The sequence below is a fragment of the Rhinolophus hipposideros genome, assembly GCF_964194185.1.
Source record: "Rhinolophus hipposideros genome assembly, chromosome: 9".
In the NCBI taxonomy this organism is placed as follows: Eukaryota; Metazoa; Chordata; class Mammalia; order Chiroptera; family Rhinolophidae; genus Rhinolophus; species Rhinolophus hipposideros.
Window position 1 is genome coordinate 66,044,840 of NC_138055.1, and position 144,179 is coordinate 66,189,018.

At 39.4% G+C, this 144,179-nt stretch overlaps 3 protein-coding genes across 21 annotated transcripts in view; 2 read left to right on the forward strand and 1 right to left on the reverse strand.

Annotated features, from left to right (window-relative positions):
* Positions 1–16,010: 16,010 nt before the first annotated feature.
* On the reverse strand, positions 16,011–64,057 carry BEST3 (bestrophin 3). 3 transcript variants are annotated; one of them, XM_081060227.1, is made up of 10 exons: positions 63,830–64,031; positions 61,992–62,160; positions 58,499–58,593; positions 57,783–58,016; positions 46,064–46,218; positions 44,813–44,890; positions 44,556–44,708; positions 41,289–41,369; positions 39,456–39,607; positions 16,011–19,672 (listed from the first exon to the last, which is right to left on the reverse strand). In XM_081060227.1, the coding sequence occupies exons 2-10, from the start codon at positions 62,141–62,143 to the stop codon at positions 18,730–18,732; spliced, it is 2,043 nt and encodes a 680-aa protein (XP_080916353.1). In that variant the 5' UTR covers positions 62,144–62,160; positions 63,830–64,031; the 3' UTR covers positions 16,011–18,729. The 3 variants fall into 3 exon arrangements, with proteins under 3 accessions (XP_080916353.1, XP_080916355.1, XP_080916354.1); XM_081060229.1 differs by lacking the exon at positions 58,499–58,593 and having other exon boundaries at positions 61,992–62,087; positions 63,830–63,967; XM_081060228.1 differs by lacking the exons at positions 58,499–58,593; positions 61,992–62,160 and having other exon boundaries at positions 63,830–64,057.
* A 28,872-nt stretch (positions 64,058–92,929) lies between these two features.
* RAB3IP (RAB3A interacting protein) lies at positions 92,930–125,575 on the forward strand. Of its 17 annotated transcripts, none has more exons than XM_081061447.1 (12): positions 92,930–93,134; positions 94,721–94,913; positions 101,847–102,122; positions 102,850–103,108; positions 111,505–111,600; positions 112,652–112,729; positions 113,378–113,581; positions 115,964–116,092; positions 117,324–117,436; positions 120,902–121,001; positions 121,089–121,158; positions 123,998–125,575. In XM_081061447.1, the coding sequence occupies exons 2-12, from the start codon at positions 94,828–94,830 to the stop codon at positions 124,078–124,080; spliced, it is 1,494 nt and encodes a 497-aa protein (XP_080917573.1). In that variant the 5' UTR covers positions 92,930–93,134; positions 94,721–94,827; the 3' UTR covers positions 124,081–125,575. The 17 variants fall into 17 exon arrangements, with proteins under 17 accessions (XP_080917573.1, XP_080917577.1, XP_080917576.1 ...); XM_081061451.1 differs by having other exon boundaries at positions 92,963–93,134; positions 101,933–102,122; XM_081061450.1 differs by having other exon boundaries at positions 92,963–93,134; positions 94,721–94,799.
* A 10,469-nt stretch (positions 125,576–136,044) lies between these two features.
* MYRFL (myelin regulatory factor like) overlaps positions 136,045–144,179 on the forward strand; it is a gene marked incomplete at its 5' end in the record, with an annotated part of 105,358 nt that continues 97,223 nt past the window's right edge. The window contains one exon of the mRNA XM_081061464.1: positions 136,045–136,090. Within this exon, the coding sequence (XP_080917590.1) occupies positions 136,045–136,090 (46 nt within the window). The remainder of the gene's footprint in view (positions 136,091–144,179) is intronic.

The window sequence follows — 144,179 nt, forward strand, 5'->3', positions numbered from 1 at the left end:
ACCCATGTGGACTCCCCAGAGGTCAAGGTGGTGCTGTGTTTTTCTCTTGTGCAAGAGTTTCTCCCATTTGGTTTTGGAACTAGAGTGGCATTCGTTCAATATTGCCCTATCTTAGGTGTCTTTCCAAGAGTAGGGCTCAGTTGAACACTTCGCTGAATCCTGCCCAGACCAAGTCATATTGATGGCGTGGGGTGGTGGTGTGGGAAGGTTCACAGACTTGGACTCTGAAGGTCTGTGTTTGAATTTCTCTGATTGCAGTGTGAGCTTGTGCCAGTTATTTAACTTTCCATGCTTGCCTTTTCCACATCTGGAGACAAGAGGGTTAGACCAGGTTGTCCCAAAGGTTCCTAGTACGTTTGGCAGTGGAGACCTTCCCACTGCATGACTGGTGTCACCAAATATCTTGTGTCACTCAGCTGCAAATGTATGTTAGGGGCGAATGAACTGGTGGGCTGTGCTTGAGAAAAACATTGTTTTGTTTTAGTTTACAATCTAGAACACTAAGTTTGCAAAGACCTTGACCCAGCCTTCCCAGACACTTAGAGGGGCCAGCATGACAAATGGAAAGACAGTGCATGGTCTTTGGAGTCAGAGAAGTTTGAATTTGCCTATGAGCTCTGCCATTGACTAGGGTAAGTGAAATAATTTCTCTGAGCCTCACTTACCTGCAAAATTGCAATGATAACACCCACCGCATGGGGTTTCCTTGAGGTCAGTAAGATGGTTGCTTCAAGTATCTTGCCCACAGAAGGTGCTTGAAAATAGTTGATATTATTGTCCTTTTGTTACTAGTGTTATTATTAGCTAGTGAGCTGGGCTGATCCCAGGGAGTCCTTATAGACGCTCAAGCGAGTTGAGCTCTGGGGCTATTTGTCTCAATTTCTGGGCCCTATCTGGCTTCCTGGTTTGGTGTTGAGAGGGGGTAAAGCTGACTGGACAACTCCATGTCCCTGTGGTTCACTACCTCAACTCCTCCCACCATGATGTAGTAAAACGTAACTTAATCCTGTGGTCTCCCATACAGATATTTGCTTCCTTACAAGAGAAAAGGCTTTTTAATGACCTTGAATGCTATTCTTTACTCACCTTGAATGGCAAGATGCTATGGTTTGAGCAGGACACTGTCTAGTGTCCTTCTTCCTGGGCACAAAGCAATTATCACACCGGGTTCCCCCAGCTGGGGAATGATCCAACATTTTATAGATCCTTTGGTCAAATACTTTGGATGGTGGGCCACAAATCCACAGAAAATGAGCCCTAAGTCAGGCAAACGAGTGTCAGTGGCTTGTTGTTCACAGGCTGTGCCTTGGGGCAGAGCTGGCTGCTTCTTTGTCAGAAGCAGAGCTCTGGAAAGAATGCCTTTCTCTAAAAATAGGACAGTTAGAGGCAGAGCAGCTTTTTACTGACCTTGCCACTTTGGGACAGGTCAGCTGATAAAGCTTTCTGCCCCGGGTTAGTCAGAGCTGTTTTCCTGACCAAAGGACCCGGGGATGGTGCCCTCACGCCCCATGTCAAGTGCTTTTCATTAAATACTACACGTGAGGCAGGAGTTGGCTTCATCAGCCTCGAAGCCTTGTCTGGCTTCTAGGAAGCATTAGAAACGGTTGGAAACCTGAACTGTAAGCACATTCCAAATCCAGTAACCTCCTTGTTTCACTTTACATGTACATATTTTTTCTTTTTTACTTCTGTCAAAAGTTGGATTTTTCCTCCCATTTGAAGTGGAGGGATAGTAAAACACAGTTGTTAAAGGGGTGTGTACTGGGGCCAAACTTCCTGGGTTTAAAGCCGTGTGTGTGTGTGTGTGTGTGTGTGTGTGTGTGTGTTAAATTAATAAACCATTCTTTTAGAGCAGTTTTATGTTCACAGAAAAATTGAGCAGAAAGTACAGAGAGTTCCCATGTATCCGCGGCTCCTTCCCCCTACAACTTTCCCCACTGTGGTATCTGTTACAATCGAACCTACATTGACACATCATTATCTCCCCAAATCCATGGTTTACCTTGAGGTTCACTCCTGGTGTTGTACATTCTATGAGTTTGAACAAATGTGTAATGACATGTATCTACTATTGTAGTGTTATACAGAGTAGTCTCACTGCCTGAAAAATGCCCTGCACTCTGCCTAATCATCTATCCCTCTCCCCTAACAGGCAACTACTGATCTTTTTACTGTCTCCATAGTTTTCTTTTTCCAGAATGTCATGAGATTTGAATCATATTGTATATATGTAGCCTTTCAGATTGGCTCCTTTCACTTAGTAATATAGTAAATTATAGCTCCTTTCACTTAGTAATTTAAGATTCTTCCATGTCTTTTCAGGGCTTAATACCATGTTTCCCTGAAAATAAGACTGGGTCTTATATTAATTTTGCTCCAAAAGACCTTTTAGGGTGTATTTTCAAGGGTGTTTTTTTCATGTACAACAATCTACAGTTATTCAAATACAGTCATGTCATCTTCTGGAACATCATCATAACGTACTAAATGCGTCCATCTGCCTGACAATCTTAACTGGGGCTTATTTTTGGGGTAGGTCTTATTTTCGGGAAAACACAGTTGCTAATTTCTTTCTTTTTTTAATATATATTTTTTTAATTTATTGGGGTGACAATTGTTAGCAAAATTCCATAGATTTCAGGTGTACAATTCTGTATTACATCATCTATAAATTCCATCGTGTGTTCACCACCCAGAGTCCGTTCTCCTTCCATCACCATATATTTGATCGCTAATTTCTTTGTCGCACTGAATAATATTCCATTGTCTGGATGTACCAAAGTTTATCCATTCACTTACTGACGGACATCTTGGTTGCTTCCAAGTTTTGGCAATTATGAATAAAGCTGCTATAAGTATCTGTGTGCAGTGTTTTGTGTGGACATAAGTTTTTAGCTCCTTTAGGCAAATACCAAGGAGAATGATTGTCGGATCATATGGGAAAAGAATGCTTAGTCTTGTAAAAAAAAAAAAAAATCTTCCAAAGTGACTGTATCATTCCCAGCAACAATGAATGGGAGGAGTTCCTGCTTCTCCATATCCTCGGCAGCATTTGGTGTTGTCAGTGTTCAGGATTTTTGAAGACTGTTTTTGCTTCCTCTTAGCTTTGGATGACCTGTGGCAAGTCACTAAAGCCCTCTGTCTTGGTTTCCTAGTTTGTAAAACCTAGAAAACAGTAGTCCCTCCATGGCTAGATTGTTGTGAGGATTTAATAACCTAACCCAAGTAAGGCATGAAGGAGAGGACCAGTATATGTAAACTCTCAATGCACATTAGCTGTGATGGTTGGAGGAGGTTGGGTTTTGGTTCTAAAAAACACTTGAAATTCTTGGGCACAAAATGATGTTTGGGTTGGAGTTGGATTCCATAAACTTATTTTTAACAATAAAAGTTGAACCCATGCCGTGCACCATGCTGAGGACCTTATTTACTGGCTCATTTGTTCTACAGAGTAGATACCAGCTTTATTCTCCATTTTCAGATGAGGAAATTACAGCCCAGGCTGAATTGACGTACCCAACGTCACCCAGCTCAGAGAAGTAGAGCTGGGACTTGAACTTGTGTTTATGTGATATCAAAGTCCAACACTTAGCCCCTTGTGAGCCCTTAGCCTCCTAATTTGTTCTCCCTACCAACCTGTACCTTGGGCTTGGACATTTAGATTTACAGGATTATAGTCTTTCCAAACCATTCTCTGATTCAGTAAGAAGCCAGGCCTGTGTGTTAGTATTAATTGCATTCCAAACTTGGCACATGACGATGATTATGCTGAAGCTCTGGTCAATTGTTTTGTTTTTCGGATTGCTCAGCCAGTTTTTGGTCTTTGCACGTGCTGCTCCACTTCTTTCACCTCTTCGTCTGGCCAGCTTCCCCTCAGCCTTCAGTTCTTGGCTTACACATCACTTCCTGCAATGAGACTCCTGGATTAGGTGCCTGCCTTTGCTCTCTTAGCACCCTGCCTTATCCCACTGTAGCTCTTATCCCCCTTTATTGTAATTTTATGCCTGGCTTCTCTACTAGGCTGAGCCCCGTGAGTGCAGAAATCCTATTGGTGCCCTCCTGGTTGTATGCCCAGCCCATCGGACAGCACCTGGCACCTACTGTGGGCTTAACAAATATGAGTGGAATGAATGAGTGAATGAATGAGTGGGCATGAGGGGCTGGTGCTGGGCTGGGACACTGAGTGTGTGGATTCTTCTCCCAGGCCCAGTACTGTGGGGTGGTCAGCACTGGCAGTCACCTCAGGAATTCACCGTGGTGTTTAACTTGGGATCATCCAACGTCTGGGTCCCTTCCTCCTCTTGCGTCAGCAAGGGATGCAGTACGGGGTGACATGGAGAGGGATGTCGTAACACTCGAGTAGCCTCCTGGGCTCTAAAGCCCTTCACCCCAACTCACGCTGCAAGCAGAGCATGAACTCCAAATGGGCTTAGTCCATTCTGTGGCCCCTTGGATTCTTTATGAGGGTCCCACAGTGACTTTCTCAGGGTCTCAACTGGGGATAAATCAGTAGATACATGGTGGTTTGGCCATACTGATTGTTAAAATGTCAACATGCTCCCATACCAGTTGGTAAAAAACCAAAAACCCTTGCCCAGAGCCTGCTGAGTATTCTCCTCATTGCTCCAGCTTTCCGGCCCCTCTCCTGGCACCCCTGATCTCCCCACAATCCAGAAAATAAGCTGGTAACATGTGGTGCAACAGGAGGCTCCCAGAACACGGTTTCAGTCCTATGGCTGGCACCGTATTGCTTCAGTTTGAGTCTTTACATAATGTGAGTATTACCTCTGATATAGACCTTCCTGTATTCTTGGGACATGGCCCAGGGAAGAGGGAAGAGAGGTGAGGAGCAGGAAAGGACTCAGGCAGTCTCCCTGTCTCCTTCCCACCCCAGCACAGAACTAAGAGGCTGCAGAAATTTGGACATTCCAGGCTAGCGACGACTTGTTTCCATGTGGCCTCCAGCTACCCACCGCACAGACGGCTGCTCTGCACCTTTCTGCACAAGCCATCTACATGGAGAAGGCTTCTAGAACAACAGCCACCATTTATTGAGCTCTTACTATGTGTTCAGTACTCAGCTAAATGTCCATTTACCTCTCCTAACAACTCTGAATATGAACGATTAGTATACTCACTTTGCAGATGAGAAAACAGGTCTGAGAGGTTAAGTGCTGCCCAGGTCACTGAGCTAGTAAGTGGGGAGTTGGGAGTCTAACTCCAGAGACCACAGCCCCACAGGAACTGCGTGGGTGGGGAGTGTTAAGGTAGAGGGATAGAAGCTTCTGGCAGAGGGAGGCACTCTTCCAGAAAATAGTGCAGAAAAGTGAGACAGATTATGGAGAGGGCTGCCACACAGCCAGTCCCTCTGGCGGCCAGAGGAAAACTTCCCAAGAATCCTAGGCGCCGTGGATGGCTGCCCTGGGGCTTTCCACGCTTTGAGCCTCTGCTAACCTCTGCTGGAAGTGAGTCAGCCTCCCAAATGTTCCCTCTGGGACACCTGCCCTGTGGGCAGTGCACTGGAACTGGCCCTGTGACCTGTCCTGAGGTGTCATGTCCACACCCAGTCTCCATAGCAGCGCTGGCTCTGTGGGAAGCAGCCCGGGCAGGCTGGGACAGTACAGAGAGTCTGGCGTGGAACTCTGGGTCACACTCTTCCAGGATGTCCCAACAAAGACCTGTTGCTCTAAAAAAAATGTGCAAATCACCTCTAAGAATAGAAAATCCTTAAAGGAAAAAAATCTTTAAGAGTATTCATTAATGAAGAATTTATATGATACCTGGATTACAGTTATGAAAAAAAGCAAAGATGAAAAGGAGAGGAAAAAAAGATACGTTAAAATGCTAACCGTGGTTTTGACAATGGGCAATTTTCCCAAAGGGTTTACTTTTATAATGAAAAACGTATATATTTAAATTCCGCCTTTCCTTTTGAAATGGCTTATATCTGTCTATCTCGAGGAGTTAGAAGGGGATAGAGGACCAGGAGAAGACCAGCCTCTCCCCTTTGTGATTTCAAGTCAGTCACCTGACTGCTCTGCTCCGTTTCCTCATTTGTAAAATGGGGAAAACAGTAGAACAGCGGCACGTGATAGGGTTAGGGATGAGCAGCCAATGGGATAACACGCGTGAAATTTTATTACCAGTCCGGCTCCTGATAAATGCTCCTGGTAAGTGCTCTGCTGATCTCTGGACCATCTAGCGGACGGTGTTCTCCTCGTGCGCGTCAGTGTCGTCATGGCCACCAGAGGGCACTCCTGGCCCAGGGAGGCCACGTTCCCGGGACACCAGGATTCCCAGCTCGCGCGCCTACCCCAGGTAGACGGCTGTGGGGAGAAAGCGCAGAGATGGCCTTCCTTGCTTGCTGACCTCTCAGCTCCCAGCCCCGTGCCGAGAAAGAAACCAGCTTCGGAGCTGGACGCGGCTGACTCTCTAGCAGTAGTAGACGGCGACCTTGCCCCTCCCGGGAGTGCAGATTCTACGCAGATCTTTCCGCTGGGGGTCCTGTGCGCAAGGAGCGCGGGCATTCTCCCCTCCGTGTGGGAGCGGGACTCTCCCGGGAATGGTGGAGACGGAGAAGGGGAAGGGAAGTGAACCGGACGTCTCTGCCGCCTGGGTGCCCTGTGGGGGCACAGGAGAGGCCCGTGTTCTCTGTGCCGCTGGTCGCTGGCTCTGGCAGGCCACGTGGGAAAAGGGTGAGGTCCTTGATTAGCTGAATGCCTAGGTGGGTTCGTGCCGTGACGTGGCTTCATTCTCTGGGAGCTGGTGACTCCATGGTCTCTCTCCAGCCCTGACCTCTCCAAGCCCCGGCTTTGTCTGCGTGTCCAGTTGTCTATTTGATGTATCTACTTGGATGGGGTTTAATACACCCAAAATAAAACTGTTCCTCCTGACTAGTAACAGCCACAGCCACCACTAGCTACTACAACTAAAAATAAAAAATAAGTCTCTACCCTCAAAATGTCATTTATTAAACAAATTCTCCAGTGTCAGACAGCAGACTAATCTCTGGGGTACAGCGGTGAAAGAACAGGCGTGATCCCCTCACACTGGGGCTACATAGTAGAAGTTGTGTGTCTGTAACAAGGAAGCTGATTTGGCTGCTCTCTTGTACACTGGTGGGAAAAAACCCACAAAAAGACATGGGGAGTATTGTGGTTGCTTCTGGGTACACATTTGAATAGGACCATTGTGAAATTATGACACTCCCAGTACAGGAAGACGAGGATGATAAGGAGTCTGAAGATCATGAGATGCAAAGGACAGTTTGGTTCTTGGTTTGGCAAGATTTGGTCTCAAGAAAAGACTGCACGCGTGCGCGTATGTGTGTTTGTGGGGGTGTGTGTGTATTTGTGTGTGTTGGCGGCTTATGTAGAAGCAGCATTTTTCAACTGTCTGAGGCTGGTCCTGAATGTGGAGAAGGATAGACTCATTGGGTACAGACCCAGAGGCAGAATGAGAAGTGGGGTCTGGTTGCCAGGAGGCAGCTTTTGGCTGAATGTGGAGCGTCTTGTTTCAACTTGCAGGGGGTCTCCTTGGGAGAGGTGAATGGTCTTTCCCTGGAGGGATTCCTGCTGGATGGATCTTGCAAGGATAGTGTAGAGGGAATTCTGTCACACAGTTGGACACTAACTTAGGTGACAGCCACATTTCTTTCCCCACACAAGGTTCTAGGAATGGGCATGTCGGTGACCCAGCCTGAATGGATTTACTGTCACCAGCCTGGCGCCAGACGGCTCTCAGCAGCCTCTGAGGTCTGTTCCTTAGTGTCTTGCTGGTGAAGAGACTCTCTATTCCATGATGTCACATTGATTCAGAAAGAGAAGACTGGCTGGATTTGGGGGCCCGAGACAGGGTGAATGCTCGAGCTCCCTGCTCTGCTCAGACTACTGTGCTAGACTTCCTGGTGCAGCCACGCCTTCTGTCCCAGCCTGACCAATGTCCCCAGGCACTGTGTACACTGGAGGGGCCTGTTCATCCCTCCGTGCTCTCCGATAGTACACTTGTCTTTATTACATTGCTGCCCATTTCTTGGATGCCTATTTATTGGATTCTCTCTTTGGTAAACAACCTATTTGGAAGCGATTTTAAATGTTAACAAAAGTTTTAAGAAATAAAGTGTATGTGACCAGGCTGCCCTCAGTCCCAATCTGGTAACACCTGTGGGTTACAGGCAGGTATTCAGTCAGGCCTTCTGTCCAGAATTTAGGAGGTGGCCACCCATGGCACTGGGATTACTGAACGGGCCTGAAGATATGTAGGACATCTCTCCCCGTGTTTGCCTTTCCCCTTTCCTCCCACTCCACCCCATGCTTCCTTCTTTTATTTTTTCCTTTATCACCTTTGACCAAGGGACATAGGACTCTTGGCGCCAACCCCCTCCATCCTTTGGAGCACCTTCCTCTACAGTTTCTCATGTCCAGGTCCCTCCCTGGTGCTGGAACTGGTGGAGGCTGGTGGTGCAGTCCCAGCCAGGGGTCCTGAGGCTCCTGGGTTGTCCCTCAGCCTGTCAGGCCCTGGTTCTAGGAGGGGCCTGTGTGGTGAGCGGAGCCCTCCTGGGAGCCAGTGTGGCTTTTTTGTCTTCCCCCTCTCACTCTCCCTCCCCCTCCTCCTGCCCTCCTCCTCCTCTCCTTCTCCTCCTTCTCCCTTTTCCTGTTTTGTTTTATGAGAGATTGGGCCACCAGAAATGACACGCTGATTTGGGGTGACTCTAATTGTTTACATAGACAGGGTCCCCCACACCCTCGGGGTGGCCGTGATTACCATACAGCCCCGCTTATGTCCCAAATCTCCTCCCCCAGAGAAAATTTCAAGTGCATCTGAGAACATTGATTAGAGTCTTGGTTTTAGATGGCTGAAATTGGAAGGTCTGATCTGGGGCTTTTCAAGCTCAACAGGCTGAAATGTTGTCACCTGGAGGCCGGCTGGGCTGGACTGGGCAGTTTGAGAAATCCCCGCCCTCAGCCTTTCCCCCCTCCCCTTTCAACTGGGTCTGTCCTTTTCTTCTGCAAGTGGAGTTTGCTCTATGCTGGTTTTTATCAAATTGGTCTAAAGCAGGCTATTTAAGAAATTGCATACTTAGATCTTTGACTTAGCAAAAGAGTCATTTTTATACACCTTCACAGAAGTAACATTAAACATTCTCAAACATCATTTTTGCTCTCAAATCAGACCCATCTCATTAACTTAATGATAAAGATAGTTAACAATTAGTCATAACTTTGCATCATACAGTGTTAATTACTTTCCAGTAACTATTCCACTTAATTTTTAAAACAACCCGATGAGGAAGGTACTGGCATTAATGCATTTTATTGCCGATAAAACTGAGGCTAAGGCCCCTCAGGTAACTTGCCCGAGGTCACCCAGCTAGTAAGTGTCTGTGCCCCGATAGAACCCAGGGCCCTGGGTCAGAACCACTGTACTATTCAGTAACATGGTGATACAATGATAGCAAGCATTAAATGCGTACTATATGACAGGCAACGTATTGTGAGTTTTGTGTGTATTAACTCATTTAATTCTCACAGTACTAGGCATTACTATTATCCCCGTTTTATCTGTGAGGAAACCAAGTCACAGAAAGGTTAAGTAACATTTCAGAAGCCATGGTGGAGTCAGTATTTGAACCCGCACAATCTGATTCCAAAAGCTCACACTTTTTCCGTTCAGAGACTTCTCTTCTTGACACGGGTTGACTAGGCCACGTCTGAAGTTTGGTTTTAGGAGTTGAATGTAAAGTAAAAGCAAGAGCTCGCTCTGCCTCCTGCGCCCCTGCTATTACTGTGGACTACAGGAGACTGTCGACTCGTCTTACATCGCCTTTGCCCCTGATCAACAGAAGTATACACTGTCTGCTGAAAAGTGCTTCCGAAAGGTGCATTCCTGGGTCCTCGCTGGCGTCGTGTCATGGGTGCAGGGCGGCACGATACCCACGGGAACTCCATCTGCTCTTTTGATTCCAGGAGGGATGGCATTGTGTGTATCAGCAGTTTCAAGTTCTAGATGTCACCACCTACTCTGGACAGCTCCGGATGTGAGGAGATGTGTTTCTATTCAGATTTTACTATGTGATTGATGGGATGACAACAGAATGGGGTTTGCAAAAGCCGTGCATGGAGGTGGCATTGACCCTACAGATGATGATGGGACGGCTGAGGGAGAGGGACATTTCTGATGTTGGGTTTCTACTCTTTGTGCTCAGACGCCTCAGGGCTCCTTCCACAGGCTCTCTGAGTGTCCCCTGAAGTATATTCTGAGGAAAGAGATTCTGGAATTGGTACTAGCTACACACAAAGCCAATGCCCTGCAGGGAGAGAACTCACGAACACATGTGTTCTTGCCTCTTGTATTTTGTGTGTCTCCTGACATCCAGTCTTTTATCAACTTCTGGTCCCTTATGGCTTTTAGAAATTTTATTTCCCAAGCAGTGCGCGGGTTTGATTTTCCCAGCGATCTCTTTCCCACACCAACAGAGTTCCCTAATTCTTAGCTGTTTCTTCTTCCTCCACTTATTGACTCACCCTTTCCTTAGGAGAGTGAAGCTGGCTTTTAAAAATTGCGTATCCTTCCATCTCCCCACTCTGTGCAGCTGCCCCTGCTATTCAGCGCTCTGTGCCACTTGCTCTGGAGCTGATCTCAGAGTGACGGATGGGTCCTGAGGTCGATGGCTGGAAATAACAAGCCCCAGACTGCCTCTGCCCGTGGCGAGAGATAGTCAGGCTGCCAGGTACTATGAGCAGCAGCTGTGGCCACACAAACCTGAGTTGAGAGGCTCGAGTTACTCCAGTGGGAATGACATAGAAATGACATGCTGTTCCTGGGGCGTCTGGGATCTGACATTCCTGCAAGGTCTGCTGCCAAGGGGGCCTGGTCAAGCGTGGTTGGTTAGTGCTGGGCGTTCCTGCGTCTTGAATGGTTTACACTGTCATTGAGCCAGGGACAATACTAAGACTACAGTTCACCCAGACAGGCATGTCAGAGAGAGAAAAGAATCCAGGTTTAACATGTCTGACTGGTAGCATGGGGCTGCTGGGAGGTTTTAGCAGTAAGTAGAAAGATGAGCTGAGGCCTTTAGCTTGTCGTCTTCTTATTCTTTTCCTCTTTGCACAGTTTGGGGATCTCATAGTGGTTGAAGTCTCCACGGAGCTGGTGATGCTTTGGTAAAAGAACTGAAAACTCCAGAGACCCAACAAGGCCAAGCAGGCCACCACGGCATGAAGCAGGCCTGGTGTAGGGGGTAGGGAGTGGTGGGGACTTTGGTAAACTGGAGAATCCGGGCTAGGCAAGAGCTGTCAGGAAATCAGATGAGGCTACCAGCCACCAGTTTCTCACTGTAGACCAATCGCATATCTAATTTTGTCTCAGGATGCTAAGTAAAGGGACTTATTAGTAAACGTAATTCTGCTAATGTAGAAAAAGGACAAAAATACAGATTCAGTAAAATTGCTTTATCTACTTCTACTGTCATACTCTCTCTTCATGGAAACTGGTACTCCTGGAATGGCCCGGCATAAATCTCTGGGTAATGAACATACCACGGTTACCTCACGCAGGGGTTCACCCCTACACTCGGCACAGAATGAGGAAATCGGTCGAGTGAAAATTACCATTGAAAATCTGTTAGGAAGGGATCACGTCGGGCATTAATCAAGTACCTTTCTCAGGAAGGCTACATGCCTGGATGCTGAAGATCAGTGAAGAGTTTTCAGCTGAGCTGCAGCTGACATGGCTTGTGTGTAGGAGCCAAGTTCGAAAAATTCGAGTGTTGTGCCTTTAAATACCAGTCACTCTCAGCACGTTGGAATGGAGTGGGATTTCCATCAATTCCATCTCCATCTCCCAATGCCATCTTCCATCTCCCACTCACTCAGAGACATATGTTCCCTGCGAGGAAGGGAGGAAGTGAGGAGGGGTGTTTTCTTTATGCATGGGTACACGTGCTTCTCTTTCCTTTGCCAAGTTCATGTAGTTACATTGATACAGGTCAATTTAATGTGATTCCAGCGTTCTGACGGTTGTGCCTATACACCTCACACGCGCACAGAGAAGTCTTAACCCTGGATCTGCAGACTGTTTCAGGCACCCAAACGAGCTTTGACTAATGACAGAGTACAATCCTATATTATACCCAAGAGTTTAAGTTCCGGGTGAAGGAAGGGAGCAGGAGGACAATAGGTGTAACTACTGGGAAGGTGTTTATACAGAAATAGGCTCTAGGGTTGGGCTGTCCTTCACGGAAATGATGCATTTGCCTCATGGTTTATGTGCAGACCTGATTTTGAATCCCAACTCTGCCAATTATCAGCGCCAATTATCAGCTCTGCCATATGAGTACACTATTTAACTTCCCTGAAACTCAGTTTCCTGTTTATCTGGAAAATAAGCATAGAGACACCTCACAGTTTGCTATGAGAGGTAAATGTGATAATGTATGTACAGCACTGGCCATAGCCCCTGACACATAATAGGTATTCAATAAACGTTAGCTTCCCATGGTTCCCACCAGTCTTCACGGTGCAGCTGGCCGAGTGGTTCTAGTGACTGACTGCTAATCTGTTGTGTTCTGCATACAGGAATTCCTATCCGGTCCTAGTTAAATTTTTAAATAAGTTTTAGGTGTACAAAACAGCATAGTGACTCGACATGTATATACCTCACCAAGTGATACTCCCAATAAGCCTATTATCCATCTGACACTGTACGTAGTTATTACAATATTGACTATATTCCCTGTGCTGTACTTTATATCCCTGTGACTATTTTTTTTTAAATTATAGTTGATGTTTAATATTATTTTGTATTCATTTTGGGTGTACAGCATGGTGGTTAGACATTTATCTAGTTCATTGTTTTTTGATTGCAGTGTGGAATGGTGGAATTGGCAATGAGCATAAGAGGCCTGGGTTCAAACCATAGATTGAAATTTTAACTGTTGTGAAACTTTCAGCAAGTTATTTAACTTCTTTATTTCCTCCTGTATAATGGGTAACAGTACTCTGTGAGGATCGATTTGAATGATATCTGCAAACACCGGCACACCAAGTACCGCACAGGTGTTCATTCTGCCCTTCCTTCCCCACTCCCCGTTTGTGTTTCTTTCTTCCATTTGGCTCCATTTTCTCAATAGCGACCATAACCATCTCTCCCTTCCTCCCCCACGTATACATCTCCAGAAATGTGATTGGAACAACATTTGAGAGGGAACGTAAATCACTTAGTGTAACCACTCATTTTATAGTTGAGCAAGATGAAGTCCAGAGTGTTCATGTAACGTGCCTGAGACCCCCCAGCTAAGGTCGTGGTCATATTGGATTGAGATTTCGGGTCTCCTGACTTTGGGTTTAGATGTAATTTGGTATTCATTCTTTCTTTCAAGCATTCATTCATCTAGTATGTTTTTTGAGACATATCACGCACTGTCCTAAGCACAGGGAATGCTGGTTGAACAAGACAGTGAACAGAGCTTCCGTCCCAGTGGAAGGAGTGTGGCTGCCTCCCGGGACTGGAGAGCATATGCCCTACTTCCGACACAGCCATGACAATGGCATTATCTCACCTGACCTCCCGCAGCTACACCTGGGCCTTCTTCCTTGGCAGAGTGGCAGGGGGCACACAGCCTCTGACTCAGGGTCAGGAGGAGCAAACTTGAAGAGAGCTGAATGTGCCATTGGGGAACTTGCCTGGATTCACAGTTTTGAGTGATAAAAGTAACCGAGATCCATTTTTACTGGGGAGAAAAAAAAACCATGACTGATCCTGTGTTTGAAAGTGTTTTCTAATCTTGAAAAGTGCTTTTCTCTTTGGAGTTTGTAGAGTCCAATGACCATGTGGATGAATAATAAATTTACCATTCGTATCAAGAAAGCTGCATTTCAGAAAGCTTCGTTTTTTGAGGAATAAAGAGAAGATGAGACTGGCTCTCTTCCGTAACCATCTGCCGGGGTCCCAAGCGTGCCAGTAAACACCAGACACCCGCCCCTCTTTGAGCACAGCCTGTGGCAGGAGAGTAAAGACAGAGTGTGGCGAAGTCCCCGAGTCCCAGGGCGGATCTCAGCCAGCAAGAACAAGGCACGCCGGCCTCCTGGGGTTAACGTCTCCTGCGCTACTCATCCCAGGCCCTACATGTAGTTTGATGGGGGCTCCAGCTCTCTGGATTCCACCCTGCCTTCCTTTGGGTGTTGAAGGATCCTGAACTACCCCTCCGACACCATCACTGCTTCTTCTTTCGCAAGAGCTCCTTATGGATCAGGCTTTACTCCTGCAGTTTAGGCTCACCTGATCAACCAATGGCCTATTTTTAGTGGGCTTTTGCATGGGGGAGAGGGGTAACAAGAATTTGCACACTTCAGACACTGGAACGGGGCAAAAATCACCAGTGGAAAGATCACAAGAGGGGATGCCTGTTAGAGAAAGAGTGAATCCAGTGGGGCGGAGCTAGAGTTTTATGAGGTTGGGGTGCAGTTTTCTGTCTTCCATTCATACCACCTACCTTTCCGTTCTCTCACGTGCTATTTTGTTTCCTACCAGTGCATCTGATTGGCAAGAAATATGTGGGACTTATAAACTGGTCGTTTAGGAGGAAGTATCGTGGGGAAACTAGCTTACTCTATAAAGAAAAATAAAACAGGATCCCTACCTAACATTGTAAAGATAATAGGAAAAAAGGTGGGAGACTATCATGACATGGGGGGTGGGGAAGGATTTCTTATCCAAAAGTTCAAAAGCATAAAGCAAAAAAACCTGATGAACTTGATTACATCAGAATTAAGGATTTCCATTCAATATACAACACCATGAATGCTTTTCTCACACACACACACACACACACACACACAGGAAAAGACTGTTGCGATGCCCAAACCCAACAAGGACCTATTATCATTCTAAACTATAGAAGGAACTCCTGAAAATCAACAGAAAAAATATAGAAGCTCCATTAGATAAAAGGGCAAAGAATTTGAAAAAGAGTAGTCCCGACAGAATTGAGAAGTATATGATGGGGCGCTTAATGTCATTAGTAAATCAGATAAATGTCACGCTACAGTAGTCAGTAATGTTTAATTGGCAGGTAAATGCCGTAATAAATAATTGTCACTTTACACTTGTTAGAATGGAAAACTTGGAAATCTGGGTGAGGCCAAGCATGGGGCAGAGTGGGGTCGTGGAGACACCACGTGTTACACGAGGTGTGCCAATCAGTGCTGTTCCTCTGGAGCGCCGTCTGGTCATATGTCCTCAGGTTGAACGTATTCAGACCCTGTGACCCAGCACTGCTCATGGGTGTACACCCCAAAGGGACTCTCCTATGGGGCCATAAAGGTCCGCATTTGAAGGTGCTTACTGTGGACGGGGTGGAGTAAATAGTGGGGGAATAGATAAATAAGACATCTTACAGTACGCAGGAGTTAGAAGCAATGGATTAGAGGTTCACAGGGCAACCTGAGAGGATCTTAAAAACATTGCACTGAGTAGAAAAATAGAAAAGAAACAAAAACCCCAGGTGAGACCTATTTACATTTACCTAAGTTAAAAATACTTGCCCACCAAACAGTGATCCACATGTTGTTAGAATGTATACAAAGGGCTTTCCATTAAACAAATTAAAATCATTGGGAGGGGGAACAAGATTGGGGATGAAAGGAAACAAACATACAATCAAACCAATCGGCTGAACTTCAGAGGGCATTCTGTCATTCCCCTAGAGCTGCAGAAGGCTGAGGAGTGCTGAGTGGCCAAACTCCTACCCAAGCAGCGTTAGCCGAATGCCTGACACTCAGTAGTTGCTTCATGTTTCACAAATGTCTGTGAAGAAAAGTCCAACTGGTGACATCATTTAGGACTTCACCAATTCCCTGTTATTCTGCAAGTGCTGGGGAATTCATAAGATGGGACAGTCCATGAGTTTGTGTGGCTCATCGGGAGGAGGTACACCAATCCGACCCACTGTTACTATTTTGTGCTAAAAAGAAATCCCTCTAAAAAAACAAAATGCCAAATTATTTCTCTAGAAGATATGGTTTATTTGGTCTTAAGTAAGACATGTATGAAGGCTGAAGCTGGGTCAGGTATCTCTCCATTGTCTCGCAGCTTCTTGGCATGAGTTCTTATGTAACATTTGGTATAATATTGTCACTATTTATGTAAGCTACACTCTCATGCTAGCAATAGCATTTCTTCACCTGATCCAGGCAATCGCTTGTTTGAATTTATAGTTGAATTCAACCACATGGGCTCGGTGAAATCATTATTCAGTTTTCAGTGCAAGGAGGAAATAGGAGGCCACCACAGATTTTGACAAAATATTGGATTAAATAATTAAATCTCTGGACAAAGGTGAATAAGGGATGGGTAGAAGCAGAGAGAAATGAGCACTCTCTTAGTCCTCCACAAAATGTCTGATCCTATTTGTGTATAATTGATCACCTTGAATTTAGGAATAGAAATTGATTATATTTCAAAAGCAACTATAAGTAGCAACTTATTTGAATTTGAGGAATAGATAAAGCCAAAGAGAAGAAAGTAGAGGAACTTAAGTTGAAACATCCACGAGAAGAGCTTTAATAGGCTGGGAGAAGGTTCAAGTTCCTGCCTTTTAGAAGTGTCTTGTGTGTAATGCTTTGGGAATATCGGTGCCTTCCCAGGTGCTATCACTCTGAACCAGCATAGGGAACCATCAGTGTATAACGTTTCTTCCAACATTATTTCCTTTTAGTCCTTGGAGAAAAGCCAGTTAAAGTAAAAGGTCATCACTGTCATGCAGCACGGGTGGCCTGGCTGAACGCTGCCAGGCCCTGTAAACATATGCTAATTATAACATTGCTTATCAGGAGGAGTGGGGGAAGGGAGAGAGGGTCCTCCCAACTTCCTCCTTTCAGAAAAATGAAGGAAACCCTGGCTGGGGCCCAAAGGTGGAGCAACGCCCTCCTGTCTGTTCACAAAAGATGCTTGTGGACTTCAGCAGGGCAGACCCAGAGAGGCCTCCAAGGCTGGCTCCCCTGGGGCATCCTCTGGAATTCTGGGCAAACTGCCATCAAGTGCAGGGCCTTGCAGACAGCACAACGAGGGAGCACACTGGTTAGGCATCTGGCTCCTGAGCCAGATAAACCCCGGGTGTGAATCTGAGCACTGCCACTTCCTCGCTGTGTGGTGTTATTAATAGTCAAGTCACATTACTTCTCCAAAGCCTCTGTTTTTTCATCTTGAAAATGGACATAATAGTAGTATATCAGCTCCTAAGATCCCTGTGAGGCCATCTGGCATCTTTACATGCTGCTACTGAGCACTCAATGCATGGTAGCTATGAGGGTTATTTTATTTCTTACGCCATATGTGGTCAAGTTTCATCATACGACAGAAATAATGAGAGCAGTGCTCACAAGACTTGGCCTTCCAGACAAAATTGGGAGCCCCAACAAACAGCCACCTCAAGAGCTCCTTGGAGGGAGTCCGTCAACATCCCATCCCCACCACGCCGTCCTGGACCCCCTTCACCTCCCAGCTCCAATATCCTACTTTGTCCCAAACAACCTGGCAGACACAGTAACTGGTCCCACGTTGTGACCTGATGTCGATTTTTGCTGTAAGCGTTTGAGTTAAACACATTCAAGCCTTGCTATTCTTGGGTTACATAGCATTTGATTATGCAAATTTCATGCCTTCTTGGCTTCAGTTTTCTCCTGTGTCCAAGACCTAAGAGTGAGTGCAGAAAGACATGGGCACGGCTGCCAAGGGCATGCTGGGATGGCGTCAGCTTCCACGCCCTTCCACTGTGAGGCCGGAAGTGAGTCAAGTTGGGTTTGTTGACAGCTTCAGTTCTTCTGCAGGACGCTTTGCCAATGCCTCATATTTTGAAAACGCTGGCAAGAAGTAAGCAACAGAGTTGGCAAGAGAAAATAGTATAACGTGAAAGGTGGGACAGCTTAGAGTCACAAGAGCAGGAGCACAACTGGAAGGAAGGGAAGAACAAAAGCATGGGAGAATAAAGGGGGAGAAGAGAAAAATGAAGTCCTGAAAGTGAAAAAAAGGCAAGTGGAGAGAGATGGAGCTTTCTGATACTGATGAAGCTTGAGTTTGGAAGTGAGAATAATAGTTTAGAAAGTGGGAGTGAAATGGTTCCAAAGCCTCAAACAAAGAATCATAATTAGGAAGCAGCTTTTGAGGCATTATATGAACCATTTTCCTGTCTTTATAATTGAAGAAAAGAAAGAAATAAAGAAAGAAAGAAAGAAAGAAAAGAAAGAAAAAGAAAGAAAGAAAGAAAGAAAGAAAGAAAGAAAGAAAGAAAAGAAAGAAAAAGAAAGAAAGAAAGAAAGAAAGAAAGAAAGAAAGAAAGAAAGAAAGAAAGAAAGAAAGAGAGACTCCTTTGTCTCCCTATTGGTAAAACTGGGGGATTGAATTGTGATCTATAAAGCCCTTTCCATAGATCTAACAATCTATGATTTATAAGTCATATATATATATATATACACACACACACATATATATATATATATTTAAGATTACTTATTTGGTTAAGGTACATTACTGTGGTCTGTGTAATGTCCATGAAAGTCACTTTGTGATGGATGATGTGAATGTGTTTGATCTTCTTAGTTCTCCAAAAGTCAGGATCATAATGCCCTTCAGAGTTTTAAATAGCTTATACAGTATGATTGTTTGAAAAATCGACCAGCCCCCCCAGGTATGTTCTGGAACTAATGCTGAACTTTGGGAAAGTAAGAATTTAGACTAGAACCAGGTCCTAGAACTGTCCGGCATTCCTTTGGGCGATTCCTCTGTTTGCTCATTGTTGAAGTCTATGATATCTGTTTCCTTGGTGTCCAGGTTTTCCATTAGATACAGCACATCGGGAGAGAGTTGAGAGCCAGCCACAAAGTTGATTCCACTGGTCTCTGAGGATGTTTCCGTGTCAAGTAAAAGAGCCGGCTCAGGGTTCACGGGCTCTGGGCTTAGACCCGCCAGGGACGTGTGGCTGGACTCCAGGAACCCTGGGAGGCTCCACCATTTCGGGAACATGTCATTCTCGTCAGGGTCTATCTCAGGGGCAAACCTGAAGATGTTTCTCTCAGTTTTGGCTGAAACTGTCTCGGGACTAGGGCCCCGAGGAGGTGTCCCCTTCTCTGAGGGGGACACGACCAAGCCCGCAGGGTCCTCCTGCCACCCAGGGCTGCTTGGCTGAACCCCAGTGAACTCAGAGCTCTGGATGGAGGCAGTGGAGTCATGGTGGTGGTCGTCGGAAGTGGGCCCTGGTGCTGTGATCAGTACCTCAGGGACCTGTGGCATTTTGGTGGGAGAGGCCCTCATACTGGATGATGGGCTTAGGCTCTGTAACGTGCTTGTCCGGCTGGTCTCCCGGATGGTAGACAGTTCTCCCAGGCTGGCGTGCAGCTTGGTGCTCCCCTCTGGGGAGTGGAATTGCTTCCGGGAGGCTGAGGCCCGGTGGGGGCCTCTGAAGGGCACATCCAGGAAGTCCTTGGCTGGGCTGAGGTCGCTGTGAGGGAAGAACATGGAGCTGTCACTGGCCTGCCTCCCATAGCTTCTGCTCCTGGGGCTGGAGGGGTGTTCATGAGCACTCAGGAACCTCTTGACTCTTCTAATCATGGAATGGCGATAGCCGTGCTTCTCAAAATCCAAGAGCCACTCCTCGCCAGGTAAATCGGAACCAGCCAGCCTGAAACACACAACAACAAAATGTAGGCTGAGCGCCTCCCGGGGCCTACCTTTGCAGGGGCAGAGTCTTACACTTAAGAATGAGTTTGGTATTTTTGCATTACAGATTTTGAAATGGGGTGGGGGGTGCGCGACTTTGACTTGAAATAATCTGGCAGAAGTTCTCAAACTTTTTGGTCACAAGATCCTTTAAACTCTTACAAATTATTGAGCACCCCAAAGAGATTTATTTATGTGGATTATAGCTATTGCTATTTGCTGTATTAGAAATGATAACCAAAGAATATAAACAACATAAGAATGTACAAGCACACATTCCATTAACTGCTAAGTGATGATACCACATAGCATGCAGCCTCTGGAAAATTCCACTGTGTACTCACGAAAGAATGAGAGGGAAAAAGGCCAGTAACATTTTAGTATTACAAAAATGGTTTTGCTATAGCTAACATTGCTGTATGATATGTAGGAAAGTTGTTAAGAAACTAAATCCTAAGAGTTCTTCTTATGAGGTGAAAAAATATTTTTCTTTATTCTTTTTTATTGTATTTGTATGAGAAGATAGATGTCAGCTAAACCTGTTGTGTAATCATTTCACAATATAAACTAAACCATCATGCTATATGTCTTAAACTTATACAGCGATACTTATCAATTATTTCTGAATAAACTGGAAAAAATAGTTTTGATCTTAAGAACTTGGGTCTTGGGGTCTTAGGTCTTGGGGATCTGCCGGGATCCCCACACTAAATTTTGAGAAACACTGATCTACAGACTTGGACATTAAAAAAAAATGCTATATGTTCTTTCTAATTGTAGATGAACAGCTCATGCTCTCCCCAGGACCAATAAAACCCCCAAACCAAAGGACCATAGCTAAATTCAAGACATTGCAGATAAGAGCTAACATTTACTGACCTCCTACGCATTACTTCATTTATCGCAGCAATAATATGAGTTGCTGGGACGACACTACTTAGTAACGTATAAATTCCAAGTGTATAAACTATAATATATTGCATTGTGTGCTCACCACCCAGTCTAGTCTCCTTTTGTCACCATAAATTTGACCCCCGTTTACCTTCTTTATCCTCCCCTGACCCCCTTCCCCTTTGCAACCACTCTTCTGTTGTCTGTTTGTGAGTTTGTTTTACTTGTTGCTTTCTGTTTTATATCCCACATATGAGTGAAGTCATATGGTTCTTATCCTTTTCTGTCTGACTGATTTTGCTTAGCATGATACTCTCAAGATCTATCCATGTTGTTGCAAATGGTAATATTTCAGGCTGAGTAGTATTTCATTGTATATACCGTGTTTCCCCGCAAGTAAGACCTAGCTGGACAATCAGCTCTAATGCGTCTTTTGGAGCAAAAATTAATATAAGACCCAGTTTAATTTTACTATAATATAAGACCGGGTCATATGTGTGTATATATAGAACATATATATATATACATATATATATGATCTATATATATGTTATATATATATGTAATATAAGACCGGGTCTTAACATTAATTTTTACTCCAAAAGACGCATTAGAGCTAATTGTCTAGCTAGCTCTTATTTTCGGGAAAACAGCGTATGAGGTCAGACAATTAAGTTCATGAACTCATCCTAGAAAAAGTGCTCCATACCTCATTGCTAAATATCGCTACAGTCACCTTAAAAGTACTCCCCTTGGGAAGCTATGCATCAACGCCAGCACCTAGTCCACCCTTCAAAGCAATTTTAGAACTCTTTCTGGAATGGCCATCAGAGCTGTCGTCGTTTTACCCTTGATGTCCTGAATGTCATTGAAATGTCTTCCTTTCAATGTTTCCTTTATCTTCAGGTACAGAAAGAAGTCATTGGGGGCCAGATCAGGTGAGTACGAAGGGTGTTCCAATACAGTTATTTGTTTACTGGCTAAAAACTCCCTCACAGACAGTGCCGTGTGAGCTGGGGCATTGTCGTGATGCAAGAGCCACGAATTGTTGACAAAAAATTCGGGTCATTTTCGTCTAACTTTTTCATGCAGCCTTGTCAGCAGTTCCAAATAGTAAGGTTGGTTAACTGTTTGTCCAGTTGGTACAAATTCATAATGAATAATCCCTCTGATATCAAAAAAGGTTAGCAACAGCGTTGCGACAAGTTTGCGAACTTAGTTGTCCGAACTTGGATATGTACCACATCTTTATCCAATCATCCGCTGAAGGACCCTAGGCTGTTTCCATGTCTTGGCTACTGTGTATAATGCTGCAGTGAACAAAGGAGTACACATATCCTTACAAATAAATGTTTTCAAATTTTTCGGGTAGATACCAAGAAAATAGATTGCTGGGTCACAGGGTAGCTCTAGTCTTAATTATTTTTGAGGAAGCTCCATTTTGTTTTCCAAAGCAGCTATACCAGTTTACATTCCCACCAACAGTGCACGAGGGTTCCTTTTTTTCACGTCCTCTCCAACAGTTGTTATTTCTTGGCTTATTGATAATAGCCATTCTAACAAGTGTGATATCTTATTCTGGTTTTGATTTTGCTATTGTTATTATTCACATTTTACAGATAAGGAAACTGAGGCCCAGAGAGATTCGTTAATGGTTTGTAGCTAATGAGAGCCCAACCCAGAAGTCTGCCTCCAAAGCCTTTGGTTTTAATTAATCACCGATACAAAGCCTGAAGAGGATGTGTGAACCTTGTGGGAAGAGTACATCTACCCGGGTGCTGTGGACTCACACAGTGGTTGCGCTCCCCTTATGATTGTGTTTGATGGGTTTGCTATTGCTAAGAATTCCCTGCTGCATTTTTAACATTCAGGACACAAAACAAATAATCCTACCATTTTTAATCTTCTCCTGCAAGGCTGAAATGAAGTGGATAGTTGAGATAACGACAACGGCTATTGGGTGGTGAAGGCCTACTCCTGCCTCTGCTGGTTCTGGGAGCAACAGTACTTGGGCCACCCCAGTCCAGCATTCGTACTAACACCCATGGTGACGAGATGCTTGAACTATGCCAGGTGCATTTTATGGGACATAAGGAAAAAGTAAGGGCATCATAATATTGGTGTAACCTGAAAGGGAAAAGTGAGCAAAGAAAACGTTGTTCCTCGTGGTTATGAATAAAAGATGGGTGATTGAGATGATTAACTGCCTAAATGTCCCGGGATGGCATCCGATTACAACCTCGTGCTGTTATTCTAAAGCCCCAGCGGTGCCCTTGGCTACCAGATAGCCTTCTGGCCCACCCTCCGTGGTGCTCGGCTCAGCTTCTGTTACATGCACTTGAGAAATGCAGACTCATGCTTCAGTGACCTTGGTGACCCTGCCTGTTGGATTTCATTAGGTCAGATCCCCAGTCACACTTCAGGAACCCATGCAGTGAGGGAGAACACCAGGGCCACAACCAGAGCAGCTGTTCACTAAGATTGCCTCCCTGGACGTGCTCTGGGAACCCGAGGGGGAGCTGGCTTTCTCTCTAACGAACACGCCTCTGTCCTCCACTCGGGATCTTGACTTTTTGTTTGGGATTTGTTTTCCTTAGCTCCTCCTGAACAACCTTGCGAGAATCACCAACTCTTCTTGGAAAAAAAGTGTTTGTATTATTATTACTTTGAAACTTTAGGAATCCTAAGGAAAATAGCTTTCTCACTGTGCACCGTTGTGGTGGATATGTACCCTCACCTGGGGCAAGAAGAGTAAGACCCTGGGTCACAAATTGGAGAAAACCAGACCAGTTTGCAAAGAGCAAACTGCAGAGAGGCCAGTGCTCTTACTAATGTTCTGATTCACCAGCTGACATCGAGCAGAGCTGCCAATGAGACCCCACTGTACCTTCCTGCCTCATGGGACTGTGGTGTGGACGCATGAGATTTATCCACTTACCCAATTAAATTTATCGAGCATGCACCATGAACAAAGCTGTTGCATTAAGGACTGTATAACATAATTTGAAAGGAGGGAAAAGGTGTGGATATAAATAGCTAAATTGGGATCCCAGTGAGTTTTTGAGTTGGACTTTTGATACTGAGTAGGAATCAGACAGGCAGAGAAGGGACAGAGTATTCCAGGTGAAAGAAGTGATGTGAGCAAATAAGGTAGCAGGAAAGTTTAGGGTGTTTGCAAGGAATAGGAAATACTCGAGTGTGTGCGAAACACACAGCATAGCTGGACAGGTAGTCTTGGACTGTGTTCTGAAGAGTCTTGTATGTCAGGTAGAGGCGTTTGGACTCTTATTCCAGAGGCCGTGAGCAGCTCTGGGTCATCTCTGAGAATGGACAGCCTAGTGAGAGTTGTGTCATTTGGTACTGGTGTCCAAGCTGGAAAAGCTACATGGGAAGCAACGCTGATGAGTCTTGTCAAACAAATGTTTTAGGTGAAAAACATGACTTGGGAATGTTGCACACCATTCGTCAGAAAATGGGTCTCTGGAAGAACACCTGGTGGTCTGAGGTCGGGAGGGGCAGTTTTAGGAATCTCATGCTGAAAAGATGACGGAAGGCCTCCAGTCTTTATGCTACCAGAGCAGTGTGAAAGCCCCGCATGATAAACCTAATGCACTTGCTTCTAAATGAAACCGTCGGTGGAGGCTTCACTGCCAACACACAATGCCCATTTCCCTTCTCTGAGTCATAGTTCTCAATATGAAAGCAGAAACTGTGGTGTAAGCACAAAATAGTTTAAAGCTTACAGCATATACAATAGAATAATGCTAAAGCTTACAGCATATAGAACTAAATCCTCACTTAATGTCATTGATAGATTCTGCGACTTGAAGCAGAATGACAGATAAGGAAGCCAATTTAACCATAGGCTAATTTATATAAACAAGAGGTAAGGTCCTACAACATCTTATCAATGTTATAATGAAATGATGTTGAACTGGAATGACATTATTCAAGGACCTGCTGTGCTTGTAAAGATTATTTATTTCCCAGCTGGGAGGCTTGGATGTACCTTTTGGGTTCTTTTAGACTTTCTACTCCTCATTTGATGTTTAAAGTGTATAGGGTTAGTACCATGCTGAGGCCCAAATATAATACCACTTAAAATGCCCCTCAATTATAGCAGAAACATGATATGCTAGAATATCAGCACCCTCATTATATTGCTATATATTAGAGAAGGTCAGCTGAAAAAGCTGGGTCTTATATTCTGGAATTCACTTGAACTGAGATACGCAGGTAATTAGAGATAGGAGGACATTCATGGAAAGTGCCATGCAGCCATTAGTGTCCAGAACATGGAATCTGAGAATTACCTCTGTGGTAAGAAAAATGATTTATTTGGGGGGGCTTGCAGATCCAGGATTGCTGCTGTCCAGATGCAATCTAACTAGTGTGATCTTAGGAGACCCCCCCTTAACCTCTCTGTGACTTAGCATCATACTCGGTAAACTGGTGACAAGTTAACCTTACTCTACTTGCCTTACCAGGTTATTTGGGAGTTCAAAAGGAGTAATATATATGTGGAAAAGCTCTGAAGAGTAGAAGCTATAAAAAGGACTCTTTCATTGCCTGGCAAACTTTCAGAGGTGGTTTCCGAATCCTCACCGACTTCCTGCACGTGGCTAGAGGAAATGAGAATGTCTGCTTCAAGGTCACTCCCTTTTCTCCTTCCGAGTCTCCTTTAAAAATGTTACTATACCTGTCCCCTAACAACTAACACATTAGAAGGGATGCCTATTACAGCCATTTACTGGTAAGACTAGGCACTGGGTGAATGGAGAGGAACTATAAGGATGGGAGGAAGCTGGATTATTCCGGGGAAGGCAGATGGCTCCGATCAGGTGGCGGGACTGCCCTGACTTTGCCTCTCGATGCGATGTTTTGTGCCATTTGCGGACATTGTCAAAACCGCAGTACACCTTTATTGCGCAATGTAAATCATCGATACAGAAATATGGAAAAAAGTGAGCATGAGAAAGGTTGTGCCATGTATTGGGGTATTCTTGAAAGGGAGGAGAAGGATGGATAGGGGAGAGAGAATAGGTGATGTTAGGCCAGTCAGGCTAGTTGGTTATAGTTGAATCTAGGAGGGAGAGCATGCACTATTTCTACAGGTCTGATTCTTGTCTGGATTGATGTCTGTGTTTTTATTTTAATCTCAGGTGTTAAGAGAACAGCCACCCCAAATTGCAAAATATGTATTGAGCGCCTATAAAACCATCAGCCCGTCTTCTCTGCCAATGACAAATCTCTGAGGGCACGAGCTGCAGTGATTTAATTAAGGGCTCTTGGAATGATGCTTGGAGTGGTGAGGGGGGCAGAAGAACACTTTTTGTCTCCTGATGTAGTAACAGAGAGGCAGGAGACAGAACACTGAAGGTGGCAGTGCACGGTCAGACTTCCCAGGGTGTATCTGATATAGAAAGACCAAAACAGCCCCAATGACTTCAAAGATCGAATGCATTTTTTTTTTTTCCAAAGCAAGCTTTTTGCAAAGCAACCCCCTTCTCTAGTGTGATCAGGTAAATACAGAGCTTCAAAAGATTGAAGGATAAAACTGCATGGTGCTTGCCTTTCTTTCTCCGTACCACTTTGAAAGTGGTGTTTTGACAATTTAAATTCAAATACTAAGAGGTCACTTCAACAGAATTGAAAAGAGGAATTGAGGGAAATGATATTTAATATGAGTTCTACTTCTCACGTCAGATTTATTGTTTGCAAATTGCTAGTGTCCTCACTCAGGCAACTGCCTTGGAAGGAGCCGATAATGTGAGGGAAAATCTATCAGGGCAGAGGCCCGATGGGTGGGGGAGCACTTTATTCACAGGCAAGGCAAAATGTACTCTTCAAACCCATTAAAGGCAAATACTGTTATTTTTAACCTCTGCACTGCAGAATCACTGTGAGAGCTGTCCTCGAAGATCTATATGGTAGGCAAGGCAGCCCTCACGCTGAGCTGGGAGGTGTGGGGCCAAGCCTTGTGAAGAAAAGCCAGTGGACCGAGGTTGCACCCACCGAGCCCTCCTCTCTGCTCCCTTGCTGGGGGACAGCTTCCAGCCAGTGGAGCCTCATGAATGGTGTGCTTAGCTCAGATCCTTGCACGCAGAGCTGGCGACCCCCCTGCTGCCTCTCTGTTGCCTCTCTGCTAGTTGGACCAAGCCTTATGGCAAATTTGGTTAAAGAATGGGCGTATCTACCGATAACCTCATGATACCACTCTGGTTATGCTCACTTGGCCTCCGCTGGCTGACGCAAAAAGAAATTGTGGCCCAAAGTAGGGGTTCACTAAAGTCCCTCACCTTTCAGTACTATTGTGATCTATAAGAGTTTTGTTAGAAAAGGAAATTAAGCCATCTATACCTCATCCCTCTTATACCATTTAGAAGGTAAGAGCACCAATGGGGACCCCATGTTGGCATAGGAAAAAATTCCTGAGTAAATTCTAAAATTATAAGTTTAATGCACATTCATCTCCTTGGGAGGTTCTGACTCTCCTTCCTTTCTAGTACATTAAGTGAAAATCAATGTTCCAAGAATACATTTTTGTTGAAGTTAGTGATTCAGAATTCAAGATATTTTTGGTTATTTATGACACAAGCATGCAATAGTATATTAACAGACTATGTATTTTCTTGTAAAGTGAAAATATTTAAGTATAATTGGCTAAGAAAGGATTACTGAACAAAATCTTTCCTTGCTAAAATACAAGTTTTGGTATATTTGAACTAATATCACTAAGAATACTTCTGTCCTACTATAAAACCCTAAATGCTCTGTGCATATTAAATATGTGTATGTATAATTGCAAAAGAGTAATTATATTATTGCTATATATTCTCAGAGCTTTTTGAATGAAGATAGATAAGTAAAAGTCATTTTTTCTGGGTAAGTGGTTGTAGTCTCAGAGTAACAAATAAATTTTAAATTCTTCAACTCTTAACTAGAAGGAACTCTTTCAAAAAATTTGAATACATCTCCTCTTTACTAAACGGGTCCTTAATTGATTTCATAGACCCATTCCTTAAGATTGTTATAAAGGTGAGGATGTTTTGACATCTTTGAATCATGGCAAAAAGCCCAATAAAATAGTGCGTTTTAAATGGGATTGCAGTCAGCAGTTCAGAGTTTTCAATTGGCCTTTTTCTTTTTTCATTCAAAGTGGTCCTTCTGAAGTGGATTTTTAATATGCCCTGTATTAAGATTGGGAGGTGGAAATTCAGCACTCGTTTAGTGTTAGAAATTATAAAATATTGGTGTTTTTTTTTAAATTTTTATTGGGGAATATTGGGGAACAGCGTGTTTTTCCAGGACCCATCAGCTCCAAGTCAAGTGGTCGTCTTAGATCTGGTTGTGGAGGGCGCAGCTCACTGGCCCAGGTGGGGATCGAACCATCCACCTGGGTATTATGAGCACTGCGCTCCATCCAACTGAGCCAACTGGCTACCCTAAAAAATTGGTTTAAAACAAACTTTTTGGTCTCAGATTGGACAGAGAAAGATGGGCCTTGTTAAAACTTCCTTTGGATTAAGACATGATAATGACTGGATGTGGTGAGAACACTGCTTCTTGCTTCAGTAGCTGTACAGGCAGCATGTCCCCCACGCCCCTTACTACGTGCTTCCTGAACTCCGTCCCGCAGGCTCAGGCGCTGAGGCCTGACTCCTCACCACCAGCCCCAGCCCCTACCATCCTCAATGGTAGGACCTTGCCTGTTGAACCCCCTTGTTCCCGTGTCTCTCCTGTCCTCTGGTGGGCTCCTTTCGCTCAGTCTGTCTTTTGCTTCATCTTATAAAGGATTTCAGGTGGCTTGTAAAAATACATGCAATGCAATAATATATAAAATTAAGTTAATGTAGGAGAGCTAGAATGAGGAACAATAACAAAATGGGGCCAGCAGACACGGTACCTAGAAATACATGCCCCCACATCCCACAGATTTACTGAAGGTGGGCTGCAAAATTTGGATTTCAGCTTTCAGCAGCCATTGATGAGAAAAGGAGACTCATCAATGATAAAATTCAGTCTGTAAGGTAAAGAGTGTAAGAGTTGCTCAGAAAAGGCAAAACTTTCTTTTTTCCCACTGATATCTGAGACAGAATTTTCCCTGTGGGTCCTCTGATGAAAAGGGAAGTTAACTCACACAGTGGACAGTCCTGCAGTAAATACCATAAGGAGTCTTCATGGATCTGTCCAAATAAGGTCCAATTGGACTTATCTGTCCAATAAGTGAAATTCAGCAGAGAGTTAAAGTGATTCTAAGGAATGGTGGCAGGGTGGAGAAGGGCAGCTTTCCTTGTCCCTTTAAACATGCTTAAGGCGCTCCCATCCGAAAACATTATCAAACAAATAAAAAACATGCCATTGCCCTCAACTCTGTGTCTCTTACTGGATATTGTCTAGTCTTTCTCCTCCCCGCCTATCCAGATTTCTCAAAAAAGTAGTTCTTGGATTGTTCATGAATAAAGGAATTGTTCGGTTAAAATGTTGCTTTATTCTTATTTTTCAGTCAATGGGATTGTGGTTATTTTTGCTTCACGATGATACAATGTCAGGGAGGGGGTGGGGGTGGGGGGATGGATGAAACAAGTTGGCCATGGCTTAACAGTATAAGTAGGTGATGGGTCCATGGAGGTTTATTATGGTTTGTTCTCTACATTGATATTTGTTTGAACGTCCCCATAATAAGATTATTTTTTCAAAAACGTTCCACTGGCAGTCTTGATATCCTTAATTCCCAATCACACCTCAACTCCCTGCAATTTGGTTTCGGCCCAACACTCTCACTGAAGTCTCTAATGACCTTCAAATGCAAATTCCTGTGACGTTTTACAGGGTTTATGTTGAAACTTTGCACCCTTGGCCTCTGGGACAGGGAACTCTCGGGGTTCTTCTCCTGCATCTGTATTGACCATTCCTACTTTGACTCTTTCAAGGACTCTCTTTCCTCTGACCACCCTTTAGTGGCATTATTCTACCTTTTGTGCTCACTTGCCACTGCTCCTGGGTGCTCCCACCCATTCGTACGGTTCTAAGGACACCTATGTACCAATAACAGTCAAATGTACCTCCCTGCTGTCCATCTCCTTGTGAATTGTCCACAGGTGCCTCAATTCGAAACATGCAAAAGGGAGCTCATCATCTTTTTCTTTGAGCAATTCCTACCCTTCTACTCTCTGCAATCCTTTGTTCATTACCAATCACCCATTCTTAGCTCCTTTCTTGGATCTGTCCCTATGCCATCTCCACTACATCCCCATAATGCCACCCTAGCACCCTAGCTCAGGCCCTTATCTTCTCCTGTCTAAATTAAACTAACAACACACACACACACACACACACACACACACACACACACCTACACTAACAGCCGGCTAACTGGTCTCTCTGGCTTTAGTCTTTTATTTTTTGATTTTTTTTTATTCGTTTCAGGAGTACAGAACACAGTGATCAGACTTACACACCTCACAAAGTGATAAGCCAAACAAGTCTGCCACCCATCCGACGCTGTATATAATTATTAGAACATCAATGACTGTATTCCCCATGCTGCACCACACATCCCGATGACTATTTTTTTAAGATTATGGTTGACATTCACTGCTATTCTATACTAGTCCCAAGTGCACCATGTAGTGGACTCTGGCTCCCCCTAATCCTAGCAACCCATCTTTTAGCCAGCAGCTAGGCTAACTGATCTGAAACACAAATGTGACTATGTCATTTCATAGCTTTGGAAAAAGGCTGAAGCCCTTTACCCAGACTATAAAACCCTCCATAATTAACCCCTACCTCCTTCTCTAGATTCATTTCTCTGCTCTTCTGCTTTGTGTATCAAATTGTTACTCTAATAGAAATAGAGAGTAGAAAAGTGGTTGCCAGGGTCTGGAGTGGGGGCTGGGGGAAATAGGGAGACATTGGACCAAGAATACAAACTTGCAGCTATAAGATGAATGGTGACTGTAGTTGATAACAATTGTCTAATTGAAATTTGCTAAGAGAGTAGAATTTGAATGTTCCCACCAAAAAAAAAAAAAAAGAAGATAAGTATGTGTTAATTAACTAGATGGGGGAATCCTTTCACAATGTATATGAATAGTAAACCACCACAATACTGTATGCTTTAAATATTTTGTAGTTTATATGTCAATAATACCTCAGTAAAGTTGAATTTTTTAAAAAAATTGCTACTCTAAAAACATTATTTATCATTCCTTTCTGTCTTTGCTCACATTGGCCTGGAAGGTACCCTCTGCTGAATTCTCCCACTCCTATCTGTGTGTTAGTTCCTAATTCATTCTTAAAGATGCATATTAGAGCCTCCAATTCCAAGAAGCCTTCTCTGATTCACCAGGTTGGATGAAATATATTTTCATTGTGCTTCCATAATACTCTGCGCATTTCTCATTTATACCTATGAACGTAAGAGGTTTTTTGGTTTGTTTTTGTTTTTTTGCCTATCTCTACCATCTGGCATAGAACCTACCACATAGTAGGATTTGAAAAACTTTTACCTGAACAAATGAGCGCATTCCATATGTGATGGCATAAGGGGGAACATGATATTTTAAATTTGTACTTGAGATAAAAAGGGAGGAAAAACTTACTTTATTTCAGTAATTTATATTTGGTACATGCATAGAAAATAGGGCAATATTTTGAACATGTTCCCGAATGTAGAGAACAAAGGAATTATCTCCAAGGAGTTTCCTTTTTATGTGGACATGAATAGTGTGCTGAATGTGGGAGGAAAATGAGGCAGAGTAATTTCTCAGGTTGCCCTTGAATAGTACTTTTACTCAGTTATTGAAGGGCATTGCCTTGATTTTAGAATTTCTGGGTCACAGGAATTGTGATAATGAACCCGAAATACTGATAGGAAAAGATAAGGGAAATTTGATTTTTGAATTAAATATCCTGGGAACATATACTTTAAATAGAATAAGTAAAGTGAAAACCTTTCTCACCTAGGAAAGGATTTTACATGTTCATCAAGCAGAAAACACTTTTCTGAAATATTTGCATCCTTGCTATGCTGACACCTGGCCTTCACCTTAATGCACAGAGCTCAGTGGGTCAGTCATCATCAGCAAAACCCCCTGTGTCACAATAATCCTTACTTTTATCTTCCCTTTCCCCTGAGCCTCAGTCAAATAGATTACTTGATATTAACCTTATATTTGGTGAGTGAACAATTCAATGCTTAGGGAATATCTTTTATGATTTTAGAGGACACCTATTGTTTTTGCCAGCCCAGCAAACCCTTCTCCTGGTAGTAGCACCCTGATTTTTCTTGAGACATCATCTACTCCATGTGGTTGGTTGGGGGCTGACCCTTGGTTCAAAGATGGACATGTGAACCAGATTGGCTAATCAAAATATTGAGTCTCCCTATTAATAGTGATTGGTTCAGGAATGGGCATGTTAGCCAAGTCCAGCCAATCTTAGCAAATCCAGTACATTACTTTTAAGAGTTGGAAAAGAGATGTGCTCTTTCCATAGGATTTGCTGAGAAGACAGGTTACACACCTTGAGCTGTTGGCTGCCATCTTGTCATTTTACTATCAGGAGGGAAGAACCTGCCCCAAACCAGAGCCACTGAATAGAAAAGCAGAACCGAGACGGTAATCGTCCTGGTAACATTCACTGAGCCTCTGGATCCAGCCACACCCAAAGCTAGGTTAGTCTCTGGATGTGACCCAAGGAATCCCTTTTTGCTTGAGTTAGTTTAAGTTTGTTTTCTATCACAGGCTACCAGAAACATCTTGTCTAACAAACACTACAGTTGTGGATAGCGAGGCTCCCTTCAATGGTATTTGTTTACCCAGAAAATCAAGATCAAGTGAGTTATTGCCTAATGGTTTTTTCTGTCAGTTAGTTCTAACGGAGTCCAGTTAAACGTCTCATGAAAACCTCCCCTAATAGAGTTTTGCCTTTGCCTGTGCTTGTCCCTATAACTCTAGTAAATAGGCCATCTTAATTAAAAGAGGTCATTCTGACAACTGATAACATTTTGCTGCATTCTTTTTCTAACTTTTTCAATTGTAGTTGATATACAATATTATATATTAGTTTCAGGTATACAACCTAGTGATTAGACTTTATATTTTATATACCTTACGAAGTCTAGTATCCATCTGGCACCATATGTATTTTTAAAATATTATTGCCTATATTCCCTATGCTATACTTTATATTCCTGTGACTATTTTAAAAAGATTTTTATTAAAAATATAGCTAACATACAATATCATATTAGTTTCAGGGGTACACCACAGTTATCTAACATTTATATACCTGAAGAAGTGATCACCCTAAGTCCAGCAACCATCTAACACCGTACCACGCTATCACAATATTACTTACTATATTCTCTACACTGTACATTCCATCCCCATGGTTTATTTGTTTTATACCTGGAAATATGGACCTCTATTCCTCTTCCCCTTTCCCCATTTTTAAAATTTATCAATTACAGTTGACATTCAATATTATTTTATATTAATTTCAGGTGTACAGCATATATAATTTAAGAAGTGATCCTCCTGACTAGCACCCACCTAGCACTATACATAGTTATTACCATATTATTGACTATATTCCCTATGCTTTGCTTTACATCCCCATGACTACTTCGTAACTACCAATTTGTACTTTTTAATACCTTCACCTTTTACACCTTTTCCCCCAACCCCCTCCCATCTATCACTCCAACAAATCCAGTACCCATCTGACACCATACATAGTTATTACAATATTATTGACTATATTCTTTGTGCTATACCCTACATCTCCATGACTACTTTGTAACAACGAATTTGTGCTTCTTAATCCCTTCCCTTTCTTTCACCCACACCCTCAAATTCCCTCCCATCTGGCAACCATCAAAATGTTTTCTGTATCTATGAGTTTGTTTCAGTTTTGTTTGTTTATTTTGTTCTTTAGATTCCACATACAAGTGAAATCACATTGCATCTGTCTTTCACTGTCTGACATACTCCACTAGCATAATACCTTACAGATTCATCCATGCTGTCACAGGCAAGAACCCATTCTGTTCCACACCAAGCAATATTCCTTTGTATATATGTACCACCTACTCTTTGTCCACTAATCCAACAATAGAACCCAGGTTGCCTCCACATCTTGGCCATTGTAAACAATGCTGCAATGAACATATGGGTACACACGTCCCCTCGAAGTAGCATTTTGGGTTTTTTCAGATAAATACCCTGAAGTGGAATTACTGGGCCCTTCATTGTCTCTTCTTATAGCCTTTGTTTCAAAGTCTATTTTGTCTGGTGTAAGTATTGCTACCCCAGCTTTTTTTGTTTAAAATTTTCATAAAATATCTTTCTCCATCCCTTTACTTCCTGTCTCTGTGTGTCTTTCAAACTGAAAGTGTCTTGGAGGCAGTATGTGTAAGGGTTTTGTTTTCTTATCCATTCATCCCTCCTATGTCTTTTTATTGAGCATTTCATCCACTTACATTGAAAATAATTGTTGATAGATATGTAGCTATTGCCATTTTATCAATTATAATTTTGATTTTTTTTTCCATCTTAAAGAAGTTCCTCTAACATTCCTTATAATACTGGTTTGGTGGTGAGGAACTCCTTTACCTTTTTCTTGTCTGGGAAGCTCTTTATCTGTCCATAGATTTTAAATGATAGCTTTGCTTGGGTAGAGTAATCTTTGTTGTAGGTCCTTACTTTCCACCAGGTTGAATATTTTGTGCCATTCCTTTCTGGTCTGCAAAGTTTCTGTTGAGAAATCAGCTGACAGTCTTATAGGAGCTCCCTTATAAGTTACTAATTTCCTTTCTCTTGCTGCTTTTAGGATTCTCTCTTTGTCTTTCACCTTTGTCATTTTAATTATAATGTGTCTAGGTGTGGGCCTGTGTGGGTTTATCTTGTTTGGGACTCCCTGTGCTTCCTGGACTTGTATGTCTATTTCCTTTGCCAGGTTAGGAAAGTTTTCAGTCATTATTTCTTCAAATGGGTTCTCAATCTCTTGCCTTTTTTTTTTTTCTCTTTCTGGTACCCCTATGATACAAATGTTGTTATGCTTGACGTTGTCCCAGAGATCTCTTAAAGTATCCTCGTTTTTTTGGATTCTTTTTTCTTTTTGCTGTTTTGATTTGGTATTTTCTGCTCCCTTGTATTCCAAATCGCTGATTTGATCCTCTGCTTCATCTAGTCTGCTGGTGATTCCTTCTAGTGCATTCTTCATTTTAGTTATTGTATTCTTCACTTCTGATTGGTTCTTTTTATGGTTTCTATGTCCTTTTTTATGCTTGCTATCTCTTTGTTGAAGTTCTCACTAAGTTCCTTATGCATTTTTATAACCATTGTTTTGAACTCTGTCTCTGGTAGGTTGCTTGCCTTCATTTCATTTAGTTCTTTTTCTGGATTTTTCTTCCGTTCTTTCATTTTTGACACATTTCTTTGTTTTCTAATTTTAGCTGGCTCTCTGTGTTTGTTTCTATGTATTAGGTAGATCTGCTATGTTTCCCAGTTTTGCTGGGTGGCCTTATGCAGTAGGTGTCCTGTGGGGCCCAGTGGCACAGTCTCCCTGGTCACCTGAGCTGGGTGCTCCAGGATTGCCCCTTGTGTGGGTTGCATGTGTGCTCCTATTATACCATGTTTCCCCAAAAATAAGACCTAGCCGGACAATCAGCTCCAGTGCGTCTTTTGGAGCAAAAATTAATGTAAGACCTAGTTTAATTTTACTAAAATATAAGACTGGGTCTTATACAATATAATATAAGACCGGATGTTATGTTAATTTTTGTTCCAAAAGACGCATTAGAGCTGATTATCCGGCTAGGTCTTATTTTCGGGGAAACATGGTAGTTGAGCCTTGATTGCTCTTACTATGCCCACGGGTAGGACTGAACGTTAGGCTGACTGGTTGTTGGGTTTGGCCACGTCCACAGCTTATGTGCTGTTGTGCAGGAGGCCTACCCTACTGAGTGGTATTCGCCCCAGGGTGCTCTCATTCCTGTTGAGACTGCCCTTTATGTGTGCAACTTGTGGGTGAATTGGCTGGTGTTCTATTGTACTCTGAAGCCAACCTCTAAGTATGTTGGTTCTGGGGCCTCTTGGGAGGGGCTTCGGTACAGGTCCAGGTCAGCCATTGCCTGTGACTTGCCAGGGGCTACCTGATAGGAGCTATAAAGCGACGCACAGTAGTTTGCTGCTTGTGCTGGACCTGGAGGCATGGGGGAGAGGCCATGCTGCAAACTGAGGATGGCTGCTACCAGTACCAGATCTGGAGTAGCTCTGCAAAAAGCGGGAACACCCCGAGGCCCATTGCCACCTGCCATCTTCCTTAATGTTCAGTCATTGATAACACCTTGTGTGATACATGAGTTGGGTGAGGCAGTGTCTCAGGGAGGCAGTAGAGTAGGAAGAACTGTGATCATCAGGTTAATGATTTGGTGCCAGTGCTGAGCCTGGAGCAATTCAGCACACGTCTCAGAGCACACCAAGGCCAGTCTCTGCCCACCTGGGACTTGTCTGATAGTTTTCCAAGAAAGAATGCAATCAAGTGGGGCTGGCTAATCACAGAGAAAGTACCTTCAGCAGTGAACGAGTTGGGTGGGGTGGGTTCCGAATGAGTCAGCAGATCAGAGCAACAGAGCTCACCAGGCCAATCAGATTCAGATTTTGCCTGTGGGGGTGGACTCAACACAGGAAAGATGGTACCTGCCTGCTGGCTGCACTAAGGTGGACCCCTCACTGGGAAAATGCTGACTGTCCCACAGTCCTTTGCTTAAACCACACACCTCAGTCTGCCCCCTTCCCTGTCCACCCTGCTGCCGTAGGTCTTTGAGGACCCCTGAGTCACCGTCCCTCCGCTGGAGCCCAAGGTGAGTGCCTGCGAGCGAGTGAGTCTGTGTGTGGGCTGTTTAAGAGGATGTCTGGGTTTCCTGCAGCCTTCTGACCCACCCAAACAGTTAGAATCCCCACTGTTTTTTGCAGGCAGATGTTGTGGGGGCTCCTCTTCTCAGTACCAGCACTTGCGCTGGGGAGCCTGATGTGGGGGATGGTGGTCCCTTGCTCCTCCAGGGGAAACCAACATGACCGAGATATCCCTCCTGATTCTCAACTGGCACACACAGGTGTGGGGGCTGTTCTGTGTCTCTGCTCCTCCTACCAGTCTCACCCTGGCTTCGTTAAATTTTCAGGTGTAGGCCTTCTATTCAGCTAGACTTCAGATGGTTCTCATGGTTCATTGTTCTATAATTTAGTTGTAATTTTAATGAATTCACAGAAGAACACAGGCAGTATTTATATGCTCCACCATCTTGGATCTCTCCTTCCTGTGACTATTTTTATAACTGGCAATTTGTACTGCTTAATCCCTTTCACCTTTTTTGCCCACCCCCTATCCTCCCTCCTATCAGTCAACCATCAGTTTGTTTTCTGTATCTATGAGTGTGTTTCGATTTTCTTTGTTTGTTTTGTTTTTTTAAATTCCACATATAAGTGAAATCACATGGTATTTGTCTTTCTCTGTCTGACATATTTCACTTAGCATAATACTCCCTAGGTCCATCCATGTTGTGGCAAATGACAAGATTCCATTCTTTTTTATAGCTAAGTAATATTCCATTGTATATATGTACCACATATTCTTTTTTTTTTTTTTTTTTTTTTTTAGTTTCAGGTGCACAAGACAAGGTAATACTTAGACGTTCATCATTTATATCCCTCACACCGTGACCCCCCCCCCATGTACCACATATTCTTTATCAATTCATCAATTGATGAACAGTTAGGTTGCTCCTATCCTAAATACTGTATCTCCTGGTTCTCTTTGAAGCATTTTATTTTCTGTCCCAAATTTCCAGGGTTAGTGTTTGATATGAAAAATAGCTTAGCTTTGTTTGATCTTTCTGTGAATAAGAGATCTGTACTAGTTGATAATAATGGTCTATAGTTATAGCTAGAGTATTTTTACTTTTACAGTCTCATTTAATCTTCTCAATAATCATTTATATTACATACTTTCTCTGAGGTCCTGTAAATCCCTGATTCTATATTTAGAAATAGGAGAAATACATATTTAACATTTGCTGAAGAATTGTGGACACTTATATAGGAATGTAAAATTACGATGATTAGGATGAATATGAATATCAAGATACAAATCTTGAGACCAAAACAAACAAAGAATCATTTTAACCATCATGCAAACGCAACTAAGTGGACATTAGAAATGGAGCACAAGTAGTACTTGCAGTCTAAATAGACTCATCACAATAATTCCCTGACCCGATCAATGATGCTGGTCTCTTTTCTAAGTTAAATCTTCAAATATTTTGCATTAATCTATGATGGCAGTAGAGAGGAAGGTGAAAGCATATTTAATTAACTAAAAACAAACTCACAGAAAAAAATCTGCTAATTTTCTAAATTGAGAAGGTTGCCAGACATCCACGAAACTGCCACTACAGACTGCCTTACAAAATGCCGAAAAGTACAAACAGGAGATTGCTATTCATGGAGACTGAGCAATCTGCTGGGGTGGGGATGAGCTCCCGGGCCTGGAAGAAGCCCTGGACAGGACGGTCCAGGATCAGCCGTCTTTCTAGAAGCAGAAGCAAGTCTAGCCTGGAGTAGGCAACCTTCTCTGAGGTGTTCTTGAGGAAAAAAGGCAAATCCTTTGGCTCCTAAATCATCTTATTTGCCACAACTTTTGAAATTCTACTTTGTCATTCATTTTCTTTGGGTCTTGCAGGTCTTTCAGCCTTAGAGGCTCCTTTGGAACATCACAAACCACTGTTTATGAGGATTAGGAGACGTTTGGCTAAATAAGAGCAAAGCCTAATAGGAATAGGATTGATGCTCGATATCCTGATAGTAGGGAAAGAGGAGGGCTGAACACTATTGGGAGAAGGGAGAGAAGGGTCACCAGTGGCAACTGCAGGATGTACTAATCTGCTTAGAGCTGGCCTCAGGAAATGAAGAGCCATAATTTTACCAAAAGTTACAAGAAAAATTCCACCAAAGTTTTCCCTTCTACAGTTTTTTAAAGTGTTCTTCCTACTTTTCTAAATTTGTCCACATGCGTCTCTTTAAAGTTGTTCGGAAACTGGCACCTATCTTCAGCAAATGTGCTTAAATGCCCCCACATTTACACATGTCTCCAAAATCAAATATATTATTAGATTTAATAAAATTACTCAAGAACTGTGCATGACTTACTTCAGGCTTCAGCCCATTATTTAAAGCTCCTAATACCTAGGGACAGATTGTTATGTTAAAACCACAGAACAGAGACTGATCTGTGTACTAAACATAGTTGGACCGAATTATAATCTTAGGGAAAACTTTTGATAAAAATCATCTCATTCCTTAAGATTTGCTTGTATCCAAGTAGTCTAACACAGTGTGTTACATAGTACATGCTCAATAAATATTTGTTAAAAAATACATTTAATTATGATACTCACAATTCAACAATAAACATCTACATAAATTAGTTAAACTACTCATCAGGTTGGAAGGAAAAAAAATGATAGTTTCACAACTATTGGAAAAGTTTGCTGTAGTATAAAAGCAAGGAAAAATGCAAATTACCCCAAAACACTCTCGTGTATACACATACACACACACACACACACATACACACATACTTAAAGCAGAAACTACACATACACACACACTATAATTAAAGATGAACCTCTCCTTATAACTTCCTTTGGCATACATCTGAAATTTGAGAAGGTTACCATTATATGATAATAATTGAGACTTGTAATGAAAGTAACTTCAAGATGAGAGCAAAAAAAGATCAGACCTACTCATTTTCCAAATATTGATGAATTTTTTAAAAAATGCACTTACCCCATTTGGACTGTCGACCCTAGAAATGAGGGTATGCAGTAGTCAGCAGCTGCCAGTGTATATGGTGGTCGAGCGGCAGAATCGTCCCAGTAAATGTCCTTCTTCATCTTAGGTAAGCTCATGTGCATCTCATCCACAGCTAAAAGAGAGACCTAAAATCATCGTTACAGTGTTAGAATAATTCAGACGTGAATTATATAAAGAGAGAGAATAAGTTCCAGATGGTAGATGGAATTTGGAGTGAGATAGATCACAGCCTGAATGAGTGAATATACGGATGTCTATAGTTCACATTTGCTGCAACCAGGGCTGCGGCAGAGAGTTGTACATGTTGTTTACAGCACAAGGGCACTTGGCAATGGGATAAGTGGGGCCGTATGGCGATCCAGAATAGGTTCATCAAGCCAAAAGCCTCAGGGTGTAGCTGCATCTTACCCAGAGGCAGGAGACGCACGTTTTCCTTCTTTGCTCAGAGTTACCATATTGTCTCGTGGCTGTCCTGACAGCAGCCACATCAGCCCAGATATAGGAATCTGAAGATTCTCAATATCCTATTCTGTTGATTTGATATCATTTCTTCTGTGTCCTGAGTTTTTGTTTGTTTGGATAAATATATCAACAAACCTATACTGTTTAAAATAAAAGTGGTCTCTCTTTTGACTATGACACACTGGTGCATGGATAAATTATTAATCCTCTGGGGATCCAATTGTTACAAAGAGTGAGTGGCCCAGGCATTACGCTTCCTCCCTAGCAGACTGATCACGTGATTGTTGGAGGAGATGATGGAGAGGCCGTGACCACCAGTTGGCTTATGAGCTGGACCTGGGCAGATGGAGGTTCCTCACCCTTCCCCCGTCCTTGGAATGTACATTTGCCCACTGTTCCCACAGTGGGAGCCACTTCAGGGATGCAGGCTTGAGAGAGCAATGTGTTGTTGAGAAATCTCTGGATGGCATACGTGACTGATGGCTTCTATATAAACTTTTAAGCATCTGGCAGGTGGGTGTGGAGATCTACTCATTCTGTGGTCACCCAAGACAAGCTTTGTATGTAAGTTTCCTTTGCTCGTTAGAAGTGCCACCTACCAATCTGGAGTGGCCTGTCTCTTTCTTCCTTCTCTCCTTGCCCTCCGTGTACGGGGCCCAGCTTGCAAACCAAGAGATCTACGGTGAAATATTCAAACCTGCTTAAGAGCTGAGTAAGGGCTTGAACTAAATAGACAAGCTAAAGGCCTTTTGTCAGTCTGTAGTTCTCAACGTAGAGAATGGTCTGAGGAGAGTCTTGCCTAAAAGGAAAATTCTTTCATCCTGGTTCTTCATGAAAAACCTTTCTGGAATAATGCTTCAGGGTAAGGGCTCTAAGGTCTATTTGATATCATTCAGGCAGAGTGTGGCCCATGGTCTCAGTGTCCAGCTGCAGGACGTCTGACTATAGGGACCTACGTGATATGAGTCGGGGAACTCACATCGGATTGTGTCTGGCTGCCATCGGATTGTGTCTTAACCTCTTTGGGGGCAGTCGAAAACAGATTAAAGAATAAATTAAAATATTGTTCTATACTGAGATGAAAGAGGCTGGATAACACTAATAAAGCAACTTACAAAGAAAACTGCCTTGACAATCTCCTTAAAAGGAGCTAAATTTCACTGGAACTGAGATCCAGGACCTGTGAGATCCCAAAAGGACCCAAGACAACAGACCGAAGGGTCAAATCTCCTTTATTTGTGGCTAAAATTCTGAAGTTCAGGGGCTTGCATTCAGAGTCTGTTTAGATTTGCACCATCACAAGTGATTATTCATGTTTATAAAAGAAAGAAAAGCTCCTCCAACCTGCAGATTTCTGTCAATGCACCAGTTAGTTTCAAAATCATCATCATCTTCTCCAAAAGGGTTGATCAGCTGCTCGGCTACCTGCAGTGGAGAACACAGAAAACGTCAGTCATGACGCTTGTGAAGACTAAGAATGGAGTTGAAGACGAGTCCTGTTTCACTCTCTGCCTTTTGTCACTTCCATAATATGAAGCCTAGAGGGGAGTGGGTTGTTCTACAGACATGGGTGCTTATCAGCAGACTGTGAATGACGTACCTGCATGCAATCTGTCTGTTCAGCTGGTGATAATGCACGCCCTATCCAGGAGAAGCCATGTACTGTTTAGGAGCCAAATAATTGATTTTCATGTACAAATCAAACCAGTGAATATTGAAGGAACAGAAGAGGTGCAAGGCATTGCACCGGGCACTGTGAGGGGTACGAAGCCTGTGCTCTGAAGGAATTTACAAAGGCCCAGGTAACGAGACAACATGTAAGCATGGGGAGTTAGACAGCAAAGCAATACTTAAATCACAAGTGAAGAAAAGAATACAAGAAGCTTTCACAATTACTGGTCATAACTGCTAAATGAATGAGTCAAAGAGCTAGTAAGTAATAAAGCCGGAATTTGTCTTGCTTAGTTTTACCCCAAAAGATTTAGTTACTTAGTAAGTTAATTTTTCCACTGGGAAAAGTTTAGGTAGCTTATCATATATCTTCTAATAAGTGGTCAATATTAGACGTTTTACCATGTTCCTGAATTGAATGACCTTTTCAATGATTTATATGCCAAATATGACTTACCTGTTATTCTCATTTTTAAATAATTCCCTTTGATTTTATTATCTGGATGTGTGTGTGTGTGTGTGTGTGTGTGTGAGAGAGAGAGAGAGAGAGAGAGAGAGAGAGAGAGAGAGAGAGAGAGAGAGAGAGAGAGAGAGAGAGATTTTTTTTATTGGGCCCAAAGGGGAAAACTTGCAAGTGTATAAAATAAAGGCACCATTGATTAGTTGATTCTTTTAGAATTGAAGTCTAACAACTTAGGATTGAAGTCTAATGACTTAGGCCAGTTGTTCTCAACCTTGGCTGAACCTCAAAATCACCTGGGGAGCTTTTTAAAAAATTTTTGCCTGAGTTGCTTCCCCAGAAATTCTGATTGAATGGGTATGAGGTTGAACCCAGGCATTAGTATTGGGTAAAGCTCTGAGAAGATTTCAATACATGTCCAGGTTTGAGAACCACCATCACCCCCCTTATTCTAAGGGACAGCCCTACGCAGGGCCTGAATCAGTGAGCCTCATAGCAGTAGGATAAACGGGATCAAATACATGGTGATGGAAGGAGAACTGACTCTGGGTGGTGAACACACAATGGGATTTATAGATGATGTATTACAGAATTGTACACCTGAAATCTATGTAACTTTACTAACTGCTGTCACCCCAATAAACTTTAATAATAATAATAATAAAGTCCTTTACTGAAAGTTCCAAAGGGCTATCTACCCTTTCTTGCCTGGAGTTTTCCTTAAATTACATGGGCCACTAGACAGGTCCTGAAAATACTTTTATTATATCCAGAATTTCACTTTTATGGGATCCGTCTTGCATATAGTCAAAGAGTCTACATTTAACTACTAAAACAATATCTCTGTCTCTGAATTAACTATCTCACAAAAACATTTTTTACGTTCTTGGAGACTCCATTTCCAGCAAATAACTACATAAATATGCTGTTTAAAAGGTCAAGATAGGTGTTTTACATTTTGAAAAAAGTTATAAATATTAGAATGGTCGAGACGAAACAGCTTTTTAGAAATTGAGATACAATCTGTGGTGGGAAAACACACTTCTCTTTGGGTTACCTATCTCATAATGAAGCTAAGATTGTCTTTTCATATTTTGCCATTAAAAATATTTTATAAAGGAAAAGAATGTTAATATTTTAGAGAGCATGTCAGAAGGCAGGAACTAGCTGTTCTTTAGAGGCTAGCCAAACTCCTCACAGGGACACAAAGCAAAGACGAAAAAGCTCAGCACAGCTCAGAGGAAAAGACAAGAAAAGACCAGAATGACTGAGCATTTGGACCAATTTGGGTGATTTTCTGTTTACAAAACGAGTCTACTTTTTTTCTCTTGTGGAAAATGAGAGCTACGAGTATTAGTCTCTCTTGCTCTTTTCTCTCTTAAATGGGTAAAAATAATTAAGAATCACCATCATCTGGTTAAAAATGTTTTTGCCATTTGTAAAGGATATGCCTTTACTCTTGGGAGTATAATTTGAAATGCCAACATAATTTATTTTCCCTGGGTAAGATTCAAATCAATGGAAGTAAAGGCATCTGCAGGAAAACTGCTGCCGCCACCTGAAAAACCTCAATGGTACACTGCAATATGTGGCTGTTTGGAAGGTCAACCATTTGGCAGTTCTATTTTATTAAAGTCATTTTCAAACTATAATTAGATTTCAATTAACCTACTGTAGCCATTGTTTCTGATTCTTTCCCCCATCACATACTGTATCATTCTCTTTCAGAAGTTTACAAAAGAGATGGAACAATCAGACTTCTGATATTTATTTAAACATACATCTAGGGGGGCTGAGGTGGGGGGCGATGATGGTGGTGGTGGGAACAAATAAATTCTACACTGATGATTGGACAAGTTGTCCTGACTTCTCACCTGTTTTTAATTTCCTGGCAAACCAAATGTTGTCATTAGTCCTGGTGTTTCTGGTTTTGATTTCGATGAATTCTTTTCTGAGTCTCAGTTCTGGTTTTGAAAATGGGATGCATTTAATGTTGTGGGACAGCTAGTGGGATTTCAGGGAATCACAGCTATTCAGAGAGTTGAGCAGAACCACGATAATAATACAACATCAATGCTAAAGTCTGATATACAAGACTTCTTATTTACTCTTTTATTCCACCTCATTGCTTATTGTTGTATAAAATATCAACGCAGGTACAGTTATTGCTTTACTTACAATATTGTAATCCTAATGGGAGCACACAAAGACTTAAAAAAATCAATAGCCATAAAAGAGCATTCTTGTAATCTTTTTGCATAAATGAGCTGCCTCAGCCCGCTGCAATACAGTACTCACCACGTCCCTGACTCTTTAATCCCTGATTGAAAAGTAATAACATCTCTGAGCTACTAAATGTTACATCTACCTTTGACTCACTCGGGAATGATTTGCTAGACTCAGTGCAAGATCAGCGTGCAGAGTGTGGCACATGCCAGAGATTACAGAGTGGGTCATATGACACTGAGCCTGTTGGCTACCTTGAGCCATCCTGCATAGAAGAAGAATTGGAGGAGAGTAAAGATTGGAATGTAAAGATCTAAGTCATGCCCCGCGTAGCCTTCGGTGGGATCCAAAAACTGGCGTCCAATGAGGCACGCAAAGAAGAAGGTGTAGACAGCCAGAGTGACAACCTGGAATGGAGAGGAAACCACAGTGAGAGCCCATCGCTGGTCACCTACAGCAAGCGCCAAAGTGGGCAAGTAGAAAGAAAAGTCACACGCGTGGTATTTGATACCTGGGTGTAAACCAATGGGATCCCGACCCAGTCATAACCGAATAAAAGGCTGCACCACGAGCGATACCGGTTCATCTCCTAAGCCAGAAACAGAGAAAATACAATTTACTAAAATGATGTGTGTGGTAATAACTATTTACTAGGATCTGGAATATGGACATGTCTTTTATGACTATGTAGAATGATGGGGCTGACTTTGTAAGGCCAGCACATTGGTTCTGAAAGCTACCCCAAACGGAGAATTCTGAGAATGACAAGTCATGAACATCATTCGACAATGTACAAAAAAGAAGTACATTTGAATATACATATGCTTAATGTTATGATAAATCAGGACTTTACAGAAATATCTCCTAATCTATTGAATTCAATATTTCAGCATGACATTAGTTCAAAGTGGCGATGGGAAGGCAGTGGTTAATATTTTAAATAAGTCATTTCTGGCCACTTTGGTAAATTATGTGGAGAGCAGATTTGTTTGTTTGTTTGTTTTGAAACATGCTTACTATAGATCTTAGAAAAAAAAATCCATCCTAAACATCCCTTTCCAAACAAGCATGCTTATATTGACAGAAAAATCTATATTTCTTTGGAGCAGGAAGGACTGGGATCCGTCGATTTTTGTTTCCCTCTATTGCATCTAAGTTATTATCTGAGACTGGGAAGGAGAGTCCACATTCATTGGAGAGCTATTTTTAAACTCACTCCTTTTAGCCTAATCCAGGCAGGAGGCTGTCATGGCACAAATCTATCCAGCTCTTACATTAATTTGTTCCTCAGATGAATCAGGGTTATATCGTTGAATGAAAACACAGTTTTGTTTCCTGGAGCATCTGAAAAGCTGGCTTAACCTTGGGCTATTCCAATTTTGGGGAACTGACCGGGGAGGTTTATTTCTACTCCAGGTCTTATTCTAGGATCCTGGAGCCAGGGAGGAAAAAAATATGCCACGTGGGCCAGATCTTTCAGAGCCCTTGGCAGACTTTGCTAATCAATCAAGGGATGCTTTCTTACAGAGCATATTGCAAGCCTTATTCTGTTTAAAACAGAGCTCCCAAGCAACCACTGCCAATCAATCTGAGTTGGAACCTGTGTGCTGTCCATGTCCGGTGTGGTGAGGATTCTGACACCAGCCCAGTCTTTCTGGTTCCGAATTGAGCACAGGGGATTTGCCCTGGTCAGACAGGCCGCATCCAGGTCCCTCTTTGTCTCTGATTAGCATCTTTTACTGACAATTTATAGCGTACTTACAGTCATCAATGATTGCAGATCAACACTGTCTCTAATTCTACCTTCCTTCCGGGCTTTGGCTGCCAGATTTCCAAACCAGATGAATGGAACCCAGTATTTCAGATGAGGAGATTTGAGGTGGTCGAATAATTTTCTTTCATCTGCTGTCATAAAACCTTTACACAAAATGAAAATAGCTGGATTATACAGACAGTTTAGCACTAATACATTGCCATAAATATTTCAGTGTCTGCTGTGTGAGCATGTAATGGGGGAATATTCAAGAAATATAAAGTTTCCTTTCTCAAGCAGTTTATACTTGTATTAGAAATAAGAAATGTGTATGCACAAGCACACACATACAAATACACACACACGCATGGTGCGTGAACACACAGTTATATATCAATATATGAGGCAGTGAATGTTGACACTCCGTCATAGAAATGGTCCGTAGGAAGTAAGGTGACATTAAATGTGAACTAGAACATCTGGGGAAGGTTTCTTCTTTAGGTTTTGATTTACTCATCTAAAATTGGGAAGAAAGATACTTAGAATGATTAGGATTAAAAGAATAAAACATGACCATGTATCTACAACACTTAGTATAGTGTGGAATACATGAATCCCATGACTTTTCGTCCTGCCACGCCCTTCAAAACTCCTACCCTATATCCCCGAAAATAAGACCTAGCAGGACAATCAGCTCAAATGAGTCTTTTGGAGCAAAAATTAATATAAAACTCGGTCTTATATTATATTTTATAAGACCCAGTCTTATCTTATAGTAATCTTATATTACATAAGACCCAGTCTTCTATTATAGTAAAATAAGACCCGGTATTATATTATATTATGTAAGACCTGGTCATACAGTAAAATAAGACCCTGTGTTATGTTATGTTATGATGTTATGTTATGTTATGTTATGTTATGTTATGTTATGTTATATTATATTATATTACCCAGTCTTTTATTATATTGTATAAGACACAGTTTTATAGTAAAATTAGACCGGATCTTATATTAATTTTTGCTCCAAAAGATGCATTAGAGCTGATGGTCCAGCTAGGTCTTATTTTTGGGGAAACGGTAATTAACCAGGTCCTCATCTGTGAAGACTTCCGTGATTCCCTCCTTCCCTTCCCTGGGATTTCTCTCCTTCAACGCTCCCACCACGGGGTTCTCTTTTGCCTTGTATTATAGTATGTTACACATAAATGATTCCCCTACTAAGCGCCTTTGGAAGAGCAAAGAAGATTGTTTTCATAGTCCTCATAACATTTTGCATATACTTTAAAAGTGTTTCTTTACTGTTGTGTGTCTGGGTGTGTGTATGTATGTATATATCTGTGTGTGTCTGACACAGTTTGCTCGAGTTTGCAGTGACCTCTCTACGCCTCAGTTTTCTCATGTGTAAAAGAGAGATGATAATATGTACTTCACAAGGATGTTGTAGAATTACCTGTGATGAGGAACACATATCAAGAGATTAACATAATGCTTAGCACGTACTTAGTACTCAATAAGTGCAGACGCATAATATAGTATGTGAAACCTTAACTATCCACCCTGCCCACCAGCACACCAAGGAAATAAGATATTTGAATAATAGGAGGAACAATGTAGCAGGTTTATTTAATAAACAAATATTTATTGGATGTCTAATATGTACCGGGGTTGGTTCATAAAAAGATTCACTTAAAAAGCTTACAGTTTACACTTGGCCTTTTATTTTTACGAAAAAATTTGATTGGTTAATTCAAATGGTACAAAAATCCAAAAGGACCAGAGGAATACTAATGGGAAAGTGAGTCACATTTTCCCAGCCACAGTTTCCCTCTCTGAAGGAAATCATTATTAGGTTGGTGCAAAAGTAATTGTGGTTTTTGCAATTGTTTTTAACCTTTAATACAATGAGTTTATTGGGTATCTTTCCAGAGAAATAGCATGAATTTCACACAGGACTGATTTTTAAAAACACAAATGGTCTTATACTACATACATATCTACCATCTACTTCTATTTTCAGTTATTCTTGGAAATCTTTTTTATTAATACATAGAGAGCAGCATTATTCTTTTTAATGGCTGCATTCTAGTTAATTGTACATAATATTTTATTTAACTAGTTCTCTTTGGAATAGACATTTAAGTTGTTTTAAAATTTTTGCTAGTAAAAATAATGCTGCAAGGACTATCCTTTTACTAACCCCTTTGACTTTTCACTTTAAGGGGACTCTTAAATGTTCATTATGACTTGGTATAAATGATTTTTTCTGAATTAAAGTTTATCTCTAAAACTGATTTTTATGAGATATTAATTTTAAGTTACTTTTGTCTCAGAAATGCAATCACTTGTTTATGAAGTTCTGATAACACATTCAGATAAAAATCAACTTTCACCCTAATGTAACACATTTAATATCCTTAAACACCTTAGTTTATGAATCTGGATATCCTGCTTCATTCAACTAATCCTCCCTCCTTGCCATGCAGCCTGAGTTTTATTTAAGAGGTGTTGCTATAACAGAAAAGAAATCCAAGGAGAAGTGAGACATGTACATTTTGAGAGTCACTGATTCCTAGAGCTTTGGAGTTCCCTAGATTTTTGATATGATCAAGGCCAGTGTGTTTGAGAATAAGGTCCATGGATCACGGGTATCAGAATTATGTGTGACATCTATTGTGCACAGAGAAGATTGAGACTCACCATCACCTACTAAATCACTTAGCCGGGCAGGACTTCTCCACCGGGTCTGCACCTTAGGGTCTCCTGTGGGTACTTTTAGAAAATACCAATGCCTTGACCTTATCCCCAGACACTGATTCAGTTGGTCCAGAGTGAGGTCCAGGCATCAGCATTCTTTTCAATCTTCCTGGATGATTTAATGGAATTGAGTTCAGGCAGTTGCATGTTTACCAAGCTCTGCAGGAAACTGTGACACACGGCAATATTTGAAAATCACTGTCCCACTGAAGGAAGATTCTGTTTATTCGTATTTGAAATAAACAGAGTAACAACTGCAAGCCAATATTTACCCTCAGGAGACTAGATTTAGAAAATAGTCAGGTTATTTATATTAGCTTAGAAGGGTTCGGCCCATCACTGGGGAATTGGACTCTCTCTGGAGGTCAAAAATAAAAATGAGCCTGATAATTCTCTTCTCATTTCTCACTGCATCTCAAAATGTCATATCATCCAGATAATTGGTTTGTTGTTGTTGTTGTTTTAAGAATTGCAGCACATGATTAACGCTTATTACAAGAAGTTAATAGATACACTTGACCTGTCTTGGCTCTATGCTTAAAGACTTGTTGGCAGCATATCAGCCTTTACCTGAAAACCTATTCTAAGACATTTCATATCAATTATGTAACAATTATGTTCTTGGGATTTATAGTGCAATTTTCACAAATGACCCCATTTAGATACTGGCTGCAATCTTTGTCATTTGACCAAAGAATAACTTTACTTCTAGTTATTTTTTATTCAAGAGTATGGCTCAAAATGTGCTAGCGAGTTCTCTCTTGGCTTCTCAGCCAAAAGCAAATACACAGAGTGAGGATTTATTTACTGCAAACACCAAAGCTAGAGTTAGAGCCCTCCTCCACCCCGTCCCCGGCCATTCCCCCCATTTTAGCATGCCCATGGACTGGAAGGGGACATATAGAAAAAGGAAAGCTGGTAATTTTTACTTTTCAGCTCAAATGTACTGAGTATTTTGATAGGTGCTGTGAAACATGAATGATGAACCAGATATTAATGTGTCCTCCAAAAATGTACAGGCAGAATAATTTTTGCTGTTCCTTGCAGTGTCACACATCTTATCCACAGTAATACTGCCTTTGGAAATTAAGGTTTTGGCCAATTGAAAAGAAATCTCTAGATTTTGGTCAAATCAACTCAAAGAGTGTTACGAAATGAAACGTTACCCTCATCAGCACTTCAGGCTGTTCTTACCAGAGACCGATGAACTTTTTTAGAATGTGGTCATTATCCTCGTCTCTCAGGCTCTATTAACCACAGGTATTGATTTGCTACTCTTTGGTTGGCTGGTCCTCACACTACCCTGTCTCCTTCACATGTCTGTCTTCATGCCACACTCCCGCAGGCCCTAGCCGTACCCCTGACATTGCTACTTTATTGCCATTGCTTCTGCCTAGAGTTTCTCTGGCTATATCTTTTCCTTCTGGCATTTAGGCTGGTTCAGCTCTGCTCAGCAATTTTCCTACCACTTATCCCAGAGACCCTCCTAAATATTTCAAATCATTATATATATATGATTTGATCATTATATATATATATATGATTAATATATATTTGTATTGCAACTTGAATTGTGGTTTGGTGGAGTAGGATCTGCTACTTTAAGGCAAAATTTTATTGCCCTCAAGTCAAAGGACCAATGAAGTCCATTTAAGCAACATTCCAGTCATCATATACTTTGTCTGCTGTACAGTTCATCTATTTTTCCTCGGTTGAAGCGGAAGCTGATGTCTTTTGCCCTTAAAGCAGAATGAGCAAATGAGGCTCTATTAGCAGAAGAACTAAAAGCTCTGCATCTCAAAGCTGGAAGGCAGAATGGGTTTGTTGCCAGTTCTTTCTGAAAAAGTTGTGCATTCAGCATCTGCCCTTCTCAAGAGAGATGACTTTTTCAGGAAGATAGCAACGTGCCTGGCTCATTTTCAACTCCATATTTTCCAAATGAATGGAACAAAGCCACCAGATTCAACTACAGCTGTCCTTTAAATTCGATGGTAGAGGTTTAGCAATCCCAACTGGGAAACTCAAGGGGAGGCAAAATGAGACTGAGAAAGAGATGGAATCACATTGTGTAGAGCTGTATGTCAGATGTTTCTTACTGTGAACCACAGGAAGATATGTATGGTTCACAAAACAATTATTGGCTCTTTTATATGATGTGCTTGCTGATATTTTCTGTTCTATCCCATCCCATCCCATCCCATCCCATCCCATCCCATCCCATCCCATCCCATCCCATCCCATCCCATCCCATCCCTTGAAAATGCTGGTTGCACGCCATTAAAATGATTTAAGAACCCAGTAATAAGTTACAACCCATAGTTTGAAAAGCTTGAAGTAGGAGATGGTTGAGTAAAATCAGTTTCTGGGGTAGCAATGCTAAACAGAGACAAAGAAACGGCTCTACCTGATGTGAGCAAAACATCTCTAGTCAGCCATATATGCCTCGTCCCTACGTTAGTATTACATTTGGTAGTTCACTGCCTTCTACACGTGACACACAAGAACTATCATACACAAAATTGGTGCTCTTAATGCCTCACTTGCCCAGGTGGCCAATAATTTCATTTGGCCTTGGTGAATAGATCTGAGGCAGTTAGCAGGGAAAGTTGGAGGAGTTAATAGATGTGCCCTAGTGCAGTGGTTCCTAAACTTTACTCCATATTAGAATGGTCTGGGGGCTTTAAAAACCACTGATGCATCCTATTCCTATCAAATCCTAGGGAAGAGAGCCTGGGGAAGAGGGCCAGACATCAGTATTTTTTAAATATCCCTATTGATTGCCACTTGCAACAGAGTTTGGTAACAACGACCCGAGTGCATAGAATCACACAGTAAGCTGGCCATTTTAGCGTTTTTGCCCGGGTCAAACATGCTGCAGTGCTTCTGGGCAGCTTGTTGAAAACTGTGGATTCCTAGGATGTAAGCTGCAGAGATTCCGATTCCATAGGTTGCCTGGGAACCTGCAATTGAAATAAGTACCCTTGATAATTCAATAAATGTGGTCTATGGTGATACTTTGAGCAACATTGAGTGGATAGCCTTGATTTGATTCCTAGAACAGAAGTGTGAGGAGCCATCAAACATTGACCAGCTGAGACTGCCCAGGCATGGCCTTAATTCAAGGAAGGCTGGTTCTACTGTGCACTGCCTCTTCTAAGTAATTTAAGTGCACAAAGGTGAGTCAAGTTTCACTCACAAGATGACATTCTGTCTGTTCTGGGCTCATCATGTGAGACTATAGGGTAACTGACTCAGCCTGTAAAAGTTCAGCCAACAGAGGAAACACTGGCACAGCTGGGAATATTGCTGTCCCCTTGACCATCTCTCCTGTAACACAGAGCAATGGAGGTTTCAGAGAGACCAAAGAGCTCCAGAACCATGGCATGCGTCAGGAAACACTTGAACAGGAGACCACAGGCACAGGGCAGAAAGTCAATATACAAAATCCGTTTGGTTTTACTTAGTGAGAGCAGATCACAGATTAAATGATCTAACTACGCCAGAAACTCAAATGGGGCTAGCCTTCCAGCCAGTGCATCTAAAGTTAGAATTTTCATCTTTATAGCCACTTGACAATTGGGAGATTGCTTAGTTGTATTAATGCTATTAACTATAAGCGTTGACAAAAATTCCTATGGGCTCTCACGAAGCTTTCTCTAGTTATAGAAAAAGCTCAAAGAACTTCAGGTAAAGATTCCAGAGCTTTAAGAAAACTAAAGGTGTCCTTTCCTCAAATTTTACTGTCTTCTAACCACTCTTATGGGCTACAAAGCACAGAAGGAAATTATTTTAGAGAAATACAAATGCAATATAGAGATAGAAAATTTAGCTGTAAACATAGTTATGTTTATCTCCGAAAATGATTCATGGAAGAAAAGATTTGCAATCATTTTTACTGAATCTTGAGGATAGGGACCATATCCGTTCTTGGCTTACAGCTGTGCTCCAGCACTCAGGACAATACCTGGCATATAGTATATACTCAATAATTCTTTGTGGAATGAGAAAATGCATGACAGATTTAGCAACAGCTTTAGTAATGTTTTTACGGGAGTGTATATAATTTCCCGTTATTTGCCTTTATACTCTGGTGAGTCATTTTGAAGAGAAATATTTTCTTCTCCTGATCACTGTGAAACACAAGATAAAATATTTTGATTCAGTGTCAGACCATAACGTAAGCACCTAATTAAGGCCATCACATGAATCAGCAAAGATCTGGAATTGTGCACCTGACCTGACTTGGATGAGTGACATGTTCCAGAACAGGTGATTAGAATTATTAGATTTTTCCGGGGTAGGTTTATAGTCAATAGGCAAAATGACAGAGTCTATATTGCCACTGCTCTGGTAAGTGACTGATAACAGACCAGTTCACGGAATTTTCAGCACAAATAGACATTATTTAGCATTCAATCGTTATATTTCTGTTTTCATGTGAACAGAAATAAAAAACTTATTTTTAAGAAGCATATGCATTTCCCCAGCAGTATACATTTTGGTCTTTTTAATTTTCCAGAATAATATAACAAGACTATCAAACGCAAAGAAAGTTCAGGGATTAGCAGGTGAGAGACGTCGTTCATCCGGCTCCAGTCCAGTGGTTGCCAGATGCTGCAGAAGGCAATGCTGGCCTTCATTCTCTGCCTTCCCACTCATTTTGTCTTGGCCAGCCCGAATCTTTGTGGCAGGGGCCCTCTCTGAAGCAAGAAGAAGAGGTTGGAGGAAAACCCCGAATACCTTAAAGCTCCTTGGTTCTCAGAGTGTGATCCAAAGTCTCCAGAAGCTTGTTAAAGACCCTCATTTCTGTATCTCACCCCTGACCTACTCAATCAGAATCTCTGGGGCTGTATTTTGGGATTTTTTTTTTTAGCAATATTGATTTTTAACAATATCTAATGCACACGGAAGTTGGAGAACATGTACTTTTCCAGATAGGTGATTATGTAGGGAAGTCACCTGACAAGCGTCCTGACTTTGCTCCCACCCTTGGGGCCCCCGTGTTTTACTTCCTGCCCTCTCTGCCCTCCGATGGGGCAGGTACCCTGGCTTTGGGCTCAGGGGATCGGCCAAACATTTTCTGCAGTCCCTGAACTTCCTGTTCTTCCCAGAAACGTTGGCACAGACAACGGAGAGTCAGAGAGTGGTGGAAGCATGAGCCCAGTTGGGAGAGCTTGGAAACTGACTCTGCGTGCAGCCTGAGTCAGCACTGTCTGCTGAGGAAAGGAGTAGGAAGTTGGTGAGTCAGTGCTGCCCATGGACAGACGGGTCCACCCACATGACTGCCGTGGGGCAGCCAGGGAGGACGCCACCTCTGAAGCGTCTCCCCCAGCTCCCAGGACCATGGCTTGGAACCGTTGCTCCACCACTTAACACACAAACCTTATCCTCCTGAGCTCACAAGCTGTTCCACTACCCTTTTTCCTGCTGTTTCTAGAAAACACTTAAGAAAGAAGGAGAGCAATAGGGACCTTTTTGTTGTGATAATCAGTGATCACCCCAGAGGGCGCTTGCAAAAGCTTTAGACCCCTACTGTCTCCCCTAGTTCTCTCCCTTCTTCAGCTGCTCTACACAAACCAACAAAACAATCATAGTCAGAATGATACTTGTTATATTCAATCAAGTCTAATTTCAATCCTCTAGACCAGGGGTGTCCAAACTGCAGCCCGCGGGCCAACAGCGACCCATGATCCATTTTTTATTAGCCCGCAGCAAATTCCAAAAATATATTTAGTTTACTTAAATAAATCAGGTGAGGCAATACCTACTTTACCTCGAGTAAGTGGCCCAGCTGTTTGTGTATTTTTACCGCATATGGCCCTTGGTGAAAAATGTTTGAAAAAAGTTTGGACACCCCTGCTCTAGACAGTGGTCTCTGACCAGACTGCTGCCTGGAAGCCTATCCATAATGCTGGAAACTCCAGCATGGCCAAAACCTTGAATTCACTCTCTTTCTTAGTCGTTGCTACTTTATTAATAGCAATGAATTATTTGGTGGTTGCCAAAGCCTTTTACCCCAGGGGTGAGAAAAAGAGTTTAAAAAATAAACAGCTCAGAAAAGACTCAGTACTTTTGAAACTTCAGTGTATAAAGAAGCAGCATAGAAGCATATTTACCCTGTTTCCCCCAAAATAAGACCTAGCCAGACCATCAGCTCTAATGCGTTTTTTGGAGCAAAAATTAATATAAGACCCAGTTTTATACTACATTATATTACATTATATAAGACCGGGTCTTATATTACAGTAAAATAAGACCGGGTCTTATATTAATTTTTGCTCTGAAAGGCGCATTAGAACTGCTGGTCTGGCTAGGTCTTATTTTTGGGGAAACAGGGTAAATGCAGGTTCCCTAGGCCTTACATCCCATGGCTCTGCTTCAGTAGATCTGAGGTGGGGCCTAGGATCATGCATCCTAAATAAACAACTCAAGTTATTCAAGATGTAAAGAGCCTGTGGGTCTTCAGATCACACCTTGAGACACCCTCGTTTAAGTGCACTTCAAAGAATGAATGACTGATTTCCAGGTTCCTTTAGAATGGTTGGGGGTTTTGGTGGTTGCGAGAAAAGTATTCCAATATTGTGCTAAATGCCTTGGAAAGAGAAAAAGGGTGGGCACAAGTATATGACAGGCATTTGTACAAATTTGACAAGGAGTGAGCTTTGGTATTATGAAAATCACACCTAAAAGAAATGAAATCATGTCATTCTCCTATTCACCTTACCCCTTCTTTTTGCCTTTCGGACCTGCGCACAACTCAGGTCTGATCCAGAGGTCCCAAAGGCGTCTCCATCACTAGCCAACCTGGCTTCCTCCTGATTTGCTTTTAATATGAAGGTGACGCGAAAAGGCTGAGATTTGCTTTGAGAATTGGGCCTGGCGTCTGGTTCCTGTCAGAATGCACTCTCTTCATTCCAAGAATGTGTCAGGACTAGAGAAATATCACTTTTATTCATCCTAGTAAACTTCAGCTTTTACTCATCAATTTTGAATGGGTCAAAACTTTCTCATTTATTTTTAGATCTTTTTTCAGAAGTGGTGATTCTTATTGCATTTGATCCTATAGACCTTAGGGTAAGAATATTAAGTTATCAAATAGCATTTTCCACTTGGTTATTCTAAAGCAGTATTCAACTTTCAAATTTGGAGGAGGCATGGCAATTGATTTTTTAAAGTTCCTACTGGTTTTACATCATAATACACATACCTGTGCATTTGCCAGGCCATTGGTAATGTCCACCTGAATCCTTAACAACTCACTGTAGCCGTTATTTTCTCCCATCTGTACCCCTAACAACATCCTCTAAACCCCTCCTTCTTTATTGCCACCTTGACTTTCCCAGCCTCCTGGTCATTTAGGTCAAGAACACCTGGTATGTCATATCAAATGAGTCTTCTAAAGTGACCAAAGGGCTATGTTATGTTGTTGTACTAGATGATTTCATTATTAATAGCAAGAACTCATATAACATTTACCGTGTGCCAGGTATCACTCTAAACACTTTGCAAATGTTAACTTATTTAATCCTCACAACAAACCGATGAGGTATATGAAATAGGTAGTATTATAAATTACTATAAACTCATTTTATGAACGAGGAAACTGAAGCATAGAAAGGTTAAGTAACTCACATAAGGTCATGTAGCTAGTAAGTCGGTGGCGTAAGGATGCGAACTCATACTGTTTTCTCAGTCAATATCTATATTGCCCATAAAAAGGCAAAACCAAAGCAAAGCAAAACAAAACAAAACAACTCTCCAAAGACAAACAAAAATATTATTCTTAATTAAAAAACCCAGCTATTTTCAGGGATATTTCAGAGAAGGAGAATAGATACAGCAACTTAATATGAGACCATACTCAATATAAAGTCAGAATCATTTAATGATTCTTATATCTTCTGTACGTTCATTAATACATTCCAACACGATTTGATCTATTAACCCAGCAAACAACCAACATTTAGTCAGCACATGCCAAGAATTATCTCATTTAATCCTCATCCCACTGAGGGCTGGTTTAACAGCTTCTTTGCTAAATATTAACACTCCGAAGAGAACCATCCTTCCAACATGATTTGTACTCAGCACAGCAGGTCCGGGAGCCTAGCAGAATAGCTGCATCTACTTTGAGGAGTAGGAGAGACAACAGACCCACACTCTAGCAGCCTTTTACTGCTCTCTCAGCGTCTGCCTAGATCAGGGGTGTCCAAACTGCGGCCCGTGGGCCAACTGCGGCCCATGATCCATTGTTAATTGGCTAGCAGCAAACTCCAAAAATATATTTAGTTTACTTAAATAAACCAGGTGAGGCAATACTACTTCACCTCGAGTGAGTGGCCCGGCTGTTTGTGTATTTTACCGCATATGGCCCTTGGTGAAAAACATTGAAAAAAGTTTGGACACCCCTGGCCTAGATGAAAACCCCCATTGCTGGTTCCCAGCAGAATCTACTTATATTTTGGGGGAGAGTATTAACTAAGGAATTCTGAGCCTGAGGTGTAGTTGTGTGCTGTGTGATCCAGGGCAGGTCATGGCCTCTCTGAATCTGTTTCCTCCCTTTCTCATGTTTTCTTGAGGTCCAAATGAAATATTTATGAAATATTTATTGAGGTCCAAATGGAATACTTTACCGTTTTATAAACGGTAAAGTGCTAGAGAAAGTAAGGTAATACTACAGATGGGTTTAGTAAATATGGTAATTATTGTAATATTTACCTAACGGCCATGTGACTGCAAATTTGAGGTTGACTGTCTATCTGCTTCCCCTCCTCTGCCCCCTAAGTTAACTTCTTGAGGGTAGGATCCATATCTTATTTGTTTTTGCCTGCTAAGACTGTTTCTGACACATAGTAGGTAATCCATAAATGTTTCTTGAATGAATGGATAAATAAAAGGAATTTTCCAAGGAATTCTGAAGGTTCCCATCTAATTGAAAAGAGCCCATGGAAGGAAAAGCCACGCACAATACCTGCTTCCACCACGTGGTCCATCGTCGGAAAGCGTTTGTACACAGCGGTGCTCACGGAGCGGAAGATGAGCAGGGACGTGAGATTGACGTAGCGCATCAGGGTCCTGCGGAGCAGGCGCCCATGCTCGTCCCTGCCGTGCACGCTGCTGGAGATGAGAAACATCAGCCTGTCTGGCCAAGGCAGGTTCACAAACTGGTTCCACCATCGGTTCACGACCAGAGTGACGTAAAACCCTGCAGAATAACAGGAAACTATAAAGCACCTTATTTATTTATTTATTTATTTTTTAACAGCAGACACGTTGTCGACACTGATGCTTTTAGCAGAATTTTAGCCTTTTTAGGGGTTGGGGTGTAAAAATATGTTGTTATCCATACCTTATGATTTTGCCCTCCAGAAAAAAAAATGTAGTTTGTGCCTGGCAATGCCGTAGCACCCCGTAAGTGGGTATTAGAACTCAAATATTGACAGCAAACATGGAGAGTTAGTGAAGAGAAAGCGTCATGGTCCAATAGCAGACTATTACCTCAAACTTGTTTGGCATTAATTTAGCAAAAGCAGCCTAGAAGGCGAACCGTATGGTTGATTCTGGTTATTGCAAGCGGTGGCTTCTCAGGCATGCCTCTCAGCTTGGAAACACGCCCATGCAGACTCATCGGTGTCATCCTAATGGAGACAGCTGTGTGGCTGCATTCTGCGTGAGACCTATACTTACCAAGCACAAAGGTTACTGGAATTTGTTCAGCATATCTGTCACAGTAAATTGATAATTTTTCAAAGTAACGTTTTTGGGCTCCTGTAAGTAACAATCTGGAGCAAAAATAAAATGCACAGCCCTTTATGATATTATACTTCTGCACCTGCTTTGCAAGTGACATTCAGTGCAAACAACTAAGCACAAATAATCTTAATTTTTTTTTTTTAAGGAGTAATCACTTTTTCTTTTCTATCTAAGCGGATGTATCTCAAAAGCTTTTTAATGGCTGAATAGTTCAAGTACTAACATTTTTAGTACATAAATATTGTTGGTCATGAGACAGTGAAATTTATTAACCATTTTGTTTTTAAATACTTTATATTTTTAAACTTTATATGATCAGTGCATTGGATTTGCAGCATGATACCTCATAAAAGAGTCTGTTTTTCAATGATTTGTCAGGTGTACTCAAAAAAAGTATCCTGATTAAATAGATTACAGTTATCATTAAATAATGGCCCTGAATTGGACATCTTGATCTTACTTTCTCTTGAATATCTACTCAGCACATTGTTGATTTCTTGTATTACAAGGGATATTATAACTTTATTTTAAAGCCTGCAATTACTTAAAATATAAAATAACACAGATTTAATAATTAGAAGTGAATCTCTTTATTATTATATTTGGTATAAATATCCAAATTTATATTATAGATCTGACCCAAATCCATTTCATGGTATTGTTAAACATAAATTCATTTAATGGACCTATTATTGATATTTCTGTTGTCGGGAGGGGATTCTGAGTCCAAAGAAATGTCTCAAGATAGGTTAATAATAATAATGATCAAAATCTGGAAAGAGAAGCAAAAGAGATGAATTTGCATCCATGAATGAGTGTAGCTGTTCCAAAGGAGAAAGGTCTCCCTTAAAAAGATCCATGTTAACATGTTTCAAAGGTCTATTTGGGTCAGTAGAACGTTGGGAAAGGAAGCAGAGGAATAATGAGGTAACAGTGAGCCACCAATCAGACTGCAGAGGAAGACCTGGGAGCTGGTGCTGACAAGGAAGTGGGGTACGGGGTGCAGGGTGGGATGGAGTTCCTGCCTCAGCTTTGAGGAGGTATCAGACATTCTGAAATCAGGAAAAGCTGACAAGAGAGGCGTCTACTGGTTGCATGGGCCTATCAAGGTCATGCTAATGACAAGTTATAGCCAGAATGGTTTCTGATACTCAAATAGAAATGGTCAAAGAAGATTTAATTGTGGATAGCACAGACCACAGGATCAGACAAAGCCAGATTTGAATCCCAGATCTGCCACTTACAGATTTGGACTTTGAGCATATTTTTAAATCTCTCTAAGCCTCAGTTCTTTCATTTGTAAATGGGGATAATAATACCTATGTATCAGGGATGTTATGAGGATTAAAGACTATATTACATAGAAAACAACATAACATATGGTGTACTTAATAATAAAATGATTGTTATTATTAATAATTGGCCAAAGGAAAAATATTTAGCTAATAGACACATAGAAATTTTACTAACTAGAAAGTACTACACATATTATTTTGTCAAATCCATACAAAAGTAGGAAGAGATATAATCAATTAATTCTGGTGCTGTCTTATGATTTTTGCTAAGTATAATTATTTGCTTATAGTAGGATTTAAAAACTTAGGGTCGTTAGTAGACATGGGAATGAAACTGTTCTATATTTTTCTGCATGTATATTTGACTTTCTTGACAAATTCAGCCTATAGTTCTTGGTATACCTTTGATCAAGAAATACGGATCTATTTGAACAAATTTTACAGTTGAACATAAAAAATGAAGAATGACTGGAACTAATGGTTATTATTATAAATGTAAGCACTCTTTAGTCTTTAGGAAAAAATATATGCATATAATTTTGTGGGGTATAAATAAGATATTTGAACAAAAGTTAAAGCCCCATGGAGCATTTCTGGCTACAGTGCAACTGTTCTAAGGGCTATTCTATTCTAAGCAGCAGTAGCAGCAATAAATTCACATTAGTAAAAATAAACTAATGAAACAATTATCCTGAAACATCACATGTCTTCCACCGTTTCATATTCTGAAGGATGACACATAGCCAAAATAATATATTTATAAGACATATCTTAATAATTATTAGAGATTTTAAAGAAAACTTTCCCTTTAAAGATATTATGCCAAAATACATATCAATATATACATTTGTTTGGAACAGTAGTTTTTTTTGGTTTTGTTTTATTTTATTTTATTGGGCAATATTGGGGAACAGTGTATTTCTCCAGGGCCCATCAGATCCAAATCTTTGTCCTTCAGTCTAGTTGTGGAGGGCGCAGCTCACGGCCCATGTGGGAATCGAACTGGCAACCGTGTTGTGCAGAGCTCACGCTCTAACCAACTGAGCCATGCGGCCGCCCCTGGAACAGTAGTTTTGATGTGTAGCAAAACAACTCTTCCTATTCTGCTTTTGATAATTATCAACCAGCCAAATTAATATCCCTCTTCTTCAACTGGGGTCCTGTTGCCGCAAGGAAGAATGTAGGTGAGAGCAATGATATACGAATTTGTTCATTTGTATGCAGAAGAAAAATAACACATGATGTACATAGAAAAGGTGGAAATACAGCCTCAAAAACCTTTTTAGCTTATCTTTAAGTTTTAACTTCCCCCAGAGAAGACATGTATGCAATCAATTTTAATTTAAAAACATTTATAAAGCTTCACTTTTATAATATTGATAAAATTTTATTAAGACTATAAGTTTTAGTCATAAAAATGTTTCTTGGACAAAACATTACTCAAATTTTCTGTCAATCTGACAGGCATAGGTTGTGATGTTATAAAGAATAGACATCTCCTTTTTTGAATATAACATGCCTCAAACTCAGAAGATATAAAAAAAATAAATTAATTTTCAGGCTTTTTCTTTAGTTGGGGTATAGGTGAGGTTGGCAGGCCCATCCTGGATAAGATCTTGTCAATCCAGGGAAAAGGAAAGAAAGTTCTTGTATCAGGGTTTATATGCCTGATAGACACCATTCACAAACATGTTAATTACATAGGTAGTTGCTGCAAGCTGTCAAATCACAAATTTAAACTGTGAATTAACATAACTGAGAGAGGCACAAATGATTATTCATCTGTGGGCTTTCCATTCAAAATGATCACACAGCGAGAATCTAAGCATAAATCTTCCACGTTATGCCTATAGCAACATTCTTGATACATGACTAACACCTCATTGTGATCAATGAATGTGGAGCTGGAAGGAGAACCACCTGAACATGATGGTTAGAGTCTAATTAACATCCTAAAAATGGTTAGGTGTGGAGTAAAATACCCTGTTCTGGGAGAAGGTACAGAGAGGATCATGCAAAGGAGAAGGTTACATAACGCAAAAGTCAGCGGCAATCACAGGGCTCAGATTTTTGAGACTGTATTCTCACGTGATCTTTGATGGCCACTGAAGGAAACATGCAAAGGAAAGTACCTGTACACCAAACTTATTGCTGTGTAAAAAACAGCAAAAACAATAAATTCCCTGTACAGTAGTTTGTAGATGCTGCCTCTCCACTTGAGGAGTAACCTATGAAATCCAAAAAAAGTCGCATTGGCTACTTTACTGGAGTAAGTGACAGTCATCGTGGATAGTTTTTTTTCTAGAAGAGCAAGGAGACAAAACACACGTAAGAAGCAATGTTTAAGACAGAGCATAAATTTGTATCTCAAAGGAAACCCCAGCCAGCAACTGCTCAGCCATCTCCCCCTTTTTTGCCTGTCTCAGTTTGTATGATGTGGAATTTGGGGACCACCACCACCTCGGTGCTAAACGGTTTAGTAGAAAAAAGGAGGAAAGGCACCTCTGGAAAGAGTAATGTTAGAAATTGTAAGCCTGCCTCAATTTCTAAGTATTATTATTTTTAGATTACATAGCCATTACTCCATAAATATTTGAATGACTAAATAAGAGATATATGTAAGATATGTTATAGTGTTGCCTATCATATATTTTCTTAATCCATAGGAAGATTTAAGGTATTGATATGCTATATTAATTGACATTTCCAAAAGCAGTGGCCAAACTTATTCTTTGGGCTTTATTTGCTCAAGTACATAAAGAGGTATTTATTTCACCCTTAAACTTCCTACGGGGAAGTTATGTCTCTCTTCTTAGACATCAGGAGATATTGTTGGAAAGAAGCAAGTTCCTGTGAGAATTTAATTGATGGGTTATTTTTGGTGGTTTAGTTGGATGTGGTATCTCCCTCATGGAGCTGAGTGCATAGTTAGCCCTCTATGCACTCCAAAAGGTGGACAAAATGTTGGGCCACCATGATACTAAGGAAGATGCATTTTCCCATTGAAAAGTATAGCATAAAATGCTTAGGGATGGTTCATTCTCTGTTTAGAACCCAACAACAATAACAACAACAACAACAACAACAAGAAATGAGGCCATTATTTAGGACTCTTTCCACTTGGATCTGTTCCATGGATGAGGGTAGGATGAAAACTGGGCCTCAAAGCCCAGTTTTCAGTGAGTTCTTTGGAATTCCATTGCTTTTCACCAAGACATTAATCATTCAGGTTTTTAGAAGATGGCCCAAAGAAACCTAATCTTTGTTTGAAAATCCTGCTCAACTAATCTCTGACAAACATGGAGCATACACAGATAAAAATGATATTTCTTTGAAACCTTTTGGCTTTTTCAAAAGAATCTATGAGGAGAATTTTACAGAGCTACTTAGAGGGAAATTATGGAGCTTTTTAGATAGAATTGTACTCGACACAAGAAAGAAGTCCTATAGCCAATTTCTTACCTAAAGTAGTCTATCTACAGGACACATTTAGCTATAAACAACAAAAATATACTGCCTTTATTCAGAGCTGGGAAAACAATCCAACTGTAATTTGCCTAGTTTCCCTAAGGAAATAAAACTCTGGAACAACAGTCACAGTATTTTTCTATAATCACAAACGTTAGCCTTCAACATTACTGATTTTAATACTAAAAAAAAAATAAAACAGGGCCTTTTGGCATAAGTAAGTGGCATTACGAAAGGATGGGACTCATGCCACAAAGCTGGTTTCATTTTTCTATCTTTACCTTGTGTATTTGTCTAATGTGAGGACAGCCAAAATTGGGAGAGGAACTTAATAAATTAAGCCTATTTCATAATTTGTTCTCATAGCAGTTTTAACGAACAGTCTTGAAATAACTTTCTGTCATGTAACAGTTCCGCCCTCTATTTAAATTCTGTCAGAAGAACTTAAGATCAGAGTAGAGGTCAGAATTAAAATGCAGAGGTATACTCTTTGAGCACTAACCTAGTTATTTGGTGTGGAGTCTCCGTCAGGGAAGAAAATCTTCAGGCTCCCCACGGAACAGGCGTTGTTGAACTCTTCGCTTTCACCCTTCACTCGTGCACAGATTTTCTTTCTGTGGTCTGGCCACTGAGAGGACCCAGACAAGTACAGAAGTTAAATGATTTTCCACTTGTGGAGGCCTGTTTATGCCAATTTGCCCACTGATGACAGTTATAGCCGGGAACAAACAGAAGCAGCAGCTGCTGAGGTGGCTTTTTTCTAATCTATAATTATAACTCCACCTGCCGCCCCAAGTACCCCTTTGAATGAGAAGTCGGAGGTGACGTGAAGGAGGTTGGGCCCGTTTAGGTCTGTTATTTTCATCTGGACTCTGCCCTGGGATCAAGGAAGAAAGAGCCATTTTCCCCCCTAAAGAGTTCTAAAGAGGCTCCACCATCCAAAAAAGGGAATTAGGGCAGTCTGTGTGTGCTCAAAACGCAGAATAAATTCTTGTGAAGCTGTAAACTGGGGCAGACATGACTATAAACAGGATTTACACTCATTGGAGAGGTATTGAGAGTGCTCTTCCATTAAAAGGAACAAGCATGTGTGTTTGAGAGAGACGGACAGTTTTTAAAAGAGCATAGGGTTAGTACATGGGATGGCTTAGTAGTGGAAAATGATTACACACTGATTCATTACCTTTGTGATCTTTCCATGGTCAGCTAGGAAAATGTTTTAGTTATTCAAAATGTTTTCTCTTAGATCACGCTTCCACCTTTTCTTCTTAAAAGAGAGTTCACGAGCACATTCTTTAAATAATGGAATGATTGCAGGACCAATTCCTGGGAGTCTTCCAACCTTCTAAAGTTACATGTCCACCAAACTACAAAATCACTACAAAAAAAAGAAACACATGTATTTTTGTGGAGAAAGACATAGAGAAAAAATGCTTATTCTAGAATTGGAAATATGCACATTTAGATGTTTTACTACAATATTTTTAAGTTTCAAATACATTAGACTGGGTTTCTTTATCAAACTATGAGTACCTTAGAGCAAAGATGGAGTTATAGGTGTCTGATTTCTTGCGCATCCCTGCTTGTAGTTCCAGCATGGAACCCTGTGCATAGTGGATATTCAATATGTATTTGTTTATCACCTTGTCTTCACTATGATACTTCCATTAGTACATTTGGGGGAATTTGTGACTATTTTAGAAGCATATATGCAATGCCATACATTTTATTGCCGTGAAAAATGGTAGGATAGATCTGATGTTGCATTTGCAAAGGTTTGCAAGACTGATCAATGTTATAAAATTTGAGTAAATCTAAACCCAACTGCTTGTGAGGGATTATTAGTTTTTAAATTTTCATTCTTGCCTCTTCTGTTGGTTGTGTGGTAGCCCTGCAACGTGGCATGATTCCCTGCAGTCTTGACTGCATAACCAGGGATCTGCCTCCTCTGTGGGGCACTGTTGGCTGGTCTCGCTTTGAAACAGAGGTAATTATGTCCCTCTCTCCCATCAGGCTGTTTTGACAAATGACTAATTAATGGTTGAGAAAATATTCTAAATTCAAATTAGTTAATAATGATTAGATTGAATGAATGAACTCCCATTGTTGACCTTTGAGTCTGGTGGCTATTTCTAATGGGTACGGAAAGATGTCATTTAGAAATTAACTCATTAGAGGTGACAAGCCTCTATAGCCTCTTTCAGAATATTTAACAAAGACCAAATTGCAAAGTTAACTGTTCCTATAACTTTTTGAAGAAAACTTTAAAGTTTATGGTTTAAAATAGGCATATTTTTTCTAGATTCTAAAAGTAACATGTCTATTAAAAAATAAAAAGAAAGCAACATATAAAGAACAGAGTGGTACTCTGTCATGCCATCCTAGAGGAATGATAATCATTTGGCATAAAGTTAATCTTTCTAAACTTTTGTAGAAATACTTTAACTCCTATGATTAATAGCAAACAATATGAGAGATAATTAGGCAATTTCAGGGGTCTGAAATAACTATACTAGTCATGTTTTCTTTTGATAGCAAGCATCAAATTTTGTCATCTTGACCACTCTGGTTTTCAACAGTCCTGATAAACACATTTTTTTAAATTTTAATTTATTAGTTTCAGGTGTACAAGACAAGGTAATACTTAGACGTTCATCATTTATATCCCTCACACTGTGAACCCCTCTCCCCCCATCCACTATTCCTCCAACCTCACACCGAGCCATCACATTATATATATAAAATTATAGTTGGCATTCATTATTTAGCTTCTGGTGTACAATGCCATGATCAGGCATCCACAGTATCCCTGAGGTGGTCTCCCAAATAGGACGCATGTCCATCGGATACCCAACAAAATCTTTACAACATTATTGAATACGTTCCCCAAATTAATTTTCAAAAAACCCTAAGGCCATCTTGTGGTTACCAGCTGCTTCCTAATCCCTTCACCTTTCCTCTTATCACCACACCCCCCCCCCCCCGCCCATCTAACAACTCTTGGTTTTTTCTTTTTGTCCCCAAAACTGTTTCTGATTAGTTCATTCACTTATTCTTTTCTTTAGATTCCACATATAAGTGAGATCATATGGTATTTGTCTATCTCTGTCTGACTTATTTCACTTAACATAATGTTCTCTAGATCCATCCATGTTGTTGCAAATGGTAAGATTTCTTTCTTCTTTCACACATTTGTTTTTTATTCCAGTAAACCTCCAGTGACAGGACAATTCATAAAAAAAGAAAAACTGATCATTTCTAAGTGACAGGAATACTGATATTTAATCCTTAGATGCAAAGATGAATCACCCTTTGTTCCTAAAGGGAACAGAAAACAAGTTTAAGTAGCCACTAACTACCACTTCCTAAAGGAGAACCAGTTATTTTAAAAGCCCATCTTTATTTTAAATTAATCTATTTATTTCACTGACGTGAGAAATCTTTTGCCAAATTTATTTTGAGTACTTGATTTCGCATAGTTATGTGAATACAAAACTTTGCATTCAAACATTAACCAAAGACCAGAAATTGTTGTATTTTGGAGGATTTGATTCTGACTTTTGGACGTTGGTAAATGGGGACTTTTGGACATTATTAAATGGGGAACAAGGAATCAGTAAACATTTTTGAACAGGAAAAGGGCTTGAAAAAAATCCGTGTTGCAGGAAGGTGAGTCTGTGAGAAGGGAGACTGATGGATTTGAGTGGGCAGGGCCTGTCAGAATGGAATCAGTTTGAAGGTTATTACGGTTGTTCTGATATGAACTAGGGTGGTGGGTGAGTGGAATGCAGAGGAAGGATGGAGAGAGAGAGCCCAAAGGAAAACCACCACTGGAGGTGAGGAAGAGGGAGAGAAGGAGGAGGAAAAAGTCTGAGATGACTCTTATTTGCTCTTTGAGCCTATTTGCTCTTGAAGAATAAGAACTACAGAATATGATTTCAAATTTGTTTAAGTGACACAGTTCTTTGTAGGGTGCCATGTAATTTTGATGTGTTTTATTTGATCCTGCAAGTAGGAATATTTTATCAGTGAACATAGATGCAATTTGGAGCTCACGTGTCATAAAAAAAATCATGTTGCTGAACTAAGTATGATGAGCTGATCCTAAGTATGATGAGCTGTTTTTCTGTTAATATTTGTTTCTGACACTTATTCATTTTGATGTGTGCTGGATCTCTCTAGAAAAAAAGATAGCAGTCAGTGCCAAAGTTTCAAGAAAAATTCATAGAGTAAATGTTCAATTGAGAGCATTCATTCATTCACTTTTTCCCCCCCACAGCAAAACTCCTTGGTACAGTTGGTTTGAGAACCACTCACAGTGATATTTTTCCCCCACAGGTAAATTTTTATTGGCTCAGTGAAACTGTAAGTTTCTTTAGAACTCATGTCCTGCTCTTTCTTGGAAACTATTTACTGGTTGCCATGATGGATCAATAGCTGCAACATCAGGAGCTGACTGGGATAAGTCATGCCGTCATCCAGATGTGTGGCAGTTTCTGATATATGTTGGAGATAGAACTCTGCCAAAAATCAAACAAAATGGGTGGGAAACCTTCTCAATTAATTTATTTTCTCTTTGATTTCAGGGGAGACATACTGAACTCCAAAGACTAGAAAGACTATTGAGTTTTATTACAGCTGAAGCTGTAAACTCATAAGAGACTGGATATTTGAGAAGTCATCATTACTTTCCTTACATAGAGTAATTGCCAACTCAACAAAACAGAAATGCATTAGTTCAAATTCTGAAGGTTATCTTTTTCTAATGGAAGGTACAGAAACTTTGTTCTATTTTAGGGATGAAAGCTTAGTGTTTAGAGAATTATCCCTATGGTGCTTAAAGTGTATCCAGTACTTTATAATCAATAATTTTTCTTAAATGGATGGTATCGCTTAGCTCAGGTACATTCCAGATTGCTAAAAAAAAGTTGCAACATAGAACCAATTAAAAATCAGTTTTATTTCACACGAAAAGGCATGAAAATCTAAATATATTGTTTATTCCAAACAGCTGTGAAATTCTGTTACTTCATCACCATCATGGTAGAAGGTGACCATTTTGGAAATTCCATGACTGTATGGGTAGAAGGAAGATATAGGTAAACAGGAAAAATTCTATGCATAGATACTTGGACAAGTCTAAAGCCTTTTCTTACGTGGCGAAATGCATGTGGAAATGAAAAACAATTGTTGATTCTAATTTTCTAATATGGTGTGTTGAGCATTCTGAAGATATCTTTTTAGTTTCTTAACATTTCTTTTAGCTCCTTAATAGTGGTTACTACCGGGGAGAGTGGTGGGTTTGGAGTAAGAGAGTGAAGGGAAACTTCAGTTTTTGTTCTATATAATTTTGTATTTTTAAAATAGTATCCATATTTTCCTATTGAACCACGTGCAATAAAAAATCTTATTAGATGCCACTTCCAAATTTGGACCTCTAGCCCAGATCTTTCACCCATCTCCAGACTTATATTTGATATTTTCATTCAGCATCTTTCACACCCAACATGCCCAAAACTGAACTTCTGATTTTTTCACTAAAACATGCTCGACCTGCAACCTTCATCTCAGTTGATGCACATTCCTTCCTTCCAAAAGGTCAAAAACCTTGGAGTCATTCTCAGCTTCTCTCTTTCTCTTATACCACTGTCCAATCTTTCCAAATTCTATTGGCTCCACTTTCAAAATATGCTCAGAATCTGTCACCTCACTCTCATCTCACATCCCTGTCTCTACTCCTCCCACCTCATCCAGAGCCATCATCATGACCATTCTCCCAGCTTCCTGGGGCAGCTTCCCAGCAGCATTCTCTTCTTCCTCACTTCCTCCCTTTCAGTCAGTGCTGACAAAAAGGCAGAGTGATCTTATTAAAGGTAAGTCAGGTGAGTCAGGTCACTCTGCTGCTCAGAACCCCTCAGTGGCTCCCAGTTTCTCTCAGAGTAAAAACCCAAATCCTTAAATGGCCTGCAAGATCTTCCATGACTTGTTCCCATTTCATCTCTGGTCTCATTTCCTATTATTCTCATTACGCTATTGACCTCTTTTCAGCCACACTCATTTCCTTTCTTTCCTCGAATGTACCACGCATGGTTCATCCTGTCTGAAAGCTTTAAGAATGGCTCATCTTCCTGCCTGGAATGCTGTTCTTCCAGGTCTCTAAGGGGCTGTCTCCCTCACCTTTTTAAAGTCTTTGCGCAAATATCTTCCCAATGAGCTGATCGCCCTACTTAAAATTGCTCCTGGCCCTGCATGTATGTGGAGGGCTCCCTGCCCACAGCACTCCCTACCCTCCTTATCCTGCTCTACTTCTGCTTTTTATCCACACAGCTTATTTCCTTTGAATATACTGCATAGTTCACACATGTATTGTGTTTATTGTCTGTTTACCCCAACTAGAAGTTGCCTGAGGGCCTGGAGCGACCTGTTTTGTTCACTGACAAAACAAAGTACCTTCAATACTGCCTAGTTCAATAAATACGTATTGAATGACTACATTTCAAAAGAGACTAGAGAGGTTTCCACTTTTTCTCTTGCTTGTACATTTCATGAGGACAGGTTCCATGACTATTTTGTTAATTGCTTTATATCCAATGCCCAGAAAAGCTTCTGGCGTCTAGTAGGCACCCGGTAAACATTTGTGGAATGAATAAGGGAACACATATTTTTATTTAGAGGTTTAGCCCATCTTTTTCACATAAATGGTTTTCATAGAATAAAAAAAAAGACTCAATAATTTTCTTGCGATAGGTTTTACAGTGTGTCAGGAAGCTAAAGACAGGTATCCCAGGGAGCCCTGAGTACTGACTTTGCTTTCTGTCTGTACTTTGGATGCCACCTCTGCGTTCTGTGTGGTCACCTCTTTTCTGAGTTTCTGTTTCCTTAGCTAAGTGACTCAGGGCTGAGAATAGGGGTGTGAATGGCCTCCTCCAGGCAATTCATCTGTAACACCACCTCTCACCTTTTGCTTTGTTTTCTTTACTGACTGCAAGGAGATTCAGAGTGGGAGACTAGTGCATATTAAATAGCAACAAAATATTTCAAAATGGAGAGAGGCAGATATAAATTGATTTATTCTACTTCCTGTTGACTACTCCACAGCATCATTTTGTTCCAGGCATGGCACTGAGCACTCACTTGGCCAGTGACAAAAGCATTAGGTACCCTTTAAGATAACAGTATAGTGAAAGGATGAATACAGGAAACGTTCTTTGATGATGGCCTAGGTGGTGGAGATATCATTCTTGTGGCTCAGAAGGTGCCTTGGAGTTCTTGACCTTGAATGCCCTTCTGGGATAGGGGATATAATTCTTGGTGAAGATTAAGTTATGAAACGTCCTTTAGTAGAATTTTAATGATGCAATCCCAATAGCAGAGTAATGGTATCTGAGAGATGTGGGTGTTCAGATCCACTGCGATGGTAGTATCTCACCCATCGCCAGTATTACTATGGTGCATTAATACAGGATGGGAACGTTTGGGTGCACCAAGCAATGGGACGTTTTGAAAATGCACAGCTTTTGAGGCAGATTCCTGTGATAGCAAACCAGAGAGCTTCAATGGAGAAATATTAAAAGGGGCAGCAGTTGCTTTTGGCAAATGGGCATCCACACACAGTCTTTCTGAGAAGGGTTTGCATCTCCAAATGATTCTTTCAAACATAAGGCTGAAAGCGGGTCTTTGTCCACTTAAGAGGAAAGAAGATTCTAATCTGATTCAGAGGATGAGCAGCTTGAGCTCTTCCAGGAACTGGTCATGCCACATACCAGGCTGACTGGCACAACCACATGTGATGATAGGCAATTACCTGTATTTCTGACACACATGGTTTTCTTCTGGTATGGAGCTCTTGTGTCTCCACAGAAAACCCAGCTCACGGTGAGCTATATGGAGTCAGGAGGTTCCAAGACCAGTTGTCACTTCCTTTGAACACGCTCAGACCTGGACATAGGATTTGCCATGCTGGGTCAGCTTTATGATTCATTCCACTCTGTTTTCTACTTGGAGAGCAGCAGTGAACTCTTTGAAGCCAACTTTAAGGTTAATAATTTCCAAGTTTCTATTAATTGACAATTATGGTTCTGCTTCCCTGCATTTCTCTAAGTAATCCATCAAATTCTTGAAAACAGTAGTGTTGTTTTCTTGAAATGACAACAGGCTCACTGTAAAAATTCAAACAATTCAGAATATGTAAAAACGAAAGAACAAAGATGTCCCAGATTCTACCAATGAACAATAACTGTTAACATCTGGTGACTGTTTTCCCATAGACATTGCATGCCTAGATACACATGCATATTATTTTCCATAAATGAAATCATATTATACATGCTGGGTGCTAATCTGCTCTTTTACTGCACAATATGCTGTGAAATGAAAGGCAGGGTGCATGTCACATGTTTTATGTATGTGCTTGATACTCCCTTATTGAAGTCCATTTAAATTGCTTCCAATTTTTCACTTTCAAGCAATGTTGTGATGAATATCCTTGTGCACATTTCTTTTTATGTTTCTGCAAGTGTCTCTTTGCAGTAATGGACTATTATTTTTGGATCATAGACACCTTTGAGAATCTGACGAGAGCTATGGATCACCTCCCTTGCAAAATACACAGTCATATACCTTGTTTGACTTTGACTTTTCTTTTTTTTTTTTTTTTTTGGTGGTTCATAAATATGCCCCTTGAAGTTCATCCCTGGACTTGCTAAGGATCCATAAACCCCAAATTAAGGATACCTACTTTAGGCTTAATTCCAAGATGTGAGTTTTTAAATAGCTTTTAAATTTATTTGTATTAATTTTTTGTTTGTTGTGTGAAGTACTCATACACCCCTCTGTCTCTTTTAATTGGGTCAACCCTCTGGTCTGTGTCCAACTCTGGAGGATTGGTGGCATAATAATCCGATTACATAAATTTCCACTGACTGCCAATAGGGGCTGAAGGGATTTTGAGCACAAAACAGTGAATTCCACCTTACTTTGTAGGCTTCAAGAAAGTTTCTTAAACAAAAAATTTCATAGGTTAAAAAAATGTATCTGAGCATTTCATTCCATCATTCAATAAATAGATATTGAGTCATGGCTATATGCCAGGCATGGTGCTAGGAGCCAGGGGTACAAACTGGATAACACTCCATCCCTTCCTATAAAGAATCAATTATCTGGAAAGAGAGACAGACAAACAAATCACTGTTAGGCAGGGAAAGATTACATTCTGCTATACGCAAAAATGAAGTAGTACGGTACTCAGGGAACGTCAGGGCACCAGTGTCACTGAAGGATCTCCATCAGGAGGAAAGAGCCATCCGCTGGGGGGTGGGGGGTGTATTAGAAAACCTGCTCCCTTCCCGTGGCTCAGCCTCTATCCCCATCCATCGAATTTCCTTCCCTTCTCTCTACACAATATTTATTTCACTGCTCAGGGAGATTCAATATGAACTTAAAATTCAACGATCTCTAGGATGGCTAAAGTGAATCTAGGTAGCCAAATGGTTTCCTAGATATGCTTAGGTCACATGCAGCAACGTATGAGTGGCTAGGCTGATTGATGATGACATTCACTTCTGCAGATTGCAAATATAGATGTAACTCTTAAATCACTCCTGTAGATGAGAAGCAGGAGAAACCAAAGGTCAAGTTCACATATATAGATAAGCAGATTGCTTGCTGTCCACTGCAGTGTGCAATTATTGTAAATACAAAGCAACAGGCTATCTAAGAAGCTCATTTTTGTATTTTTTGACGCACTCTATCCCTCTTGACTCAGACTTAATAGTTCAGTGCCCTTAGGAATAAGTCATTTCATTTATCTCCATCACAGCCCAGGGATCTTCAGTAGCTTCATTTCCTTTTGAAATAGGTGAATCTTACCTATCTGCGGTGGCTTTCATGCATTTTAGTCCTCTGTCTGTATCCATTTCTCTCATTTCCCCACTATGACTATATTATTTCCTCTTTTCTCGCTGACCACCATTTCCTCCTCTAGGCACCTCATGGTTGGATAGCCATTCACTGGTAAATTCTTCTAGATCTCCACATTTGCAACAATCTTCAGTCCCCATTTACCTCCCTGAGTCAAGCCTGGGGGTTCCTAGGACGTGGTAGGAGACCATGGCTCAGCTAAGGTCTTCCCTTATATTGGGGAAAGAAGGAGGCAGAAGACAAGTGTACCTATTTCCCCAGTGTAATAGTTCTTAAGGCCAGCACTCATTACAAATATTTTAGTTATACTGACTTCCCCTAGCGTTTTGATGTGGTTTTATGGTGGTTTTCAGGATAAACATTGATTTAAAGAAAATGTGTGTGCGTGTGCACTTTTCATTCAAAACTAAAGTATATATTGTTGCATAAAATGTTTTTAATACATTCATTATTTACACCTGAGTCACAGATGTCTGAAACCAAGCATTCAAGCCTATTGTGAATAGAGACGTTTATTAAAATGTACAAAGGAGGGTGACTGCAACATCTGTCAGCATCCCTGTCACCCCTCTAGGTTACCGACAGTCGTTTTGCTAAGACTTTATGATACACAGAAAACCATTTAAAAATCTCTACAATATTTCTTACCATTCAATGTTGACAAAAAAGCTTTATGTTAGTGTCTAATGTTACTTATTTTGTTTTTGATGCAAAATGTAACTTATTTCTCTTAACTTTTTATACTTCACTGATATGAAAACACATTGTATTATGCTTTTCAAGTCTGGTTCACACATATAGCCAGGGATCCTTTTTAAGATTTGAACAGTGTCTTATGTTTTTATGATTAGTATAACTTCTCTGTTTTTTCATCATAAAAGGGGATCACCGTAGGGTTATCACAGGGTCACAGGGTTGTTAAGAGTTTAAATAAATTTATATAATGACAGCAACGACTAACATTACTTGAATAATTTTCCACATTCCAGGCACTACTTTAAGTGCTTTAGATGTGTTACCTCAGTTACTCCTCCCTACAACTAATATGTGGTACCTAGTAGGTTGGTGCACAAGTAATTGTGGTTTAAAAGGTTAAAAACAATTGCAAAAAAAATTACTTTTGCACCGACCTAACACTATTATTATCATACCCCTGCCTTTTTTTTTTTTTTTAACAAATGAGGAAACTGAGGGCACTGAGCATTTGATTAATGTGCCTAAGTTACAAGGTGGCAAATGACAAAGCTGGGATTCAAGCTCAGGCAGATGGATTCCAGAGCCTGCACTCTTACCCACTGCGCTAAACTGCCTTTCAGGTAAAACAGGAGCTAAAAGAACCAGGCTGTGAATAGGTGGGAATTTATAAAATGTTATAAAAGTTGCAAAGTATAATCTAGAGCCTCTGAAATGAATGTTTTCATGTGTGGATGCTCAGTGTAGTCTGGATACGGCATCTCTAGTACGTAATGGCGGCTAGTTTACTACATTCTCCAGGTCCCTTGCTTCTTCCTTATCCTGAATGCTTTTAAACATCTGATTTGAGGTAAAAATATGTTAATGGAAAGAACATGGCCTTCAGAATCGGAAAGTGTTCGATTCCTTACCAGCTATGTGATTTTGAGCGAGTTACATGTCTCTCTGAACCCGTTTGTTTTCTTATCTGTAAAGATGGCAATAATATTTGCTTTAGCTTCCGTAGCAGGCGGCATGCGGTGATTAAGCATTCACACACTGAAGAAGACAATGAGGAGACTAAGATGATAAACAAAGACTAAGACACACACTGCCCAAGACCGAGAGCATTGCCTTAGCTGCCTCCCTGGCTCAGAGTTTTGCCCGTTCTTGATGAGGATGGAAATTAACATCAGAACCTCACTGAATTATCACTGTTTTGTTGCTTATATACTTAAGTTTTAAATGCTCTTTATAGGAAATTGTATATTGTTCTCCGTAATTCACGGAATGATTCTTAGTGGATCTTTTTGCTATTTTAATCAGGTCTCAATATATTAAGGTATGCCATACATATTTCCGTTTTGTAATTTTAGTCAAAATTCTGGTGTACCAGTGATATAAGCAAACAATTTGTGGAATGTAAAATACAATTAGTTAGCAGGTATACAGCAAATGGCTAATCCTCTCTAGAAACCAGAGAAATGCAAAATAGAAAACATATATCCTGTTTCACATATGGAAATATTCTGTGCTGGTGAGGGTGACATCACATTCATTGTTGATGGGTACATAAACCAGATGAAAACCTGTTGGAAGGCGTTTTGTAATATGTAACAACAATCTTAAAACATGTGCGTATATTTTAAGATAATTTCTAGCTTCAAGAAATAACATGAAGTACAGAAAATGCTTTTACTATAAAGTGTTCATTCTGGCATTGTTTATAATAATAAGACATTGGAAACAACTTAAATGCCCTACGACTTGGTAATAGTTAAATAAACAAGATATCTCCACATAATAGATTACTTGTGCAGTTATTTAAAATTATGCTTATAAATAATTTATGGCAACGTGGGAAATACATGTAATATAAATTTAGTGAAAAGCAAGATATTTTATATATAGTAAGATCACAACTAAGTGGGAAAAAAAAAGTTGTCAAACTACAAATATTTATATACCAGAATGCTAATAATGGTTACTTGTGAGGTGATGATTATGGGTGATTTGTTTTCCTGCTTTTAACTTTTGTATATTTTTCATTGTCAAAGAATTTTTTTACATTTCCAAAGAATTCAGTTTCCTTAATGAGCAAACTTTCTTATGCATTCTATAGCATGTAACTTCTCAGGAATATTCCCTTTTTGCATGACGTAAGGTGACATTTGTACAAACTGGCTCCTTTATCAAGGAAGCAGACCAAGGAAGAAAAACAAACTTGAAATCAGTCAGTTGTTTTTTTAAAAAGTTTTCACCCTTTGTTTGGTGGTGATAAGTAGGGTCCTGGTTAACCCAGGACAACCCTGGTTTACATCTGTTGACCTGGCATAATTATTAATAGTGCCCTCTTTTTTCCTCAGGATTGCTCTGGTTTGGACAATAGTTATGCAGTCACCCTCGCAATATCAGATATAGGGAGAGGGGAGGAAGCAGGGGTACCATCTGGATGCTGACTTGAGTGGAGGGGGGTGTGTGTGTGGGTGGGGAAGGGCAGGAGAAGGAGCCAGTAGCACTGCAAGGGACAGGAAGTAGCCCAGTTGCCAATAATGTAATACTGGCCCACGGGCTGTATTACTTAGTCTAATTAGTCGTCTATCTATTACTAGATAGTGATTCTGACAGTATTGGCTCAACTGAAGGTGGAACAGAAACTCTATCCAGCTGATTTAAGATATGAAAGACGCACCGGGCACAGGATTCTTTTCCGTCAGCCCACTCCTGGCACTTCCACCACTAGAGTTATCATGAAATGTTATCAAAATAATTTAACTGCTTATCTGGAGGGAACAGCACAAAAGGACAGCGGAAGCTTTTATAGTACTGTTAAGGAGTTGGAAGGACCCACATGCCGACTGTGCTTTTCCCTCCGACCGACCCTGAGCAAAGGACTCAACTTCGCTGAGGTTCAGTGTCTTCAGGAGTTCAGAAAAGGAAAATGAAACTGGGCTGCCTATCTCTTGCAGTAGTAGTGTGAACAAATGGCTACTGTGTGTGAGAATACTCTGTGAGTACATCTGCAATAGTTAATACAAAAGCATTCTGCAAATATCAGAGAGTATTAGTATTTTAGAGCTATTCAAATCAGGTAACACATTAGTAGTGAGCATGTCTTGGGGGAAAAGGACACAAATTTTGATGGGTGACAACACGGAAGAGAGCGAGATCCGAAGCAGGCTGGGGAGCTTTGTATGAAACAACGACGATTACAACAGACAGAAAATAGTTTAGTGGGCTCTATTGCAAGAGCTGGAGATTCAGTTGACCAGACACACTGCCCAAAGTCAGTAGTTTGGGGGGGTTGAGTGTGGGGACGCTCCTCAGCGTGACGCACACGGGACCAGAGAGGGCTAGAAAGAGCGTGATACGGGAAGAACATGACAGAAATTTGTTGCTTTGACAAGTTCTTTTCAGAACTAGCCTTGCTAGGAAACTAAGGGCTGAAATGAATTTTTGAAATGTTTGGTTACTGCCCCTCCCAATCCACTTCTCCCAGTTCTAGAACATAAACTCCGTGTGAGTGGAGGTTTTTGTCCCTTGGCTTCGCTGCTGAACCAAAACCCTTAGAACATATACTGGCACATAGTACCAGGGTCATGAAAATTGCATAAATGAACGTCATTTGTCTGTGTCAACAGTTTTCCCCACTCATGCCTGTAATTTACAGTTGGCTAAGTTTTGTTATTGCAGTTCTGGAGCCACTGAAGGAGAAGCTTTCAGACAAGGTGTAAGATGAGGGCCTTGAAGTAGGTCACAGAATGGCTCTCACGTGTGGGAACTGTTACTTCTACCACCAACCTGAATTCTTCGTTGGTGACTCGTCAGTTTCTGTCGTAATATCCGACTTACACTCTTCTTTTCAAACACCAGGATTATTCTACCAAGAACAGAATGCTTTTTAAAGTTGTGTTTAATTGGTTATATCTGGAAGTCATATGGAAACAAGAGTCTGATCTTTCAGTTCCCATTGAAGTTTGTTGTCATCCTTTGGAATGTCTAGTGCAATATGATAATGATTTAAATAATGCAGTTTGGTGAATAGTTTGGATCGTTAACTTTACTGATAGCCTTAAGCTTTTTGCATAAGAAGTGATTTGGATTTTATTTTGTGTACCCTCCCTTCTCTGCTATTACTTAAACTCCCACCAGATGTGTAATATGTAAATTGCAGATTGAGATGAATGGACCTAATCAGTTCAATTCTAGAAAGGTTTGTTGGGTACCTACTATGAGCAGGTGTCATGTTAGGAGCTGGGAATATACAGATAAATAAGACCAATATCACCTTTTGGTCTCTGGTGAGATACATGACCCCAGAATATATGTATATACTATACGTTACTTTATGTATAAAATTATATACACACATGTTCATATAAATAGCCCACTTTTGAGGGCAGATACTTTTGAGGGCAGTTAATGAAATACCCAATTTAAAGTGTCTTAAACAGTGAGAACATTTATTACCCACAAATCAAGAATTTGGGGGATGGGAATCTCCAGGGTTGCTTAAGACACTATCTTGATAATATCGTGGTTCTGGCCTGCTTCTGTGTCCTTTTTTCAGCTTGTTCCGCATACTCCCAAGATGACAAGGGGAATACCTGAAGGATGAATACAAATATAACTGGGGTCTGCCAGCAAGGAAGAAGTGTGTGTCGGGGGGTGGTGGGGTGCGGGTGGTGCCTGTGTGTGATCGTATGAGAAGGAAGAGTGATTAACTGTCACACTCAGATTAAAACATTTAGGAATATTATTGACTCACTTTGCCTGAGAAATGCAATGGTTTATGAATACACTAAAGCCTGCAAAAAGAGTTAAAGCAGGGCAGATATGCTAGGCTTGTTCACATATGGCACAATTTTATGGTATTAAGTTATCATTCCGTTTAACATACAAAAGTAACACATGCTCATTAAAAAATGTAAGCAGCAAAGGCAGACCGTTTTCTATGCATTTACAAACAAAGGCTTAGGTGTATGCACCTGTATATACATTTATCAAAAATGCATGTATAGCCTCGAAATCTAGTTTGCTTGTGATCTTAGCCTGGGTCCTCTAGACAGGAGAACCAGAGGCGAGGCTTAAAGTGCGTCCACTTTATTTGGGAAGTGCTAGCTGAAGAAGGTGATGGTGAGGACACAATGAAAGCAAGATAAAAAAGATGCAGAGCAAAGTGATGTGAAATGTCGTTGTACTGGCCACCATTTCACTACAGGCCTGGCAAAGACAGAGCAGGTGCTTGGCAGGTGTGTCCACTTGGCATGCAGGACTCCTCTGGAAAGGCTGCAAGAAGAAACCACACTCAGAGTAGTCCATGGCAGGAAGGAAGGGGAGGGAATTTTTCTGCTCAGATACCTCCTGCCTCTCATTTCCCATTGGCCGTGTTTCATCCCATAGGAAGGTATCGCCCCGTATTTCCCGCCCTCGGCAGCCCGTTCCTTTGCTCCACAGTGCATTTCATCCAAATCTAGAGTGATGATTCAGGGCCAATAGGGCAACTTGGTGGGGAAGTAGGGCTATGTAGGCCCAGAATTCCGCCTTGAATTCCAGCCATCCCCTTGAATTTCTAGGAGCTCAGCAACGGCAGCGCTTTGATCTGAGAAGGGGCAATATGCTTACTGTGCAAAATAGAAAATTTTCAGATATGGCATAGAATACACATTGTTCTGATATTTGTTCTGTAAAAAAACCCATAAAACTCATAGCCAGTTTTCTCTGTCGGTATTTTAATATCAAACTCATTCTTTTAAACAGATGCCTAAGATTCCAGAGAATGCATGTGCCGTCATTTATTTTGCCATTTCCTTACTGATGGACGTGCAGGTTGTCCCCAGTTTTCCACCTTACAGGAATTATCCTTAAGCAGCTTGTACTAGTCTTTCGGGAGGACACGTGTGGAGTGCTAACAGTAATCTGAAAAGAAAGATCTTATTTAAAATCAGTCACCACACTCATCTGGAGCTTTACTGCTCTGATGCTTGTGACTGCATTAATTAAGCCCCATTGCATTTTGTCTAGGCTCTGGCAGTTCTCAGTTTGTGCCCCCGACTGGGATCTGCTGGCTTTTCAAATGGAGGTCTGCAACATTGATAAGGCATGCTACTCTCCCAGGAGGCTCCCAGCACTGACAGGGATCACTTCCCGTTTTTTGCATATGCTCAAAGCCTTTTGACTTGAATAATCTTGTCAGTGAATTAGTGTCTTGGATAAAAGAAATGAAATTCTATGCATTCTGACTCTACCCAGCCTGAGTTTCCCCGAGTTCTATCATGGAGGCAGATGTAATTAGTCAGGCGATGGTCTAGGCATGAGAACTTGAGGCTACTGTGCATTCATGGACAGGGGACTGAAGTGCTCATTGATAAGAAACACACCACCATCTGAAAATTTCTCATATCTTCATCAAAAATCACCTCAGGTTCCAGGCATGTTTTAGAGGGAAACTCTTTTACTTTGTATTTTTATCTTGTTAATGCTTTGACATCTTGACGGTTTTGAAAGTAATGCCTCCTTACGGGAAGGAACAGGGACTCGCTCTGCTTTTTTTCTTTTCTAGGCAGCTGTCCCTCTCGGTCTCCATAAACTGCTATGGCCTCTGAAGATCACGCTGGTACCCTCTTCCACATACCCTCTGGCATTTCTGAAATCTGCAACTTCCTGACTTTCATAAACCCATCACTTTTTAAGTCAACGAACCCCTTCAGACAGTACATTTTATTGTTACAGAATACAAAATATTCTTTATTCAGTGCCCTTTTGATTTCGTTCTCAAAGAAGCTTAATAACATAGATCTGCTGTAAAAAAAAAAATCAAATTCTGCATCAAACTATGTAAAATATTGATCAGACCAAACAGAATAGACAAAATTATTAATGTAACTTAGCCCCTAAAGGTGCTTGGCTAGCAATGTTGAGTGTACAAAAGAATGCTTCTAGAATTCAAAAAAAGAATCGAATCTGACCACTGAATTTAGAATCAGAACAATGTTTTTATGTTGCATAATACTATTTCATATTTTTAATGCAAACATTTTATACCACTTTATTATCATATTAATCCTGGAGACTTAGTCAATAAGTCCAGGTGAACAAATTATAACATCTATGTTTTAGTTATGATAGTCTAATAATGGAATGTATTTTGTGATTTTTTTTAGGGGTAAAAGAATTTAATAAATTATAGGCTATACCATCTAGATTCAGTGATTCTGAAATCAGGAAAGACCTAGAACTTCCCTAGTTTTGGTATCTGCATTTGTGGACTTTGTGTCTTTAAAATGCTGCTCCTTTCTTTAATAACCAAAATTGTATAAAAGCACTTATCACACTGCTGATCAGCACGAGTTCATATTATCCCAGCTCAAACGACATTTCTGTGTGCTTGTATAGTCTTATCAAGGATAAATGTACAATTTCTATGTGGTATAGTTTTTGAAATGTTGAAAATAGTTCAGTGAGCCCCAGAACTACCTTTGAGTATCTTCAAGGATCAGGAGACTCCCACGTTGAGGGCCATTTCCTTAGGCAGGGTTTGCCATGGACTCTTAGATGAGACTTGAACCCTGCCTAATAGTAGTGAGTGTTTGACACCTATGTCTTCTCAAAGTGGCCTAAAAAAAGGCAAATTCATAATTGTTCAGTTTCTGAGTCACTCGCAGAAAACAGGAGAGAGTGAAAAGAGAGAAGCTGGGTACTTATTTCATGGCTCGTTCCTTCCTTGAGTCACCACAGGCTGATTGCATCCCCTGTCTGAAGGTGACAGCTTCTGTCAGGCAGCCCTCTTTGTATAGGTCCCTGTTTCCGGGTTCAAATAACTGCTCCCTTCCTTAAATAAATTGCTTAATCAGGCCTTTAAAGATGTACATTTGGTTTGTTTCCAATATTCTTCTTTTGAGAATAGTGCTGCAATGGATAACTTTGTATCCTTCCCCCCCATCCCCCCTTGATTAGGGATCAAAGCATTGTTGGAGTTGGGCTACTAAAGGGAATAAATTGGAAAGATGGGAAGTGAGATGTCAGAAAGGAAAATGATGAAAGTAAGATCATGACGCTATGGATAATGACAAGATCTAGAGCATGACTCTGGCGTGAGTGACTGAGGTATGGTTGAGAACGTCATTTGAGTGGAGGACTTCCAAAACTGAGAGACTATGGGGCTGGAAAGATCACCTACAACATTCATTGAAATCACCAAGAATTAAGACTGAAGAGAGAGATTATCAGACTGGACTCAATATCACTGAAAAACATTGCAGCATTATTTACAATAGCCAAAATATGGCAGCAGCCTAAGTGTCCATAGATAGACAGATGGATAAAGAAGAAGTGGTACATATATACAAAGGAATATTACTCAGCCATAAAAAAGAATGAACTCTTACTAGTTGTGACTAGTAAGATGGACCTAGAGGGTGTTATGCTGAGTGTAGGAAGTCAGACAGAGAAAGACATCAGACAGAGAAAGACAAATGCCGTGTAATTTCACTTGTATGTGGAACCTAAAAAACAAAATAAATGAGCAAACAAAACAGAAACCAACTCATAGATACAGAGAACAAATTGATGGTCGCCAGATAGGAGGGGGTTTGGGGAGATGAGTGAAAAGAGTGAAGGTACTGAGAAGGACAGATTGGCAGTTACAAAATGGTCACAGGAATGTAAATTACAACATACAGTCAATATTATTGTAATAACTATGTATGATGTCAGATGGGTACTAGACTTATCAGAGTGATCACTTCGTGAGGTGTATTAATGTCTAATCACTATGTGGTACACGTGAAACTAATATAATATTGTATGTTAACTTTAATTGAAAAATAAAAAAATAATTAGTAATTAATAAAAAACATGACAGGCAAAAAAAAAAAAGAAAGAAAAAATAAAGAGAGCATGACCCAAGTGTCACTAGATGACAGCAAAAATGAATATAATGGGGTGAACTAATCTGATAACATGAGATTTAAAGCTGGAGTTTTTAGGGAAGGGAGTGAGAAAAATTTGAAAGTGACAGTCAGAGTGAAGAGGTAGCCTACCCCAATGTTAGGCCCAGAGAGATACATGAAGACTGTGGGAGAAAAAACAGCCACTAAGTAAGGTGGTTGCAGGGGAAGCAATATCCCTGGAGGAAAGCCAGCTTCTGGAACAAGGAAATGAATGAAATGTTCAGCGAAGAGGTTGAGAATATAGGGAATTTGGCTGATGATGGATGAACTCCAGAGGGCTCAATGGAAGAATTCCATTTAATACAATGTTCACAAGCAGTCCTTTTGCTGTAGTTTTGCAATGTATCTTTTTTTTTTTTTTTTTTTTTTGTCTAAAGTTCATCTTTTAGTAGTTTTCTTAAGAATGGCTAATAGGAATAATGTTACCTGGGGCTTTGCATATTAAAAACTCTTTGTCTGTCGTCTTTATACTTTCAAGCAGAAAAAGCCTTTGTGTCCACTTTCTACATTTGAGTATCTTGTATATGTTACTCCATTGTCTTCTTGTAATGAATGTTGCTGTGCAGAATCTAAGGACAGCCTGATATTTTCCCCTTTATAAGTGACTTGATTGTTTGCAACCTCCCCAAAGGATTAGTTCCTTCTCTTTGTAGTTTGTAGCTACACCAAGTAAAATGTCCTTGGCATATAATATATTCTTTAAATAAAGAGAAGTAAGTTTTCTTCTAATTGAACAAAGTTTTCTTCAATTATATTTTTAAACATTTGTTTTGTTCCATTATTTTGGGTCTTTTCCTTGGGGGCACCAATTGTAAATTAAAAAAAAAAATTTCCTTCACCTGTTTTCTGTATCTATTATTTTGTTTCTAATTTTTTTGATTCGATATTTCATTTTATTTTGCTTGTTTTTCTCATTTCTTTTCTCTATATTATTATCTTAAGTTTCTTTTCTTTTTATTTTTCTCTTCATTTTTGTGGTGGTTTTATTTTTTCTACTGCTTCTCTTTTGAATTCTTCAATCTCTCATTTCACCACCTCCTGCTATCTCATTATATCTTCCTTGAATTACTGCATTTCTGCTTTCTTTCCTTCCTTCCATTTCTTCCTTCCTTCTTTCTTTCCTTCATTCCTTCTTTCCTTCCTTCCTTCCTTCCTTCCTTCCTTCCTTCCTTCCTTCCTTCCTTCCTTCCTTCCTTCCTTCTTTCTTTCTTTCATTTATTCTAGAGGTGATTGTCTCATTTCACCCCCCTAGTTGAGGGAAAGATATTTTTCAAAAATGTGTCTGCCATAGCAACATTTTACTGGTAAAGTGTTCTTCATATATTCAGTTTTGCTCCTGTTTTTCCAAAATTTCTGTGACAGTGTCTCTATGTTGGTGCTGTGCTACTTCCTTTCTTACATCTCATTATTGAATGAAGTGTATTTTCCTGGGCCAGCTATTTGCAAGAGTTTCCAGCACAAGTGGGTGTAAGGGTGGGAAGGAGCTGGTTTTTCACTAAATACAGGCTCTTTTCCCTGCTGCCATCTGAACAGATTGCTTCCTGCAAAAATGGCTTACCTGTGGCATTCTTTGTGCAGTCCCACTTGCACTATCTTTCTAAATCAAACTGGTATAGGGTCTTTTGTTGACAGCATGGCTTACCCCGGTTTCCACACCTCCTTTTGCAAACGAAACATACCGTTTCCGTAACCAGAATGTGTTCCTTACCTTCAGGAATTACACTTTTGCTAGCTGTGTCTAGCTGGCCTTCTTCTGCTGACATCTGTCTCTGTGTTTCTTCTCTTTACTTTCTCCCACACCATTTCTGTCCATTCTCAGCTGCTTTTGGCCACCTTTATACATGTTTCAGGATCTCAAGTATTCTTGTATCCTAGTTTGCAAAAGAAATAAGAAAGATTTGTGGATTTGGGTGGGGGGGGAGATGTAGCTCTTAAATGATTTTCAAAGATAGAAAGAGAAAATACTAATATAGCTAGTCATGTTCACATCCTCTCTATTTTTTTTAGAATAGTGATGTCCACATTTTGTGGATAATCACAAACTCATATGTGTGTGGCCTGAATTCTCTCCTACCGATATTCAAAACTACGGATTTTTTAGGATAATGTAAAAATAATCCTTCGAAATTATTTAGGCAACTATTAATAAAAATGCACATGTAGCCTACCAAAACTAGGGATGACTCATGTCTCTTGGTAAGGCCTGACGCAAAGCCTCATAATAACAATACGCTGAAACTTTCAATTCCCTAAGTAACAGACTAAAAGTTTGTATTGTGCATTTGTTCCTTATACTACACTATGCTACGCAGTATTTAGATATTTCCCATGTTGCTTCCAGCTCTTTGCCTCAAGGTCAGATTCTACAATTATCTGAATCATCGGGGCCTTGAGCTGGCATTGCTGGCATCGAATTGGGGACAGATGCCCATTCCTTGCAGCCAAAAGTGTCTGCCTGTCTGGCAAGATTTATTTCACATGGGGATGATGTCATAGTATTTCTGGTCCTGAAAGATATTTACCTAAAGCAAAAATTCATTGATTAATTTTGATTATGTCAATGACAACACAGTTATGTATGCGACTAAATTCTTGAGATGTCTGAACTGTATTCAAGCAGTTTACAGCTGAATTTCTACTCCAAATTTTGGTTACTGACAGTTGCTATCAACCTAGACTTCAGCACTTTCATGAAGGAGAGAGCCATGTAGACAGAAATTTAGGACAAATTTGCAAATCATATGCCACTTCTCAAACTCTAATTAAATTGTCTTTTTTGATAGTATAGTTTTCTTCCAGGTTTGTGAAATTGAATTCCTCTTGCTACCAGGTTACACAGATAGGAGAGACTCTTGGTAGTGCAAACACATCTTGAGGTTTGCACACCAAAAGCAACTGCAGAAACTTAAAAGTCTGTTTCATATTCATCAAAATATGTCTTCTGGAATTTAGACTTTATTTCTACCAAAATAGTATAGCAACTCCTCAAAATCTATGATTCTGTTAAGCTCAGAGAAGTTGCCATGAGCTCAATTCATATGTCTGGTTTGAGCCTGAGATCTAAACTTCCTGGAACAAAAGCCCTTCCTTTCCCCTGGGGTTTCAAGCTCAGTACATTCAGATGTTTCATCAGACCAGCAAGAAAGCACAATCTCTTGGGCCCCTGCATGAGTAAGTTGGGCCTCTGAGAACCTTCTCATGCCTAAAGTTCTTGACCTCAAAGCACTTCTTTAACATGTTCCCATAACCTAGCCTTCTGACTGCATTAAAATAAATCCAAACTGCACACAGTGCTTTGTCTTTGTCCAGTCTAGTGGTGGGGAAGGGCACCTGCATGAAAAATGTTGACAACAATAATAGCTCCCACTCTTGCACCAGAAAAAGAATCTTTCTTACACAGCTCCAATCACAAACTGGCCTGATGCAAGCAGCATCAGACTTCTGTCTTGAATTAGAATTGAAGCATCTCCCAACCCCCTTTCATTGCAGTACTCCACCTATGGTAAACATCCATGTTTATACCAAACTTCTCAAATTCCTTGCTGACAGAGATAGCCACTGAAAAGTTCGTGTGTTCTAGCTAATCAAGAGTCAGTTAGGTCATCTAATGGCTACTGCTGCTTTACAGCATTCTATTCTATATATTTGGCACATGGGTGTACATCTTACACATTTGAAACAAAATAAATACTTTTACATTGTTGTTTGTGTGTCTCTGTGATTTTTCAAGCTTTCTTCTTCTTCTTTTTTAATATCTGCAAGTTCAATATGTAAAGGAAGTAAAAGAGAAGCCAGCTGTACTAAAAGGAGGCTGAAAATAAAGGAACATTCCCCCGTCTATAAGACATAAAATTCCCAGGACTGTTTGAAGCCCATTTTAATGTATAGGCAACTTTTGTCCATGGCTGTATGAAAAGAAGATATATTTTTCTTCTCCCTCTCTCATATATATTTATATATATTTATAAATATACAAAAATGTATATAATATATATACTGTGCTTTCCTGAAAATAAGATTAGGCCGGACCATCAGCTGTAATGTATCTTTTGGAGCAAAAATTAATATAAGACTCGGTCTTATTTTAATATAAGACCTGGTCTGATATAACATAATGTAATGTAATATAATATAATATAATGTAATGTAATGTAATGTAATGTAATGTAATGTAATATAATACCGGGTCTTATATTAATTTTTGCTCCAAAAGACGCATTAGAGCTGATGTTCCGGCTAGGTCTTATTTTTGGAGAAACACGGTACTTAACGTTATGTCATATGTCTATTCCTGTATTGACTGTCTCCTCCACTAGAATGGAAGTGCCATAAAGGTAGTGACGTTGTCTTATTCTCTGTCATATTCCCCGCATCTAAATCAGCATGTGTCCTGTAAGGAACATTCAATAAATAAGGGAATGAATGCATAAAGGAATAATTGCAAAGATATAAGGATTATTAGACATTATAGGGCATGTGGGTCCCAGTATTTTTATCACGAGGATGAATAGGCCTCATCAAGGATAGTTTATCCTGATTTGGGTTACCAGTTGAGCTTGAATGACCACTGTCTCTGTGCACACTTAGCATTCATATTTTCAAAGAGAGGGGAACTCACTGGGTTGATTTCAGTCAACAGGATGGAGGATCCCTGACGTGGAGAGCTTCATGTCCCTTCAGAAGGTTGACCTTCCTCATACCCAAACTAACCAACCACATAGGTTGCTTTGGGCTCAGGTATCTATCCAGGTCCAGGTATCAGTGATCAACACAACATGATTGATGTCACTTAATGTATAGTGACGTGAGTCACAGCAATATTGTGCAGAAAGATCACCTAGCCTCACAAGGTTGTGGTGAATATTGCTGGCATGCCTATGCTTGCTTTTACTTTCTTTCTTCTTTTTAAATTAAAGTTTATTGGGTGACAATTGTTAGTAAAGTTACATAGATTTCAGGTGTACAATTCTGTGATACGTCATCTATAAATCCCATTGTGTGTTCACCACCCAGTCAGTTCTCGTGCCTATGCTTTCAAAATGAATATTGGTCCTTTCAAAATGGTTGCTTTGTAGGGAGTTATTTCTATCATATGTATTTCAAATGTATTTGAAAATATTTTTTAGACGTCCTGTTTTGAAATGTCAGACTGGTACAATGGCAATACATAGACTAGTATTCCAAAGACCTGCATCTGAGACCAGCACATAGTAGCTCTGTGACTTTGGATAAAGCACTTCATCTTTCTGGGTCTCAGGTTCCTCATTTGTGAAAATAGGTGGTGAAGTGAGATGACTTAGAGGTTTCCTCCAGCTCTAATATTTTATGAGTCTGTAATTACATTTAGAGCTTTCATAGCATAACTGTGATCATTCCCAGTTATACCAAATATCCTCTCTTTGAATGCAGAGTTGATTTTTTTGGAACAGATAAAATTTATCAGAGTCAAGTCTATTAATACTATGTATGACAAAGGTAGACTACACTGTTTTTAAAGCTTGGAATTATCATCGATGCTTTCTTTGCCTTTATTTCTGTATATTGGGTTGCAAGTGGCCAAAAACCCAACACAGACTGGCTTAAGCAAAGAGAAAATTACTGGCTCATATAACTAAAAAGTTCAGGTGCTTCAGCTTCAGTCTCAACTTGATCCAAGACGTCAAATAATGTGATCAGGACTCACACTGGGTCTTTTACCTCTCAGATCTGCCTACTCCCTGTCAGTCCCATTCTCAGCCATGTTCTCCATTGCCAGCTACTGTAATTGCCTGCCTGAGTCATTTGCTTATTATGAACTAATCCCAGAGACCAGAGACCAACATTCTTGAATTGGGTATGCCTGGGTCACATGCTCACCTGGAAGTGGTGGGAGGGGGGAGGAATTCAGTTCCATTTGAATCATGTGAACTGAACATAGTGAAAGTGTATTTCCCCAAATAAAGTCATTGTGCTGATCCCCAAAAGGATAACGGATGCTGAATATGAAAGAGAGGGAGGGAGGGATGATCTAATTACTTGTTGCGTCAGACAAATTCATCCTCTGAAATGTTTCTCCTTGCCTGTTTTCATTGCAATATAAGCACTCACTATCTCATAGTAGCTTCCTATCTAATTTCTTTACCTCTAGTCATTCCTCACTCAAGTACGTTGTCGGCATTGCCACCGCATTCCTCTTCCTAAAGCATTGTTTTGATCATTTCACTCTCCAGCTCAAAATCTTTCAGGAACTCTCTTCTGACCACCACATGGCATTTATGAACTGCAATCTGGCTCCCATGGGCGTTTATGAGCTACAACCTGGCTCCCATGTATCTTTCTAAGCTTATCTACCTGCAGTTGTTCCATGTGCCAACTAATCTGCATTGCTCACAATCCCTGAACACACTGTATGTTTTCCTTACAATGTCTTTGCTCTATTTGTGTGTTCTGCCCCATCACTGTTTCTCTGACCCTAAGTCTGATCTCTGATGATGAGCCAGACTGCTAGTTTTCTCCAGTATTTGTCTTCCCATTCTTCTTTAGTATTAGAACCACTGATTTTTAGCTGGGCATATTGCCACTCAAAATAGACTACATGTTTGAACATCACTTACAGTCAAGTTCTGACCCATAGGTGTAAGTGTGGTGATGTACACAACTTCTGTACATGTTCTTAAGTAAAGGCGCGTGCTCTTTTCTTCCCCTATCTCCTTTCTATTGTCTAGAAATAAGGATGTGATAGCTGGAGCTTGAGCAGCCATCATGGACCATAAGGCAGAAGCTGCATGTTCAAGATGGTGAAGATACATGACAGAAGGCGGCTGTGTCCACATTGATCAGAGAGCCACCACATCAACCCTGGACTTCCTACATTTACAGGAGAGGAATAAATTTTATTTTGCTTAAGTTACTGTTATTTTGAGTTTTTAACTGGTACGGAAACCAATCTTTCCATGAAATGATATTATTTTCCATTCAAAAATCTAAGCAAAATGGGGGAATTATTTTAAGGATACAAGGATTTCTCACAGAACATATGGGAAGTGATGAAGGAAGTCTCAGAAATAGACTGGAACCTGGGACTGAAACACTGTGGGAAAGCCAGGAAGTCCTCTCATTAAGCCTCATCTCTCCTTTTCTTTCCTCTTCCTGCAGATTATTTATGTACCTGGCATAGAGAAGCAATAAATAAATATGTGTTTAATGGATGGCAAATTGTGTGTCTGTGAAATAAACTGGATCCAAAGCCCATTCTCAAAACATTTCCTTATACGTATGTAGCTTGTTAAAGTGACTCTTTTGAAGGAAACCATACTTTTTAAAGTCTAAGCTCTTTTCTCTCAGTTCTCAGATCTTTTCAGTCGTTCATTCCAACATTAGAAAAATGGCCTGAAATGCAGAGTTGTACATAAGTGGCCTAATGACAGATACTTTAGAGACAGCTCTGTTTTTGTACAGGAGTCGCGAAGGCAAATTTTATGGGAATGTGAGCAGTGAGCACTGACCCATGAGTAACTATTTTGCTAGACAAGGAAATGATAGGTTGCCCTTGGTACTTTTTTCCCAGTAACCACACCCCCCTTTTTTTTCCTCGTTATTATTTACTGAGTTCCTGCTTTTACCTAGTTTTTGCCCTTGAGGGTTCTTGTCAGCTGATTGATATGTTTGATAAGATGTTTCATATATTTTATTTAGCACTTTTAGTTGTTTTTGGTGGGAGAATCAACCAGTATCTAGTCTGCCATACTGCTGGACATGAAATCCAGTATGCTTTTTTTTTAAAAAAAAAGAGTTCAAACTTCATTTGTTTGTAATATATTACCCTGCATTCTGAAGACCAGAGTCCTAACTCTGGTGGTACAAGTTCTCCATCTGTAACAATGAAGAATAACTACCTTTCTACCTGTGTCAAATTATTTTTTTGTAAAGGACTCATGACATAATTTATGTGAAGTCTGGAAAGTACCATGTAAATATAATTACTGGAAAGTACCATGTAAATATACAACATTTTCTGAACTTTGAAAATAAAACAGGCAAACAAGCAATAAAAGTTATAACTAAGGGTAACAACCTTAGAATGATTTGTTCAATTTTAAATTTCTAGATATCTGCACTCATCTCCTTTGTTTTCTGGTTCCAGGTATGGATGGGAAAGTCTTAAGGTTTAAAAAAATATATAATATTATTTTATATGTTGTATTTGACATTAGTTGTAAACTGTCATTTATTTTTCAACGAAAGAGAAAGGAGGCAAATTGGAGCACACTAAAAAATCTAGTGTGATTTTTAGCACACTAAAAATCATGTTTTTAAAGTGGTGAAGTACCTACCTCTTTAACTTATGGTTGGGCAATCTAACTTAGGATCCTCACAACACATTATATATTTTGCAGGCTGAGATTTTGAGTATCTAACACTCTGTAATGCACTTCGGTTTCTGTGCTGCAAGAACACTTAAGTATTATTGTAGGTAACTACCCATATCACCCTCTGCATTCTCAAACTATGATGGCAGATTAAGTATGTGAGAGAAAACACCTCTAAGTACTCATAGATTCCAAATAGGCTCATGGATAGTGGGTGATTTGTAAATAAACCAACATTGGATTTAGACCTATGGCTATAGCTTACTATTTCCTACAGATGACCGGCGTCTGAGGTCCTATGTAGAATATATTATAGGACTGGTTCTGTAAACATTTCTATACCAAGAGAGTACATCTCCATGTATGTCATTCACTCATTCTGCATTTATTGAGCCAGCCCTACTACATGTCAGGCCTTGTGCCTGTTCTCAAGAAGCTCACAGTAATTGACATACGTGTATTTGTCTCCCTCACTATGTTTGAGTCTGTGGTAGAGATTATGTGTAATGGTTTCTATGTCCCTATGTCCAGCAGTAGGAACATAAATGGAGCACAATAAATGTCTGATGAATGAATGGCATTCATTCATGACATGACATGAACGACATGGTATAAGGAAGAGTAGTTAGGAGTCTATTAATGAGGAAGGTCATATTTAGCAGCAGTGAATATGAGGTAGGATAGATTTAAGAATTATTTGGGAATTAGAATGGATAGGACTTGATATATTGGAAATGTAGTATAAATGAGTAAATAATGACTTTCTAGGTTTCTGTTTGGATTATAGGGGGATGATAATAGTAATAATGTTATTAGTAATACAGCTAATACTCGTTAGGCACTCTGTGTCATGCGGTACATTAAGTGTTTTACATTTTTAAACCATTTAGTCTCTCAACGACTCAGTGAGGTAAGTACTCTTACCATCTTCATTTACTGTTGAGAAAATTGGGGCTATTAAAGATTAACTTGCCCAAGGTCACACATCTAGTAGGTGCCAAATTCAAACCCAGGAATTCTGATTCCTATAGCCATACACATAACCTACTCTCTTATTCAGTGCCTCGAATAGATGTACTCAATATACAGAATGATGATCCTATTCCATATGTGTATTACATAAATTGCACGTATCCCTTATAGTAAACAGAGACACACACGGTGATTGCCTCTTTTTGATCAGATTTTAGGGGCTTGGTTCTGTACTTTCACTTTTCCTACCTGGAGTTCCTAAAGAGGTGTGGAAGTTTGATAGAGTTGACACAAAAGATGAGAGAAGGCAGGTACAAAAACGACATTCTCGAATGCTCTAGTAGCAGCTGGGATGACGGGATCTGGGTTCTATCGGACTCCCCACCCCCCACCCACGACACACGCCCACACGCGCACGTTATAAGGGATGTATGGACACCAAGTTTCAGGTTGGTTCTAGCAGTTGTCAACTAACATCGAAGGTTCTTTTTCCGACTCCGGCCGAGCCCAGCACACTCGAAGTTAACCCAAGACCTCCCATGGAGCCCAGGGAAACAAGGCTGTGCGCCGACTCGGGCTCGTTCCCCGGGAAACCGCCCTCAGCAACACCTGGGGCCCAAACCCGGGTACCTGGGAAGAGCCCCTCTTGGCGCCAGGGGGCGCGGGAGCGCGCAGGCCCCTCGGGCCCCACGAGGCCCCGCCCCAGCCCCGCCCCAGCCCCGCCCCCAGCCCGCCTCCCCACGGCGGGGCCAGCCCGCTTCAGGCCCCGCTCACGGCGCAGGCGCAGTCCCACGCTCCCTCGGCGGCTCCCGGCGCAGTGCGCCCGCCGCGGCCAAGTGTAGCGGCGTCGGCCGGCGGTCGTCCGCCTCTCGCTGCTCGGGGGCGCGCTCTGTGGGGTTCGGTGAGCGCCCCGGAGCGCGGGCAGCGGCCGTCGTGGGTTCGTCAGGTGAGTGCGGCCGCGGGACGGAGAGGCCCGGGGCGCGGAGCACCGCCCCCCCCGGGCGCCCGCCTCGCGCGAGCCGGCCTGGGGGGCGGCCGTGGCAGGTGCAGCTGCGGGCGCGGCGGAGGGCGCGGTGCACGGAGACCCGACCCGGAGGCCCGGCCCGGCCAGCGCGCGCCCTCGCCTCGGCTCGCGGGCTCCGGGACCCCAGGAAGCGGCGGCGGAGGCGCGGGGCTCTGGGCATCTGGGCACCCCCGGGGACCGCGGGTGGACGTCGGGCGGCGGCGGCTCCTCCCCCGCTCCCCGGGCGCGGGCGCGTTACTCATTAACTGCGCGGCCCCGAGCACCCGGGGCCGGGAGCCCGGAGCTGGGTTACCTGTGGGCGGGGCGCGCGCGGCGCGGCCCGGGGGCGCGGAGGGGAGCCGGGAGAGTTCCGGAGTAAGTCCGGAGTCGGTGCGGCGCGGGAGCCGGGTCGCGGTGAAGCCTGGCGCGGACCCGGGGTCTCAGTAAAAGACGGGGGAGGCACCCTCTCGAGGCGCGGAGGTCACTCTCGGGAGGTTTCGGGGAAACCTGGTGGGCAAGGACGGGCGCCTCGCAGTCGTGCCGTAGGGGGCAGCCCCGTGCAGCCTGACTTTGGTTTCGGGCAGTTGAGACGAGCTGCACAGACAGACTTAATTGTGATTACACAGCCCTTCCAGTGATGACAACTCGCTCCGACCGACCGCCGGGGGAAAAGCGAGCTTACTGGATTCTGGAAGTGATGGTGTTTGGTGGGATGTACCGCCCGTGAAGAGTAGCCAGTGGTTAAGGGATTAAGACAACACTCTGTAATGGCGAAAGGGTAAACTGAGAGCGCTGACTTAATATCGATTCCTAAGAGGAGAACAATTTAGTTTCGAGGAAATACGACATATTCCGAGGCTACCTGTTTCACACTCTTGTGTGTCTCTCTCCAGCTCCTTCATTTTAGTGTAGGGAAAGATCCGTGTAATCTTGTGCCATGGAATGATTACATAATTGGAGCAGAGGCCGACCAGAGGATTAAAGCAAAACTGTTCCATTGTAAATCTATTGAAAGACCCAGTTTCTGTTCATTATCCTCATCCCCATTTTGTAGTTAAAAAAAAACAAAACAGTTAAAAAAAAACAAAGCAGTTAAAAAAACAAAACGTGAATGACAAATCAAGGAGAAGAGGTAGAATACAGTTGGAGACCAATCATAGCGAATATCTGATGCTGTTAAATATTCCACCAGTTTAATGGGGCCTTGTTCTGTTAACATTTGTTATTTATTTACCAGTACTGTGCATTTTGATAGGACTTTTCATGTTTGGGTGGACATTATATCCCAAACGTGGATTAAGTGATCTAACCCTGAAGCCCTTGTGGAATGTATAGAAAAAATTTAGCAGTTATATACAATTTTACTACAGTGGTGTATTTCTTGCTAGTAGAAGAAAAGACTTTTAATTTTTCTCTTTTTCCACTACCTTAGTGCATGCCTTTGTGAATCAGAGTGGATACATTTTTTTTTTAGGTTACTTAATCTATTTCTCCATCTAATTTTTATTTATTTTTTATTTTTTTTTAAGGAGGACGCAGATCATGTGCGGCTCAAACTGGCAACCTTGGGTTATTAGCACCAACTGAGTTAACCGGCCATCCCCCAAAGTGGATACATTTAATACAGCTCTTTTTTATGTGTTTGGCAGTCAACTCATCTGTGGTATTGAATACCTCTAACCTCTCATCCGGATGGATATTTGATGTTCAGCTGCTTGTGGGGTTTGTAATTAGCCGGGTTTCTAATTAGATACAGTTGTACTTTTTGAATTAGTGTAGTTATGTATATTCTTCCTTTAATATTTTTCCTCTGTTTTTCCCTAAACCCTCAACCACCCCAACACACATACAGACACTCCACAAATAACTTTTAAAATTGAAAGGTTCTTAGAAATCTAGCTCCCCGTCATTTTTTTAATATGGCAGAACAAAAACTTGTAGGTTACAGTAGTTTTACATACATTATTGTGGTTAGTATTAACCTTCTTTCCTCCTATCCTGAGCAGGACTCATTGAATCAATTAGCTGGCCAAATGAAAAATTATTAAATCTTAAAGCAATTCTTTTTTTTAGTTTTAGCTCCCTTTACTTACTGTGCATATGACCTTGAGTAAATCACTTCACCTCCCTGAGTTTATTTTCTCCATTTGTGAATTGAAACAGTATTAGATGGAACCATATGAATTTGCCAGTAGTCACCTGTTTTTCATCTGGTTCAACCTAATATTAACTTTTTAATGGATGAAATTTAGTGAGATACTCCACATGGGATGTGAGGAGGTGGGGGAAAGGGACACATATAACCTTGACAGTGGGCCAGGCCCAGTGCTCTTGCTTTAGGTCCCTGCCTACTTTAGTCCTGGGGACATTCCTGGGAAATAGGTGGGATCACATTTAAAGTTTAGGAAGTTGAAGTTCAGAGAGGTGAAATAACTTGCCTTTGGTTACTTAGTTGCCATTGGTGATACAGCTGATTAATCGCAGAGCCAGGATTAAAAACTGTGTGTGACTGCCCAGAATGGAACTCTTAATGTGCGTGCGTGCTTCTTCCATTCCTGGTCTACACACCTTCTGAAAGGTGTTCTTATCATTTGTGTTTCTGGCTTAAAAAATATTCAAGTTTTCTGATGATGATGATACACTGTCACCATTGGGTAGAGTTTACCATGTATCAGGTTCTGGTCTAAGCACTATAGGAGTTTCCTCTTACAGTGACCTAGGAGTTAGATAATCCCTAATTCCATCCCTTTTTATAGTTTAGAGAGGTAGCGTGCTCAAGATCACACAGCTAAATGAAGTTACAGGACTAGATTAGTCAGGCAGTTTGTTTTAATGTCCATGCTCCTAGCCATTGCACTCTCCTACTTCCACATGTGTAGGTTGTAATGCTGAAGAATTGTTTTTAATTTAGCTCTCATGAGATACTTAATATTAATATAATAAATAATTCTTCATGTGTCACCAGAGATTTTTTAAAAATCAGATATTCATTGAGTATCTGCTCTGCAAGTTACAGTGGGGATTAAAGGAAAATATTCATAAGGAGTCAGAAAGGTAGGCCATATAATTATTCTTGTATCTTTTATAAGTTCCTCAAAATTTAGAAGGCACTTTTCACATATATACATGCATGCATATATATGTTTTTCATTTTAATAAGTGCCAAATAAGACTACATGTCAGAATAGTTGTAGAGTAGGGAGAAAGAAAAGATGAGCAGTGCAGTAGAGATGGTTCAGTGTTGAGGTGGTGACGAAGCTTTGAAGGTATTCTGAGGGAGCATGCTTTATCAAACTAAACCTTTGTCCTGTATAGTTCTGGTTAAGATGGATTTCAATAAAGGGTAGTAAATTGGTTACTAAATTAATTACTTAAATGTACTTGATATCCCAGTGGTGAAATATCTGAGCTTTTGAAAACTCTCTGGCTATAGTAGTTTCTCCTTTTCTGTACTGATATCCTTAGCTTTGTCAGGTAGTACGTTTTTTTCTTTTATGCTTCCAAAGCACCAAGTACATGCCTCAATTTTGGTATGTATTTTGATATTTACATTGTATTTATAATGTTCATTGATAAAGAGGTCTCTTTCTCTAGAGTATGCAAGCTTTGAGGGGAGAGCTTAAGTCATCTTATTCCATTTTATCGTTTATCACTGGGCTTGGAACTCAGTGTTTGGTGATGGATAGTCAGTGGAAGAATGTCAGGATGTATAGAAATTGATCTAGGAGTAGAAATGGAAATGATGGGAACTAAAGGAAGGAAGAGAGGGATACTTGCAACAGGTAACATTAACTTGCTATTTCTCTTTTTTCCTTCTGCTTTTCCTTTCAATTCATAAGTAAATGAGATAGTTCATAAGCTTAAAATGTATATAGTCATGGTTTGAAAAAAGTGAAAATGTAATGTTTATCTTAGGATATCAGCAACACAAAATCAAACAGTTAGAGCCTTAAGCTAAGATTACTTAGATCAGAGGAAAAAGAATGAAAATTACTGAAATAGTTCAAATTTATGAGGGTTTTGTTGCTTGTAGTTAACAACAGGGTTGTAAATGTAAACATAATAAAAGTATATGAATCGTCTCATAGTATTTGTTTTTTACATTTGGTTTATTTAAATAAGAATTCAAAAAAGATCTACACATGGTGTTCAGTTATATCTCTTCAGTGTATTTTTAATTACCTCTACTTCTTTTTTCCCAGTTTATTTATGCCTCCATCTACCCCATTCATAACGTATGCCTTTGGCATGAGATCAGACCTTCATAATCGCTTGCCTAGCCTGTTGCAGTAGCCTTCTAACCAATTGCCTCTATTTTCTTCTTTCTAAGAAGTTAAAGTTCTTATATCACAGTACATAGGCACTTTCTAAAATGTGTATCTGATCATCTCTTCAGGATAAATTGCAAACAACATTTTCCATGTTAAATGAAGCTTTTAATGATCTGTCATATGTGTGCCTCTCCAGTCTGATTTTCTGTCTCTTTCCTTTGTTAGTTTCACTAGTGTCAAACTGTCATTCCCTAAATGTCATATTATATTTTTTGTGATTTGTCCAGTAGTTTCCCAAAGTCTAGATTTTGCTGTTTTTATCCCTAGGATGTCATTTAATATGTTCTTCTCTGTATTTCCTATAAACTGATGAAAACCTAGACACTTGATTGGATTGGGATCCCTTTTTTTTCTTAGGGGGCAAGAATGCTTCATGGATGGTGGGGATGTTCATTTCCTCTTTTATCACATAATCCTCATAATGTCAGATTTTCTCCCTTTTTGTGACAAGGTGTCATTCAGGTAGTGTCATACTGATCCGTTAATTATGAAGTTCCCCAGATAGATTTTCACCTTAGGGTTTTAATAGTTCTTGATAATTATTGCCTAGACCCTTTATTTCATTAGGATTGCAAAGTTATATTTAAGTGGAATCCTTTTCAAAGGAAGAACTTTTTCTCATAAACTGTTTAGTTCCATGATATACAGGAGAGTCAAGATAAATATATGATTCTTTCCTTTATTTTACCAGTTTTCAAAATAAGAAATTGGTTCCATAGCACCGATCAAAGGGGACCAGTGAGATTTAACTTTAGTGTCATCATGAACTCATGTATTTAAAAATATTTTTGTTTCAGTTCTTTACAGATACTATCCTTTTTGATGTTCAGCTTGTCCCATCTTTGGTTAGTGGGAGTTCTTTGATATCACTCCAGTAGTCTTGGATAGCTTTCTTGCTTCCTGTTTCCTTATATAACAAGATGTTCCAGGGTCCTTTTGTACTTACTGCCCTGGGCCTGGACTCAACCATTTTTCCAGGAGTCCTTGTTCTTCTTTTTTTGTGTGTGTGTAGGAAATGGTATTATTCTGAGCACTAGGGGTACGTACGTACTCATTGCTCCTGAGCTGGTTACTATTGCTATACCTTTTCAGTGGATAAAGTTAGAAATTATTTTCTTAATAGAAAATTTTTTCCTGATATTTCTGATTAAAATTTAGGACTTCAGAGTTTTAATTTCTTTGATTTTTTATTTATGTCTCTTCTCATATGCTAAAAATCTGTTCCAAATGACATTAACATAATAATTTGCTTAATCTTATATATAATAGTTTCAGAATAGCAATATTAGCGTTAATACTAATAAGATTACTGAAGATAGTTTATAGTTTTTTTCATTTCCTTTTGTCCTTAGAATATATTCCACTAGGGATGTATAGTTTTATTACTATGTTTTAAAATCATTTGCTGTAGCTTTTCCCCATGTGGTTAAGCTGCCATCTCAATACAGCAAGGTTTTATTTTTAGAGATTCTTTTTTAAAATTTAATTTTGTTTACTCATTTACATGGTTGCAAGCTCAAATTCAAACCTACAGGGCAAGGTCCATTCAGAGAAGTTTAGCTTTCATGCCTGTCCCCTTTTTCTGTTCTCTCCCTCTTCCTAGTGATCTTTCTTAGTTTTGGTTTATCCTTCCATTTCTAAAATAGAAGTACAAATACATATAAATACCTATATGTTATATATACATATAAGTAAATTTGTAATTTCTCCTTTCCTAGATAAAAGGTAGCTTAGTATACACAGTTTTTTAACTTGTCAGTGTATCTTCCAGATCACTTCATAGCAGTATGTAGATACTGCGCATTTTTTTTGGAGCTGCATACTGCTTCATTATGAGGATGTATTTTAGTTCATTCAATTAGTCTTGTATACAAGACCGCAATCAATCTTTTGCTAGTATTGCTAGCCATATGCATGTATCTTTATTATTTTGTCAGTTTATTTTTGGGATAAAGCCCTAAAAGTTGGCATGCTGGGTCATAGGTTTAATGAGTACGTCATACGGCTAGATATTAAATTTTCCTCCATAGGATTTGTACTATTTTTTTGCATTTCTAGAAATGCAAATGGTTTCACATTCTATGATTCAGTGATTCTCTAAGATGTAGAGAGATGGATTAGAAGTATATGAGATAGAATGCATCATAAAATAGTTACTGATAAAATGTCAAAGTTTGATAACCCTATTTGCTACCTTAAAGTGAATTGATTAATAAATTATATTCAAGAGGAAATGAAATATTCAGGGTTAGATGTTTGCTTGGTGTGTTTGTATGTGTGAATTATGAATAAGGAGTGAAAAATGTTCTCTTGGATAAAAAAATAATAAATTATAATTAGTATTTAACATTTTAAATTCCTTGTTAATGTGATTTTTCATTTGGCATAGTGAAATATTTGGGTTGAAAAATCAAGGACTAGTTTCATTTTGAGAACTGAAATTACTATTTGCTACAATAAAGAAAACTGATTGGATTTGAATTTGGCATTTGTAGACTTAGTAGTTACAGTTTTGATTGTCCATATATATTCTTGAAGGTCTGTGACATGTAATCTTTAATTTTGAGAGAATATGTAAATATTTAGTCAACTCACTTCTTTCCCAATTTTACAGCAGCCTTTGTTCTCTACTTATTTTTAACAATTTTTATTAAGGGTATGAGAGTAAAAATTTTCAGTTTAATGAATGAGTTTTTTTATATATATAATGAAGAGATTCAGTGCTACTTTGGTGCTTATATTTGGGAATTTGGGGAAGCTCTGGGAAGATATTACTCATGATTATCCAAGTACTATTGTAGGAAGGAAAAAATTGGAAAGAGGGGTTGGGTTCAGATATAGAAGACCTTGATTTTTGAGCTTATAAGTTTGTGCTTTATCCTATAGACCGGGATGTCCAAACTTTTTTCAACGTTTTTTACCAAGGGCCACATGCGGTAAAATACACAAACAGCCGGGCCACTCAGTCGAGGTGAAGTATGTATTGCCTCACCTGGTTTATTTAAGTAAACTAAATATATTTTTGCTGCGGGCCAATTAAAAATGGATCATGGGCCGCAGTTGGCCCGCAGGCCGCAGTTTGGACACCCCTGCTATAGACAGTGGGAAATCAGTAAAGGAGTTCTAAGATTTCTTTTAGATTCTTCAAGTGAAAACTTTAAATGGTATACTTTTTACTTTTAATGTACACTGTGTTGTAATTGAGTATTTCATGAAATATTTTTTTGTATAGGGAGAAACTGAAACAGACAGCTTATTGTTAATGGCTGACTATGGTAACAAATGTTTATTGACGCCATACTATTGCCAGATACATAGCACGCTGCTAAGTATTTTATGTGGATTGTCTCCCTTAATCTTCACAGCAATCTGGAGGAGGGAGGGAATATTTTTATCCCCATTCTCATCCTGTCAGAGGAAAAATTTAAGGCTTAGAGAAATGTAATACAGTTATCCTGGATTAGATTCTGGGTTTACAAAGGACGTTGTTGAGACAATCAAAGAAAATTGATTGGGGCCTGTTGATTGGATGGTAATACTGACCAACATTAACATCTCGATTTTGTTGATGGTTTTGTGGTTAGATAGGAGAATGTCCTTGTACTTAGGATATAAACACGAGATATTAAAGGATAGTGGGTATCATGTCTGAAAGCTATTAAATGATTCCAAAATGTGAACAGTTTCGTAATCTGGATGAAAGATACATAAGAGCTCTGCAATTCTTATGTAAATCTGAAATTATGTATTTGAAAATACAAAAGAAGAAAAAACTGATTCACCCAAAGTCACATAGCCAGTATGAGGCAGAACAGAACAGAGAATTGAACTCAGGTCTGTCTCATTCAAAATACCGGGGGTGCCAAAAAAGTGTGTATACATGACTTGTATTCATCTTTTGTTACCAGTATATATTATTACAATTTTAATACAGTTTTTCCTTTCTTAAAATGTGTATACATTTTTTGGCACTCTGTATATTTTACTGCTTCTTCTACTTATTCTAACTAATGTCACAAATGATAACAAAGTAAAAATATCAAGCAAATTTTTATTCATTCCTCATTGTTACTTATTAATTAACTCGCTTTAACAGTATTAGCTATCACTTTCAAATTTATTCCAAATCAAATTGTTTGTGTTTTGTAGTATTTATACTGTGAGGTCACTTAAATGTGAAATGATTGTAGTTTTTTTCTTTGCTAGCTCTTTTATTGTAAGCTTATACTTTATAACAGATGTTAAACACATTTTATAATTATACATCTTCATTTAATTTTAAATGGCTTATCACAATAATTACATACCTTTTGTTTTAACGTAGGTTATCTTATGATGAGGCTTTTGCTATGGCTAATGACCCCTTGGAAGGCTTCCATGAAGTAAACCTTGCTTCACCTACTTCTCCAGACCTCCTCGGAGTGTATGAATCGGGAGCTCACGAGCAGACTACCTCGCCAGGTGTCATCTACCGGCCGCACCCTTCAGCTTTGTGCTCGGCCCCTCTCCAGGCTAACGCCTTGGATGTCTCCGACCTTCCTACACAACCTGTATATTCATCCCCCAGACGTTTAAACTGTTCAGAAATATCTAGTATCAGGTAAGAGATCATCAAAATGCCTATTTGGGAGTATCGTATTAAACAAATGGACAGTTTGCTTGGTTACCTTATTTTAAGTTTTAATGTTTTAGAAAATTTGAATAATGTAAGCTTGTCCATGAAGAGCAATACATGTTACTGTTCAACAGCAGGGGTCAGCAAACGTTTTATGTAAAGAGGCAGATCGTAAGTATTTTAGGCTTTGCGGGCCATACAGTTTCTGTGCGACTATTCACCTTTACTGTTAAAAGTGCAAAAGCAGCCATAGACATACGTAAATGAATAAGCTCCAAAAAAGACCTCACATATGGACACTGAGTTTTGAATTTCATATAATTTTCTTGTGCCACAAAATATTATTTTGATTTTTCACAACCATTTGAAATGTAAAAATATCCTTGGCTTGTGGGCCTTTTAAAAACAGGTGGCAGACTGGATTTAGCCTGTGTTTAGTTTGCGGACCTCCGTTCTGGAGCAGTTCTACCCAATAGAACTTTCTGTGATAATGAAAATGTTGTATCTTGTGCTAATATAGTAGCCATTAGCCACATGTGGCTATTAAAGACAGAAACTACATTAGCTTTGACTGAGGACATGCTATTAATTAAATATAGTGGCTACCAAATTGGATAGACCTGTGTGTTTATGGCCTGAGTATTTTAGACCTGTGTGTTTATGCCAGTTGCATTTGAGCATACGCTAATGTTTTCTGAACTCTCCCTTACAGCATCAATGTCACAGACTCAGCACCTTGTTCTACCTCGGGAGTAACAGCTGGGTTAACTAAATTAACTTCAAGAAAGGACAACTGTAGTGCAGAGAGGGAGTTTTTGCAGGGTGCTACTGTAACAGAGGCTTGTGATGGCAATGATGATATTTTCGGATTGAGTACCGATAGCCTGTCCCGTTTACGAAGCCCATCTGTTTTGGAAGTGAGAGAAAAGGGCTATGAAAGATTAAAAGAAGAACTTGCAAAAGCTCAGAGGGTAAGCAAAAAACTATTTTATTCTTCCATATATTATATTTGAAATTATAATAATTTTTTTTATGGAGTGGGGTAACTCAAATGAAATCATTATACTTCTACACTTATCCTTCACGTGTGCACAGCCTTAGCTCCTGTTGGGCAACATTTAGGAATCTGTGAAGTTCTCGGAGTAGTAAAGAAGCTCATCTAAGAGTCATAACTGGAAAAAGGAGAATCTGCAAGTCTTTTTGTGTCCCCTACATTGCCTGCTCCGTATCTTGCATTATCTGTAATGCACATTTGGTGGATTATGTTCCTTGTGTGGGTTTTTCCCTTCTTATATGTGGTTGGTTTTATGGTCTTTTACTTGAGGTCATTCAATTCAAGTCATTTTGTTTTGAGGAAAGTTTTAGTAATACTACCTTTGTCATGCAGTTGGGTTTGAATATTTTTGTGTCTTACCTTGGAGAATTTTCCTTTCTTGGTCATTTGTTCTATTTCCCACTTGGTCATCTTTAAAATTTCTGCTATTTATCCCCATATTTGTGGCCATATCTTTTTTTTTTTCTGAGACTGTAATTTCAGAGGGGAATTTATAGCACTAAATATTCATAAATAGAAAAAAGGAAAAGTCTCCAAACCATAATCTAAGACCTCACTTAAAGAATGTAGAGGAAAATAGCAAAATAAAAACCAGAGAAAGCAGAAGGAAGGAAGTAATAAAAAGCAGAAATTAATGAAATTGATAACAGAAAAACTAGAGAAAATGAATGAAACAAAGTGCTGGTTCTTTAAAAATATCAATAAAATTGACAAACCTCTAGTAAGACTAACACAGAATAAAATGACAGAAGACATACATTATATTCAGTAGCAGGAGTGAAACAGGATATCAGAGCCTACAGACATCAAAAGTAAAATAAAAGAATAATATGAACAATTCTATATACATTTCACAACTTAGGTGAAATGGACCAATTCACATTTGGATACTTGAGAAGATAGGACAGACATAGATATAATTTTCAGCATATTATGGTATGACATTTCATGGACATGTAGTTCCACTCTTTCCCTGCTAGATTTGTCTTTCAAGAGCATAACATTGATTTTTGTATCCCCAGTGCCTGGCATAATGTGGCACAATGCCTGGCATATTTATTCTTATAAATGCTTTAATGAATGGCTAATGGTTCAACAGCCATGCAGATATGTTAAACATTTTTGGTTAATATATTTTATCAAAAAGAAAAATCAATAGCCTTTTTAGTCTTTTCCGAAAGACAAGCGGTGTGCCAAGATGTAATTGTATTTGGCTTCTGCCATCTGGCTCAGACTATGTTGTCTTAATACACAGTATTAAGTGAAATCAGTTTGTATAGAGGCAAACTATTGAGAATACATTGTAGTTACTTACTGATCAGAACAGATTGCTAATTTCTTAACTCAAATTGGGAATATCTTTTGAAATCTTTAATTTGCTGTATTTAGAGGTACTGTTGAGGTTATTCACGTGAACCTGTGAACACGTATGTATGGTGAATTTTATTATGAAGAGTACAAGATAGTGTTAATACTTACTTAGAGCTCAAGGCTTGAAATAGGACTTTTGAATATGAAAATATTTCCTGAATTATGGCAATTTGTAAATCAAAATTAAGTCAACAGCCATTCTCTTTATTCTGATTATTTCTTTAAGGGAGGACAGATAGTTACCATTTTTCTATCCTTTTACTTTTAACCTATTTTTGTCTTCCCATATAAAGTGGGCTTCTTGTAGGCAGCATGTAGTTAGGTTCTTTTTATCTTTTTAAAGGATATCCTTTTTATCTTTTCTGATAATCTGCCTTTTAATTGGTGTGTTTAGATCATTTACATTTAATATGATATTGATATGGTTTGGTTTAAATCTACCATCTGCTATTTGTTTTCTCTTTGTCTCATCTGTTCTTATTCCCCCCTTTTCCTATTTTTAAGCCTCCTTTTGGGTTAATTCCATATTCTGTGTGATTTCATCTTGTCTCCTTTGGCTTTTTAGCTATATGTTATGCTAATTTAGTGATTGTTTCAGGGTTTATAGTATACATCTTTCACTTATCACTGTCTACCTTCTAATAATATACTATCTCACATATAGTGGAAGTACCTTATAAAAGTGGACTTCTATCTTTCCTCTCCTAGTCTTTTGTGCTGTGATTGTCATACATTTTACTTCTTTATAATTTTAAACTCCACAATGTATTGTTAGTTTTTGCATTTAAGAGTTGATTATCTTTTTAAGTGATTTAAATAACAAAGAATCTTTATATTTATTCATGCAGTTACCATTTCCAGTGATCCCCATTCCTTCACGTAGATCCAGATTTCCAGCTGATACCATTTTTGTTCTACTTGAAGGACATCTTTTAACAATTTTGTTGTGTTTGCTGGAGCTAAATTATTTTCAGCTGTTGTATATCTGAAAAAGCATTTTTTTCTCCTTGGCTTTTGAACGGTATTTTCACTCAGTAAAGAATTTTAGATTGATAGTTTTTTTCTTTTAGTACTTTAAAGATGTTGCTCTAGTATTTTCTAGCTTGCATTGTTTCTGACAAGAAGTCAGCTATTAGCCTTACCTTTATTCATCTGCACGTGATGTGAGATTCTTCTTTATCACTGTCTGTAAGTGATTGATTATGGTGTACGTTGGTGTAGTTTTCTTCAGGTTTCTTGTGCTTGGGACTTGCTGAGCTTCTCAAATCCGTAGGTTGTTAAGTTTCATAGAATTCAGTTTAGAAGAGTTCTTCCTGTAAGTGTAAAATGAAAATGTGAAGCATAAAAGATGCAATGTGTCATAGTTTCATTGACAGCATTTTTCCTTTCCTGATGTATAAAATGTTTATCTTAAAAAATTACATCTTAAATTTGAGGAAATACACTTGATCAAGAGTCCTCATACTCGGTGTTTTAAATCTCTCAAATTTCTTTTTCTGGTACTGCCACTCTAAATGTGTTTCTCATCCCTAAAATATTGCAGTAATCAACTGTTTTCCTTGTCTCCAATCTTTTTCTTTTTTTCTAAGCTAGCCACGCTGTCCAAGTTATCACTTTGAATTGCAAATCTGATTGTGACTATTCTGCTTAAAATCTGTCAGTGACTTCCCATCGCCTTTGAGATAATTTCCCCTTGTTTTTAAAGTAAGTCCCAATTTCTTAGCCAGGGCTTTTCAGGACTGGCCATAAACCTAACTTTCTGGCATTATCTTGTGGCGTCCAGTCCTCCCCATCTTTAGTTACTATAATACAAACTGTTTTATTCCTTCCTTTACATTTGGTAAACTCCTACTTTTCCTAGTGTATGCATATGATTACTATAGCCCTTATCAAATTGCTTTGTGAATCTCTTTAAAGGTTTGCTACCCTCCGGAGGCTATAACTTTGTGAAAATCATGGACTGGGGCTCATTTTTTTTCTGTGTCTGTAGCACCTAGATGAATGCCTGATACTAATAGAAAATTGGTATCTAGTTAACATAAAATTAATGTTTGCTGAAGGAATGAATTTTGAAAACTATATTATAATAATGAAAAGTACAAATTAAATTCTAAAAAACATTCTCATGAAATACAAATTTGATTTCATATAGGTAGATTAAGTTGGACCTCGAAACATAAAGACAAAATAATCAGACATTTACAGGGTAAAGGGTTAGCCCAGAGGGATGGGATCAGATTGAGGAATGAAATAAGAAAGAATCAGACCAATTTAACTCTAGGTTTACTGTTTGGCTCAAGGGAAATAACTAAAAAGGGAAGTTGAGCACATTTAAAGGATCTTTAGTGTTAGGGTGAGGTTTATGCCACTTTGATAGACTGTAGGGAGCAATTGAAGAATTTTGCCTTCATGAATGACATTATATATTGCTCTAATGGACTGGAAGCTTCTCAACGGGTAATATCTTATTTGGTTTTGTATCCTGAGGGATTACCATAGTGTCGACCTAGTACTGTGTTTCCCCGAAAATAAGACCTAGCCAGACAATCAGCTCTAATGCATCTTTTGGAGCAAAAATTAATATAAGACCCAGTCTTATTTTACTATAAGACTGGGTATAATATAATATATAATATAATATAATATACTGGGTCTTATATAATATAAGACCAAGTCTTTAATATAGTACGATATGATATGATATAACATAATACTGAGTCTTATATTAATTTTTGCTCCAAAAGACGCATCAGAGCTGATTGTCCGGCAAGGTCTTATTTTCAGGGAAATAAGATAGGAAATGTTGAATGAATAGACTTAGTTTTCATATGTAATTATAAAATAGTGAAATTTTAGAGTTTGCAAGAACTTGGTATTAAATTTATGCATTTATAGATTTATAAATTAACTCAGGGAAAATTATTATCTTTATGATGTCTTTCTATCCAAGAACATGGTATGTCCTTTCTGTTTGTTTAGGTCTACTTTTACATTTTTGTATTTGGGAGTAAAGTTTTTGTTTTGCATTGTAGTCTTTAGCATTATGAAGTTGCCATTGTCTCTAATGATTTTGCCCCATGTTCTGCCGAGTCTGATACCAAGATTGAGATCCCTATTTTATTTTTGTTTGTTTTACATTTTTTAGTATACTTCTGCACATCCTTTTATTTTTAATCTGTCTGAATCACTTTGTTTTAGGTATGTCTCTTGTATAGAGCATAGAGATGGATTTTGCTTTTTTAGCCAATCTGAAAATCCTTTTCTTTTAATAGGTGAGTTACGCCCGTTTACATTTATTGATAAATGTGCTACATTGGGCTTGTTTCTGTCACATGGCTTTTAAATGTCTATTGTCTGCGTACACAAACCTTTTCACTACGTGCTGTTTTCTTTGTGCCCTGCTTCTTTTTTCCTTCGTGGTATTTTGGAAGGTTTGATTTCCATAGTTGTTACCTTTAATCAAAGATATTTATATCTCTTAGCCCTTTAGATACTATTGCCTTTGTTACCTACCTTAAGCAATACTAAAATTGTCTAGTTACTATTTCTTTCTCTTGTATCATTAAATTTTGGTTAAGGTATTATCTTAATGTTAATCTCTATGGTGTTAAATATGTTTAGGTTTATACTAATTGATGTGTGAGCCTCAAAGTGATTTGTATCCCTTTATTCCCAGTTAATATTTAAGATGTTTGTGAATTTAGTTTCATCTTTCTCCTATTTTCTTGTGTGTACTATTTTTATATTTCTAAAGTTTGCGACATTTACATAACTGTTTTGTCAGCTTTATCCCTATTTAAAAGAAATAAACTTTATTTTTTAGAGCAGTGTTAGGTTCACAGAAAAATTGAGAGGAAAGTCCAGAGTTTCCGTGTGTGTGTGTGTGTGTGTGTGTGTGTGTGTGTGTGTGTACACGTACCCAGCTTCCTCCATGATCCACATGCCCCAGGGGGGTACATTTGTTACAACTGATCAGCGTACATTTACACATCATTATCTCCCAAAGTTCAGAGTTTAAATTAGGGTTCACTCTGGGTGTTGTACATCTATGGGTTTTAGCAAATGTATAATGACATGTATCTATCATTACAGTATCATCCAGAAGGTTTCACTGCCCTAAAAATCCTCTGCGCTCTATCTATTTATCCCTCCCTACCCTCTAAACCCTGTCATCCATTGATCATTGTACTGTCTCCATAGTTTTGCTTTTTCCAGAATGTCATAAAGTTGGAACCATACAGTATGTAACCTTTTCATATTGGATTGTTTTATATAGTAAGAATGCATTTTCCTTCATGTCTTTTTATAACTTGGAAGCTTAGTTTCTTTCAGCGCTGAGTAATGTTTCTTTACCTGGATGTACCACAGTTTATTCATTCCCCAACTGAATTTTTTTATCCACTCACCTACATTTTTGGTTGATTCCAACTTTTGGCAATTAGGAATGTATAAACATTTGAGTGTAGGTTTTTGTGTAGACGTAAGTTTTCAACTCCTTTAGTTTAACAGCAAGGAGTGCAATTGCTGGATCGTATGGTAAGAGTATGTTTAGTTTTGTAAAAAACTGCTGTCTTCTAAAGTGGCTGCACCATTTTGCATTTTCACCAGCGATGAATGAGAGTTCTGGCTGCTCCTCATCCTTGTTAGCACTTAGGGTTGTTGGTGTTCTGGTTTTTGACATTAGGTATATGGTGGTGCTTGTTGTTTTCATTTATGTTTCCCTGATGACGTAATAGGGAACATCTTTTCATGTGTTTATCTGACCTCTGTGTATCTTCTTTGATGAGGTGTCTATTTTGGTCTTTTACCCATTTCGTAATCACGTTGTTCATTTTCTTACTGTTGAGTTTTAAGAATTCTCTTCTGTGTTTTGGATAAAGTCCTTTATCGGATATGTCTTTTGAAAATATTTTCTCCCAGTCTTTGGCCTGTCTTTTCCTCTTTTGATATCCCTCCCCATCTTTTAATTGTAACTCTGTAGTTAAATATATTTGCTTCTCATCCCCAGTCTGTAATATTAAATCTTTAGTTTTTTTCTTGATTATCTGAAACTCGTTCTTCACTTGATCACTCAGGCATGATCACGTGACAGATACTCTCTGAAGTTTTGCAGGTTTATGACTCTGTCTGTGGCCTTATACTCGAAGGACATGTGGGCTGGATATCAAATCTTCATCTCATGTTTTTTCTTACCTTGATCTGAAAAATGTTACTGCATTGTTTTCTAGCGTAAATGCTGTTGATGTTTAATACCAATCTGATTGTCGTTCCCTTATAGGTGACTTGGCTTTGTGTTTAACTTATTTATTATGACAACTTCACGTATTTTTTGTTTGTTTGTTTTCTATGTTTAAATTAATTGAATTTCCCTGGACTATTAGGAGGAGGTTCCTGTGAAGGCATAGGATAAACCAGGAGAGTTTTCTGAGTTTTATGTTCAAGGGATTCCCCTTCTATTGTTATTGGTGTATCGGTGTAGCCACTTCTGTGTCTCAGAGGTAAGCCTCATTCAAGCAGATTTTCTCCTCTAGCCCAGGGTCTCTGCAAGCTTATTATAGGCTTATTAACTTTACATCATACGATATTTATTTTTCTTATAGTGCTTTCTGCAGTCTGTTTCCTTTGGAACTTTACCACTTATCTTCCTCCTTTAATATCTGAACCTTCTCTCTCTCTCTTTCCATTATTCCTATCCTGCAATTTGGTTTCAGATTACAAGAGTTTTTCTGTTAATGTGAAGCTCTGTCCTGGAAAGGTTTCTTTGATGGGATGCTTTGAGTTTGCTGACAGTTTAGAGCTTCACAGTACTGGTTGCTGCCTCAGGACAGATTTTTGCACTTACCAGCAACTTGGCGCTGTGAAAAACTTGCTCTTTTCTCCAGTTTGTTTTCCCAGTTTTCACCAAGGGTAGAATCTTCTCCTTTTAGGACGTTTGTAATGATTTTTTTGGGTTTTGAGGTTTTGCAGGACACCTTTGTAGTCCCTTTCACTTCCTGCTGCTCCCTTCCACACAGTGGCTGATTCTGCAGTGTAGCCTCATTCTCTCATAGTCTCAGGTTTGAGGTGATTCTTTTTTATCTAGTTATATTGAAGATGTAGTCATTGGGTTCTATTGATATCCCACCTGGTATATTTGGCTTTCAGGAATTGTCCTTGGGGGATTCAAAAACTATGCTGCCACCACAATTATAACACAACTAACCTACTATTTTATTAGTGTAATTGTGACCAGTATATAAGGAGCTTGGATTTTTTTTTTTTAATCTCTAAGTTTGAAAGATTAATTTAGGGCAACATATAAAATTGCATGTTTGTAACATCTTATACAGAAATTTTTTAACCTATTTGTGACCTGTTGTGGAATCATGTATAAATGTAGGATGTGATTTTTTTTTTTTTCTTGTCGTTAACCTTCTTAATTTTAAATGCAGATATGCATCATTTGCCTCTGGTTGCAATGTTAAAATGGTATAGTCTCCTAATGGAAATTTTAGACTTACTACAGTAATGTACATAAAGTTATTAATAAGTAAACAGTTTTTAAAGTAAACATCGGGGAAAAAGCCACTAAACTTTTATTGAAATGAATAAGTATAATTGAAAAAATTGCTTGTTTACTAGCAATAAATGTGCTCAGAGAAAAGTTAAGGGGAAAAAAAGTCACTTAATTGTTTATTTTCACATGTCATATACAATCATATTTAATCTTTGGATGTTTTGTGAAAGAAACATGAACATTTAGTATGTGAGGTAGAATTATTTGTCATTTTAGATTTGCCTGGTTGTCTTCCACTTAGCAAGTACTAAATAGACATTTTCAGTGTGAACATTTTAGAAGGGAACAGTATTACATTTTGTGGTTTTATTTGTAAAGATTATATAGTCTGCTGAATGTAACTTCAAACTGTGGAAATCCAAAGCAACATGATCAATTTCTCATAGGAACTGAAGTTAAAAGATGAAGAATGTGAGAGGCTCTCTAAAGTACGAGATCAACTTGGACAGGAATTGGAGGAACTCACAGCTAGTCTATTTGAGGTTGGTCTATTTACGTCTTGGCCAAGAGCAGTGTCTTGATTTTTATAAATTGATAAAATTGTTTTTTGAGGGAATCTTGAGAAACATATGCTTAGCTTTATGCATATTTATAAATCCTCTAAGAAAAAATGAAACTTTGAAGAAATATAGAGTCTGCAACTTAAAATGCCGTGAAAAGGAAAGAGTTGCTATGGGCTACCAGTATCAGGTTGTTTAAAAATGCATATGTAGAAAGAAAGGTAACTTTAAATTTTGATTTTACCAAGTATTTAGAGGCTGCTTTTGTGTAACTTTATGTGACTCCACAACAAAAATGGCAAACCTTTGTTGTATGTCTGATATGGGATGTTTTGAGAAATGTTAAAACGTACATCTGCGTGTTCGAAGGTACTCCTATTTATCTCCAGCCTGCCACTGGGACCAAAATTTTTACCCAACTCAAGCAGTGTTTCTCAGTAGGGGTACCATTGACATTGTAGGACGTTTAGCATCATTGGTGTATATTAGTCAGGGTTCTCCGAGAAACAGTATTGATGTTACTGTTTTTACTTGTCCCTTATGTATGCCTTTGCTATGACTAATAATAGAATATATATATATATTTTATTATATTCTATTATATATATTCTATTATATATATATTCTATTATATATATACATGTATATATGTAATATATATATATAATATATATATATATTACATATGTATATGTTTACCAAATTATAAGAACCTAACTGTATAGAAGTTCAGTTTGACATGTGGGTCATATATTTTCCTTCATCACATTCACAGACCTTTACTCAACCATGGATTAGAGAATTGACTCAACTTGGCTGCCTCAGTGGTGATAGGTACTAAAAGAAGATGCCTATTCCTAATTCCGAATAGTTTGTCTGTCTGCTGATAACTGCTATTTCAGTAGTTGACATTGAATACTTACTTCCAGGCTACATTTCGGTTGTGTATCTTTGTGTCAATTACTTATGAAAAGATTTTTGAAAACAAATGCTAAATACTTTGTTTCCAAATTTGAGATGTTAACTTTTTCAGGAAGCTCATAAGATGGTGAGAGAAGCAAATGTCAAGCAGGCAACAGCAGAAAAACAGCTGAAAGAAGCACAAGGAAAAGTAAGTTTCTACTGCTTTTAATAGTATAAAATGTAAAGAAATTAGTGATTACTGTTTTAAAGATAACCTTGACACTTACTGGGTTTTGTTTTGATTGTAAAGATTTGGAAACAATAAGAAACCATAAAGGAGAAAATAGCTACTGTGTAGATGAAATTAATAGTGAACATTTGATATCCATTTATATTAGAACCAAGTGAGTCAAAGGCTTGTGAATCACATGTATTATCTAAAGGATTATATAATCACATTTTAAAGTTAGTATTTATTTTCTCAATTCACTAAAAAAAGTTACTAAATGTTATTAGAGTTTACTGTTTTAGGAATGAACTACAACTAATTATAAGCTATTGTATTTTGAAGATTTTGAAAATTCGCATAAATGTTAGATATTTTGATAATTTTTAAAATTTCACTCGATATTGTGAATAGCAACTGAATCCAAACCATATGAAAACATCAAAAAACTTGGTTTTACTTTTATTAGTATTGGTTTTCCTTTTATTCCTTTTATTATTCCACAGGAAATACAAAGTAAATTTATATTTCATTTTTGAAAGGAAAGTGTTTTCACCAAGTTGCTAACCTTAAGCTGCGTCTGTCATAAAATGTATTTAGTGTATGCAACTATGTTGATTTCTTTTCAAGATTGATGTACTTCAAGCTGAAGTAGCTGCATTGAAGACACTTGTATTGTCCAGTTCTCCAACATCACCTACACAAGAGCCTCTGCCAGGTGGAAAGATACCTTTTAAAAAGGGGCATACAAGAAATAAAAGTACAAGCAGTGCTATGAGTGGCAGTCATCAGGACCTCAATGTGATACAGCCAATTGTAAAAGACTGCAAAGAGGTAACTCGTCAAGGACTGTCCCCTCTGACTGTTGATACTTACTAATTCTCCTCACTGAGGTGTCAGTTATGATCTTTGCCAGCAAAATTTTTAGTGCAAAATATACAGTATTAAGATGGGGGAGGCTTTATCTAGAGCTGGCTGCTTTCAGGGATTCTTCAGTGCCATTCTCTACCTGGCTGACCTTGGAGTACCTGCTGGAAACTTGGTGAGTTTCTTAATCTTGATATTTCATTCAGGGAGCACATTGTCATGCTTTGCATAAAGGAGAGTGGGTGGCTTTACTGATCTGGCTATTCAAAATTTCTTGCTAGGGCACTCTAACAAAATATGAGTGTAAGAAATGTGTAAAAATAAGGTGATTTAAATAACAGTGTGTTACTTTTATTTGAATTCTGGGAGAAGTAGAGTTAAAGGAGTAAAGGTAAAGGGAGTCCTAGAGTTAATTCAGATAATTAAGCAACAAAAAATACAAAGTTGTTACCTGTTTTAATTGAATTACATTTTGTTTAATTATTATCAAAAGTTGTCAGTGAGAGAGAAGTTCAGTACTTTGTCAAATCTGAATGTAACAAAATCTAAAATTCACATTGGTTTCTGTTAAATATTTAAGAAACTTTTTAAGTTATAACCAATTTCTTTGAATTTAACATTTTTGATTGCTTGGTACAACTTGTATTTTTGCTATGATTTCTCAGTGTGTACCCTTTTTCCTATTGTTTACATTAACAAAACTTAAATGTTTTCTTGTGGAACAGTTTAAAGGTTTGTTTTTATTTACAAAGTCCCTTAAAATATGAATAGGCAGCATATAACTTCAAGATAATAACTTGATTTCAAGATACATCCTATATTCTAATGTTTTGTGAAAAACTTGTCGAGAAGTTTTTTTAGACAAAAGTGAAACACATAAATTCGACCTGTGTCTTAGTAAAAGATATAATAGTCCAAAAGAAAATGAAACATACTCATGTTTCTGTAGAAAATAGGCTGAGGGCAGTCAGACATGACATTTGCAACATTTCAAACATACATGCATACATGTACACCCACATGCATTATGCAAGGCTTTGAGGTCATGTCACTTAGATGTGAATTTGAACTTTTCCTGCTTTCTTGCTCCTAACCTTGGGTAACTTACTTTCTCTCTCTAATCCCTAGTTTCCTTATCTGTAAAATGGAGATCATAATGTCTGTGTTGCTTAGCTGTGAGGATTAACTGTTTGTGAACTGCTTACCATAGTTCCTGGCACAGAGTCACTTTCTAATAAATAGTTTAAATTATTGCCTTTAAACTAGAATCTTTCCTTAGGACACCATTTTATCTGCTTTGGGGTTTCTATCCGTTGAAGGATAAATTTGACAAAATTTGAAAATACTGGTTACTTATCTGCTAATATTTTTATCCTTTTGTCCTTAGCTTTGATTTCAAGGAATTTATGGATTGGGATGAGAAAATTTTACATTGAGGTTACCATGATACACCTTAAAGTCTGTAGGAAAGGTTGTGTTACTTTCATGTAGATGCCCTGTGCGTCCGGGGAAGGTTCAGCTGTGCTAGAGGCCATAGCTGTAGTCAGTGCATCATTTCTAGGGGACCAGGGCTTCTGGACAGGAGCAGCTTAGAGATGCAGGAGAATGAGGGACTTGACTCTGTTAGGGTGGCTGGGGGCAGGTGACAGGTAGTAATGAGCTGGAAGAATACTTAGGGAAAATTTGTTAAAAGGGAGGAAGGAAAGAGAGGGACACCTGGAAGAGTGAGTAGGAAGGCAAGTGCTAGCCAGAATTATTGTTGGTAATTCAGCTGGTAGTTGCTGGATGTTCATCTGCCCCAAATACCTGAATAAACATTACATTTTAAGATAGTCAATGTAAGAGGCTTATATGTGTGCTTCTTTTAGTCTTGCTGCTTATAAAATAAACACTTTGGAAATGCCTTCAGGTAATAGAACAATTCGTGTCATTTTTGACCCCAAATTTTTGGTTTCACAATTTAGTGAGTCTCAGTTTATTCAAACACTTTAATTAACTTGGGTCCAAGTTATTTTTTGGTTATTTTCAGAAAAGACTTGTCATCATTTTTTATTTTCAGAACAGTGTGCACATGTGTCTTAAGAGAAGCTCCACTTTATTTTGGGGGGGGGGGCGGGAAATGATAGCATCATTAGACACCAAGACTGAATGCATTGAAAAGCAGCAGTTAGTCATTTGGGAGTTTGAATACCAGGTATTATAACTAATCAAGAATGACTCAACTTATTGTTTTAAATGAAGAGTATTTCTTTTTTTCAGTAATGTTTAAATTTTCTTAGTTTTATAAAGTGATCTTATGTTTGTGTTTTTTAAAAAGTTATTTGTGTTTTCTTTTGGTTTGTTTGTCAGGCTGACTTATCTCTGTATAATGAATTCAGATCTTGGAAGGATGAGCCCACAATGGACAGAACGTGTCCTTTCTTAGACAAAATCTATCAGGAAGATATCTTCCCATGTTTAACATTCTCAAAAAGTGAGGTAATTTAAAAAAAATTTATAGGAATGCATTAGAGTTGTTACACCTTTTACTAAATCATATATTTGAATATCTTACATAAATAAGTTATTATAAAATGTTGCATTTTACAATTTCTCCATTCCACATTAGGATCATAGTAATTTCTTGGCATTCAGGTACTAAACATCTTTCTTTATTTGAGCAGATGCTCATTCATACCAAAATCTGTGTTACATTGGAGTGAAGGATTAAATACGTATTGGGGGTAGGACTTCCTTGATTCTCAGTTCAGGGTGAGGGAAGTTCCGCCCTCTGTGGTGTTTGTTGGGCTTATCTGTACATGATAAAAAAAATCGTATTTCGTTTCTTCATCTTCAAAATGGGGAAAAAAAGTTCCTTCCTTGCCTATGTCCATAGGATTGTTAAGAGGATAAAATGAAGTGCATTAAGTAGATACAAAAACTACTATACAAACGTAAGGTCATAATTTTAATTTTTTCTTACACATGGAAGATTTGTCTGCAAATATCTTGTCTATTAATGTATAAAGTATTTAATCTTAACTAAGAGTCTTATGTTAAAGCTTTAGAGGATTTAATGATAACGTTACTTGGAAGAAGTTAAGATGAGCAGTAAAACACTTTTGATGTGAAGATATGTTTATTCATTGTGGTTCTGTGCCTGGCTTTAGGTAGGCCATTCTGCATTAGCAATCTTGCCACACTGAAGTAGTTGGCCCATTTCATCTGTTACTTATCAGTTGCTACCGTCTCCATCTGGGCATTTAATATTTGACAATTTCATTAATTCTTTTGTAGACTCTCTTGTACTCAGAAATACAACTTCAGAAAGCTATAAAGCTATAAGTAGTATATACTGCTGTGTTATGAATGAACAATATTAAAAATATTGCATACAATTAGCAAAATAAAGCACTGGGATATTCATTTTGAAGTTACATTAACAGTGGATGCTAATTGCGGATAAGGTTTAACAGAGACTGGAATTAATGCCTTTAATCCACTTCCAGATAATGAGAAAAGTTATTTAGCTATAACTGAATTGCCTTTCATAACAATGTTTGAATTATAAAACATTTCAAACCAATATTATGTGGTTTCTTTCTTTTTCATTGGCTAATGCCAAGCTAGTACAACTTGGGCAAAGAATGATTTTTAAAATATGTTTACTATAGAATAATTGGATATTTTTCTGCCAGCATAGTGTCTAATACTTTTTATTTTTTGAAAGTTGGCTTCAGCTGTTCTGGAAGCTGTGGAAAACAATACTCTGAGCATTGAGCCAGTGGGATTACAGCCTATTCGATTTGTGAAGGCATCTGCAGTCGAATGTGGAGGACCAAAGTATGTCAAAACCATGTCTTGTGGAAGATACTGAGTTTTAAGTGTTTTCTAGTTTTAATTGTGTTTAAATTTCTTGTCAGTTGTCAGTTGTCTGTGTAGAACCTGTGCAGCTCAAGCACAAATCCCCAAACAGTGTGGAATATAGCATTTCAAATTAGAATCAAAGGAGAATGCTTTTAATTACAAAAATACACATACATGTTAGGGATCCCGGTAGACCAGATGTTAGAAACATTTTTTTTTTTTAACCACAGACTGTGGTCCATTAGTTGATGATGAAATCACTTTAGTGGGTCATAAGCAGAACTTTTGTTTGTTACACATATTTGTGTAGTTGTGTGTCCTTTGTTTCTGTGTAAAATGTTTCTTTCTGAGGGTTACCACCAAAAATAGTTTGGGAAGGCAGTGAATTAGACCAAGTCTTATCAAGCAAGTAAACAGGTACCAAAAAGACTTGGATACCAAAAGACTTGATTAGTACTCTCCTTTCATGCTCTCATAATAAAGGATTCTCCTTTTAGTAAATCAGATTTGTCTTCCATATGTGAGAGGTATTTGGGAATTATAGAGACAAGATTCCAATGTTTCGTATCAGGGCAGACTTTTTTTCATCCAGTCCCAGGAGGAAGAAAGACTAAAATCAAATCAACAGTACCTAAAACCTTTGGCCCAGCAGTTTAAAAAGTGACTTGGAAAGATTCTAAGGAAGTTGCTTAGTTGCTGGTTAAGAACTAGCTTAATATAGGGAACTGGAAAGCCCAAAAGAGCATAAGCGAGTCTTGTCTGGATCATTTTGAAGACAAAAGAGGAAAATGCTGGTTGAGATTCACTATAGGTCTATGTTAAAGCCTATTGTAGGAGTTGTACGATTCTTCTGTTTCCTGTTATGCTCATTACATTCTCAACAGGATCATACAGTGTTGGTATTGGGCTGTTTGTGGAGGGGACTTAGTCATGCCTTTGCTCATTGAGCCACATAGCCACCTAGAGCTGTGTCCTGTTTTACACTCCCCATGTGCACAGTGGCCTCTGAATTTGGGGGAGGGTATTTACATTCCTAAATTCTCCTTCACAAACACCCATGTATTTTTATCCTGATCATTAATGCTAGCCGTTTTCATGCTTTTAAGATCTGTGTTATACCTTATTTTAAATGTAGTATATAGTAGTTTTTATTGTAAAATTTTAAATTTGTGTTTGCATTATATATCACGCATATTATGCATGTGCAAATATCATATGATAACAAATGAGGATATCAGTTAAAGTGGGTTTGTATAGTATTCTAGTAAAATAATTATACAGATTAGAGTCAGGGAACAGTTTACATAGTTTGAGGACATTGTGTTTGTGGGAATGGGACGAGAAACCCAGTTTTTGTTAGTGTGGAAAATAATTTAAGGAAGATATTGTCCTCTTTTACGAAATGTGACGTATGGCCCTGGCTAAGGCTCTCGTGGACTAGGCTATGCAAATAAGCTATAAATGCGTGGCGCAGTGCTCTGGGAATTTTGAGGAAGACAAAAATCAATCCAGTGGTGGTGATCAGGGACTGCTCTTGGAGGGAGGATGTTTGATCTGTGGTTTTGAAGCGTGGGTGGAATTTGTGTAGATAAAGAATAATACATAGGACTGAAAGCTTAGAAACAAGGAAAGTGTGTGTGTGTGCAGAGGATGTTGAGTGCATGAAGAGGAAAAATGTGGAAAATCTTAAAGAAAATTTAGGAGATGGTTAGATTCTGGTGGGGGGGATGGTGGTAAAAGACAAAGGAGTTAGAGATGACTGACAGGAAGAATGATACGACTTTTGGAAACTAATAGGAGGGGCTGTGCTTTGGGGAAGAAGATGATAGGTCTAGATTTAAACATGTTGACATCCCGAGTGAAAATGTCAAACAAGGATTTGAAATCTTGGGACAAGAGCTGTTAAGAGATACTGAGGTAGTGTAGCACGTAACAAAACATCAGAATTGGAGGTCAGAAGACCTCGCTTGAATAAAAATTATTGACTGATCGTTTACAAATGGCTTTAAAAAAGAGATGTTAAACACTTTTTTTTTTTATTTAAAAAATTGGTACTTCAAACCACTTTAGCAGAGCCTTTCAAAATTAGACAAAGTAGTAGACAAAAAGGTATAGTCTGTTTCCAGAAGTGTAGGTATAAATTATCAGCTTGATAGTACTTTTTCTTCTTGTGTAAGTTACACTTTTGGAAGTTCCAAAGACTTCCAACATGGTGCCTTAAATTTCTTGTTCATCTATTCTTCCAAAGCTAGTAGTTTAGTGTTTTTTAAGGATACTGTTATAGGTAATTAAAGGAATTTATTAATGAAGGAACAGTGAGGCACAATTTCTTTGAAGATAAAAATTCTTTTGTGATTGGAATGGCCACCTCCAGAATTATCCTGTGTTGTATACACATTCTCCATGTGTTTTCTCAATACGGAGGCACACAGTCAGATGTATATTTTTTGTAAGTGTAGCTGAAATTTGATGTCCATTTAATACATTTTTCTTTACTATATCATTTATAATGTCATATAAAATGCTGTTGGCCACTTTATTTTATTTTACTTAGAGCTACACTAATTTTGCATTGATAGGGAATGGTAGTTGTATTCAACCTAGCTCCTAGCTTACTAGGGTGACAGCTGGACTGCTGCAAGTCCAACCTGTGAGACAAACCAGCTCCATCCTGTTGAGCAGTAGAGTGACAGGTGGTCCATCACTTACCAACAGTCATTGAATGTCTGCCATGTGCAGGAAGATGCTTGGTGCCAGGCATTTAAAGATGACTAAGATACAGTCCCTGCCTTCAAGAGGCTTACAGCCTAATTCCAACCACAAAGCCCTTATAGCAAATTTTAGATTTTATAGTATGTAAATAGAGAGACAGGATAGTATGTCTAAATGTAGTGTACCGTTTATATAATTGTTAATACTCAGTATTTTTGTGAAGTGACTTATTCTGTGAGGCGATTTATTTTGTATTTCTCACTCAGGGTTAGGTACCACATTAAATGCATGTAAACCAACCGAACACACCAGAAAGTACTCTATCTGGAAGCTGTTATCGTACAAGCTATCAGTAACACGTTTTGAGACTTGAATAGTTATCATTAGGTTTTTTCCAACTGAGAAAGAAGTTGAGGTCCTGATGGAAAGCTGAGAGCTGTCCTGTATCGGCTTACTCATTTGTAAATTTTCTCTAGGACAGGACATACAGTTGAAACATTTAATTTCTATTTCTAGAACCATGGTTAATGTTATGCTGTTAAGCTTATACTAGAATGTAAACCCCAAAAGGGGAGGGACTTTGTCTTTTTCATCATAGCCCAGCATCTAGAACAGTGCCAGTTACTTAGGTTCTCAAATATTTGTTCTTAATGAATGTATAGCTTGTACAGACGTTAGGGGCAAAATGCTTTTAATTTAAAAAAACTGAATTGTATCGTTATTTTACAGAAAATGTGCTCTCACTGGCCAGAGTAAGTCCTGTAAACACAGAATTAAATTAGGGGACTCAAGCAACTACTATTATATTTCTCCTTTTTGTAGATACAGGGTAAGTAACTTAACCACAAATTTTAATAAAGCTCGCTTTTATATGAGACATTTGATATTTTATGACATTTTTTCCCTTTTGGCCTAGATCACTTCTGTATGTAACTTTTTTACATACATTCGATATATTCAGCAGGGACTTGTGAAACAGCAGGATGGTGAGTGTTCCTAATTCGTTATAAAATATTTACATAAAAGTTCAGTAAAAAGTACAGGTCATGTAGCAATGTTCAAATAAACTTTATTATTGGTATATTTATATTGAGTCTTACTAGTTCTAATAAAATGTGTAGAGAATTTGAGAACAAATGTCTCTTTTAAAGCATATTATGTTTAATCCTTATGTTTGCCTCATTTTACTCTAATTTTCAATTTTAAGCAGTATGAGTTTTAACTCTTAAGAGGTATATGGTAAACCAGATAGGAAGTGTGAAGGGAGTACAAGCTCATTGTATTTACTCCTTGAGCGAGAAAAATGAGCGAGCTCTAGCTATGGTCAGATTTATTTTAACTGGTGGAAACCACAAGGAGCTAACAGTTTTTTTTCTGTATTTTCTGCTTTCACGTGTGAATTAATAAAGCAATCATGAGGGTAATTATGAATAGGATAAAGATTACTATATTCTAAATTAGCAGAAACATGCTATATCGAGGAGAGTCAATCTCATGCAAGTGTTTTAATATTTTTTAATATAGTTTTTCATGATAACTGATGTATTTATAGCCAGATACCTTTTTTAAAATAATTTTTTATTTTTCAATTACAGTTGATACACAGTATTATATTAGTTTCAGGTATACAGCATAGTGATTAGACATTTATAAAACTAACAAAGTGATCACCCCATAAGTCTAGTACCCATCTGACACTGTACATATTTATTACAGTATTATTGACTATATTCCCCATGCTGTACTTTACATCCCCATGACTATTTTGCAACTACCAACTTGTACTTCTTAATCCCTTGCCCTTTTTCACCCATCGGGCAGCCATCAAAATGTTCTCTGTATCTGTGAGTTTGTTTTTGTTTTGTTTATTTTGGTTTTTAGGTTCCACATATAAGTGAAATCATATGGTATTTATCTTTCTCTGCCTGACTTATTTCACTTAGCGTAATACCCTCTAGGTCCATCCATGTTGTCACAGATGGCAAGATTTCATTCTTTTTTATGGCTGAGTAATAGTCCATTGTAATATGTACCACATCTTCTTTATCCATTCATCTATTGATGGACACTTAAGTCGTTTCCAAATCTTGGCTGTTATAGCCGAATATCTTAAATACCAGGACTATGGCCCAACAGCTTCAAAGCAGTGCTTCTTGAGTACACATGATTGTTTGAAAACAGAAATAATCGATGGTAGGCTAGAGACAAGTCTATGCCAGTTTTCTATTTGAAGTTGTGGAAAATTTTCCTCTTTATATATATTTTTGGCATTGAAAATATTCTTATCCTTAAAAATGACTGTCTTTCAATCATGTAAACTGGTGAAGCTTAATTAATTCTGTTGAAAAATTAGTCATGCCCATGAAAACTTAGTTTAGCATTTCTCAAGCTCTGGTATGTTACAAACAGTTATATTTATGTAGAAGCCCATATAATTATATTTTATTATCTAAAAAAATAAAGGTCAAACCTGTCTCTAATGTTGAATTTCAGAAAGCTGTGTAGCACACAAGTAGTCTTTAAACTATACAATACTTTTTATAACTTTAATAAAATTGGCATCTTTTTGAATCTTGGTGGATAACATGATTTAGGCTGGAGAACAGATGATTTATGTTATGTTAAAGTGTCAAGCATATTTTTCCTCCTTGTTAAAATAGTAAGTTTTTGTAGGGAAGGCTGAAAGATAATTTATGAAAATAGGAAGATAGTGTCACGAATAATGGGGCAACGATGGTGATAAAAGTAGTTTCTTTTCTGGTTTCCATCACTCTTCCACTTGACAGTATTTGATACACGTCATATACTGTGTGGGTTTGTAGTAAATAAACATTATTAATGTAAACATCTATTTATTATCTGTGCCTGTGCCAAAAGAATTTAGGGCAGCTAAATCTAAAGCAAAGTTTCTCAACGTTGGTACTATTAACATTTTGAGCTGGGTAATTCTTTGTTGTGGGGGCCTGTCTTGTGCATTGTAAGATGCTTAACATCCTCCCTTTAAGGGTCAGCTTTAGTCCCTCCACTAGAATGGCTCTATTTTTGTTTGTTTTATATTTTCAGATTCAAAAAAAAATGGGCTTTACTCACTAGATGCCATTAATGAAAAATGTATCCAGATATTGCCAAAAGAACCCTTGGGAACAAAATCGCCCCTTGTTGACAACCACTGATCTAAATCAGTTTAATCTAATCATATGTCAAATGAAGACCTTTTATCGTATGAAATATAGAGCCATCTTTTTTTTACTTACAGGGCTTACAAAAGTAGAGATAATTGAAATTTACAGATCATCCTCTACATTTATTTTTATTTCTAATTTGAGCCATATACAAAACTTTCCCTATTATTAGGCACATAGAACGTTACTGAGTTCTCTGGACTGTTTCTTGTCCTTTTCACTCTCTGTTAGTATTAATGAATGGTGAAATGGCCAAGATACAGCAAACTAGAACAAGAAGACCCAGAAGTTAGATAATAACTCTTGCATAATTGAGCATTGAGTGTAATTACTTATGAAGGCAACAGCATTTACTCAGGACACTGAAATGCCTGCCTTCTGTTCGGCTAAAGTGATAGTCATTGATGTATCTAACAAGTAGTTGTGGCAAATTGGTGCATATTGCTGATTTATTGATAGAACTGGGATGCTCAGAAGAATATGAAAAAGTTTGTGTGAAATAGCGAGAGAATTTCTAGGCATTAGTTATGTCATTAGGAAAAGCCAGTTGGTGTTTCAGTTCATCTTAAATGTCCAGTGAAACAGATTAAAAATACTTAAGATGGTATTTTGTGATTTATGTGTCTCTCTTTTGTTTGTATAGTTGATCAGATGTTTTGGGAAGTTATGCAGTTGAGAAAAGAGATGTCATTGGCAAAGCTGGGATATTTCAAAGAGGAACTCTGATGCTCTGCCTGGGACCATGCATGAACCTCCCCGAATACCTGGGAAATGGCTGAATATTTTTATTGTTACTTGATATTTATTTCCAAGGAGTGGGCCCAAGACTTTTTCCCTCTTTTGCAAATTACACTAAAAAGTACTGTGATTTCTTTTAAACTGACCTATTCTGTGTTTGCTTATTCTTTAGTTGAACACACTATAAGGAATTACAGGTGTACTAGTGGTTGTAATTTATAGTTGCAGATAAAAAGCTAAATAAATAAATGTTAGATTGAATGTGTTTTTGCTTTCTCTTCTAGCTCTGAGATAGCATATGGGGTCAGTTGAATGTATTGAATTATTGTTTCCAAACTGCACAGCAACCTATGAGAGTCAAGGAAGAAGGCTGAGTGGACAAGGTCAGCTTTAGTCCCTCCACTAGAATGGCTCTATTTTTGTCTGTTTTATATTTTCGGATTCAAAACAAGATTTTACTTAAAGATTTCTGTTGAAAAGTTTGGAAGTTACTGTTTTAATCATCTGTTCTTTGTAATTTAAAGAATCCCTGTATTATGGTGATTAATTAAATATAATAAACAGAGGACAGTCACATTTTATCCCAGAGATGCATTCTTTAACATCTTGATGTAATGTATTCATACTTTAGATATGTTGAGCACTGTAATAGGCATTGAAAGGGTATAAAGATAAATAAGGAGTTTGACGTATGTGCAGGGAACTTTGAAGGAGTGTGGGTTGAAAGGATGGTACATACAAAGTATACAATGGTCATAGACCCACTTGATCTCTAAGTTCCAAATTGTAAAACTGACATCATGTAGAGAAACTATTTATTAAAGTTATTTATAAAAGGAAAGAGTTTCATGGTTGAAATATACTAAGTATAGAAAAGCAAATATAAAAAATGAGAAGTCACTTCAATCTCTCTACCTAGAGAAAGTTACTGTGAATATTATTGAAGAATAGCCTTTTAGCTTTCAAATATTTCCTACTACGTATACATATTTTCTTACTTTTTTAAAACGTTAAATATTTTTTCTATACATCTTAATCACTATAAGGTTTTGATTATGGGATGTTAACATACGAGTATATATGTACTACCTTCTCTTTATCCATTCTTCCATCGACAGACACCCAGGCTGCCTCCACATATTAGTTATTGTAAATAATGCTGCAATGAACATATGGATGCACATGTCCCCTTGAAGTAGCGGTGTGGGTTTCTTCAGATAATTACCGAGAAGTGGGACTGAGTCCTTTGTCTCTTGTTATAGCCTTTGTTTTAAAGTCTATTTTGTCTGGTATAAGTATTGCTACTCCAGCTGCTTTTTGTTTTTCCATTTTCATGAAATATCTTTTTTCATCCCTTTACTTTCTGTCTGTCTGTATGTCTTTCAATCTGAAATGAATTTCTTGTAGGCAACATATATAATGATCTTGTTTTCTTACCCAGTCATCTACCCTATGTCTTTTGATTAAAGCATTTAATTCGTTTACATTGAAAGTAATTATTGATATATGTGTAACTATTGCCATTTTATTATTCATATATATATATTTTTTAATCTTCAAGAAGTCCCTGTAACATTCTTTGTAATACTGGTTTGTTGATGATGAACTTCTTTAGCTTTCTCTTGTCTGGGAAGCTCTTTATCTCTCCTTCAATTTTTTAATTTTTCCCCCCCTTCTTCCACCTCCCCCTCCCACTCTGGTTCAAGCCGTTGTTTCTCAGTTTAGTTATGTAAGACACGGCTTCCTGGCCCGTGCTGGTATTATGAGCCTTGTGCTGTCCCCAGCTGAGGCAGTCGGTCACCAGTCGTCTGTCAGCAGCTCACGGCAGATCTCTCCAGCTGCCTGCCATTCATACTGACCACTGGCCTCTCATCACAGCACACAGTAGCCCATGGCAGCACACAGAAGCTCATGGCAACACCCAGGAGCCCATGCCGATCTCTGACTGCTCACGGCAGCCCAGCTCCAGGGAGAGCCGTTGTTCACAATCTTAGCTGTAGAGGGTGCAGCTCACTGGCCTATGTGAGAATCGAACCTGCGACCTCGGCACAGCATTCCAACCACCTGAGCCACCAGGCTGGCCCTCAATTTTAAATGATAGCCTTGCTGGGTAGAAGTCTTGGTTGTAGATTCTTTTCATTAAATTGAATATTTTGTACCAATCCTTTGTGGCCTGCAAAGTTTCTGTTGAGAAAGAAACTGACAATCTTATTGGAGCTCCCTTATAAGTTACTAATTGCCTTTCTCTTGCTGCTTTTAGGATTCTCTGTTTGTCTTCAACCTTTGCCATTTTAATTATAATGTATCTTGGTGTGGGCCTGTGTGGGTTCATCTTGTTTGAGACTCTCTGTGCTTCCTCGGTTTGTATGTCTGTTTCCTTTGCCAGGTTAGGAAAGTTTTCAGTCATTATTTCTTCAAATAGGTTCTCAATCTCTTGCTTTCTCTCTTCTGGTGCCTCTGTTTTGCGAATGTTGTTATGCTTGATGTCCCAGAGGTCCCTTAAACTATCCTCGTTTTTTAAATTCTTTTTTTCTTTTGCTGTTTTGATTGGGTATTTTCTGCTACACTGTCTTCCAAATCATTGATTTGATCCTCTGCTTTATCTAGTCTGCTGGTCATTCTAGTGCATTCTTCATTTCAGCTGTAGTAGTTTTCACTTCTGATTCTTTTTTATGGTTTCTATATCTTTTTTTATGCTTGCTATTTCTTTGTTGAAGTTCTAAGTTTTTGAGCATCCTTATAACCAATGTTTTGAACTCTCTTGTAGATTGCTTTTCTCCATTTTGTTAATTCTATTCCTGGAGTTTTCTCCTGTTCTTTCATTGGGGATGTATTCCTTTGTTTCTTCATTTTGGTTGTCTCTGTTTGTTTCTATGTATTAGGTAGTGTTGCTACCTCTCTTGCTGGGTGTTCTTATGTAGTACTGTGTTTCCCCGAAAATAAGACCTGGCTGGAAAATCAGCTCTAATGCATCTTTTGGAGCAAAAATTAATATAAGACCCGGTTTTATTTTACTGTAATATAAGACTGGGTCTAACATATAATTGATAATATAATGTAATATAATAATATCATACCAGGTCTTACGTTAATTTTTGCTCCAAAAGATGTGTTAGAGCTGATTGTCCAGCTAGGTCTTATTTTTGGGGCAACACAGTAGGAGCCCTGTGGGGTTCTGGCACGGTTCCTGGTCACCTGAGCCAGGTGCTCCAGGAGTGTCCTTTGTGTGGGTTGGTTGTGCCCTCCTGTTTATAGTTCAGCCTTGATTGCTGTTGACATGTCTTTGGGTGGAATTGGCCCTCAGGCTGACTGGCTGTGGAGTTTGGCCACTTCCACAGCTTATGGGCTGCTGTGCTGGGGGGCTTACCACACAGAGCAGGATGCCTGTGTGAGTCTCTGATCAGAGACACAGAGTCTCCGATGCCTGTTGAGACTGCCCTTTGGGTGTGTCACTTGTGGGGCTAATTGAACAGTGCTCTGCTGTGGTCTGAAGCCAAACTCCAAGTATGTTGGTTCTTGGACCGCTTAGGAATTCCACTGCAGGCCCCGGTCAGCCACTGCCTGTGACTGGTCAGGAGCGACCTAGTTGGAGCTACAAAGCAATCTACAGTTGCTTGCTGCTTGTGCTAAACCTGAAGGTGTATGGGAGAGGCCACGCTGCAAACTGAGGACGGCTGCCACCAGTACCAGACCTGGGGTAACTATGCATAAAGGCAGGACACATTGAGGCCTGCTGTTGCCCGCTGCCAATTACGGGCTCCAGTAAGGGTCAGCACAGATAAAGCCTCCTGCGATACCGAGTTGGGTGTGGTCGGGTCTCAGTGAGTTAGCAGGGTGGAGCATCTGAGCTCACCAGGCTAGTCAGATTCTGGCCGAAATCGTAGGGGGTGGGCTCAACACAGGAAAGATGGCGCCCATCTGCTGGCTGGCTGGGGCCCATCTACGGGAAAAATGCCGACTGTCCTCTATGCTGCTGCTTAAAACCACACACCTCAGTCTGCCTCCCATATTCCTCCGACGCTCCCCAAATCACCTTTCCTCTGCCGGAGCCTAAGGTGAGTGCCTAGAGTGAGTCTATATGGAGTTCTTTTTAAGAGGATGTCTGGGTTTCCTGCAGCCTTCTGTCCCACTTAGATGGTCAGACTCACCACTGTTTTGGGAGCACTAGATGTTGTAGGTGCTCCTTTCCTGGCACCAGTACTCCTGGATGGGAAGCCTGGTGTGATGCTGGGCTCCCTTGCTCCTCTGTAGGGAGCCTCCGTGGCCAAGATATCCCTCCCAGTTTTCATCTGCTACATGGATGTTTGGGGCCAGCCTGTTTTGCATCTCTGCCCCTCCTACCAATCTCAACGCGACTTCTTTATATCTTTAGTTATAAAACTTATGTTCACCTAGACTTCAGATGGTTCTCCAGGTTTATTGTTCTATAATTGAGTTGTAATTTTGATGTGTTCATGGGATGGGGCAAGCACAGCATTTATCTATTCTGCCATCTTGGATTGTTCATTTCTCCAAATTATATTTAGATTCAATGTATCTCCAAACTAAGTCCTAACATTTCTCTTGGAGTTGACAAACTGATTTCAAGTTTTTATGTGACAGAGTAAAGAATGAAGAATGACAGGGCATTTCTGAAGAAAAAGGAGAAAGAACTTACCCTACTAGAATGGCTTTTTATGAGGCTCAAGTATTTAAAAGAATGTGACATTTGTGTAGAAACAGACAAAATGGCCAGCGGAGCAGAATAGAGAGCCCCAACACTGACCCTGATACTGATACGTGTAAATTTCATGTTGACAGAGAAGTCATGATAGCTCAATGATCAAACTATTAATGAAGCTGACAAAAAAGAAAAAATCGGATCTCTTCTTCACACCACACACAAAAAACTTGTAAATGACCTGAAAACTTTAACCCTTTTGATGTAGAAAATAGAGTTGAAATTATAGGTGAAATGTATTGCAGAAATATAGGTGAATATCTTCCTGATCCTACTTTAGCAACTTAAGCTGGAAGCAAAAGAAAGCATAAAAGATAACTAATTAAAAAAATGCTATATTATAAATTGTAAATTTAGAACTTTTGTCCATTAAAAGACAGTAAAGCTAAACTACAAACTATGAGAAGATATTTGCAAAACTTAAAACCAGTAAAACATCAGTCTCAATAATATGTACAGAAATTCTACAAATCAACAAGAAAAAAATAGACAGCCTAACAGAAAAATGGGCAAAAGACTGAAACAGAATTGGAAATGTACATGGGCCAATAGACATACTGAGATTTTGATTTCTGTTAATCAGAGAAATGAAAATCAAGACTACGGTGACATGTTCAACTGGCAAAAATTAAGTCCAACAAAATCAAGTTTTGGAAAGCGTTTCAATCGATAGAATTACTTATATGAATGCCTTACAGATGGGAGTGCCAATTGCTATTATTACTGTGAAAAACGATTCATTTGAAAGTTGAAAATTTGTATACCCACGGCCCAGCAATTCCACTTTTAAGCATATAGTCAAGAGAAGTACTTGCACAAAGCGCCCCAGAGTGCATGTACAAGAATGTTCTAGGGGCGGCTGGTTCCTCCCTTGGTTAGAGTGGTGCTCTTAACCATAAGGTTGCTGGTTTGATCCCTCAATGGACCAGCGTGAGCTGTGCCCTCCACAACTAGATTGAAACAACTACTTGGAGCTGATGAATCCTTGAGAAACACACACACACACACACACACACACAAATCTGGAAAAAATCCAAATGCCCATCAATAGGAGGGTAAAGTGTTGAGTGCTTACATATGGACTGTGAATGGCCAGCACAATGAATGAACGTTGATTGGCTACATGCAACACAATAACAACACAGACCGAGTGAAAAGGCAACTCTCAGGAGACTACATATGACATAATACTTCTCATAAAGCACAAAAACTAACATGTATGCCTGAACAACTGGGCATACATACATATACGGGACAAACTATTTTAAAAGAACAAGATAGTGATAAAGTTCAGGATAGGATTACCTCTGGATGTGAGGGAGGAGAGGGGAGAGAACTGGAAGGAGCAAATATATGAGTAAGTCATTGTTAATGTTCCCTAGTCCCTGGGTTGGATGATGGGTTCATTTGTCATTAAAAGTAAATACATGAAAGAATAAGAGAATCATGCACAAACCATTGGTGTGTATTACGAACCAAGGATTATGATTTTTTCCAATTATATGCACCTGCATTCCAAAACAATAAGTAAAAGGGATGATGGGACCTGTTGAAAAGGATTTGGGAGAGAGGAGAGAAATCAGGTCTGAATCCTAGGCTTTTGGCCTTAGCTATTGCTGCAATTTATTGAGGTGGGGAAGTCTGGAATAGAGACAAATGTGTGTGGAATAGATGCAAGAATTCAATGTTTGAAACATTGAGATGCCCATTAAGCACCAAAGTGGAGAAGTTAACTAGGTATGGGATATACAAGTCTAAATTTAAAGATGAGGTCAGGCTCTGGGAGATAAAAATTTGGGAGAGGTTCACCATGGGATCAGATGGGAGCTTTTGGAGATACTTGGGAGTCAGAGAAGTACAGCACTGAGCCCTGAGTTACTGCGATGGAGAGACAAAAGGCCTGTGAAGAAGACTGATGACAGAGGAGCTAGTAGGAATGGCAGGGCAAAGGAGAGGGAAGAATGAGTGCTGATTTAAGTTCAGCAGAATATTTCTAGACAGAATTTAATGGCTCAGATTACCAATTCTAAAAAGGAGGAAAATATTTTTTGATAAATGTCTATAAGTTTGGCGATGGGGAGAGACTTGGGCCTAATGGAGACCTCTGAATTAGGAGTCGTTCAGGAGACCTACAGTATCCAGGCTTGGTTCCCCCCAATCTGAGAAGTTAGGTTGCCACTCTCTGGCCTCCTCAACAAAGACTGAAACAGGTGTTTTCTGTGGTCTCTCCCAGCTCTAAGACAATCCACAGCCTTATGCTGGAAGAACAAAGAAGAGTTGGTTTCTGAGCTCTGGGTCTCAGTCTTCAGTGAACTGGAAACCACCCACCAACCCACTTACCACTACCACCACCACATGAATCCTGTGTGTTTTTGTTTTGTGCATCCAAAGAGTCTAAAACAGGTCTGCTTTTATTCAGAAGCTTGTTTTTAAAAGTTTTTTTTTGGTTATTTTTGTGTTTTCCTAGGTAATTTTTTTCCCTATGAGACACAATATTTAAAACAGAGAATTCAAAGCAGTATGAATTTGTAGTTGTGTTTAACTTCTATGCTAGAAAATACTTCTTCATTTTTTTCATGGACTGCAGTACAGTTACCATCTCCACAGACAACTAAGTTTCCTGTTTTTTGATATGTAGACAAAGACCCAGCAGTATCTGTAATTTTTGTGTAGAACTTCTTGAAAGAGAGACTTCCTTCCCATACATTTGAGAGCCTCGTATATGCCAGGTGCTATGGTAGGTGTTGAAGATAAGCAGTGAGGAAGATGGGGAAGTCTTGTGACGGGAGGAGAGCAGGGAGAGCATTTAAAGCTGGTGTGAAACTCCTATGCAAGAAATGAACTTGGCATATTGGAAAACAGCAAGGAGACCTAGTGTAGGAAGAGAAAATTGGAGAAGTAGGCAGGCGTCAGACCATGTAGGTCTTTGTAAGCCAGGGCTGTGAATTTGGAGTATCCTGTGACAGCTCTGGTTACAACTCTAGCTGGCTCTTTCTTAGCTTTTCAATACTTGAATCTCCAGAGCTTTGCCCTGCCTCCACCCACTTCTCTTTACACATTCTTCAGATCATCCCATCTAGGCCCCTGGCTTTGAAAACTTTGTCAATTACTCATAACTCTATATCTCCAGCCCTGACATTATCCATTCCCTAACTACAGACTCATGTCCACCTCCCTACTCAGCCCCTCTGCTTGGATTTCTAATGGGCATCTCCAACCTAAGAGGATTGAACACTTGCCCAGTTGCTTAAGCAACAATCTAGGGCTTATGCTTGTTTTCGCCATTTCTGTTACCATGACCCCCAATCCAATCCATCAGGAAGTCCCATCAACTATCTCCAAAATATATCTTGGATCCGTTCACTTTCCTTCATGTCCACTCCTACCAGTCGGTCCAGGCCAGCATTATCGTTCATCTGGACTTCTGTAACCCCTTCCTGTACTTGCTTCCACTCCTGCCCTCTACAATTGCTCACACAGCAGCCAAAGTGATGTTTTTAAAACATAAATCAGGTAATGTTACTTCCCTGCTGAAAGTCCTCTAGGGGCTTCCCATTGCACTTAGAAAAAAAAAAAGAAAAAAAAAACTTGACAGGAAATCGTCATCAAGTTTTCCTTGTTAACAGAGAAATAATAGTAAAAGTCAGCTTTGAAAACAATGCATGAATCTTTTTAAAACTGAAAATAAAAACCCAAAAAGAAATATTACCACTGAAGAGGAGCAAACTTGCTGAAATACAGAGACCAGAAACCCTTCCTAAAGGCAGCTCTCAAGGAAGTCCAAGTCCACACACAGACTGTGGTATGAATACTAGAATTCTGGAGCTCTAGGTCTCAGGGACAGTCTCAAGAGAGACAAGTTTCCTATCATTACATCCCCAGCTTTAACCACATCAGCTCAGCTTTTATCTATCTACTGGAGTTCTCCAGGAAATGTCAATACCAAAACAAATTCAAACCACAGCTACTATTCAAGAGAATGAATCTCTACTGAAATCTGCAAAATGGAGATGCCCAATACAATTGGAAAATGTTAGAGATATAATACCATAATCAAGGAAATATGGGCAGTATTATTCTCTGAGAGGGAGAAACTTCCACCTCAATCCCAGATGCCACCAGCTGGATTGTGCCCTCACCTGAGTGCTCTGGACTCATTAATTAATACAGATCTGTTTTCCCTGCTTTCCGACAACTTTTTCCTAAATCTCTTTACTTTTCTCAAACTCGATTGGTTGTTATGATTGTCTTCACATGTGTGCTATTTGTCTTTGACAAGGTTTTGGTTTATGTTTCTGTTTGTTTTTAAACTAATTAATTGCAACATTTTAAAATGAGATTTAAAATTAAAATCTGTATTTCCAGCATCTCTTTTAAAACTGGCCATTTTAGAAACACGAGCCCACATTCTTGGAGGAAGTTGGGTGACTTCCCCTGTTGGGCAGCTCCACCCTTTATCAGGGCACATGCTCTCTGATTTGCTCTATGCCCCACCACCCCTGACTGTCCCTCTGACACCGAGACTGAGGGTCAGTTGTCAGTTATATCAATATGCTTGCATAGCTGATTTTTCTTATTTTGACCCATTTTACTCACCTGCCTGACCTTTTAAGTAGTTGAGGTTGGGACCCCAATTCTAACCTTTGCTTCTCCTCCCATTTAGTGGAATCTATTTTTTTCTCTATGGTGTTTCCTATCACTCATTGCTCTGCTGCTGAGAAGTGAAGTGTCTGAGTGAACTGGATAAAATCCTGAATCATCAATATTTGGTAATGGATATAGCGTGATGACTTACTGCCATTGAACTCTAGCTAAACTTGGCTGGGAGCTTCCCTTTGAGTCTAGACTTAATCATAGGCTACATGTTTTAGGCGTATTAATTCATATTATACCTACAAGCATACAAATCCCTTTAAAAATCATGTCTGACTTCTTCCTTGTTCCCCATATCCAATCAGTAGCCAATTCTTGGTTCTCGTGTATCATCTTCAGGCTTCATTACTACCTACCTGGATTCTTGCAGTAGCTTCTTAACTGGTCTAACTTTTGTTACTGCACTAACTAACACATCTGAACACAGCTACCTTTCTGAGTTAGATTTAATTATTACCATGCACCACAACTAACCAAACAGAAGTTGTTGGTAGATATAAGTAGAGTGAATATGCATGGAAACAAATTCAGATTTAGTCTTACATTCAAAATCTACCAAAAATCCTTCTTTAGTCTATTTCCCATCTTATCTCTCACTCTACAAAGTACACACTGTAATACCAGTCTCTACACCCGTGCTCTCCCCCCTCCACGCATATTGCTCGGGTTTTTTAAAGACATATCCATTGTTTGTCTCCTCAGATTCCAGCTCTTTGTGACACCTTCCCAGATCCTCCCAGATTAAATTCATCTTGTCTTTCTCTGTTCTCTTGGAATGTTTTCCTCAGCTCTTATCAGAGTTGGCCTTGAGCTACAGTTACTTGTGTTTTTCACCTGCCCTGGATTTGAGCCTATGGAGGGCAGGGACCATTATTTACTTATCTTTTTATTCCCTGCACCCAGCAGAGTATTTAGCACAAGCTGAAACAAATAGAAAATTCATTTCTTTGAACAACTTGATGACCTGTCCTTAAAGATCTGTGTCTCAATGTCACCTTCAAAATAGAATTCTAAGCCTCTTTTTTTCCAGCCCCAAGATAAAATTAGTTTGCTTGTTTTCAAGGAACGGTTTATATGTGTGAAGTTTTAAAATAGGAAGTATACCATATTACCTGTACTAATTCTAACAATAATGAAACAATTAGACAAAGTCAGAATGTGGGACGTTCTATAAAACCATGGGCCTGAACTGTAAAAAAGTGTCAATGTTATAAAAAGCCAACCAACCAAAATGATGAGGAGAATGTTCTAAATTTTTTAAAAGGTATAACTAAAGGCAATGTATGTACATTCTTTGGATCCTTGATCAGAAAACAAAAAGTCATAAAATATATTTTTGGGACAGTGGTGGAAATTATATATGAGCTATTAATATTAAATTAATGTTGCATTTCTTGGGTGTAATAATAATAATATTGTGATTATGTGTCCTTACTTGTTAGGAGACAGAGTTATTTCTGAGTGAAATGTCAAGATGTCAGCTATTTATTTTTGAGTGATTCAGTCAACAAAGTATATTTATACATCAGAAAGAAAAAGCAAAAGTGGGAAAATATTAGTAATTAGTAAATCTAGATGAAGAGCATCTGGGTATTTCATGGTATTATCAGTTTTTCTGTAGGTGAGAAACATTTTCAGAATGCAAAAAGAAAAGGGAAAAATGCAAAGGGAAAAAGAAGAGGAAGGGGCTGAAAGAACTGATTTAATTTCCTAATTTTATTCTTCTTAGGCTATCATTAAATAAATTAACAGCTAAGCAGTGAAAACAAAACATTTATTTGGGTATGGCTTTTATATTTAGGAGTGAAACCAACAAGTAGTGAACCAGAAACTTGATTGTAAAAGTTATTAAATAAGAAGTGCAATTTTACTGATCATTAGAGGGACTGACTTCTTAATACTTTATACTTTCCAAAGAAACTCTGAAGGAAATAGACTAGATGTATATCAAGGAATATAAGTTTTCACTATGAGTAAATTTGGAAATAGTTAACAAATCCTAACTTCATTATCACAGGCCTATTTAAATTATCTACTATTCTAGGTATCTATCAAAGTAATTATATTGATTTGCCCCCTTTCTCTAGTTGAAAAATAACACAAAAACCAAGCCTGTATCTTTGCTTGGTTGTGGCTAAATCGATCTGATTGATAGAAGGGGAGATATAAATATATTAGTGTAAAAGGACAAATAGGAGATAAGACTATGTATTTATTGCCCATTTATGTAATTACATGTGTCACTAAGGACAAAGGTCCTTAAAACAAAGACAGAAGGCAGAGTAGGAACATTTCCCTACAGTATCATAGATGGATTTGTTACCACTTCCCTCTTCGTGAATATATATGAATATATTGTTTTCTGCATGGTTGTGTATCCTTCTGGTTTTATAATCATTTTGAGAACTTAACCATCTTTCTGGGCACCATTCGATGGCTGAAGATATGCTTCACTCCAATAAAAAGAAAATGAAGGTTTTCCAAGCACACTCATAAGCTTCGAGTCAAGAGGGCAGCCCTGACTTCCTGATGTCTGGTTACCCTGTTCTGTGAGGAAATACTGCTAGGACTGCAGCACCATGGATGTGGTTGGTGAAAACGAAGCCCTGCAGCAGTTCTTTGAAGGTAAGAGGCCAATTGCCAACATGAAATTCCTGCTTCTGAGAAACAGCACTGCTCACTATCATTGTTTCACCTTTTTGGAATTCATTTAAACTTGGCCTTGGAAGAAATACAATTGTATTAACTGTCCTGAAATTGAAGTGGAGGTTTATTTGCTGCATTTGGAGCAAAAATCAATGGTATAAATAGTGATTTAAAAAAACAGGTTTTCCATCCTATAGCTTGGTTAAAAGAATCAAGGGGTCACCATATCTATGTTACTACTATTTGTCCCTGTCCTGTGCTAGTTCATATTCCTTCTAATTCCCTACATTTCAAAACTTACAAATTTGTCTTATCTCTAAAATTATTGACTGTAGCACAAGAAAAATGTAAGATTTTATTTAAAACAGTTTTCCTGTTGGTGTCATTAAAACAGCCTACAAGTGCAAGGGAATACCTCTTCCCCCATTCCCATCCTTGTTTTTCACTATGCTTTACAAATGTGTAACTGAATAATGATTTATTTTTGAAGTTAAATGATCTTTTTCCCCAAGGGAGAGGCATGCTCTAGGACATGGTTAGACAGATTTTCTTCCTTCTAAAAACCTACAGTGGCAGTACAGCTTCTCATATTTAGTTGGGTTGATATTCTAATGATGGGTCTGTTGAAAATGTCAGCAAGGACTTTCTGTCTTGTGGCAGCTCTTAGGTGTGCACTTCGGAGATTCCACGTCAGTGCGGCTTTAATTTCTTATCAGCCATGCTCAGACTTCCATGTGAAGGGAAATACGGCCATATCTTTTACACATTTCAAGGTGTATCCTAGGAGGGAGTGTGAAAAGAACCGAGGGCAGACCTGCTCATTCACAGAATCCAGAGGGCAGTTAGCAGCACATTGAGAAAGTGTGGTTGGAATTTCATGTGATCAGTAAAGCATCTGACAAATACTAGATGTTTAGAGGTTGAATGGAATTGACCCAAGTCCCCATAATGAAGAACACTAAAGAGTAGTCATACCGAAGAAATAGATTCTAGATCACTATCAGAAGGAATCAACACAATACGGTCGTTTCTTGGTAGTGGCTTGAATTTTGCTAGAGTAGCAAGAAGGAATATACAACCAAGAGAATTTAACATTATCTCAACCCTGTGATCCATCCCACTGAGTGTTCTGTCTCTGACAGTGGCCAAGTTAGTGTGTCCACCTGGGTCATTCTTGGCACACATACTAATAATGTTGCTTGATTGTTATTGCCTGGTTCTACATTCTATGTAACTTTCAGTAGATAACTGTGTTTCCTTGAAAATAAGACCTAGCCGGACCATCAGCTCTAATGCGTCTTTTGGAGCAAAAATTAACATAAGACCCAATATTATATTGTATTGTATTGTATTGTATTGTATTGTATTGTATTGTATTGTATTATATTATACCCGGTCTTATATTAAAATAAGATTGGGTCTTATATTAATTTTTGCTCCAAAAGACGCATTAGAGCTGATGATCCGGCTAGGTCTTATTTTTGGGGAAACACAGTAGCAAGCACCAAGCTACAGTTACATCTGCTTTATTTTAGAGAAACCACTTTCATTTTGTAAATGCAAAAAGTCCCCTTGATTTCTTTCAAAAGTTGGAGAAAACCTGAAAAGTTCATCTGGTCTACCTTCCATTTTTTGGAAGTGCTATTATGTGTAGGGCCCTATACTGTCCTTGTTTGTATTTTCAGAAGTCTCTGGGGATATAGTTTCCACAAGTCCTCCATGTTGCTTGTTAAAATATCTGAGTATTATAACAGTGTCTTTCTTAGCCCAAATCAAACTCTGTTGATCCATAAGCCTTTTTTGTGAGGGGGGGGAGTCATTTCTCCATGGAAAGAGAATAAAATCATCAGTGTTTTTCTTACATTATCTTTGAATCAATAGATGGAAAAGATAGTAGACTTTAGAAATAAAAATTGAAGAACTAGATTAAGTGACCCCCATCTATACACCTGAAAATCACACTAATTCTCAATTTTTTTATTATCTCCACTATTCAGCAAATGTTGATCACCTACTGTTTGCCAAGTCCAATAACCACCACTTTTAATTCCATTTCACTGTCTGCCTCGGCTTCAAAAGCAGAAGAGGCAGACCAGATATCCCAGGGATCCCAACATGCTCTGGAAATTCAGATACCACATGAAATGCTTGACTTTTTCAGTAAAGCTTATATCACCATAAGAGAAAGGTTATCAGAACAAAGGCACATTATTTTATTTATAATAACTAAAAATTAGTTACAACTTAAATTTCTAATAGTGGTGGATTAGTTAAATAATTTATGGTCCTTCCATGTAATGGAATATTTTGTAGCTATTAAAAATGATGATAAGGAAAAATGTTTATGATATAAAGGGGGAAATATATGCCATATATAATTGGCATATATTGGCATGATATAAAGGGGGAAAAGTGGGTTATAAATTGGCATATATACAGTGTCATAAATATACTGTTGACCCTCAGACATTTTAGAGCTGTTTCAAAACTCTAAATTGTAGATATCTGATATCAATGCAAATGATTTTTGTTTATAGATATGCAAATGAATTGTATCACTAGGGGATCAATATTCCTGTAAAAGTGATTTTGCATTTATTTGTGAATTTATTCCATGGCACATCCAGATCTAGATATTTATCTATCTATCTATCTATCTATCTATCTATCTATAGATATATGTATCTAAATATCTAGATCTAGATTTGTATCTGCTCTTTTTACGATATATATATATATATTATTTAAATTCTCTTTGAAGCATTTGTAACATCTTCTTGCTTCCTTTATTGATTAAGGAAATCAAATCTTTGACACACGTTCATTTTATATTTGTATAAGATTCATCTTTAAAAATGTATATCCTTTAACACTTGCAAAATTTTAAGTTAGTTAACTTGAAAACTTCGTCAATTTTACCTTAAGTTTTAACATTAATAACATTTATTGAGCATTTACCATGTGTCAAGCACTATGCTATTCACTTTACATTCATTATTTCATTCAATTCTTAACAACAACCCTCCGGGTAAAAAGGAAAAAAAAAATGAAGTATAGTAAATCTCATTTCTCAATTTACTTTGTTTTTGAAAGCTGAGACTTTACTTTCTTAATTTGCTTTCTTATGGGCATTTCTTTGGGCACTACTTTGATATCAGAAGACTCATCTTTTATCCCCAAGCTTTTTAGAATAGTTTATAAAAACTACTTTGAGAAGAGTATTTTGTTATTCATTATATTTAATCTTTGAAGAGGCAATTTTCTGAATTGGTGAGAGGCTATTTAGCTCATCCTCTTTGTAATGTCCTGAAGGAAGTTCTCAAATGCTTGCTGGCTGATTGTGACAGCAAAAGAGGAAAGTCCTGCCCTGACTGAACTGAGTGGAAAAACTACATACTAAGAGTAGATCACAACGAAAAACTCAGGAGGGAAACCAGTCAAATGAAACTCCATCTCACTCATTGAAGTTGGGGATGGGGGAGGGTAGCTCCTAGGACCAGAGCTGTGGGCAGCTCCTGAGATCTAAGAGGAGGGAATTCCATTTGGGAAGCTGCTGTCAAACAAACCTCAAACATTTTCTACCCCGTCTCTCTGCTTAAGGTCGAAATTTCTAGGCAGCTGTTATTATAAGAGGTTTGTAGGAATGCAGGCTAGGCAAAAACACCTGCTGCCCACAAGTTGTACAGGAATGCCATGGAGGTGCCAAGTGTTTAGGAAATTGTGGAAAATGACAGAAAAGCAGTGACTGAATTGCCCGGCCCAGGTGGGATAGATCTAGGTAGGCTTCAAGGGAGGGGAGGGGAAGCAGAATTGTTGACTGGAAAAGAGATGTAGCCTGGAAAAGTGCCTATATGATGTCTGCGTACAGTAGACAATGACATTTATAGAATAAATGAATGAAAAAAACTGTGCAAAAGACTATTCTATGCAACAAACAATTCTTGAACTCTAACCTCAGAGAACCCGATAAGTTCAAATATAAGAGAAGGAAAACTTGCCCAGAAGTAGAAAGGTCCAGGGAGCAGAACAAACAGAGGCAGTTGAGACAAAGTATTGCTATTTGGGGGAAAGCCTCAGATTCCATTATTACCAGAGATAAAATGGTAAATGTCTTAAGTGGTCCCTGTGTATTATTTCTCCACAAGTGAAACCGACTCTGATTGGTTGGTGTTTCTGAATCCCTGTGAGAGTTAACAGAAGCTCCGAGCAGTGGGATGCAGTGTGGAGGGCAGAGCTGCCAGGGCTGGCCATGGGCAAGACCGCTTTGCAGCACCTTTGGCTGCAGGCCAGTATCTCCATTCTTTGTCTTTCTTTCACTCTGGGATCACCACTCTCTCCCCCTCTCACACCACCAGCACCCTTATGCTCTCTTTCTTCTGTGCCAGTAGTATCTGAGCTTGGACGGAAGGTACACATGGCAAATGCACACACCAGCATACATCTCTAGAGTCTTGTGTCCAATGCGCTTTCGTAGAACATGAAGCTGTTTTCATCAAATGAGTCAAAAAAGGTTACCTTCTCTGAGGGTAGGTTCAGCAGATCTCTGCTGGTGGAATTTGAGACGTCATGTAGCATCCTAGTGTTTCTGAAATTATCCCACAGAGGTAGGAGCTCTTTGTATATTAGTGAGGCAGCCTCTACTTCGGTGTGGAGACAGCATGGGCTTTCCAGGAAACTGGGAAGAAGCACACACCAAGGACAAGAAGAACCAGCCAGCGCACGCAAGCAATTTAGGATTATCTGAACATTTGTATCTGATGCTAGCAGATGGTTAGAAACAATGTCGTTATGCCACGAAGCATCCACAACACAGAGGCGTGGGCTTGGTGCCACCGAGAAGAAATCTCTTTTCTTCTTTCATGCTGGGATCCCCAAGGTGAAGGCAATTTCATTAGAATTTAAAATGCACCACGATTAGGTCAGCGCTAACCTCTGTCACCTGCACACAGCCTGCACGTGAGACCTGCCAGGTTAATATTCCCGCTATCTAGGGAATCCTGGAACAAAACCACCCAGACAGACCCTCTCCTGAGAGGAGGCGCCACCACCTTCTTTGGTGTTATTGATGTCGTCATCTTTTCAAGTTTGGAGTGAGAACTAGGTTTCTGGAAGACTCCACAATGTCTTGGAAACTAAACATTCAATACACAGACAATTTTGGAAAATATAGATAACCTAAAATAAGAAGATAGTTTTTACTGTAATCTGGCCGTTTAGTGGTAACTGCTGTCCACAGTTTGGTGTCCATCTTGTGTGTTTTTCAAAAACAAAAATGGGATTATACTATTTATACTCTTTAATAAGGAAATTTTTCATGGAATATAGAGTGCACACCTATTCATATCATCACTTATTCATCTGTAACGGAGGTCTGCAAGCTGTGGCTTCACAGGTGAAATCTGGCCTGCAGCCTGATTTTGTAAGTAAAGTTTTATTGGAATATACTCATTTATTTACAGATTATCTATGGCTGCTTTGATGCTATCATGGCTGAGCTGAGTGGTGGCAACAGAGACCAAAAGCTGAAATATTTACTATCTGGCTCTTTACAGAAAATGTTTGCTAACTCTTGATCTACAACTAATTAATAATAATAATAATAACTGTTATTGAGTATTTACGATGTGCTGGGTATAAAGTAATAGTTAGGAACATGGATTCTGAGTTAGTCATCCTGCGTGTGAATCCTGACTCTGCCTTCTACTACCTTTGGGATGATGGATAAGTAAACCTCTGTAGGTTTTCATTTCCTCATTTGTATTAAAAGGGGACAATTGTATTATCTCATAATGTGGGTTGTGAAGTGTTATGCCTGGCACAGAGAGCTTAATAAATGTTAGCTTTTATTATTCTAATTTTTACTTTATTATCATTTTCTTCGTTTAGCGCAGGGGTGTCCAAACTGCGGCCCGCGGGCCAACAGCGGCCCATGATCCATAGTTAATTGGCCCGCAGCAAATTCCAAAAATATATTTAGTTTACTTAAATAAACCAGGTGAGGCAACATGTACTTCACCTCGAGTGAGTGGCCCGGCTGTTTGTGTATTTTACCGCATATGGCCCTTGGTAAAAAACGTTGATAAAAGTTTGGACAGCTCTGGTTTAGTGTCAAAGCAGCACTGTGAGGGATTTGTATCTTCCCATGAGAAACATGAGGCCGACAGAGGATGAGTAACTTGCTTAAGGTCGTAAATGGCTGTAAGGTCATCATTTATTTCTTTCCTTCACTTATCCCGTCAGCCAATTGAAAGGAGCCAGATGCTGCCCTATTGGCCAGGGACTCAGTGGTGACCAAGAAGAGTCCTTGCCCCAAAGTGGCTCCTCTTCTTGCTGAAGGAAAGAGGACAATAAAGAGATAAATAAATAAGATGATTTTAGATACGAGTAATGAAGAAAATAAAACAGGGGAATGATGCAGCGAGAGACTGATGAGGGAGGGAGAGTGGTTTCTTAAGCTCAGACAATCAGGAAAGGCTTCTGAGAAGGTGACATGCAAGCTGAGGCCTGACTGATGACTGGGATCACGTCGTCCATGAGCCATCGTCCATCAGAAGAGCATTTCAGGCAAAGGGAACACCTGTTCTAGGTTCCTGAGCTTGGAGTGGGCAGGGCGGGGGTGGAGTGGGGTGAAGAGGGAGGGAAGGGCGCAGGGGACAGTGTTGAGTGACAACGGGGAGGGTGGTAGAAGATGACGTTAGTGTTTGGATTTTTATTCAAACACTGTGTGAGCGGAAAGCATTGGAGAGTTTTAAGCAGGAGAACAGGCGGGACGAAGGCAGAGGAATCAAGGATGATGCCCAAGTGTTGGTGTCAGTATTGGTGACTGTTGGTCCAATGTAATCTGGCTTTTGTGCCACTTTCATCTTCTGAAATTTCTCCTAATTGCTCAATGACATTAAAAATCTTCAGCCCTCATCGTCCTGACGTTCTCTCTGGAATTTATTCACCATCACCATTGTTTACTCATGGAAACTCTTATTTGATTCCATGGAATCTTCCCTCTGATTCTCCTGCAGCTTGTTTCCTCTCAGGCGCTTTCAATAGTTCACCCTCCTCCGTGTCTACCCAAGTCTTGTTTCAGACACTCTTTTATGTGAGCACCAAAAGCTTACCCTCAACGGTTTCATTTATTTCCGTGGATCAATGTACCCCAAACTGTATTGCCAGGTTCCAGACCTACATTTACAGCTGTTTAATATGCCTGTGTGCATACATGCGTGTCCCTCATTTCCCCAAATCAGTACATTCAAAGTGGAGCTCATTATCCTTCCCTTCCCTTGTTTCAATCGTCACTGCCTCCTGTATTCCCTTCACTCTCCAACAAACCTCCCAAATTAGAAACTGGGGTGTCACCCTTGATGACTCTTCCTATACATACTCTTATAGCTAATTGTTTACCAACTTCTGCTGCTTCAACCTCAGAAATGTCTTCCAGCTGCAACCACCCCTTTGTTTGAAAGTCTATCTCTTGCAACAGTGTCCTACTTCTCTCCTTGTGCTGACTACCTTCCATTTGCTGTTGGCTCATACAAATGCCATTCCTTAAACTTTTCTGTTGAGTCTTCATTGCCTGAGCTTAGCGTAATGGTCCCCATGTAACATTCCAGTCATCCTCATGTCTGGGACCACTGCCATACTCACAACTGTTAGAGGCAGTTTGGTGTAAGTGGTTTACAGCATGTTCCAGGGCCAGAGTTCTAATCTTGACTGCCTCTTGCTAGCTGTGTGATCTTGGGCTGGTTACTTAATCTCTCTGTGCCTTGGTTCTGTATCTATAAAATTGGGATACTGCTAGTCCCTACCTAACTGGGTTATTGTGAAGGTTAAATGATCCAATGTGCATGAGTTTCAGAACAGTACCTCAATTACTATGTGTTTGTTACTATCATTAGTATTATTCTCATCATCAGTATTGTTATTATTGTTATCATCTATACTCTAGCTACAAGGTTTTTTTCAAGTTTTCTTGACTACACCCTGCCCTTTCAAAACACTGGGTCTTTGCTACCTTCTGCCCAGAGTGCAGTTCCCTACTTCTTCATCTAGCACATTTCCCTGGGCAAAGGTA

Coding starts and splice junctions, on each gene's coding strand:
- BEST3 (XM_081060227.1), bottom strand. CDS start 62,143: ATGACTGTCACTTACTCCAGTAAAGTAGCCAATGCGACTTTTTTTGGA. Junction 41,370..44,555: donor TCTATGCAGGATGGCTCAAG/GTAGCCAACAGG, acceptor TCTCCACTGCAG/GTAGCCGAGCAGCTGATCAA. Junction 39,608..41,288: donor GCATTGACAGAAATCTGCAG/GTTGGAGGAGCT, acceptor CGATGATTTTAG/GTCTCTCTTTTAGCTGTGGA.
- RAB3IP (XM_081061447.1), top strand. CDS start 94,828: ATGTGTTTGGCAGTCAACTCATCTGTGGTATTGAATACCTCTAACCTC. Junction 103,109..111,504: donor AACTTGCAAAAGCTCAGAGG/GTAAGCAAAAAA, acceptor AATTTCTCATAG/GAACTGAAGTTAAAAGATGA. Junction 111,601..112,651: donor TCACAGCTAGTCTATTTGAG/GTTGGTCTATTT, acceptor TAACTTTTTCAG/GAAGCTCATAAGATGGTGAG.